This window comes from Furipterus horrens, unplaced genomic scaffold (genome assembly GCF_987537825.1).
Source record: "Furipterus horrens unplaced genomic scaffold, mFurHor1.1.pri manual_scaffold_7, whole genome shotgun sequence".
Classification (NCBI taxonomy): domain Eukaryota; kingdom Metazoa; phylum Chordata; class Mammalia; order Chiroptera; family Furipteridae; genus Furipterus; species Furipterus horrens.
In genome coordinates this window covers 61806709-61950887 of record NW_028327177.1, presented here as the reverse complement: position 1 = coordinate 61950887, position 144179 = coordinate 61806709, and the positions used below count along the sequence as shown (strand labels likewise).

The following is a 144179-nucleotide window of genomic DNA, read 5'->3' as shown; positions in this document are numbered from 1 at the left end:
AAAAGCAAAGCAGAGAGTGAAGCAAGGAACGCCAAAGATTCCAGCCACCACCAGAAGCTAAGCCTGAGAAGCGGAGGAGAGTCTCCCTCACTACCTCAGAAGGAACCAAATCTGCCAACACCTTGATTTCAGATTGCTGGCCTCCGGAACTGTAAGATAATACATCTCTGTTGTTTAAGCCACCCAGCTTGTGATACTTTGTGACAGCAGGCTTAGCAAACTAATACACCCAGTGAAACTTTATGGAGGAACAAATTGGTATCATGTTTCCATCTACTAGCAGAAATACATGTTTCTAAATTATATACATCAGAGAGAACAAGAGAGAAAGAGAGACAGACAGAGAAAGAGAGAGAGGAAATATTCTAGTAAAGATTAATGGAATAGAAAGGAACAAATTAGGATCGAAGGAAAGAAAAATATGGCAGCTTGATCAATAAGAAATAAGGAGGAAAAGAAAACAAGAGTTTAATAAGGTCAAGCATATCATTCAGTTACTAAGTGTGAACAGAATGAACTTCTTTCATAAAAGATAGAAAATGTATTTAACTTCAGAAATAGATGTGCTTTATTTTCAAAAACACATTTTCATAAACATTAAAGGTATGCAGCATTACTAGGTTCCTGTCTTTTTCCTGGGTGCATGGAAGACACATTCCCAGTGAGGCTCAGAAGTGGTTTTAGCCAAAGGGCTGTGAGCCACGCAAGATAGTAGGAGAGCATGGACCCCTACTTTTCTTTCCTCCTGCCACAGTGAACACTGATACCTCAAGTTGAGATGGCAGAACCACAAGATGTAAACAGCCTGTATTATTGAGATGACAGGAAAGGAACTGAGTTGGAAAGTCCCAAAAAATTAAAACTGAATTGGACTTAATAAGAGCCAAAAATACATTTTGACTTTTTTTTAAGTCCTCAAAATGTCAGGGTTAATTAGTTACTGAAGCACAGTTTTTCTTATTTTGACTGATATATACAAATAAAATTCAGGAATTTAAAAATGATTTTAAATAAAAAAAAATAGACAAAGAGATATCAGGCAAATGCAAATAAAAGAAAACAATAATGGATATATGACAAGGTGGGTTATAAGATTAAAAGCACCCAAAATAAAAAATAGTGACATAGTGTAATGATAAAAATCACAATTCATGAAGAAGATATAAGCAGCCTTAAATACACACACACCAATAATACATTGATATCACATATCAACAATATGGTAGTTTAAAGGTATAGAACAAAAATTATTGAGAGTGTAATTAAAATGTTGAATAAAGTAGGGTATTAAACTTTAGAATATCTCAGAATTTGACAAATCTAAGAAACAAAATGTATGTAAAGTCATAGAAGAACTAAATCATAATTGATTAAATAGATACATCCCTTGACAGAGAATATATATTTCCTTTGGTCACAATATAAAACTCATCACATTTTAAAAGATTACCTTCTCTTTTAATAATTCATTAAAATTTTAAACTAATAATTTGTAACTAAAATTATAGTAAGAATTTGTTAAAATAAATCTGCAGAAAAACAGATATACCATAACTCTTCTTAAGTTCTTATCTCAACATGAGTAACGAGAACAATTCGCCCATGGAGTGAAGATAACTCATTGCTTAACTACAGCCTATCTTCAAATTATCCTCAACATTTAACAACAACTAAGATAGATGACTGATTGTATTTCTTGCAAAATGGGAGAAAAATTAGTTTGTTTCTCTACAAACTCTGTAATAGCCTAGCTACGAGGAAACAGAACTTAAATATAGGCAATCCAAGATTCTTTGGCTCAAAAAAAATTTCAAACCAAGTTACATTCTAGGCATGAAAGATCCCATCCATACATCACTGTACTGTCTCCATGGAAGAGGATAACCATACATCCAATTGTGCTTTATGCCTCTTTCCCAGGGGTAATTATTAACAGCCCCATTTTTTACTTTCAAAAGTGTTTCCATTTGGACAGTAAATTTTATAGTAACCCTACCAGGTCATGATACAGCCTATTGCTTAGGAGAACAGGGATCTCTGGGCCTTTTCTGTACAAAGATTTGTGAGGATACTAGGCCATCTCTGATCCTTTTTTAACTGTCCTAAATGAAAGCACTGAATGTGTTTTTTATGACCTTGAGTGAATTAAAATTATGTTTATTAAAAAGACAGTAAGAAAATGTTATACTTCCCTACATACAATTAGAGAATGATAATTACGTATTAGAAAAAATATAATAGGTCCTTACTAAATATATAAAGCCTACTTTTCTAAACAAACAAAGATGTATCATTCAAAGTCAACTATGTATCAACTAGAATATAGTTCCTGTCATTGTGACTAAAAAGATTAATATCAATTTGGTCATCTTATGTATAATATATTTGAAGAATTATAGTAGATAAGTTGTGAAAACTATTGATAATATCTTAAGTAATATGGAAATATTTTTATTCTATTTTACCCCACACTGGCTATTATTTTTTGGTACATATATTGACTTCTACAATTTAATTCTATGAGTAAACTCAAACTGATAGATTTATATTATAATCATCCCTATGCTGTCAAACTTCATATGCTAAAATAAAATAAATTCATTCATTATTCTATTCACAATACACAGTTAATACAACACAAGCTTTGAAAAAAACCTATACCTTTCTGTCTACTTCTCTTTAATATAAGAAACTATGACTTTAGCTGGGTCCTGGACTATGCCTGAATATCTGATTTTCCTATTGTGTTAATATCCACTGTTTTCTGCTCTCCACTTCACTTTTGCATCACTACTACTAACAATGTCTTAACTTGTCTATTCATTTTCAACCCTTAATGCAAATATCTCTATTTATAATAAAATGGATGCAATTCTTTTCCTTGGTCATTAGACAGCCAATACTATTGGCATTGTGGTTGATAGTGATCTGGCATTTCTGCACTCTTCTGTATCAGCATTAAGTTGATTAAATTGCTTTAGATACTTGTCAATTTGTATAGATAGATGAGTTTGGTTTGAATCTTTGTCAAATCAATGCTTTGTCACCGAATCTCACTTTATTTATTTGTTACAGAAATCTATATCTTTACCTCTCAGAAATTCAGTTAATTAGTCTATCATTGCTCTTTATTTTCTTCTGGTGGTCCGGTTGACAATCATTGCAATTCTTATAGCACTAGAAATTATAAATATAGATTCTTATCAGAAGAGTTGTAGAGCTTTCAGGAAAAACAAGAAATTTTATTTTAAAACGTTCAGTTTCTAGAATTCAGAAATAGAACTAAAAATGTGTTCATGAAAATTTAAGAAAATACAATAAATTTAATTTTAGAAAAATTAAGCAATCTTTGTAGTGATTAAGAAATTACATACACAATTAAACTTCATTTCAAGAATTATTGAACTTCAGATTACAAATAATCAGTATGCCAACAAATAAAAAATGACCAAATTCAAAGCATTGAACATCAACATGCAAAGTACATCTAAAAGAATGCATGAATAAATGAATGAATAAATGAGTGAATACATACCTACATACCTCCCTTCTGTATTCTGTAACTGGCTGAAAAGTTATTCCAAATGAGAGATTAATTAATTCTCTAACATGTGTGTTTTTGGAAAGAGTGTTTTTAATTTAAATATTTTATTGTTTACGCTATTATAGTTGTCTCAATTTTTCCACCTTAGTAGAAAAAGTTTATATTAATTAACAAAAGTAGAAGAGAAAAATATTTTCTTTTTAAAGTTATGTTATATATACATAATTTTATTGGAGAAAAGATTTTCAATTCCCTATTTAAACTCAAAGTAAATAAATTTGCTACATTAAAAAGCTAAAACCTACTCCCCAACCCTCCCCTTGGGTCGCGCAGTCGCACACAGGGAAGTCCCCTCATTCACTGGCCCAGACGTGCAGCCAGGTCACCGGCCATGCGTCCGAGTGCCCCTCGGACACACCCCAACAGAAATAAGATCAGTGCCCCAAAAGAACGCACTGGCCACTGCGGGCGCACACTGCTGCTGCAAGGATCAGGAACCTTTGGCCTGCCTCAATAGACCAGCTGTGGATCCAGAAAAAGAAAACAAAGCCTGAACTGAATAAAAACATTCCTTTTATATATATTTTTAATTTTTTATTTGTATGTTGTTTGATTTTAATTTCTTTTAATTTCCTATTTTTAATTTTAATTTTAATTTTTACTTTTTTTCATTTTTTTCCCAAAAAATAACTCTAATTTGTTTCATACCGTCTCTCCTTCTCATCCTTCCTCTTTAATTTTGGCTTGTTTGTCTAGTTTAGCCACCCTTTCACACTAAATCGTCGGCAGCCGTCCGTCTCGAGAGACGATGGTGTAGCTTCTTAAGAGTCTATCTGCACCGCCGAGAATGGTTGTGCAGTCCGACTCAGGAGTGACACGGTATCTGTCTCCTCCCGTGTTGAATCGACATCTTGTGATGACGCTGGAAGCTGAAGCTACAGAGCCCGGGCAGGGTGATATGGAGGGTCTGCTGTTGCCCATGCAGCAGACCCCCCTTCTCTTCGCAGCTGAAGGGTCCAAGGGAAAGACGGAGTCAATACAGCTTGGCTTCAGGTGCGCCGCAGGAGTTGCCGATGTTGACTACAACGTCAAACCACCTTAGGGACTCCGGCTCTGGATTTTCTGTCGGGGTTTACTCCCTTAGCCTTTCCCCTGAAGAGGTATGCCGCAAGGCAGCAGAGGTTTTTTGGAGTCAGAGTTTTCCTTCTCTGATGTACCCTGACTGGAAGATCGAACCAGCGACACTTAACTCGCAGGCCGACGCTCAATCCATTGAGCCAAACCAGCCAGGGCTTCACACTAAATAAATAGAATATAATTACTATATAAATCTAATACTATACAATTCCACTTTCTTACTACACTCTGCATACTTCCCTCTTTTTATTTTATTATTAACATACAAGGTAAATATCACCTACTGTCTTGCATAGCCTCGACACTACTTGCTACTATTATTAATCTATCATCCCCTCTCTCAAAAGTCATATTTTTCTTCTTTAAAAACAACTCTTATCTATTCTTCCTATAGTATGAAAGCCCTAATCTCTCTACATTTATATTAATACTGGTTCATTGGCTGATGATAGCAGGATAGAGGGTGGAGGATATTTTTGAGGGTGTGGTTTTCCTTCCTGAGCTGTGTGTTTATGTTTTTAACAGCATCTCCACAAAAGAACTCAAAACCAAGTGGACAGAGTGACTCTCAATCAACTAGCCAGAGGGAAGATCCTAACAAAGAGCATCTGAAATATAATCAGACAGCATAAACAAATGACATAAAGGGTATCCCAAGAACATAAGGCTCAGGAGATCAAAGAGATGGCACCACTGAAATTCCCAGATCTCCTATAAAAAATCTCATACCACGAAGGCAGAAAGTCAAAGCAGACAAATTCAAAAAACAAAAATAAACAAGAAGAATCCAACATGGTAAGACGCAGAAACAACCTCTCAATGAAAAGAAAAGAGGAATCTCCAGAAAGAGAGGTAGATGGATTAGACATAACCCAAATGTCAGACATGGAATTCAAAACAAGGGTGGTGAAGAAGCTCAATATACTTGAAAACATCAAAAACAACTATGACAACATCCAAGTAAGTTACCAGCAGGTCCAAGAAAATTTAAGGGAACTTACAGAGAACTACACCAGCATAAAGAAGGACATAGAAACTATTAACAAGAACCAGGAAGAAATGAAGAACACAGTCTCCAAACTGAAAAATACAGTAGAATCAATTAAAAGTAGGCTAAATTAAGCAGAGGAACAGATCAGTGGGTTGGAGGACAATGTAGAAAAAATTCCCAGACAATACAACAAAATGAAAAAAGATTGAAAAAAAAAATGAAGGTGTAAGGGAATTACAGGATAGCTTGAGAAGGAGTAATATCAGGATCATAGGAATAAGAGAGGGAGAAGAAGAGGAGCGTGGAATAGAAAAGCTGATAGGAGAAGTATTGACAGAAAAATTTCCCAACATGATGAGAGAAGTTTTGCAAGTTCAAGAAGCACAGAGAGTCCCAATGAAAAAGAACCCTAACAAACACACTTCAAGGCACATCATAATTAAAATGGCAACATTCAAAGACAAAGAAGAATCTTAAAAGCAGCACGAGAAAAACAGCAAATAACATACAAGGTAGCTCTGATTAGGCTATCGACCAATTTCTCAACAGAAACACTACAAGCCAGAAGGGATTGGTCAAGAATATTTCAAGCAATGAAAAACAAAGGCCTACAACCAAGAATACTCTACCCAGCAAGGCTTTCATTTAAAATGTAGGGTGAAATAAGAAGTTTCCCAGACAAAGAAAGACTAACAGAATACATCTCCACCAAACCAGCATTGCAAGAGATGCTAAAAGAAATGTTTTAAGAAAAAGAAAATAAAAGAAAAAAAAAAAAGGAGAGGAACACAGGTACAAAGGGAAATCAATAAATACATGTTGATAATAACCTTAAATGTAAATGGCTTAAATACTCCAATTAAAAGACATAGGGTTACAAAATGGATAAGTAAACAGGACCAACATATTTGCTATCTACAAGAAACATACCTCAAAACATAAGATTTACACAGACTGAAAGTAAAGGGATATAAAAAAGTATTCCAAGGAAATGGGTATGAAAAAGAAAAGCTGGGGTAGCAGTACTCATATCAGACAAAATGAGTTTCAAAGAAATAGCAATAGAAAGAGACAAAGAAGGACATTTCATAATACTTAAGGGAACAATCCATCAAGAAGATATAACACTGATAAACATATATGCACCCAACATAGGAGCAACCAAATACATAAAGAAAATACTAGAAGACTACAAGAAGGATATTAACAGCAACACATTCATAGTAGGAGACTTTAACACTTCATTATCAACAATAGACAGATCTTTGAAGCAAAGGAACACAAAGGATATACAGGCATTGAACAATACACTAAACTACATAAACTTAACTGATATATATATATATAGAACATTTCACCCCAAAGAAGCTAAATATACATTCTTTTCAAATGCACATGGGACATTTTCAAAGATAGACCACATGATAGCACACAAAACAAGCCTCAACAAATTCAAGAAAATTGAAATCATATCAAGCACCCTTTCAGATCACAATGCCTTGAAACTAAAAATCAACCTCAGAGAAAAAAAATCAAAAACAACCAATCAAGGAGAATGATTAACATGCTATTGAAATATGAATGAGTTAACAATGACATCAAAGAAGAAATCAAGAAATTTCTGAAAACTAATGATAATGAACACACAACAGCCCAAAACCTATGGGACACAATAAAAGCAGTCCTAAGAGGGAAGTTCATAGCAATGCAGGCATATCTAGAAAGGATAGAAAAATCTCAAATAAAAAATCTAATTCTAAAGCTACAAGAACTAGAACAACAACAAACAAAGCCTAGGGCAAGAAGAAAGAAGTAAATCATCAAGATCAGAGCAGAATTAAATGACATAGAGATCAAACAAACAATTCAAAAGATCAACAAAACTAGGAGATGGTTCTGTGAAAAAATAAACAAAATCGACAAGCCTTTAGCCAGAATCATCAAGAAAAAAATAGAGAAGACCCAAATAAACAAAACCAGAAATGAAAGAGGAGAAATCATGACTGATACCACAGAAATACAAACAATTGTAAGAAATTACTACAAACAACTGTATGGCAAGAAATTTGACAACCTAGAAGAAATGGACAAATTTCTAGAAACATATAACCTTCCAAAACCGAATCAAGAAGTAGAAAGTCTCAACAGAGCAATAACAAAGAAGGAAATTGAAACAGTAATCAAAAATCTCCCTGCACACAAAAGCCCTGGACCGGATGGCTTCACAGGCAAATTTTACAAAACATTTAGGGAAGAACTAACTCCTACCCTCCTCAAACTATTCCAAAAAATTCAAGAAGAGGGGAAAATCCCAAACTCTTTCTATGAAGCCAGCATTACTCTAATTCCAAAACCAGGTCAAGACACAACAAAGAAAGAAAACTACAGGCCAATATCACTGATGAACACAGATGCTAAAATCCTCAACAAAATATTGGCAAACAGGATCCAGCAATACATTAGAAAGATCATACAGCACAATCAAGTGGGATCCATCCTAGAGATGCAAGGATGGTTTAATATTTACAAATCAATAAATATAATACATCACCTAAACAAAATGAAAGACAAAACTCATATGATCATATCAATAGATGCAGAAAAAGCACTTGATAAAGTACAACACCCATTTATGATGAAAACACTCAGCAAAATGGGAATAGAGGGAGCATACCTTAACATAATTAAGGCTATATATGAGAGGCCTGAAGCCAACATCATACTCAATGGACAAAAACTGAAAGCATTCCTACTAAAATCAGGAACAAGAAAAGGTAGCCCACTCTCTCCACTCCTATTCAACACAGTGTTGAAAGGTCTAGCCACAGCAACCAGACAAGAAAAAGAAATAAAAGGCATCAAAATTGGAAAAGATTACTCCTTCTCCACCAGGCTGCTGTCTGCAACAGGCGTGGGTCACGATCTCGCTCTTTTTCTGCCGCCATCTTGGTTCCGCGTTCCCTTTACAAAATGCCCGGTGAAGCCACAGAAAACGTCCCTGCTACAGAGCAGGAGCTGCCACAGCCCCAAGCTGAGACAGGGTCTGGAACAGAATCTGACAGTGATGAATCTGTACCAGAGCTTGAAGAACAAGATTCCACACAGGCAACCACACAACAAGCCCAGCTGGCGGCAGCAGCTGAAATTGATGAAGAACCAGTCAGTAAAGCAAAACAGAGCCGGAGTGAAAAGAAGGCACGGAAGGCTATGTCCAAACTAGGTCTTCGACAGGTTACAGGGGTTACTAGGGTCACTATCCGGAAATCTAAGAATATCCTCTTTGTCATCACAAAACCAGATGTCTACAAGAGCCCAGCTTCAGATACCTACATAGTGTTTGGGGAAGCCAAGATCGAGGATTTATCTCAGCAAGCGCAGCTAGCAGCTGCTGAGAAATTCAAAGTCCAAGGTGAAGCTGTCTCAAACATTCAAGAAAACACACAGACTCCAACTGTACAAGAGGAAAGTGAAGAGGAAGAGGTTGATGAAACTGGTGTGGAAGTTAAGGACATAGAATTAGTCATGTCACAAGCAAATGTGTCAAGAGCAAAGGCAGTCCGAGCCCTGAAGAATAACAGTAATGATATTGTAAATGCTATTATGGAATTAACAATGTAACCATCTAAAAAGAAGGACTCTTTTTTTTTTTTGGTGTTTCAAAAGAGTTACTGCAGCTTTGTTTGAAATTTGTACTGTTTCTATCATTAATAAAGTTATGGCTTCTTGTGGAATGAAAAAAAGAATTGGAAAAGATTATATGCAGATGACATGATAGTATACATAGAAAACCCTATAAACTTCACTAAAAGACTACTCGATATAATAAGTGAATATGGCAAAATATCAATGTACAAAATAAATATACAGAAATCTAAGGCATTTCTGTACAACAACATAAAATATCAGAGACAGAGACAGAAAAGAAAATACCACTTACTATAGCAACAAGAAAAAATAAAGTACCTAGGAATAAACTTAACCAAAGAGATAAAAGAGCTGTACTCTAAAAATTATGTAACATTGAAGAAAGAAATTTGGGAAGATACAAATAAATCGAAGCAAATACCATGTTCTTGGATGGGAAGAATCAACATCATCAAAATGGCCATACTACCCAAAGCAATTTACAGATTCAATGCAATCCCTATTAAAATACCAATGACATATTTCACAGACATAGAACAAATACTTAAAAAAATTATATGGAACTAAAAAAATCCACGAATAGCCAAAGCAATCTTGAGACAAAAGAACACAGCAGTAGGAATCACAATACCAGACATCAAAGAATACAGCAAAGCCACTGTAATCAAAACAGTCTAGTACTGACATAAGAACAGACGTATAGATCAGTGAAACAGAATAGAGAGCCCAGAAATAAATCCAGAAACAGTCAACTAATATTAAATAAAGGAGGAAGGAACATAAAATGGAGTGAGAAGAGCCTCTTTAACAAATGGTGCTGGGACAATTGGACAGGGACGTGCAAAAAAATGAAACTATACCACCAGCTTACACCACACATGAGAATAAACTCAGGATGGATCAGACTAAAATGTAAGCCATGACACCATAAAAGTCCTAGAGGAAAATATAGGCAGGAAAATTTCAGATATCTCACGTAACAATATTTTCACGGATACATCTCCTAAGGCAAGAGGAATAAAGGAAAAAATAAACAATTGTGACTACATCAAACTAAAGAGTTTCTGCTCAGCAAAAGAAAACATCAGCAAGACGAAAAGGAAACCAACCATATGGGAAAACGTATTTGTCAATGATATCTCAGACAGGGGACTGATCTCCAAAATATATAAAAAGCTCATATGACTCAACATTAAGAAGACAGACAATCCAATTAAAAAATGGGCTAAGAACCTGAATGAACACTTCTCTGAAGAGGACATACAGAAGGTCCATAGACACGTGAAAAAATGCTCAACATCATTTGCCATCAGAGAGACGCAACTAAAAACCACAATGAGATACCACTTTACACCTGTCAGAATGGCTATCATCAACAAATCCATAAACAACAAGTGCTGGTGAGGATGTGGAGAAATGGAAACCCTACTGCACTGTTGGTGGGAATGCAGACTAGTGCAGCCACTATGGAAAACAGTATGGAATTACCTCAAAAAACTAAAAATGGAACTGCCTTTTGAACCAGCAATTTCACTGATAGGATTATACCCAAAAAATTCTAAAACCCTAATTCAAAAGAACTTATGCACCCCTATGTTCATAGCAGCACTGTTTACCATAGTTAAGTGCCCATCTGTAGATGAGTGGATCAAAAAACTGTGGTACATTTACACAAATGGAGTACTATGTAGCTGAAAGAAAGAAGGAACTTCTATCATTTGCAACAACATGGATTGAACTAGAGAGAATTATGCTTAGTGAGATAAGCCAGGCAAAGAAAGAAAAATATCATATAATATCACCTAATACAGGAAACTAAAGAATGACATAAACAAACAAACTAAATAAGACAAGGAGCAGAATAGCAGTCAATAGGCAGCTGGGGGGAGGGAGAGAAGGGGATAAGTAAGGGAAGGGTCTAGTCAAGGAACGTGTATAAATGACTCGTGGACATGGACAACGGGGAGGGATATAATTGTGGGAGAAGGGGTGGGCTGTGTTTGGGAGAGCAGTGGGGGAAAAATGGGACAACTGTAATTGAAAAAAACAAAAAATAAAATAAATAAAATAAAAAAAGAAACACATGGCAAGAAGATACATATGAGAAAAAAATGGTCATAAGAATTACAGCCACTGATGGGGCTGACAAAATACTCTACTAGGCACAATATAAAATCCTAGCTTCTATCATTGAAAGGTGAAACATTGTACTTTAGCTTCAGCTTATTATTCAGGCAAAACTGACTCCACACTTTCATCTTAAGCCAAATGCGTACTTCAGGATCAGTTCTGGTAAGCCACGTATTGTGCATGGTCAGTAACAATGTGACTACAGTGGGTTACCATTTTCCACGTTCAGTAATTAAGCCATGAATAGTATAAAGCATGATTTTTAGATTTTTGTTAATATCTGTATAGTTTCATACACAGAGTGGGGGGAAAAGTAGATTTACAGTTGAGATTATGAGAAACACAGATTTTTTTTATATTATCATTTATTAATTCTTGTGTTATTTTCCATACAAACAACTATAAACCTACTTTTGCCCCACCTGGTATAGGCACAATTTTCAAGATATCTTTTGTGCTGAAAAAGGTCTGTCCAGAAAAAATCCGGCCATTTAAAAATGAATTTCTAAGAACACTTTGCGCGACATTGATGTGACCTGGCAGCCAAGGAGAGTAGACTGGAATGCACATGTGTGAAAAATAACTATTTCACTGTACTAGTCAGTGAGGGCGGTAGACAATTAGTGAGCATGTGGCCATCACATTCAAAATGACTGAGCAAGTAGAACAAGGAACCTGCATCAAATTTTGTGTTAAGCTTGAACATTCCTCGGCAGAAACTTTTCCAATGATTCAGAAAGCACAGCTATGGGCAACTGATGTTTAGCGGCTTCATCACGACAGCATGCCCACTCATGCATCATATCTCAGTGCAGTATTTTGGGAAAACATCAAATCACCCAGGTGACTCAGACCCCGTACAGCCCAGATTTGGTGCCCTGCAAATTCTGGCTTTTCCCAAACCTAAAATCGCCTTTGAAAGGGAAGAGATTTCAGACCATCAGTGAGATTTAGTAAAATATGATGATGCAGCTGATGGCGAGTGAGAAAACTGTGTGAGGTCCCGAAGTGCCTACTTTGAAGGAGAGTGAGGCATCATTGTCCTAGGTACACTGATTCTTATATCTTGTATCTTCTTTAATAAATGTCTCTATTTTTCATAGGACATGGCTAAATACCTTCTGGACAGACCTTAAACACAATTTATATATGTTGAAATTCTATCAACCAGTTGTAAATAATTGCGTAAATTTTGTTGCCAGAATAAAGTAGCATGATAATTGATGAGCACTTTGAAACTTCTTCATTTTAAGAGAAATATGTTCTTTATTTCAAAAAGTCAAAGGAGTAGTTACAAAGGCAGTAAAGATATTAAGAGACTGGGTTTGATAACCCTGGGGAGAATATTATGTACTTTTGAGTCAACAGTGTTTATTAAAATTTAAATAATATAAAGCAGAATAACAAAGAACGTAAAATATGAGTCTAATCTTTGTAGAACTATTTCTATATTAGCATTCATAGCATTAAAGCAAATAAACTTAGAAAACTTTATTACTATTTTTAGATATTTAATTTGTTTAATTCATGTTTTCTTAAGATTCTTATCTTGTATCTCTAGTGGCATCAGTAGAAAGGAAGCATTTATTTATTCTACTAACATGTAGCAGAGGGCCTGGAGGAACAAGCTGGAAGCTGCAATACTGTGAAACAATTATTTCTGAATCAAAACATCAAATTATAAAAATTTGAAACTTAAAATATAAATAATTAATATTAATATATAGTTGCTAAATTTTGGTAAAATTTCAAATCTATTTTTGTATGCCAGAGTTATACAATGATGACATTTGACCTCAACCTTGGTCTTAATATCCAGCTATTTGACATGTGCTCTGTATTCTTCCCCCCAGTGAGGAAAAAGAATCCCTCTAACTCCTCAGTGAACTCTCCCAAAGCAAACCTGGGTAAAACCTGAGAGGGGTTCTCAAACCTGTGTGTGCATGGCCATCTTTTTGGGACCTTGTAAAATGAAGGTGCTGAATCAGCAGGTCTGGGTTAGAAACTAAGAGATTGTATTTTGGGTTTTTTGTTTGTTTGTTTGTTTGTTTTACTTTAAATATTTTTTTTAATTTTTCACTTACAGTTGACATACAATATTATATTAGTTTCGAGTGTACATCCCAATGATTAGATATTCTATAACTTAATGATCATCCCAATAAATCTCATACCCATCATACACCAGATATAGCTATTAGAACATTACTGACTATATCCCCTGTGCTGAACTTTTCATCCCCCTGACTAATCTGTACAATTTGTATTTACTAATCTCTTCACTTTTTTCATTCATTCTCCCAATCCTCCTCCCATCTGACAACCATAAGAATGTTCTCTGTATATATAACTCTATTTCTGTTCTGCTTTTTCATTTATTTTGCTTTTTTACAATTTAATAATTTTATTGTAATTTTCCATTACCATTTATTCCTGTTGTATCCCTTTATTTCCCACAATCACCACACTGTTGTCCACGAGTTCTTTTTCCTTTTTTCTCCATCCCTCTACCCATAATCCCAACCCCAGAACTATCCATCTGCTATCTATGAGTCTGACTCTATTTTGCTTATTAGTCCGGTTTGTCCATTATATTCCACATTTGGGTAAAATCATGTGGTATTTGTCTTTCTCTGACTTATTTTACTTAGCATAATGTTCTCCAGCTCCATTCATGCCATTGCAAAGGGTAAAATTTTCTTCTAATTTACAGCTGAATAGTATTCCATTGTGTAAATGTTGCACGGTTGTTTTATCCACTCATCTACTGATGGACACTTGGACAGTTTCCATATCTTGGTGATTGTAAATAACATTGCAATAAACATAGGGGTGCTTATGTTCTATTAAATTACTGTTTTGGGTTTCTTCTGATACATTCCCAGAAGTAGAATTTCTGGGTAAAGTTTCCACTAAGAAACTACTAGAGCTGATAAATGAATTCAGTAAAGTAGCAAGATACAAAATTAATATCCACAAATCAGTTGCATTTTAATATATCACTAATGAACAGAAAATGAAATTAAGAAAACAATAGCATTTCCAATTGCTTCAAAAAGAATAAAATATGTAGGAATAAATCTAACCAAGGATCTAAAAGACCTGTACTTGGAAAATTATAAGACACTGAAGGAAGAAATTGAAGAAGATACAAGTAAGTGGAAGTACATATCATGTTTATAAATAGGAATACCTAACATCATTAAAATGTCCGTACTACCCAAAGCGATCTATAGATTTAATGCAATTCCTATCAAGATACCAAGGACATATTTCACAAAACTAGACCAAGTATTTCAAACATTTATATGGAACCACAACAGGCCCCAAATAACAACAGCAATATTGAGAAAGAAAAACAAATTTGGAAAAATGATGCTACCTAATATCAAACTATACTAGAAGGCCATAAGAATCAAAACAGCATGGTGCATACATAAAAACAGACACATGATCAATGGAACAGAATAGAGAGCCCAGAAATAAACCCATACCTTTATAGTAAATTAATATTTGAAGGAGGAAGCAAGCAAATACAATGGGTTAAAGATAGTTTATTTAATAAATGGTGCTGAGAAAATTATACATATACGTGCATAAAAAATGAAACTAGACCATGTTCTTACTCCTCAGACAAGAATAAATTCAAAGTAGATTGAAGACTTAAAAGTTAGACTTGAAACCATAAAATTCCTAGGAGACAACATAGGCAGTAAAATCTTGGAAATTGCTATAGTCATAGCAATATTCTTCCTGATATATCTCTTCAGGCAAAGGAAACAAAAGAGAAAATAAATGAGATTACATTAAACTGAAATTTTTGCATGACAAAGTAAACTATCAACAAAATAAAAAGAAAACTCACTGAATAGGAGAACATATTCACCAATATATCTGATAAGGGGTTAATATCCAAAATTTATAAAGAACTTATAAAACTCAACACCGAAAAAACCTACAATCCAATTAAAATATGAATGAAGGACCTGAATAGACACTTCAAAAAGGATATACAGAGGCCCAATAAACACACAAAAAGATGTTCTACATCACTAATCATCAGAGAAATGAACATTAAAACCACAATGAGATATCACCTCACACGAGTCATAAAGGTTATCATCAATAAATCAACAAACAACAAGTGCTGATGAGGATGTCATGAAAGGGAAACACTTTTGCACTGTTGATAGGAATGTAGATCTGTGCAACCTCTGGAAAGTAGTATGGAGAGGCCTCAAATAATTAAAAATGGAATGGCTTTATTTTGGTTGTTAGATTCAATTGCTGATAGATATGTACTTATTGCCATTTTATTATTCATATTTTATCTCTTTTTTACATTTCTTCTTAAAGAAGACCCTTTAACATTTCACATAATACTGGCTTGGTCATGATGGACTCCTTTAGCTTTTCCTTATCTGGTAAGCTCTTTATCTGTCCTTCGATTGTAAATGATAGCTTTGCTGGGTAAAATAATCTTGGTTGTAGGTTTTTGCTTTTCAATTATTTGTGTATTTCTTGCCAATCCCTCCTGGCCTGCAAAATTTCTGTTGAGAAATTAGCTGACAGTCCTATAGTAGCTCTCTTGTAGATAAGTAACTGCTATTCTCTTACTACTTTTAAGATTCCTGTTTATCTTTAGTATTTTGCATTTTAATTATAATGTGCCTTGGCATGGGTCTCTTTGGGTTTATCATGATTGGGACTCTCTGCACTTCACTAAGTTAAGGAAGATTTATGTCAATATTTTTTCACATAGGTTTTCAATTCCTTGCCCTTCTCTCTCTTTCTCTGGAACCCCATAATGCAAATGTTGTCATTCTTGAAGTTGTTACAGAGGCTTCATACAATATCCTTATTTTTGTGTATTCTTTTTTTCTCCTTGCTCTTTTGATTGGGTGTTTTCTGTTTCCTTATCTTCTAAATCTCTGATTTAATCTTCTGCTTCATCTATTCCACTGTTGATGATTCCCTGTATGTATCTTTAAGTATATTTTATTGATTATGTTGTTACAGTAGCCCCCATTTTTCCCTTTTCTCCCCTTTCCCCAGTACATCCCTTCCCTCAGCAATCCCACCCACCTTAGTTCATGTCCATGGGTCATGCATATAAGTTCTTTGGCTTCAGCCTTTCCTATATTATTCTTAACTTCCTCCTGTCTATTTTGTACCAACCAATTATGCTTCTTAGTTTCTGCACCATTGTCACTCTTCTCCCCCTTTCCCCTCCCAGCTGATAACCCTCCAAATGATCCCCATACTTATGATTCTGTTCCTGTCCTGGTTTGCTTAGTTAAATTTTGTTTTTATTTTTTAGATTCAGTTGTTGATAGTCATGAATTTGTTATCATTTTAATGTTCATAATTCTGATTTTCTTTTTCTTAAGTAAGTCCCTTTGACATTTCATATAATAATGGCTTGGTGATGATGAACTTCTTTAGCTTTACCCTGTCTGGGAAGCACTTCATCTGCCCTTCCAGTCTAAATGATAGCTTTGTTGGGTACAGTAATTTTGGTTGTAGGTACTTGCTTTTCATCACCTTGAATATTTCTTGTCTGCAAAGTTTCTTTTGAGAAGTCAGCTGATAGTCTTATAGGCACCCTGTTGTAGGTAACTCTCTGCTCTTCTCTTGCTGCTTTTAAGATTCTCTCTTTGTCTTGACATTTTAATTATGACGTGTCTTGGTGTGGCCTTCTTTAGGTCTAGCTTGTTTGGGACTCTCTGTGCTTCTTGGACTTTTATTTCTATTTCCTTCACCAAATTAGGGAAGCTTTTCTTTATTACTTTTTCACATAAACTTTCAATTTCTTGCTCTTCCGCTTCTCTTTCTGGCACCCATATGTTTCAGATGTTGGTATGTTTAAAGTTGTCCCAGAGGTTCCTAAGCCTTTCCTCATTTTTTTTCAATTCTTGTTTCCTCATTCTATACTGGTTGACTGTTTATTTCTTCCTTATGTTCTAAATCATTTACTTGAACCCCAGTTTCCTTCCCTTAACCATTGATTTTCTGTGGATTTTCCTCCATTTCTTTGAGCATAGCCTTCACTTCTTCTCTTATGTGTTTGCCATACTTAAGTATATCTGTCAAGCCTGTGAGCATCTTTATCATCAGTATTTTGAACTCTACATCTATTAGGTTGGCTATCTTTTTATCACTTAGTTCTCCCACTGGAACCTAGATCCATTCCCTCTGTCTCCTCATCTTAACAGGCTCCTATGTTTGTTTGCCTCTGTGTCTTAAGCAGAGCTGTAGCACTTGTGACATTGTGAGGGGCGGAGCCTTAGGTATTCATCAGTACAGGGCGGCCCCTTTCACCACGTTGTGGCGTTGTATATGGGGGAGGGCTCTGAGAGGGAACAATGCCACTTGTTCAGCACTCACCCCTTTTCCAGGCACTTCTCTCACTTCTGTATGGGACTGGCACCTCTCTCACTGTTGCCCTTGCTGTCGTTCCCAGAGTGGGTGGGTTTGTAGATGTTCTGGGATTTTGAGGACCCTTTAAACAAGTGAACTCTACTGAGAGACTGGCAGTTTCTTCCTCTGCCCCAACCCCCACTGGTTTGCACAGTCAGAAGCAATGGTGCTTTATTTTCCCCAGCACTGCAACCATGAGATGTACGGTCTGGTCTGGGACTGGGAGCACTCCCCTGTTGACTTTTTAAAAATGTTTGACAGTGCTTTCCACCTGCCTGCTGCTGCCATTGCCTCTGCTGCCACCACCACACCACTTCCTCTCTGCCCTGGCTCTGCCCCTCCTGCCTCTCTGGATGAGTATTTATTCTTTATATCTTTGTTTGTTGGACTGCCATGCAGCTCAGTTTTCTGGAACTTCTGGTTGTCTCTAGTTTTGAGGTAATTGTATTCCTTCTTAGTAATGGAGGGAGATGCAGCATGTCTGTCTAGGTCTCCCTCTTGGCCAGAAGTCCCCTGTAATGTATCTTTTATTTCAGTTAATGTATTCTTTATTTCTGACTGGTCCTTTTTATGTTTTCTAGCTTTGTTTTTATGTTCCTTATATCTTTATTGAAACTCTCACTTTGATATGCTTCCTCTAAGTTCATTGAGAATCCTTATAATCAGTATTTTGAACCCCACATCTAGTAGATTGCTTGTCTCCATTTTGTTTAGCTCTTTTTCTGGAGTTCTGTTCTTTCATCTGGGACATATTCCTTTGTCTCCTCATTTTAGCAGCCTCTCTGTGTTTGTTTCTACGTTTTAGGTAGAATTAATACTTTTCCAGGGCTTGGTATAATGGTCTTATGTAGTAGATGTCCTGTAAGATCCAGTTACATAACCTCCCCATTTTCCCACGCTGGGCATTTCAGGGGCACCCACTCACTTTGTGGGCCTGTTGTAGCTGAGGTTTGGTTGCTGTCGGCATGTAAATGGGAGAGATTTACTCCCAGGCTTATCAGCTGGCTACAAGGACTGGCTTCAACCATTATGGAGGATTAACTGTACAGGGGCCCAAGGACAAGGACTTATTTTGGTAGGGCCCTGGTGCCTGCTGAGTCTACCCCTTGAGTGTGTTGCTTGCAGAAGTGATTGGATGGTGCTTTGGTACGGTCTGAAGCTGTCCACCTAGAGCACTGGCCCTGGGGCCTCAAAGAGGTGCCTGCCAAGGTCAACCGCCTCCTGTGTTCTGCCTGAGGCCACCCAGCATGAATAAAATGATGTGAAGATAGATACTACTTATGCTGGGCTTAAAGGTGCCCAGGAGAGGTGAAACTATGAACCAAGGCCGGTTGCTACTAATCGGTTCTGGAACCGATTAGTGAAAAGCCAGATATTACTTGTTTCAGAGATTTTAAGAAAGTCTTAAGTATGAGCTAGGACAGGCTTTCATATAGTAAAGCCACTGGAAACAGCTTGGGTGGTCCTGTAAGTCGGGTGGGGCAACATCTCATGTAAGCTTCAGGGCAAGGTTAGTAGTATTAGTCAGGCTGCTAGAGTCTCAGATATGGTGCCCGAGTGCTCGCTCTGTATGTGGAGGGCTTATCAAAAGAACAATGGCCTCTGCTAGCTCTCCAGTCTGGGAGAAAGCTTCCCTTCTAGCTCTCACCCTGATGCTGGACAATTCATTGCCTCCCTATATGTCCCTAGTGCCCTTTGAGCTGCTGCCCCAGTGCTGGAGCTCAGAAAGAGTGAGTCAAACTCCATGTGTAGGCCCTTTAGAGGATCTGCCTGGGACTCCAGAAGTTCTCCATCTCACTCAGCCACAGTCTGCACTGGTTTTTACTGTCATAAGTTTTGGGACTCTTATACCTGGCACTAGAACCCTGGACTAGCAGGGCCTGGTGTGGGGGTCCTCCACAGCTGATATATCTCTCCTGATTTTTAACTGCTACACATAAATGTCTACAAGTCTTGACATGACTTCTTTATACTGTTGGTTGTAGTACTCCTGGTCAGCTAGATTTCAGGAGGTTCTGAATGATGGTTGCTCTTTAGTTGAGCTGTAATTTGAAGTGGTTGTGGGATGATGCAAATACCATGTTTATGTATGCTGCCACCTTGACATTTCTAAGAAGTTTCCAGGTGAAACCAAGGCTGCTAATCAGGACCCATACATGGAGGAGTAAGTCCTTAAAGGACCTCTCAGAATTGCTGCAGACACATACCTATGTATGGCGGAGGTGCCGCACACACCCTAGGCTCGGTTGGAAGTTGCTCTGTCCGGCAGAGGCTTCATGACCATGGCAGAACAAATTTTTGCCCAGGACACTTCTTTATGTCTGGGGGAAGGAAGGTGACTGCCTCTCTAGTGGAGAACAGCAGCTAGACCTTTGTCCCTCATGCTTTTTATTGAGAAGGATACTATGGGAGATACAAGATTAACATTCATAAATCATCAATAGCTTTCAGGTACCTAGGTTACAATCAACAATAACTAATTACAAGTTCCAGTACAGTGGGTACAACGAATAATTTGTGTTAGGGTCTATTAAACATTTTGACCCTACATTGGCACTAAGTACAAGGTTTCAAATACTCCTTGCTAGAGATTGTTTATACTTAATTATAAAATAAAGGAAAGCAGAGAAAGTTCTAAAGCATATTAATATTCTTTGAATCCAATCTCCATGGAAACCCTCTGAATGGTTTTCGGGTATGTCTCCTATGCAGCCATTATTGAGACTTAAAGACAAGCACTGCCGGGGTGCTGGCAGCAGGTCATGCTCAGGCCGGGGCTACAATTTCCTAAACCACAAGGAACGGTTCCCCACACCTATGTGTAGGTTGAGCAACTGCATGTTCTAAGCCAGAAATTCTGGGGACAAATTATGTCCACTCCACTAAAGTTAGTGCTGAATTCTTAGGCTAGAAAAGGGGAAATAGAAGAGATCAGGTGTTAAAAGATAAAGTAAGGCATATTAAAAATTTTAAGAGTTTACTTGAGCAAATATTTATTCTAATTGGGCAGATTCCAATCTAGCAGATAAAAAGGAGAGCTCTGAGGAGTTATGTGAAATGAAAGACTTTTACAAGCAAAAGTTAATGCTATGCCAAAAAGTGGGTTGGTTATTGTAAATTACTTCCCTTTAGGGATTGGCAGATTCTCTATCAGGCAGATAACCTAACTAGTGCTGATCATGAGATTTTTGATTGGCTTGTTGAAGATTCCATTTTTGGGGGAGCCGAAATTAAAATTAAGTCTTAGTGAAGTGACATGAGGCTTAACGTAGAGACTCCATTTTGGGTCTATTGTTTTGTTTTTAATATGGATTACATCTTGCACAGCTTACTAATGTTCTACTCTGTAATTATAAAGGAGAAGTATCAGAGAGCTGGGCAATCCACAGACAGGTTGTATTAAAGACAAAAGTTTTGTAATTACTAAAGTATCTTAAATTATATCAGTGGTGAAAAATTTCAAAAAACATAACATAAATTTCTACTATAAAGTAAAAAGGAACAGTTGATAGAAAATCAAGAAATGTAAACCAAAAACTGTGAATGAATGTTCTAGAAATAAATATAAGCAAAGAGAAAAGCAAGAATATACAGCATTAAGTTAAATTTAAAAAGAAAAAGATAAAACAGCATAAAGTACTATTAATAAGAATGAAGCAACAAGGTATAATTTTCCAAACACTCTGTATTGAGGAAAAAGATAAGTGAGAAAAAAATGGACCTACTAAACCAAGAGGTACATAAAATTTATTATAATTAGAAAATGGCTAAGATATTAAAAAGCATTTTATATCAGTCTTTAGGTAGAAAAATTGAATAAAATAAATCTGTGGCATTAGAAAGTACTGAAAAACTAGAACAAAAATATTTTTAAGTTCTGAGAACACATCAATCACCCAGCTATCACATATTACCAGGCGGATGACATGTAATCTAAGATAGAGAAAAATTTAATAATGTTTCCATGGAACTAAGTTTTTATTGTTATAATAATTACTTAATATGTCTTAGCATCAATAATATATTACGGCTATACTTAAGGTGGAAATAACTTCTGCATGAATTTATGATTCAAGCTGAAAGAAAAACACAAGGGAAGAATAAAATACATTCAGGAGAAGATCCTGAAATAATTTTCCCTACAAAATGTTAGACTATACTACATAAGGTAATATTGTTCTGTGTTTGTTGAAAAGCTGAATTGAAAATATGCTAACAAAGTATAATAATTTATATCCCATTTAGTACAGACCTGAAATATTTTCCTTCTACCAAGTAACCCAGGATAACACAACATGGGGAAAACTATCCATTATTAACCCAAAGGAGTAAATGAAGCACTTTGGAAGTGAACTACCTTTCAGATCACCAAGGCTCTATTGGCTTAATTGCACCCCATTGTACTAAGTGGTAGTTTAATGGGAGGGTGGATGTAAGGCAACTACAGGGCACTTGACACAACAGGAAATATTTTACTCTTCTGAGAGCACACTTATGGATACTGCAATGATAACAATTGTCTGGCAACAGTTCATGCAAGCACCTCTCTACATTTCTATGTATAATTTCACTTTTAAGTTTGTCACTGGAATAAAGGATGATTTTTACAACACTTCAAAATGTTCAGAAAGCAAGATTTTTAAAATTAAATTAAACTTTAAGCTAAAAATAGTTCTTCAAACTGCTTGAAAGCAAAAATAATGTCTTCTTTGGACTCTGCAGTGTTCAATGTGAGCCATTGTGTGTGTGCATTTTCAGATGGGGTGGGAGAAGCCATCTGTTTCTAGGAGAATTTATATACATTTTGAGTAGTGGGCATGCATGAAAAAAATGCCATGTCCGTGTCCCTAAGTCATCAAAAAACAGGATTCACTTTGAAGTTCTAACCTCATTTTGACCACAGTAAATAACTCTTGGCTCAGATTCATGCTGCCAGGGCCTGCTGGAGCCCCTTTCTGCTAGAGGACATAGCCCCATTAAACATAAGGTAGGCTATCTCTAGCTGGCTGCCTGAAAAGTCTTTAACAGCACTCTTCAGAGCAGTGTCAAATATATTTTCATGTAGCTATATCACTTTCAGGAATTTCTCTTTTTTTAATTTTTATTTTACTAATTTTAGAGAGACAGAGTTGGGGGGAGAGAAATATCAATTTTTTGTTCCACTTATTTGTGCATTCATTGGTTGATTCTTGTATGTGCCCTGACTGGAGATCTAACTCACAACCTTGGAGTACTGGGATGATGGCATAACTAACTGAGCTAGCTACCTGGTCAGGGTTTTAAGGATTTAACTTTAAAAATCATTGTCAGTTTACATTAGCAAAATTTTAGAATCACATATACAATAGAGGAGCCAAGAACTATGCCATATTCTTACAATTAAGTACTAAATGTATAAATAATGATGTAGAAGAACATGTAATGGTGTTGAAAAATACACGTGCTCAACTTAAGCAGATAAAACACTTAAATTTGCTAAGTATTATTCCATTTTGTTATATCTGCATATGTAAATGTGTAAAATAAATCATATAAAAAAAGAATGAAACATGCTTAATGGTTAAAATGTTATAATCTGGAAATAATAAGATCAGAGATTATCTTTATTCTTTATGCTTTTCCCTATTTTTCTTTTTTCTTTTTATTATTTTTTAAAATTCTGATAGTTTATTTTTATTGTATTTTTCCATTACCATTTTATCCTCCTTATACCCTCTTTCACCTGCTTTTCATTTTTTAAATAAAAGAAACACATGTACTCCATCAAAATATTATGTATATATCTTAACACTTGGCATCATTGTTCTTCCTAGGCAGAAAAAAATTTTTTAAAAATAATTTGATGAGTCAGCTGGGCAGAGAATGAAACTTGTCAGCATGGGACACAAGTCACCAGTATTCAAGATAAGGAAGGCAGATATGGATTATAAGGAGAGAGCTTTGGTATGTTCTTGAGAAGCAGGGAGAACAGAAGATGGAGAGCAGACAAGGGGGCTGATATGCAAAGGCAGGCACAGTGCCTGGAAATTAGCCTGTGGAAACCATTCTGAGGTGGAGTGGCTACAGGACATTTTAAAAATAAAATGACTAGTGCTTAATCTAATGGTTTTGATACAAAGAGATCTGGTTAAGATCACTGGGGAAAGGTGGGAGGGGCCATAGAAGGAGTTTGCCAAGGCAATGGAAAGCAGTCTAGGATGGGATTGGCTGAGAAGCTGAATGCCTTCCAGAGCCAATGGAAATAAAAAGAGGGTTGGCTCTTTGGCTCCAGCATAGGATCTAGCTGGCCTGACAGAGGGTGGCAGTGGGCAGAGGGATCCCAAATTGTTGTTTGGTAACAGTTTCACATTTGTTGCCTGTGTTTTTAAAATCCTTCCCCAGATCTTCAGTTAAGTTCAGTGTGCTCATGAATGTTATGTGCAAGAGTCAGTTTCTCAGGGTGACATCAGAAAGAGCTGAGTTTCCTGTCTGAATGTATCTGAGTGGCAACCAAAGCTGGCAACCTTGAGTGAAGACATTAGAGGTGGAGGAAGCTGTGAGATCTTAAGGTTAAGAAATTCCCAAACATCTTAAAATGGGTTCTGCATTTCCACAAAAAATGGAAATGGAGGGTGTGGTGAGTGAATTAATCTTTTTGGTTGCTATGGACCAGCACCCCAGTGGGTCCAGAAGGCAGAGCATGAAATCAAAGAAGATAAACTTGAGCCTAAAATATCTGATGAAATTTTCCTGGACAAGTTGTGGACTTGTTTGGGACCCATCATCCTTTCCTTCTTTCTTATTTCTCCCTTTTGGAATGGGAATTTCTATTGTATGCCAGGCCCACCAATGTATTTTGGAAATGCATAACTGCCTGATTTCAGATTCGCAGCTGGCAAGAATTTTGCCTCAAGTTTCACTCTGATCTGATTTAGATAATTTGGATATGACTCTGGACTTTATATTCAAGAGTTAATGCTAGAATGAGTTACGATTTTGGGGGAATGCTTGGATGGGATAAATGCATTTTGTGTGGCAGAAGGACACAAATTTTGGAGGGCCAGGAGTAGATTGCTGTGTATTGAATTGTATCTCCCCAAAATATACTGAGTTCCTAACCCTAACTCTGATGGTATTTGGAAATGGAGTTTTTTAAATAAATAATTTTGTTTCTAGGAAGTCATAAGGGTGGAGCCCTCATAATACAATTAATAAGCCTTGTAAAAAAAAAAAGAAGACACCAGAAAGCAGCTCTCTCTCGCTCGCTCGCTCTCTGTACCCCACTCCATCACCCCATATGAGGACAGGAAGTGAAGGCCTCCATCTACATGCCAGGAAGAACACCCCCAGGGAGGAACTGAATTATTGACACCTTGATCTTGGGCTTCAAGCCTCCTAGAACTATGGGGAAATAAATTTTCTGTTGTTTAAGCACCAAGTCTATGGTATTTTGTTATGGCAGCCCAAGATGATTAATACATTGGTATTAAGAAGCTGGAGTATAACTGAATCTGACACCTGGGTCACAATTTTAAACCAAATAAAACTTTCAAAACTCAGTCTCAATAAGTAGCCTGATTTATGCCACTTGCCTTTCAGAGAGAAATTCCAGTTGTTGCTACTGACCTCAGCCTAACATTTTACCATCTTTTTTTACCTTCTATAGTTTCTCCACATTCCATCAGCCTAAGCCCTATTTTTGCTTGAATGCCTGCCTCGTGGTTTGTTGCCAGCCCAATATTCAAAAATGATGTAACCCTGGCTCAGATTTCTCTCTTTCCATCCTTAATCTAGTTAAAAAAACTATGAAAAGACATGTGCTCTAGTTTTTAGACCTTAATACTATTTTGCTTTTGAAGATTAGTCCTCAACACCTGCAGGCACATAGAGTACCCTTGGCTTCTCGCTCTGATTTTCTCACCTGCAAAACTGAATTGTGCCTACCAATGTATATGAACATCAAAGTGTAAGGTTTTTATTTCTTTCAGCAGGAAATTTTGCCTCTGTGACACCTGGACCACCTTAGTGACACTGCACTCTGTGAGTTTTCATATAATTGGCTTACCAATAAGGAGAGTCAATTCCAGTAAGACAGTTGACCTGGTCAAGATTGATAAGAGGAAATAAAACACTTTTGGAAATATATAATTAAAGATAAAAATGATTTAATACAAATATCAGCAGAAGTACCATATGTGATTGCAAGGTAATACTTTGTTCAGGTCCTGTGAGTGGAAATGGTGTGTAACAGCCCCCCCCACTCAATAAGGAGCAGGCCCAAGTAACAAATGCAGCTGCAGACCTCTTCACAGATCTGACTTGTTTTAGTGTGGGACAAAATTCAGCCAGAGTTGATTTTCTGAAGAAAAGAAGTGCTAAATACTATTATTAATGATCTCTCTAGATTTCTCTCCACAGGATACATTTCTTCAGCACGATTTCTTATGAACAAATGTTGAATAATTATTTAAATAAGATTGGTTTGGTTAAGTCCAATAGGTGTCCACTTATCTCAGTCCATATATAAATATATAATTTTATAATTATGTATTATAATATTTTAATTGGGCAAAGCACAATATGAAGATATATGCGGTACATTATGTGCACACCCCTTATAGTCAGAGAACACTTTCTGGAGAACAATTCAGAAAACTTCTGAAAACAAAGATGCACCACAAGTGATGAATGATACAAGGATAGACAGAAGTAGTGATAAGGTGATATATTGATTCATGGCTAGGGCATTTGGACTTCACCCTGTAGGAAATGAGGAGCCTTTGAAGAATTCATACACATTAAAAATTTGCCAGAGATCTTCGACTTTGTAATTTCCTATTTGAATGGTCTAGTTGATCCCAGTTTCTTTCTCCACAGTGATTATCATTAAAATCCTTCAAAAGAAAAGCATCACTGTGTTTGTTTTCTAGGGTCACTAGGTAGAGGGAAGTAAGGGAGGTTGCTTTACATTCTGCAATTATACTTAAATTACATTAAAAAAAAAAAAGGCCAAGGAATGGAATGGATGAGCACATAGGAGCCAAGAGAGGAAGAAAGGAGGCCAAATCCTGGGAGCTCCCTGCAAGGAATAAATGAGATTCAGGAACTGCATCTGAGTAGTGCCTGGGACAGAGTGACCAGCAGAACCCTGGAACTTCTAATACTTTCCCAAGCGAGAAATTAAAAGCTTTAGCAAGACTTGGTTACTCTGTTGGAATAACATAAGAAACTTATGATATTTAAATGCTTGATTTTGGTAATACAAAAGTAAAAAAATGTCTTGACTGTATTATTATTTTTTGGAGGAGTTTTATAGAATAGTTTGAATTTTTCATGTCACTAGTGATATGTAATTAAGTGACATGCCAATGTAAAATTAGTCTTTCAATACAATTTCCCAAGAGTAATTATATGTAATTTAAAAGAAATATGAATTGGTCCCACTTTAAGGTGATGATATATCATGCCACCAATTATGATTCATACAATAATTATGCCCAAAGCATTATAAGATCAAAATGTGTGTTGCTAAGCAAGGATTCTAAGTGGTATAGTATACTGAGCAATTATAATGGAAAAAATTCCCAGCAAAATGTCCAATGTTTACAAAGAATTCTCCACAGGTTTCTCATATTTCTGCGAGCTTTGTGAAGTGAAGCAATGACTGCTCTTTGTTTCGAATTACTAACCATCCTTTGTTCCAGACTCTCTTCAAGAATGCTTGTATAACATACAGCCTTGGAAGATACAGTATGTCCCTTCAGAGTAAAGGACAGGTTTGCTTACCACCTTAAGAGATAGAGGTGTGTCTCCTTCCAGAGAAGAGGGCTCATTAGACTGCCCATTATAAAGATTCGTGTTCCCTAAACTCAGACTTCCTCTCTGAGTCTCCTGTAACACATACCATATGTACAGGCATCGATCTGGGCCCATTCACACTGCATCCATGGAACTAGGGGGCAAGGAAAATTGATGCAAATATGCCAAAGCTCATACTTTATTGCTATGAGAAATAAAGTTCTTTGTCTCTGACATAGGGATCTCATGTTTTCTGTCAGCCTCCATGAAACTGCTACAGGCTAAACTGTTAGCTTTCAAGTAAGATAAAATCTCAGACCCTTCACACTTTTGGGAGAGTCAAATGGTCAAGAGTATCTATGACTGCTTTGGGGTAACATTTAATTGGGGCTGGTCTCAACATGACAACTTGACAATAACTGTATCAACACTGCATTTGTAGTATTAAAGGAGTGTTGCACGCTGACTTGGGCTCTCCAAATTCTAAGAGACTGTTACCATAAAATTGATATGAGAGATATTTCTCTAGAATGACTATGGTTTTCTCTCATTCAGGGACCAATCAGAAAAGGTACCTTGCTCCTTTAGCATGTTTCATGGGAGTAATGGAAGTAGAATCTGCCAGGAAGGTCAGGAGTTAGATCCATTACTGCTCTGCCAATTTCAAGCTATATGGCTTTAAATAAGCTACTTATTCTTGCAACCTCAGTTTTCTATCCTCTAAAAATTGAAAATAGTGCCTGCCTTGCATGGTTATTATTATCAAGAATATATATAGAGAGATATGATATATATGTAGAGGGTATGAATAGATAGAGATTTATGTACACCATACACAGGTGTCACTTAACACAGGTTTGTCACTTAAAATTATAGTTATTATCATTATTACTTTTATTAAGTAATACAAAGCATACCTACAAAAGTTTTAACTCAGATTTGGGGGATTAATCAGTCTATAATCTTATTTACATTTTCATATGGGTAATACTCAAGAGTAAGCATTAAGTTTCAACTGATGATGGTTATTCAGCCTGTTCTGCTGCGTTTTCCTGAAACCACTTATGCATGTGATAGATCTTCATTGTGTTTACTACATTGCAATTAAAAAAATAACTCATTTTTTCAGTATGCGTAAAGCAACTGAGAAAAATATGACATAGATCTCTGCTGTTAACTATGTGCAAGACAGAAGCAAATAATTACAATAAAATGTGGCAATTTTAATTCACCGTGGCTCTATTTGCATAAGGCCAGGATATAACTAACTAGCTAACTAAATAAATAAATCATAAAGCTGAAACATGATAATAATGATATAACAGAGACAGATAGAAACTTTTCTTGAAGCACAGAGAAAAGATTGACGGTCTCTGCCTATAGAGTAGAATTAGAATCTTGTTGAACTACTCAGAATGTCAATGTATATGTGGTAAGGGCCATCTCTTCACTGTCTTCAAAAGCGCTTACTGTTATAAGGCATAGTTATGGTAACCCTTCCTTCAATTCCAAGACTGCATGTCTCACCCTTGCTCTTGATCTCACTCCCTCCCTCTGGTTCAGCATCCATTGTCTCTCTCTTTAGTGCAAAGGCTTTTAACCAAAGAAATAATTCACTTTTCAGGATATCAGTAATTCCTTCAAATGGCATGCAAATGTTAGTGAGTACATGCAATATATATTTTTCTAAAATTGAACAAATTTCATTAGGTAATCAGAGAATCTGAGACATACATACGAAAAATGTTAAGAAGGAGTATTCTGGTGCATGTTTAATTTCTCACTCTCTGCTGGTCCTTTCTCCTCAGTGCATTTTATGAGGGCACTTCACAACCCTCAAATATCTGTCACTCTTTTTTTCCTTACCTTACTGCAAAGCTTCTTGGGAAAGGAAAGTGCTTAGTTCATTTAAGTATTATTTGCAATTCATGCTTCAACCCACTACTTTCTGGCATCTAGTACCACAGCTGTCCACTCAAATTGCTCTTGTTAAACCTACATCTGACTTAAGTGACCCAAAGAAAAGAAAATATTCATGCAATCTTATCTGAATTGATAACTATATGAGATGTTTTTCACTATCCTCTTCTCCTTAAGACACTCTGCTGCTTTGACTTCCAGACACACCAATCTTGTTTCCCTCCTACCTTTGTGAGTATCTTTCCTCAAGGTATTTTTGTTTTGCTCAAGTATCCATCTTTGGCTCCATGTAATATTGATTCTTAGTCTTTCTGGACAAACTCCTACAAGCCCATCCTTTGTTTCAATTACTTATAATTCTGACATAAGCTTATTGAGGCTTAACCCATATTACAAATGAAGTCCAATTCCTTATGTAAGGTTTCTGAAGAGTTCTTAGGGAATTAAGTTTTCATGGGAAATCCTGGCTCTGAGCTCCTGGTCTGCTGGACTTAATCTTACCCATATTTCATACTCTTCAATTGTTCCAACCTCACTGCTTTAGATGTGAAACTTAGCTGTTTGTCCCTTGATTTCCCCCAAAGTAATTTACAAGGGCATGTGTAAGCAGAATTCTTAACTGAATGTATTAGGTAAGTGGTGTGTGTGCATGTCAGTGAGGGGAGGGGTGGAATGATTATATCATAGCATTTCTCACTGGTCACCTTTCTGTGTGGGCTCCAGCCCTTCACCATATTCCTCAGAACACATGCATACCCTCAAGATTCTCTTCTTATCTCTCTACTTCTCTTTTTCCAGGCCATTTCACTGTATTAGATGATGTAACAACATTTTATCCATAATGAGTTTTTAATTTTATTTTTCTCCATAGCCATGTATCCCCCTTATACCCTCATCCACCTTCACTACACCCCGCAATCACCACATTGTTATCCCTGTCCATGAGTTCCTTTTCTTTTCTGTTCAGTCCTTTTGCTTCCCAAATCCCCATCCCTATACCTGTCAGCCTGCTCTCTACTTATGAATATGTCTCTATTTGCTGGTTAGTTTTGTTCATTAGATTCCACTATGAGGAAAATCATATACTCACTTTTGAGTTTAACTTTATATATTCAAAGACTCATTACAAAATCCATTTAAAGAGAACTAGAATCTATAGAAAAGAACATAATGGAATTTCTACCAAAGAAAACAGAAAAACTGATATTATGAACTCAATAAATATGTTTAAGAGAGGGCTAGATACAATATAAGAGAAGTTTAGTAAATTGGAAGGTAGGTCAATAGAAAATATCCAGACTGAAGCATGGAGAGAAAATTAGGAAGAAAAATATACAAATAAGCATACTGTTATAAATAACATATTGAAGTGATTCACATAAAAAATGGCAAAATCCTAGATAATATAACATATTCAAGGACCTCCAAGATAATTTCTCATCAAAAAGGATCAGTTTGAGAAATCTCAACCAAAATCACTCCTGAAAGTGCTTTTTAAACTTTTATATAGAATAATACTAAATAGAAAGTGTGTAACTAACAAATATAACTATGGGAAATAATCTTGTAAGAATTATTTGTAATTAAATATATACATAATTTTAGTACATCTTAAGTGTCTTAAAACCTTATATAGTTGCCTTTTGTTGTTCCCAGTATTTAGGTTCTATAAAGTCACCATATTTGAATTACCAAATACCAAACTATTTCCCATAAGGGAAACACGAGATTAAATTCTTGCAAGTCTGATCAAAGCATTTTTATCCACCTTGTTATATGTGTGTTTATGTTTAGAGACATCTTATTTAAAACATATATTGTTGATTCACTGACATTGAACTAACAGCCAACAGCACTGTAATTCATGCCTGAATGAAGCTAATCTAACACACCTATTTTCTCTGCAAGGTACATTGTAACCTCTTGCATTTTGGAACACTACACAAAACTTCATCATTATGCTTGGCGGTCATTTTAAAAAGCAAAATCACCAACGAAAGGGACAAAGTTGTGAAAAAATAACACTAAATATACTACCTTGAAAAGGACACTTGTTTCCACTATAAGAACTGAAATAAGAAGGCAGTGTCTCCTTATTCAACCTCAACTGGGAATGTGCACTTCAGGTGACTCAGAGTTTTTGCAGCTCAGCATGTGCATTTCTATACTTAACCAATGAGTATTGATTTCAGGTTACAAATAAACTTTAGCAAGTATATGAATTCTGAAGTATAGAATCTGTGAATAATGTGGATCAAATACGTGTGTGAGTGTACGTACACATATGCATACACATACATATAATTTATACTTATATAATTTCTCTTTCAATTGTTGTGATTTATATTTATTATATACATAGTAATGACACCCTAAGACCTCCAATCCTCTAGGCTCTGATTTTCTTTGTTTCTATAAACTTATTATATTTTAACTATTTATATATAACTCACTTGTCCATTCATTCATTCACTTGTTATGTTTGTTATTCACATTCTGTCTTCTTCTGCTTTTCTGCGAATTTCACAAAGACAGGGTCCTTTGTCTTGTTCATTGATGTATCCCGAAGCAAGCAGTTAGATAGAAGGAAATTAGCTTTAATGTGTTTTCCATTCACCTTCTACTAAAGCTTAAGGTCTGTGGTACTTTGCACAGAACACAGTAAGACTTGAGCTGAAGAGTAGTCACAAGAGCACTGGAAAAATAGTTGAGACTTAGGTTCTAGGCCTCAGTTTTCCACTCTAATAAGTTATCTTGGCAATCTCATCACTCTGAGCCTTGGTTAAGACTAGCAAAGAATAGAAGTATAATACTCATTTCTGTGCACATCACAGGATTACCAATTATCAAACATTTACAAACATGGCCATGCAGTCTTCGAACACTCCAAGTAAACATTCCAAGTAAAGTCTCATTATTTTAGCAGGTCCCCAAAAGCAACTGTATGATAAATGATACTAAATTAGAAATTTTTGGATATTTCTGTTTAGACTTAATAAAAATACCTGTTTCATATGTCCTTCACTACTTTATCTTACTTTTTGTTTTCAAGTAATAAATGCTTTAGTTGTCTATTGTGGTTCTACACAAGATGTTAATTTCAAATATTATACTAAAACAGTAGTCAAAATAAAAAAAGTAAGCTAACAAAGATATTAACTGAGTAACTCAAGTAAAAACAATACATATAGAGTGTATTGATTTACTTTAACTAGTACATTAGACAAATTAGTTTCTTGTAATAAATGAACCAGAATAATTTAAAATATATACCTTATATATAATCTTCTGTAACACAAATGTGGGTGAAACAGGGAAGAAAACTGAAATTCCCTTATGGAATCTGAGACACTACCCTTAATTTCTCTCTTTTTATGATGTGATTGTTTTTCTCATGAGATTTTGGCAGGCCCTTAAAACTGATGTCATTTTTGATTAATTCTTTTTGTACTCTTGTGACAGCTAATGGAATGATTTGAAAGCTATTTGCTTTATAGAAAAGATCCAATATAGCTGCCTTTTGTGCCCATTCTTAAAGCTTTTATCTTTTTTGAAATAATTAGTAAAAGCGAATAAAGATTGCTGTAATTACTAAGCATTATAAACTATATCTGGGTGCCTGACATTAACAGTAGCTGTCATTAAAATTAGATCACTTGTCTCACATTAAGGAAATGTTACTTTTTACTATTTTGATGATATAATATGAAAAATATCTTGACAGGATATCAATTCTGAAACAGAATACAGGTTTTTCAATATATACTTACTTTTTTCTTATTCAGGAATCTATAAGGTGATAACAGTTGTGTCTTCAAATATACATATTAGGTTCTTATTATAGGCATTATAAAAATGGATCAAAGCCATCAATTATTTCATAAGAACCAGCAGAGTTCAAGGATTATAAGTCACTTTTAAAGACAGATTAAAAAGTAAAATTAAGAATGTATTTCTGATCTTAAGTTATCAACCTATTTGCTTTAAGGGCAAGACTTAGTAAAAGGGTTTAATTTCACAGTGATCTCAAGTGTATCTTTTTCCTTGCTATAGTTAACATGTGTAGTGTAACATTTTTAAATCAGTCTGTCTTATTTATTGTTGTTATAGTAAATACTTTCATATATAGAATAATGTTTTCTGATTGCGTAATGTTTCCTTACATTATCAATAAATGTATTACTCTTCATTAACAAAATAATCAGAACTTGGTAATTTGCAAATAACAAAAACACTTAAGACACAAAGGCACAAATAAATAGCATGAGTAATAAAGACCTAAACCAAAACATTATCAAGGAAATCCAGACTATTTCTCCACACACAACAATATCTAACTACTTAAATTACATCCTGAAAGGACCAAAGACCTTAAATTAAATTAATTAAATATTCTTAGAAAGATAATTCATAAGCTATACAAACAGAAATCATTTTAATCTATTGATAATAGATTAAATAATGACAATAGTTTTAATAATTGAATAATTACATGGTCTTTAACAGCAGAATTTTATGCCATGCATACTGTATTTCCATGCTACATACAGTACATAATTATTGTAATATGAAAACCAACAATGAAAATATTTGAAATTAATGGTACCTACAGTTATGCTTGGATATTAATGCTTTTCCCCACCCTGAAACAACAAACTTGATTCTATTAAATGTGAAAAATGAAATGTAAATTAAAATTTTAATAAGGTACTTGTTAATCCATTTGTTCACAGCTAAGTTGAGCTCAGTTAAATTAGCTCCTTGTTATGAGCACTAGAGATAGTTCTTCTAAATCTCAAGGGCAAATAAGTGTTAGAGGACTGCTTCTTCCACTGTAGCTCCATAAATTGTTATTAAAATTATTCACCAGACACTTTTCTCTGATTCATTTCATTTAGAAAATTGATTCTGTGTTGCTAAAAATAGTAAAAGTCCTGTAACAGCAATCACAACACCAAATACAAAGGCAAAACATATCTACATATGAGCTATTCTGGGATATTTATACATTGCCTTGGCTATTTCAGCTCCATAAATTGAAGAAAATAGTTTTCAAGTAATTGAAAAATATCTTATGGTTTCTGAGACATAGGATTTCTCCTGGAAAGTTTGGAAAATTTTGTTTTTGGTTTTGTTTTTAATGCTCATTGAAAGACATGCTTATTGATTTTAGTGAGGCAGGAGGGGAAGAAGAGTAAACAAGAGAAACATCTATTGATTGCCTCTGGCAAGTACCCCAGCTTGGACCAAACCTTTAACTCAGGCATGTGCCCAGGCCAGGAATCAAAACTTCAACCCTTCAGTATATAAAACAACACTCCACCCAACTGAGCCACATTGGCCATGGCATGTAAGTTTTAATATTTGTTAAATGTTCTCTTTAATGTCCAGATTAGTGTTTCTCAACTTTGGATACCTGCAGACAGATTATCTACTTAATGCAGTGTGTCTAGTGTATGTTTAATGTGCCTAGTATAAGTACAAACATCAATTTTAAGTAAAATCTTTTAACTAATTCATCATAATTTAAAAACAAAATTTTTTAAGTAATTAAAACTTACAGCAATAATTAATTTTCCATACCAGGGAGAGAGAGATTTATTTTTATAGTGTTTTACCAAGAACTTTGAGACTAGACCATTATATTTTAGTAAAGTCTTATTAAAAATCTGATAAATACACAATGGAATTGTATGTAAACCATAATAAATCTAGCATAAGCCTCCTTGGTATGTTATCCAAAAGTGAGTATTTTTAGTTGCAGGATCCATTTTTTTCAATATTCTCATTTTATACATAAAGAAAAGAAAGTCCAATAATATAACTTGGCTATTAGTCCATATTTTATTAAGATTGTAGAAGAAGTGAAAAATGCTTTTAAGTAACAAGATGCTTCCAGGTTACAATAAATGTGGGCAGAAGAATTCAAACAAAATTTAGTGGCAAACTGAAAGAAACCTCTTGTTTATTACCGCGAAAACAATGGAGTAGAATGAAGGCAGTTAGCAGATTTAAAATCTACATGAAATTGAATGAAAAATCAAATGGCTTTGTCAAGATTCTGGAATCCTACAGTTATAAATAGTCAAGCACATATAAAAACAATGACACACAAAAAATGGGGTTTTGCTTTGGCTGAAGTCATATCAAAAGCACATTTTGTCAGAAGTTAGATGATATGATGAAAATGGCTTCCAAGTAGTTATGAAAAAAGAGCCTATGATGGAAGATTAATAAAAGTGGGAAAGGAATGAATGTGTTAGAAAGTATTCAGTGATTCATGCACAAGAAAAGGATAAGGGGTTCAAAAATATTACTTATAATTTCTGATCATAAAAAATACATTGAGAGTTTAAACTATCTGGTATTATAATATTTATTAAAGTAAAGCTAATAGATATTTCTCATGGATTTCCTAATATGTAGAGATAAAATTTAAAATTCAAAGTTACTAATGAAATGGGTATGCTCTAAAAAAAAAATAAAACTAAGCAAAAGAAGCAAGATTAAAAAATAAATAAGTATGTGAAGTGGGGAAAGAGAGTACCATCATATTTTGAATATGGTATTATTTTGAATTTTTATTAACAATCTCGGTAGTGGAAATGGATTGGAGAGATTATAAGAACAGAAAACAAGAAGAGAGATACCATTGTAGTCTCATTTTCTGTGACCAAATAGATGCAATGGAATGGAGCATCCCTGATAACCTGACAAAATTTCTAGACAAGATGAAAAAAATACAGCTAAAATATAGTGAATGGTATGGAAGTTTCAAATTCTTAGTAATCAGTAAAGCAATTGAAAACTTTTCTTGCCTTGCTAACAATTTCATCTGCCCAAAGTTAAGAGACATAGATAAGACAAGTGCGATGGAAGGTACTCTTGGGGAAATAATCCTTACCAAGTAAGGTAAAGGGTAGAATTAGGTGTGAAAGTGGAGGGACAGAAATCTGGGGAGAAGGCTACCATGTCCTCTTAGAAAACAGTTTGAGCAGAGTCAGATGTGAAGCTATTTCTAATGCTATTGAAGGCAAAACTTTTTTTTTTAAATTCAGATGTCATTTCTTTTGTCGTTTTGGTATCTTTCAAGAATGCCAGTTGAAAAAAAATGTTTTTAATAGGTGTCCCATGCATGAGTAGGAGGGAAGAGGGGAAGAAGAGGAAGCTAAAATAATTGTATTTATCCAAAATAAATACAAAACCAACAAGAAAAATTTTAATGAGAAAAAAACCAAAGATATTCATCTTAAAATAACGGGTATAAAATACTTAAATAATAGCTGATTAATTTTTTTTCAATAAATTGACATAAAACTTTTTAGTAGTTAAAACACTTCTTAGTCTATGTTAGATTAGGAAGAAGTTGATTAATAAAAATAAACTAAGACACTTTAAAATAAATATAACTAAGCACCATATGAATGTCTGAAACATTCCTGTGATTTTGAAATAGCATGTCCTACCTGATTCCTCTATGCTCAAACTATCAGAGAAATTGATTATTTCTGGTCCAATATACTTTAATAATAAATTCTCAAATTCTCATTCTTATATCTTCACTATTATTGCAAACACATTGCTTTCTTTGCCTTTTTATGTCCTGAGATGAAAGGGCCAATAATTAGGAATTGTGCCAAAATGCCTCATGATATTTAAAAAGTATTCAGATGGTTGCCATGCAAACCATGGTCTGATAGAATTAATGAATAACAAAACATTGACATTATGCGCCTGTTACTAAATTGAAAATTTTTACACAAACAATACATATTTAAACACTTGTGAGAAAGACAATTTTTTTCAGTTTTGTTAGGGTCTGAGATAGATAAACTAATAAAATAATAACTATTTATGAATACTTATTTTTCATGAGTAGGGTGTCCATTTCAGAAATAGGTACATAAACCCAGGGTCTGGGTCTAGATTAGAACTTGATTTCTTTCTGTTTAAACTGCTGGGATATGCTATTGTAAGATATTCACTGCCAAGAGATACAAATGATGGAATCTATCATATACAGAAAAATTGACTTCCCATCAACTACATGATATGAAAAGAAAAATAGTAATGAGAAACAGTGTCAAAATGCAAAATAGTATGAAATATATTCATCATTCACATATGAAACAGAAAGAGTATCACCTGCCCACTGAAGACACTTAAAGGTAAATGAACAATGAGAAGAAGGGAGTTAGTGGCTCCAGTTTGGATGACAACATTAACATTTACATTGTGCTATATTCATTGGCTATTTTTCACCTTTAATAAGACCCTCCAAAAAAGGTTTCAGTGAGGCCACAAGGTATAGGGGTGTCTTGGCCAGAAAGCAACAATTACAATACAGCATAGGTCAAAAAGCCATGGGCTAATATAGCTCAAATTACTATTCATTCAAACCTGGTTAAATCTAGTATTACAACTAAAGAGAAGAATCCAAGCATTTATAAATATTTATGTATTTTGCATTGACAGGTGAGACATTTTTTGAAATCCTAAAATATAAAATCTTAAAAATGCTTTTACAGAAATGAAAACACACATTTACTCTTTATTCATCTAGTCACAGTGGAATATAAATTTAATATTATTAATTATTAACCAACTACATACCAAAGCCAATAAAATCATGATGAACTTAACCAATGAATACTTCAAATGAGTTCATCCATATCCTTAAGATTTAATATTTAATTTACAAGGCACCCAAGTTTGAAGGACTTTTATAGGAAAAGTCCACCTTCACTTTGTGTTTTTGCTACTCACAGTCCTAAGCAGATGGAGAAAATGGCTTGCTGTCTTAAACTGCAGATAGCCAGATTATCCCAAAAAGTTTTCATTGTTAAAAGTTTTAATGTTTTGCTTCTTAAAACTCCTACTTTGTTTTATTTAAATGCATCCAGATTACATGTAAAAACTGCCCAAATTCTAAAATTTACAAGTAACACATAGTAAAAGGAATCATAGAGAGTGTGGGATTATTTACCTAACTTCATTCCACAGAAACTGAATCCAATAATTTTAAAATTATGCTGGACAATTTCCAGAGAGGAGGAACTAACAGGAAACATGACAAATGTCCTCTTCTATACAAAGACCTCTCCTATAAAATCAGCCATGGGGAAAAGCTGTGTTGCCTTGGAAATAGGTCAAATCCATTGGTAGAAATTTGAAAAGGGTCGATTTTCACCCAAGACAAGAAAAATGTTCTAATAATTTCAAATATCTAATTATTTATTTGCCTGAGATCAGTTTTGTTCTTTTAATTGAGTTATTACTAAAAGACATAATAGCTACCTGTCAGGGTTGCTTTAGAAACTGGTTCTTGAGAGGGGATCAAGGAGTTGTACCATAGCTTCTGATGACCTTTTCCAGGCTGGCTGATTCACAATAAAGAGCATTCCTTTATTCATCCAAAAAAAAAAAAAAGAAGAAGAAGAAGAAGAAGAAGAAGAAGAAGAAGAAGAAGAAAGTGGTTCCTTCTCAACAGTGAGGTGGAGAAGACCACTCTGTTGTCGCTTAAAATTATGAATCCTCTGGTTTAAAAATAACAGCCATATAAAAAATGCTGTCTGACTGAATTTTCCTTCTCTTCCTCTTTTGAATTGAGGAAAATGAGGATAGCAGGCATCTTTGAAACCTCAGAAGAGATTGTAAATTATTAAGGTATATTTTAAATAGTAAAAAAATCAAAGGAAAAGTAAACAGTACTGGCCAGGTTGTGAGGAAATTGAAATTTTCATGTAATATTGATGAGATAGTAAATTATTTTAAACATTCTACAGAATCCTGGGACTGTATGTGAACATTTCTTGGGCCCAACAATCACATTTCCAAAAATTCTCAACTAAGCAGATACCACACAAGGTTATCTCAAAGTTATGTACTACAGAATGTTCATGTTAGTCTAATATATGAAGGATATAAATTTTTAACAATTTAATGTTAACTGATAATTAAATAAAGTAAACTACATTAAATAAATTATAATATACAGTAATTCAGGCAGCCATTAAAATTAATGATGTAAAACACAAAAATATGAGAATGTCCATGTAAAACAAAACCTTTCTGTGATCAAATGCACATCCATATGCATACATGCAAAGACACATATTTAGACGCACAGATATATATGGGTGCTGATTTTAATGTTTTTCCTTATACTTCTCTGTATTGGTAATTGTGCTAATAGGGCATGTATTATTTTTAATAAATAACTATTGAATTAATTTTATGAATTACTTTAGAATTTCATGACAGTTTATTTTATGGAGAAATGATTTAGAGAAAAAAAGAGTAAAGGAAAATCTTTTACTGATATAGTGATAAATCAGCACACAAAGAAGGCCAATATACAAAAATCAATTTTTTTCATAATAGCATAAACACACAAGGCAAATCAGATAAAGTCCCTGCCTACATGAAGCTACTATGTAGGTGGTTGACATTTTAAAAATATTCCAGATAACGTTGCACTGCATTTCTTTTAGAAGCAATTCTGTATACTTAAACAAGTGTTCTGTTAGATGGTTTTCTAAAATTAATATCATATAAGGCATGCAAGTTTTAAACTATAATCAATACAGCTAACTGTCCTTTGAAAATATTTTAGCAGCAACACTCTTGCCCACAGTCTGAGAGCACTGATGTTTTTAACAATAGAAAAATGAGCATATAACTCCACTTAACTCTAATGATTTTTTTAAAATTATATTTTATTGATTTTTCTATTACAGTTGTCTTAAATTGAATGATTTTTAAATAGTTCAAATATTTTTGTAAAGTTAATATGGAGGGGGTTTATAAGATTGATTATAAGAGAGAAATTTTTAAAAACTGAACTGCAAGTATTATTGAAATAAGATAGTCCAAGAAGTAAAGACCTTTCTTGTTGAAAGCTAGGAATAATTCTATTTGCTTCTGAATTTTCCAGTAATCATTTCTCATGTATAAGAGCAGAAGGGTTGAGTCATATTTCTTTTTAAAACTGAATCGAGTTAAAAAACTAAATCAGATCTTTAAAAGAAAACTGCCCACCAAAAAGGAAATTGCCTTCCCTTACTTGAAAATATACCAGTATGTTACCTCATTAAAATGCCAATATGTAAGGTATATGTGCTTGGTAAAGAAGAAATAAACGCTCTTGTCAACCCTGAGGTTAGTGGGCTTTGTAAAGTAACATAGTCTAGAAATAAAGGATTATTTAGTGCCCTGAAAGGTAAAAGAAAGGCCATCAAAAATAAAACCTCCATGTTAAGCATGAATCAAATTCCCAATTTAACATACACATTCACAATCAAGCAAGCTTCAGAATGTGCAAGAAAAAAAATCAAAGTCTACTGCAGAAAAATCTGTAAACACTTACTGAAACATCAAGTATACAACACATAATATTACTTAAATCCCCAAAGATTTAGTTTAATACATTTTCTTATATTAGTGCTTGTAAATATAGGGGAAAGTAATGTGCTTTTATATTGCCTTTGAAATTATTCCCAATTACTACACAGCAATTTTTTATGTGTTCTAAAAAATATCCTTTAAAAAACTCACTCTGCAATTATCATTCTAAAAATTATTCTTGCAAGATTTTTTGAAATATAAAAAAAGTTGAAAAAAACTGTGTAGATTGTCCACAAAATTAACTGACATTATAACAAACCTGAAGGAGACTTCTCCCCCACCACCTATTCCAACTGGTGTCTACATAAGTATAAGAGGGTGCTAACACAGAGCACAAAAATAACCTAATGATTCTTCCATTTTCTTACCAAAAAAATACTGATGTGAATTGTCCAAGAAGTTACATGTTTTCACTATCTGTTAAAATGTCAGACATGCTACAAATCCCCCTAATATGTTACTCTATTTCTTGATCATTGCTTCTGAATACTCCATGTTTTCTTTTAAAATCAAGAATTATTTCTCTCTTCCAGAAAAAGCAGTGGAATTAGTGTAAATACTTAAGTTTTATGTCCTTCCCCTTCTATATGTACAAGGTATAAATATGTGTTGTGTGCTGGTTTCCTCATCACACAATATGGTCCCTACCTGAACTAGCCATCTCTCTAAACAGATTGTGAAGACTACACCTTACATAAATGAATGCTCTTTGAAACAAAAAATATATAACCAAGAATATATATATATACATACTACATATGGGTTATTTGACTATTACATATATGTAGTACAGCACTGCAGTTGTTGGACTATGGGATACCTTTTTCCAGTTTGTAAAACTAATTGGTCCTTGGGTGAGGTCAAGTGACCCAATGTTTCCTAATATGAGTTCATTACTTATATGTCAGAGAAACAGGATACAGTGCACACTGTTCCTTTCACCAATGTCTTTTACAGGCAAACACACATACGTGCACACTTGTATTCACCTACCAAGATGCTCCTGGAAAACTGATAAAATTCATGGGGGCACTGAATTCCACACATCACTCAAAATAGAGCAAAGAGGGGCCTAAACTGCATCTGCTTCCAGCTATGATGGAATAATTGATACTGAATTAGGCATCCCATCCATATCTAAAAGATCATCGAGAAAGAGAGAAAGGGAGGTTGCATATCTAAATGTAAAAGCTAAATTTAAAATGTCTCTAAAAAGATGTAAGGAAAATTGTATGCCATCTTGGAGTAGACAAAGACACTCAATGTACTAAGCTTAAAATAAAAATTGATGTTGGAATTTTTAAAAATTAAAAGCTTTGCTCTTCAAAAATTGTCTTTAATAAAATTTAAAAGCATGACATAGATTGGGAGAAAATATTCAAAATGCATATATCTGACAAAGGGCTTATATCCCAAACATATGTCATTCCTACAACTCCAAAATAAGAGACAAACTACCCAGCTTAAAAGAAAATATTGGGTAAAGGATTTTAATAATCCCTTCATCAAAGATGATATACAAATGCCCAATACACACATGGAAAGATGCTAAATATTTTAACTATAAAAATGCCTATTATGTCCCAAATGAGGTATTAACACACATCCACTAAAATGACAAAAGTTAAAATACTGCCCATGTGAAACCCCAGTAAGAATGAGGAACAGTGGAACCCTCATCTATAACTGCTGGGAACACAAAATGACAGGATCTTTTGGAGAACTGCATGTTTCCCATATGACCCAAAAACTGCACTCCTAGGTGTTATAAAAAATAAATGAATAGAAATATCAACAAATATTTGTACACAAATGTTGTTGGTACTCATCTATAAGAGCCCAGAATTAATACAACCCAAATGTCCATAAGAATGTGAATGGATAAACAAATTGTGGTATATTCATACAATGGAACACTACTCAGTTTTTAAAAGACAACTGGTACAGGCACCAACATTGGTGCATTTCAAAAATACTATGCTGAGCAAAAAAAAAAGCTAGGTACAGAAGAGTACATACATACTTTATGATTCCATTTATATGAAGTTCTAAGACAGGAAAAACATCTATAGCGATAGGAGTCAGTTGTTGCTTGGAATGGAAGTGGGCGGGGCTGGGAATTAACTGCAAAGTATTACAAGGGAATGTTTTAGGGAGATAGAAATGTTCAGTATCTTCACTGTGATTTTTACACTGCTGTGTTTATGCTATGTGTATGTTTATTAAAAACACATCAATCTGTCCACTTAAGTTGGGTGTATTTTTGGTACATAAATTATGCCTTAATAAAGTTGATTTTAAAAATCAGCCAAGAAAGTAAATAGGGAAAAGAATGGGAATAGTTCTTTCTAAATTCATATATTCCAGATTTATTTATTATTAGTAAACAACTCAGTGAGCTAATTCTTTTCTTGCTCCTGATGACACCTTAAGCAAATCCTACAGCTTTTGGTCTTAGATAATTAATGGCCTTCTCATTTATTCATATTTAGAGACTCATATTGGTATCCTAAAATGTGAAATCCAGTATAATAATCCGAATTCTGACCTGTTGACAATTGACTTCACTCATGTAGTTTAGTGCTGCCACAGACTGGAACATTTGCAGAGGGAGAAGTCTTCACTGAGCCAGACACTTTACTGAGCCCCATTCCCAAGTCACAGTATCGAGTCCCTCCAAGTTAAGGCCCAGCAAGACACAGACACGGGGAAATGAACCCCTAGTCCCAGGCTCATGTGGCTGGTTGAAACTGCCATTATGCATCACCAATTTACTTTAAGATTAATAGATTTAACACTGATTCATTTTTTGGACAGTTTAGTGGGTTTCTCAAAGATTACCCCATTAGATAGCTCCAGTTACAATTTTCATGATACAGAAAATGACTCTCTCCTTCCAGTAACTTAAACTTTAAATCTCAGTCCCTGAGGCTTTTTTTTGGTCTGTTCTCCACCATCTGGCTTCACTCCCATTGATGGCCTTTGTGGATGAAATCCTTTTCAATGACTCCCTTGCATGTCTCTCTTGTATGGGTCTACTCATATGTGGTATATGCTGTTGAGTCAGCTTCGGTCTCTTGGTGACACTATGAATGTGTGACATCCACAATGTCCTGTCCTCAACAGCCCTGCTCAGCTCCTGTAGACTCAGCCTATGGCTTCTTCATGGAATCAGTCCATCTTATATTTGGTCATCATTTTCTCTTTTTCCCAGCATTGTTTTGTTTTTCCAAGGAACCCAGCCTTCTCATGATATCCCCAAAGTAGGACAGCTTCAGGTTTGTCATTTTTCCCTACAGGATTGTTTCAGGCTTAATTTGCTCTAGGACTCACTTTTTCATCTTTCTAGAGGTCCAGGGTATCTGTAGAGCTTCCTCCAACACCATATTAAAATAAATCATTGTTTTCCTATCAGGCATCTTCACTGTTCGACTTCTACATCAGTACATAGTAATTTGGAAGATAAATAAATATGAAGAAGTAATCATGCATTTTTAAACCTTTCCACACATTATATAGCTGTCAATCCCATGTGTCAGGCATATGAATAAAATAAATTTTTGGTATTGGGCTACAATACGGATTCTTTGCTCCCATTATTTCTGGCTTTGCCTTGGGAAAATACATATACAAAACAAGTTGACATTTTTTTTTTTTTCAAATCAGGGCATTTTTATTTTTTTATTATTTTTTAATGTGTTTTATTGATTATAGTGTTACATTTGTCCCAATTTCCCTTCCCTCTGCTTCCCTCCACCCTGTGGCCCCCCTCCCTCCCCTTGTCCCCCCCCTTTTAGTCCATGTCCATTGGTTGTGCATATAGTTCTTCTCAACCTCTCTCTGTCTATTCCATTCCCTCCTACTATGCTTCTTAATTCCTATACCATCTCCTTCCCTCTCCCCCTTCCCCCTCCCTGCTGATCTCCCCCCAATATGCTCCCCATACCTATAGTTCTTTTTCCACTCTCATTGTCTAGTTTGCCTTTGTTTCAATTCCCTAGCTTCTGTTGTTGTTTCTTGTGATGCAGTTTTCATTTCAGTGTTCATAGTTTTGATCCTCCTTTTTCTAAACCAGTTCCTTTAACATCTCATATAACAGTGGTTTGGATCTAATGAACTCTTTCAGTTTTATTTTGTCCTGGAAACACTTTCTCTGCCCTTCTATTCTGAATGACAATTTCACTGGATAGAGTATTTGTGGCTGTAGGTTTTGGATTTTCATTACTTTGAATATTTCTTGTCAGTCCCTTCTTGCCTTCAGGGTCTCCCTTGAGAAGTCAGCTGATAGTCTAATTGGGACCCCTTTGTACATGATTCTTCTCTTCTGTCTTGCTGCTTTTAAGATTCTCTCTTTAACTTTTGACACTTTGTTTATAATGTGTCTTCGAGTGGTTCTCCCTGGGTCCAGTTTTTCTGGAACTCGCTGTGCTTCCTGGACCTGTAAGTCTATTTTCTTCCCCAAGTTTGGGAAGTTCTGCTTTATTATGCTTTCACTTAATTCTTCAATTTCTAGTTCTTCTTCTTCACCCTCTGGCAATCCGATAATCCTTATGTTCGATCTCTTATAGCTGTCCCAGAGGTTTCTGATCCTCTCCTCATTTTCCTTGCTTCCTGTTTCCTCTCTCTGCACTGGTTGACTGTTTGTTCCTTCTCTATGTTCCGATTTGTTGATTTGAACTCTGGATTTTATTTCCTCACCATCTGTCTCGTATGTGGTTTTGTTCCTTTCAGTATGTTTTTCAATTCTTTCTCATCTTTTCCCAGATCTTTTGTTAATTCTGTAAGCCACCTGATAACAATGGCCCTGAACTGAGCCTCTGATAGGTTTCTTATTTGTTCATCTGTCAGGTTCTTTATCTGTTGTCTGGTGAGCTGCGCCACTGGGATTTCTATAGTTGTCTGCCTCATTTTGTCAGATGTGTTTTGCTTTCTTGGGCCGGCTATAGGGGGCAGTGCCTGTGTACTCATCACAACCCAGCGACCGGCGGCGATCTGCAACCTTTTTCACCGTGCTGTGGCCCTTTGTCGTCACTACCCAGCGACCGGTGGTGGTCCAGCAGCCTTTCTCGCTGCGCTGTGGAGCTTTGTGTGGGGGCAGGGGTCCAAGATGGATTCCTGCAGTTATTCCACTAGGAGACTGGTATCTGTCCTCCCGCCCTTTGGGCCTCACCATTCAAGGTGATGTGGTGGCTGCTTTTCCCCGCGTTGGGGTCGCAAGCTGCCAGGGTTCGACTGCAGCTGGGTTGCTCTCCCTGCTGCTGTCCCTGGTGCTACCGCAAACAGCACCGCCCACTTTCGCTCTTCTTACCTGCCCAAAGAACGCTGCTGGTTTATAACTTTGTACGTTGGGCTTCCATGTAGTTTTATTTTCTGGAATTTCTAGTTATCTTTTGTTTTGAAGTAGTCATATTCCTCTCTAGTTGTAGAGGGAGACCAAGCGTGTCTGTCTAAGCCTCCATCTTGGCCGGAAGTACAAGTTGACATTTAAACCTTAAGATAGCCCTTCAAATGTGTATCATATTTCTACAGAGTATTTTTCTCTTTTTGAGCTAAATGCTGTCCCCAACCTTCCCCAAATATATGATATTGACCTCTCTCAACATAGTGTGTACTCACCCCAAGTCTATCATGTGTTGTCAATGTTCCTAAAAGTAATGTGTCTGAAAGTGGAAGTGTTTAACCTGACAGAATTATTCTAAATACTGTATTTCTTAAAATATAATAAACATTATGCTATCACTTTTTGTTAGATATATCATATAGTTGATGTTTTTGAGCTCTCAGTTAACAAAGTTCCCTCAATTTATTTTATAACATTTTGTTTATGAAGTAAAAAATTCTAAAAATACTAATTCTATTAAACAATGATAATATTAAAAAGAGCAATATTAAATGTCCATGTGACTTTGATTTTCACATTTTTATTACAGAGTTTTGTGCTGGTAAAACAGACTAAAACCTCCATATAGACTTTTAAAATAAGAACTTCAGGAAGGACCGTTGTTACACCTATTAACCTCTCTCTACCTGGACACTCCAACACCAAATCCTGAGCCACTGTGTACTACTTCAGAAAATAAATATCAAAATTTCAAAAAATAGTTACTTTTAGGATAAATACTGGATCTGAAATAGAATACGAAACTGACATGAGATTGAAATACAACAGCAGATTTATCTGTTATATCAAACCACATTAAATGAAAATAAATGTAGACAATGAAAAGGAAAATCCTAAAACAATTCCCTCAATGAACTTCCACTACTTTTTAAAATTTATTTTTATTATTTTTCTATTACAGTTATCCCATTTTCCCCATTTCTCCCACCTCACCTAACCCACCCCTTCTCCGACAGTCACTCCGCATGTCCATGGGTTATTTATACAAGTTCCTTTACTAAACCCTTCTCTACTCACCCTCCTTCTCTCCCTTACCCACCACTCCCTGAAAAGTGTTATTCTGTTCCGTGTTCAGTTTTGTTCATTTGTTTGTGTTCTTCATTAATCTTCTGTATCAGGTGATATCATATGGTATTTTTCTTTCATTGCCTGGCTTACTTCGCTAAGCATAATTCTCTCTAGTTCCATCCATGTTGTACCAAATGGCAGGAGTTCCTTCTTTCTCTCTGCTGCATAGTATTCCATTGTGTAAATGTACCACAGTTTTTTAATCCACTCATCTACAGATGGGCACTTAGGCTGTTTCCAGCCCTTGGTTATTGTAAACAGTGCTGCTATGAACATTAGAGGTGAATAAGTTCTTTTGAATTGGTGTTTTAGGATTCTTCAGGTATAATTCTAGTAGTGGAATTGCTGATTCAAAAGGCAGTTCCATTTTTAGTTTTTTGAGGAAATTTCATACTGTTTTCCATAGTGGCTTCACCAGTCTGCATCCCCAACAACAGTGCAGTAGAGTTCCCGTTTCTCCACATCCTCGCCAGCACTTGTTGTTTGTTGATTTGTTGATGGTGGCCATACTGACAGGCATAAAATGGTATCTCGTTGTGGTTTTTATTTTCATCTCTCTGATGGCCAGTGATGTTGAGCATTTTTTCATATGCCTATGGACCCTCTGTATATCCTCCTTGGAGAAGTGTTTATTCAGGTCCTTTGCCCATTTTTTAATTGGGCTGTCAGTCTTCTTGGTATTGAGACATGTTAAGTTCTTTATATATTTTGGAGATCAGTCCCTTGTCTGAGATATCATTGGCAAATATGTTTTCCCATATGGTTGGTTCCTTTTTCATCTTGTTGATGTTTCCTTTTTATTTAATTAATTAATTTATTTTTTATAATGTTGATGTTTTCTTCTGCTGAGCAGAAACTCTAGTTTAATGTAGTCCCATTTTTTTATTTTTTCCTTTATTTCCCTTGCCTTAGAAGATGTATTAGTGAAAATATTGCTATGTGGGATATCTGAAACTTTCTTGCCTATGTTTTCCTCTAGGACTTTTATGGTGCCACCTTTTACATTTAACTCTTTGATTCATCTTGAATTATTCTAGTGTGTGGTGTAAGTTGGTGTTCTAGTTTCATTTTTTTGCACACCCCTGTCCAGTTCTTCGAGCACCATTTGTAGAAAGGCCTCTTCTCACTGAATTTTATGTTCCTTCCCCCTTTGTTGAATATTAGTTGACCATATAGACCTGAGCTTATTTCTGGGCTCTCTATTCTGTTCCACTGATCTATACATCTGTTCTTATGCCAGTACCAAGCTGTTTTGATTACAGTGGCTTTGTGGTACAGTTTGATGTTAGGTATTGTGATTCCTACTACTGTGTTCTCTGTCTCAAGATTGTTGTGACTATTCGGGGTCTTTTTTGGTTCCATATACATTTTTGAAGTATTTGTCCTAGGTCTGTGAAATATGTCATTGGTGTTTTAATAGGGATTGTGTTAAATCTGTAAATTGCTTTGGGTAGTATGGACATTTTAATGATGTTGATTGTTCCCATCCATGAACATGGAATTTGCTTCCATGTTATTTGTATCTTCCTTAATTTCTTTCTTCGGTGTTATGTAGTTTTCTGAATACAGATCTTTTACCTCCTTGGCTAAGTTAATTCTTAGGTACTTTATTTTTCTTGTTGCTATAGTAAATGGGATTTCTTTCTAGTTTTTTTCTCTGATATTTTGTTCGTGTACAGAAATGACTTAGATTTCTGAATATTGACTTTGTACCATTCTATTTTGCCAAATTCACTTATTATGTAAAGTAGCTTTTTTCATCGAGTCTATAGGGTTTTTTATGTACACTATCAAATCATCTGCAAATAATGACAGTTTTACTACCTCTTTTCCAGTTTGGATGCCTTTTATTTCTTTTTCTTGTCTTATTGCTGTAGCTAGCACTTCCAAGATATGTTGAATAGGAGTGGAGATAGTGGACACCCTTGTCATGTACCTGACCTCATGGGAGATGCTTTCAGTTTTTTTCCATTGAGTATGATGTTGGCTTCAGGCTTTTTGTATATGATCTTTATTATGTTGATGTATGCTCCCTCTATTCCATTTTGCTGAGTGTTTTCATCATAATTGGGTATTGTACTTTATCAAATGCTTTTACTGCATCTATTGATATGATCATGTGATTTTTGTCTTTCATATTGTTTATGTGGTGTATTACATTTATTGATTTGGGAATATTAAACCATCCTTGCATCCCTGGGATGAACCCCACTTGATTGTGGTATATGATCTTTTTAACGTATTGCTGGATCCTGTTTACCAATATTTTGCTGAGGATTTTAGCATCTATGTTCATCAGCGATATTGGCCTGTAGTTTTCTTTCTTTATTGTGTCTTGACCTGGATTTGGAATTAGGGTAATCCTGACTTCATAGAAAGAGTTTGAAAGTTTTCTCTCTTCTCGGATTTTCTGGAATAGTTTGAGAAGGGTAGGTATTAGTTATTCCATAAATATTTTGTAAAACTTAGCCATGCGATCGAGGGCTTTTGTGTGCCAGGAGTTTTTATATTATTGTTTTAATTTTCTTCTTTGTTATTGCTCTGTTGAGACTTTCTACTTTTTCTTGAGCAGTTTTGGTATGTTATATATTTCCAGAAATTTGTCCATTTCTTCTAGGTTGTCAAATTTCTTGCCATACAGTTGTTCGTAATAATTTCTTACAATCCTTTGTATTTCTGTGGTATCGGTTGTGATTTTTCTTCTTTCATTTCTGATTATATTTATTTGGGTCCTCTCTCTTTTTTTCTTGATGAGCTTGGTTAAAGTTTGTCAATTTTGTCTATCTTTTCAAATAACCAGCTCCTACTTTTGTTGATCTTTTGAATTGTTAGTTTAGTCTCTATGTCATTTAATTCTGCTCTGATCTTGATGATTTTCTTCCTTCTACTCACCCTGGGCTTTGTTTGTTGTTGTTGTTCTAGTTCTTGTGGCTGTAGGGTTAGATTATTTTATTTGATATTCTTTTATCCTTTTCAGGGAGGCTTGTATTGCTATGAACTTATTTCTCAGGGCTGCTTTTTCTGTGTCCCACAGGATTTAGGCTGTTTTGTGTTCATTATTATTTGTTTCCGTAAACTTCTTGATTTCTTCCACGATGTCATTGTTAACCCATTCATTATTTAATATAGTGTTATTCATTCTCCGTGAGTTTGGAAGTCTTAGGTTTTTCCTTGAGGTTGATTTCTAGTTTCAAAGCATTGTGATCTGAGAAGATGCTTGATATAATTTCAATTTTCTTGAATTTGTTGAGGCTTGTTTTGTGTCCTACCACATGGCCTATCTTTGAAAATGTTCCATGTGTACTTGAAAAGAATGTATATTTTGCTTCTTTGGGTGAAAAGTTCTATATATATCAATTAAGTCCATTTGCTCTAGAGTGTTGTTCAATGCCCCAATATTCTTGATGTTCCTTTGCTTGGAAGATCTGTCAATTGTTGACAACGGGGCATTAAAATCCCCTACTATGAATGCGTTGCTATTGATATTCTTCTTCTAGTCTTCCAATATTTTCCTTATATATTTGGGTCCTCCTATGTCATATATGTTTACCAGGGTTATATCTTCTCGATGGATTATTTCCTTCAGTATTGTGAAATGCTCTTCTTTGTCTCTCTTTATGGCCTTTGCTGTGAAATCTGTTTTGTCTGATATAAATATTGCTACCCCAGCTTTTTTTTCATTTTCATTTGTTTGGAATACTTTTTTCCATCCCTTCACTTTCAGTCTGTGTAAATCTTTTATTTTTATGTGTGTCTCTTATAGACAACATATATGTGGGTCTTGTTTTCATATCCATTCCGGTACCCTGTGTCTTTTGATTGGAGCATTTAATCTATTTACATTTAAGGTTATTATTGACGTGTATTTATTCATTTCCCTTTGTACCTGTATTCCTCTCCCTCCCTCTTTTTCTTTAAAAATTTCCTTTACCATCTCTTGCAATGTTGGTTTGTTAGAGATGTATTCTTTTAGTCTTCCTTTGTCTGGGAAACTACTTATTTCACCTTACATTTTGAAAGAGACCCTTTTTTGGTAGAATAGTCTTGGTTGTAGGCCTTTGTTCTTCATTGTTTAGAATATATCTTGCCATTGCCTTCTGGCTTGTAGTGTTTCTGTTGAGAAATCAGTTGATAAGTCTTATCAGAGCTCCCTTTTTTGTTATTTGCTGTTTTTCTCGCTGTCTTTAAGATTCTATTTTGTCTTTGAATGTTGAAATTTTAATTATGATGTACCTTGGAGTGTGCATTTTAGGGTTCATCTTCATTGAGACTATCTGTGCTTCCTGTAGTTGCATAACTTTTTTCCTCAACATGTTGGAAAAATTTTCTATTACTTTTTTCTATCAGGTTTTCTAGCCCATGCCCCTCTTCTTCTCCTTCTTGTATCCCTATGTTACTGTATTGTTTCATTTCATGTTGTCCTGCAGTTCTCTTAAACCCTCTTCATTCTTTTTAACTCTTTTTTTCATTTTATTGTATTGTCTGGGAATTTTTTTCTCATTGTCCTCTAACTCACTAATCCAATCCACTGCCTTGTTTAGCCTGCTTTTGGTTGATTGTACTGTGTTCTTCAGTTCATAAATTGTATTCTTCACTTCTTTCTGGTTCTTATTGATAGTTTCTGTGTCCTTTTTTTATGCTGGTGTATTTCTCAGTAAGTTCTTTGTATTTTCCCTGGAGTTCATTGTAGTTTTCTCTCAGTTTGTCAAGTTCATTGAGCTTCCTTATAATGATTCTTTTGGATTCCATGTCTGATAGTTTGCTTACCTCTGTTTCATCTAGCACTCTTTCTGGATAGTCCTCTTTTCCTCTCATTGGGAGGTTGTTTCGGTGTGTCCCCATGTTGGATGCCTCTTCTTGTTTGCTTTTATTTCTAGATTGGTCTGCTTTGATTTCCCACCTTCATGGTATGAGATTCTGTATAGGAGACCTAGGGGATTCAGTGATGCAGTCTCTTTGATCTCCTGAGATTGATGTTCTTGGGACGCCCTTTGTACTGTTTTTTTAAGCTGTCTGGTTTTATTTTAGTTACTTTTTGGTGGAACCTTCCCCATGGCTAGTTGATTGAGAGTCACTCTGCCCACCACATCTTGAGTTCTTTTCTGGAGATGTTGTTAAAACATAAACACACAACCCAAGCAAGAAATCCACACCCTCAAAAATATCCCCCACCCACAATCACACTATCAGCAGCAAACTAGCCAGTATTAATACAGATGTGAAGAGGTTAAGAGTATTATACTATAAGAAAAACAAATAAGAGTTGGCTAACTGAAAGAAGGATGATTTTTGAAGGAAAGATGATAGAATAATAATAGTAGCAAGTAGGGTCAAGGCTATGTGAGATAGTAAGTAATATTTACATTATATGTTGAAAAAGGGAGGGAAGAATGCATAATGAAGTGAGAAAGTGGAAGTGTATAGTATTATGTTTATATAGCAGTTATATATTATATATTTAGTCTGAGAAGGAGGATAAACAAAGCAGAAAAACAAAAAATTAAAGGAGGAGAGTAAGAGGGAGAGAAGGTAGCAAACAGATTAAAGAAAGAGCTTTTCCCTAGTACAACCTTTGGGCACTGTGTTGTTTTTTCTGGGTCTGCCCCTGGTCAAAATTCCATGGGTTTCAAATCTTCTTTTCTGGCTGTCTGTCTGAGAGGATATCTAGCTAGATTCTGAGGCTATTATTCTCTCTCTCGTAAGCCTTCCGCAGCTCTTTATTGTGAGCCACACTGAGTTGAGTCCCCCCACTGGTCCTGTGGCACCCTTCAGCATCCCTCAGGCTTGTATAGCAACACTACCTTGCTGGCAAGCCAGTGCACATGCCCACAGTCCCTGCCCAGCCTCAGGTCCTGTCTCTGCTCCTTCTCCAAAAAAGTATCTGTGTTGCCTCCAGGCTGCAGCGCCGGCCTGTGCCCCTGCCTGGCAGAGCCTTCTTGCACATGTGCATGCACAGAGTTGCCTACCTGGGGTCCCTACCGAGTCGGGTACGGCCACAACTTTCCCATATGGGCTCCTCTGCATGGCTCAGTTCTGCACTTTTGTTTGATGAAGCCTTGGTACGTGCACACGTGCAGGCACAGTGTTGCCTGCCCAGGGTCCCCACCAAGTCTGGGGTTTTGCCACAGCTTTCCCATATGGACCCCTCTTTGTGACTCAGTTCTTCATTTTGTTTGGTGGAGCCTTGATGCGAGTGCCCCCATGTGCAGGGTTGCCAGCCCAGGGGTTCCCCACCAAGACTCAGTTAACACAGTTTCTCACAGTCCGGGCTGTTTTCTGTCTTCCCAAACTTCTAGCTGTTTCAACAAAAACTTCTCGATCGCTCCCTCCAGGATTTTGCTGCTCATGGAGCCTATGGTAGGGGGAAGTTTCCAAGCAGATCCAGCTAATGAGCTGGTCAGTATCTGCCCCTTTCAGTGCTGTGCAGCAGAGGTGCTGGGTTTGAAAGCCAGTGACTCCACTTGGAGAGCGCGGGCTGAGCTTTCTGCCCTCTTTCATTCTGCTCCCACACTCCTGTCCCTGTTTGCCCTATCCAAAATTCACACTCACTCCCCCTACTCCATGTTTTTACTCCAAGTTCTTCTGCAATGGCAGCAAGCAGACAACACTGCTTCCTACTCTGCTACCGTTTTTTTTCCTTGAACTTACATTATTTTTTATTAGAAATAATATAGTTTATCTAAGACAGTGCATATTAATATTTTCTGTTTACAATTTTGCTAATGAATAAGAGGCCATCTTTATAGTTCAAGAAAGAAAAATCACTGTCAGAAAATATCATGAAAGACATAGAATTTTGTTGGATTAGAGAATGATTAAAGAATTACTAAAATTCAGATCAATGGTGCTGATGAAGGTTAGCATCCCAGGTAAAGAAAATCTGTGTGCAAAGGTCGAAAGAATGATATGTAGACATACTGAGACATTACAAATAAATTATTGTGATTGGAAAGACATAGTAGTGAAAGATATGTGAGAAAAGATGGGGTAGGGCCAGGATATATGAGAATTTAAGTGATAAATAAGAAGTGTGCTCTCCAAGCCATTGGGCAGAGATAGTCATTGGCAGTGTTAATTCAATGATGTGCATTAAGAAATGCTTTGGAGAAGTAATCTAGCAATGTTTTTGGGATGTGAATGGAACAGATTAGAGAAGACTGATTTCAGTTGGTGAATTACAGCTAATAGTCAATGGGTGAGGTAAAATAAGCAAAAATTGTTGATAAATGTCATATCTAATAGAAATTGTAAAAGCAACCTAGTTAACAGCCTTTGTGAAACAAGAAAGAGAACATCTTATAGAGATTAAAAAAAAAACAAATACAGTTGTCATTGGCAATGATATAGAGGAGTGGGAGGGGGATAAAGCCTGTTAATTTGAGGGGACAGTGAAACACCTAGGAATGTCTGGCTTGTGGTTTTAAAAGGGAGCAGAAACTCAGGACAGCAAAGCTGACATGGATTCAGCTGTAAAGATATAAATGAAGTCATAAGCTATGGAGATATGATGGAGAAAAACAAATTAGAAGTACATTAGTCAGCTTATAAAATGGGAAGTCAAGACAATAGAGACAGCAGAGCAACCAAAAGAAGGAATAAACCAGAAAAAAAGAAAGTATTATCTTGGACCCTCTGAAGCCAGAGCATGATAGGAGAAAGAGCCAGGCCCTGAGACCAATCCAGAAATCAAATAGTCCTCACTTAACTTTGTCAATAGGTTCTGCAACTCTAAGGGAAAGGACATTGCTCATAGCAATATTTTATTGGATATATCTCCCCAGGGAAAAGAAACAAAAGAAAAAATAAGCAAATGGGACTACATCAGACAAAAATGTTTTTGAAGGGCAAAGGAAAACATCAACAAAATAAAAAGACAACCCACAGAATGGGAGAAAGTATTCACTGATACTTTTGATAAGGGGTTAATATCCAAAATTTATTTTTTAAAAACTTACAAAACTCAATACCAAAAATAAATAAGAAACCGGCAAATGACCTGAATAAACACTTCTCCGAAGAGGGCATACAGACAACCAATGGACATATGAAAAGATGCTCAACATCACTAATCATCAGAGATAAGCAAATTACAGTCACAATGAGATATCATCTCACACCTGTCGAATGGTTACCATTGATAATTCAACAAACAAATGCTGGCGAGGATGCGGAGAAAGGGGAATCCTTCTGCACTATTAGTGGGAATGCAGGCTGGTGAAGCCACTGCAGAAAGCAGTATGGAGACACCTCAAAAAATTAAAAATGGATCTGCCTGTTAACCCAGTGACCTCACTTCTGGGAATATATCTGAAGAAACCCACAACAATAATTCAAAAGAACATAAGCACTCCTGTGTTTATTGCAGCATTATTTATAGTCCCCAAGATGGAAAGCAGATCAAGTGTCCACCAGTAGATGAATGGATAAAACAATTATGGGACACTTACACAATGGAATTCTACTCCACCATAAATAAGAAGAAAATTTTTGCCTGTTAAACCAAGCACGTCATTGTCCGGGGATAGCCAACTGACCTGGAGTCTGCACGATCCTTCCCCATGTGGGAAGGCCACCTTCCCCTCCACACTGCCACTCTCATTAGGGATTTTTGGACCCAAGTGTAGGTAGGATGACTACCATGTCCAGTTTGAAGCAGCTAGAGGAGCTCAAGACCTTCGTCCATTGTCCTTTATAAGAATATAAAGGGTCTTAAGTCTGAGAGGGAGGAATTATTATTTTTTATTGTTAAAAGAATTAATTAATCATTTATTAAAAAAAGAAGAAGAAGAATATATAAAAGGGTGAAGTGGGAGAGCTTGTATGTATGACCCATGGGCATGGACTTGGAGGGGGATTGCTGGGGGAGGGGGGTATTGGGTAGAGGGGAGCAAAGGGGAAAATTGGAACGATTTTAACAATATAATCAATAAAATATACTTAAAAAAGAAGAAGAAGAAAATTTTACCCTCTGCAACAGTATGGATGGACCTGGAGAACATTATGCTAAGTGAAATAAGCCAGTCAGAGAAAGACAAATATCATATGATTTCACCCATATGTGGAATCTTATGAACAAACTGAATAAGCAAAACAGACACACTCATAGATAGAGAGCAGGATACCAGCTAAGGATAGGGGAGGTAAGGGGATGAAGGGATTGAGCCAAAATGAAAAAGGACTCATGTACATGGACAACAGCATTGTGATTTGGGGGTGAAAAAAAAGTGACTAAAAGGTAATGGAAAAAAATACAACAAATTTTTGTTAAAAGAAAGGATATGATATATGACATTTCATCAACATTATAAGGAAATTATGTCATTCAAGGACCTGCTGTACTATGTGGTCAAACTGAAAAAATCATAATGGAGAAGTCAGACTGGAGGTGAGAAGAAATCAGATGATATTGCAGTTTGGTTGTAGGCATTTTCATTGAGAAATGAATGAGAGTGGATTTTTAATTTTTGCAGAGAGTAATGTGGTGCCATAGACTCCAGAAGAGGTGAATGTTCAAGAAAGATAGGGTGTTTAACAGAGCTAAAGACATAAGGAAATGAATAGCTTATTGGTAACCCTCCTAAACAAAACTGTTATATATATAAAAGTGCTTCAAAATTATTTCAATTTTGTTCCATTAATTACATTAATGTTTGTATCATTATGCAATTTTTGTTACTCACAAAACCTTGTGAGCCTCATCCGAGTCCTGGTGAAACAATCAAAAATGCTGAATTTGTAAAGCAGAAATTAAGAATAATTGCTCAAGTAGAAGCATAGCATAATTTCAGTGAAGTTTTAAATGAGTAACAATTTCAATATTTAGGCAGTTACTAAAATTGATATTTTAAAGGTAGAAATGCATCAGCTAACATGATACCTTTCAATTTTTTTTTGGAAAATTTAATATACATCTTAATAAACAGGTGTCAGTATATATCAACTATTGGATTAAATATGCTATCAAGTACCATCTCAACATAAAATTGAATGACATGTTTCCTAATTGTTTTTATAATTCTATAAACTGTCAAATATTGCACAATAGAGGAAGGAAATTACTGCTTTTCCCTCTTTTCCCACCCAGGAAGATTACAATATTATTAAGGAGTTGGACACTATAAACAGATGACCTGATTAATTTACAGTTTTGCTGTGTACAAATGGCCATAGAAAATCTTTGCCATCATATTATTTCTTATAATTTTCATGACATATTTTCTAGATGCAATATAAATCAATTGCATTTCTTGACCTCATTACTTCAGAATATTTATGTATACAAAGACAGTTTTTTGTGCATTGATCTTACCTAAGAATAAGCACTTTATAATGGTGAGAAGAATATGGGCTTTAGTAGTAATAAAATCTAAGACTTAAGAGAAACTCTTATCAAACACGAATTAATATCACCATAACAAGAATTCTAAATATAATAAAATAATGACCATCCCCTGACCAAGTTGATAGATGAGTTTCTTAAGCAATTAATTATGATAAAACAGAAAGATTCAGAAAATGCTGAGTGATATATGTGTTATAGAAAATTTATTTTAGACATACAGAAAACTAAATTTTCATGTACATGGGAAAATGTATATTTATTGAGAATGAATGAATACTAATATTGGAGAATATATAAATCTCTTAAAAATGTGTATTGGAATCAGTGGTAAAAATGTATTTTATCTAGTGTGATAGTTTATTTTATGTGTCACCTTGACTGAGTCATGAGGTGCCCAGATATTAGGTTAAACGTTATTGTGTACTTGTGAGGGTGCTTCTGGATGAGATTAACATTTGAATCAGTAGACTGTATAAAGCAGATTGCTTGCCCAATATATGTGGGCCCCATTCAATCCATCAAAGGCCTGAAGAGAACAGAAAGCTGAGCAAGAGAGAAGTTGCTCTCATTCCTAATGGTCTTCCAGCAACTCTTCTCCTGCCTTTAGACTCAGAATTGGACTGAAAATTAACATAATTACTTCTTTTGGCTCTCAGGGCCCTCAGACTCAGACTGGCAGTATGCCATCAGCTCCCCTGAAATTTCAACTTGCTGATTATAGATCCTGGGACTTCTTAACCTCTATGAGCATGTGGGTCAATTCCTTAAAATAAATCTAGATAGATAGATAGATAAATAGATAGATATAAATAGATATAGATATAGATATGAAATCTCATATTGGATCTGTTTCTCTGGAGAACCCACACTAGCAAATCTGGTAATATTTTTCCTTAATTTTCTCAGTAATTCTTTAAAATAAATTTTACTACATTTTTTTCCTTTGATTAGCACATGGTTCAAAAAACTCGAGAATGTTGTTTTAGTTCCTGAAGTAATTTCATTAAGATGGAAGTTAAAGTAAACTGAGGGAGATCAAAGATAACGGAGGAGTAAGTGGAAGCTACACTAACCTCCTCCCAGGACCAGTCTGGATTTACAACTTAATTTAGGAGAAATCATCTGGAATAACCAACCAAACACTAGCTGGAGAGAAGTCTTATAACCACGGAGAGACAGAAAAGGCTGCTACATTACAACGTGACTGGTAGGGAGTGTGGAGACACGGAAGGGCTGGCTGGGCTCCCATGGGTGGCAACTGAAGGGACTGAGAAACAGTTCAGCAGTCAGGGCTTCCCCCTGAGAAGAGCAGGGTCTAAACCACCAGGTGGGCTTCTCAGCATACAGCAACAGAGTGGAAAGTAAAATAGTATCCAGCTGTGAAAAGTGAAAAGCCACAGGGTTTCTTGCTAGCCAGAGAAAAACAGCAGGAGAAAAAGAGTTCTTCAGTGGATCACATATGAAAATATTTTGGCCCCCACTTACCCTGGGCTCAAGCAGAGGGAAGGCAGAGAGGACTGGAGACACTTGGGGAGAGTTTGGCATGGTGACTTTGAGGGGAGAACTGGGGGAGCAGCCAACCGGGTCCTAGTGCTGGCTCATCCCCACACTGCAGGCAGACCATTCCCCTCTAAGTGACATCAGCCTGAGGGGAAGCAAAAGCCCTGCCTACAGGAATTAAGCTGCCACACCCATGGTCCTTAAACCTGACAGCTACTCACAGATTGAATAGATTAACAACTAAAGAAGACAGACAAATGCAGTAGATCCCTGGAAGTCTCCAACAGGCTGACTACGGCCAGACTGGTAGATGATCTGAAGCCACCAGGGGCAGATCCAAGAAGTGCAGATCATTCTAAGAAGTACCAACGAACAATAGGAGTCACAGAAATGGGGAGACAGAGAAAGAACCCCAATCAAAAGGAAAGGTAGAATCCCTAGAAAGAGTGCTAAATGAAATGAAATAGAGGAGAGCAAACTATCAGATATGGAATTCAAAACATGGATTATGGAGAAGCTCAATGAGCTCAACAGAAACTACAAGGAACTCCAGAAAAACTACACGGAAAATACTGAGATTTACACCAGCATGAAAAAGAACATAGGAGCTATCAATAAGAACCAGGAGGAAGTAAAGAATATGATCTCTGAATTGAAGAACACAGTAGAAGGAATTAAAGCAGGCTAGAGGAAGCAGAAGATCGGATCAGCGAGCTGGAGGACAACGTACACAAAAACTCCCAGACAGTGCAACAAAATGAGAAAAGACTGAATAAGACTGTAGAAGTTCTAAGACAGCTGCAGGACAACATGAAATGTACTAATATCCATATCATAGAAATTCCAGAAGGAGAAGAAGAAGAGAAAGGGATAGAAAACCTCTTTGAAAAACTAATGACAGAAAACTTCCCTAACATGAGGAGAGAAAGAGTCATGCAAGGCCAGGAAGCAGAGGGTCCCAATAAAGATGAACCCCAACAGGCCCACTTCAAGAAACATCATAATTAAAATGGCAACATTCAAAGACAAAGAGAGAATCCTAAAAGCAGCAAGAGAGAAACAACTAATAACATACAAGGGAGCTCCAATAGGGCTATCATCAGATTTCTCAGCAGAACCACTACAAGCCAGAAGGGAATGGCAAAAAATATTTTAAGCAATGAAAAACAAAGGCCTACAACAAAGAATATTTTACCCAGCAAGGCTCTCATTCAAAATGGATGGTGAAATAGGGAGTTTCCAAGACAAAAGGAGGTGAAAAGAATACATCTCCACCAAACCAGCATTGCAAGAGATGCTAAAGGGTCTGCTTTAAGAAGATGGAGAAACAGAGAGAGACAGAGAGGAACACGAGTACAAAGAGGGAACATGACAATGAATAAGTACTTATCAGTAATAACCTTAAATGTAGATGGATTAAATGCTCCCATCAAAAGACACAGGGTAGCTGAATGGATTAGAAAGCATGACCCACATATATGCTGTCTACAAGAGACCCACCTTAGAACAAAAGATCTACACAAACTGAAAGTGAAGGGATGGAAAAAATTATTTCAAGCAAATGACATAAAAATAAAGCTGGGGTAGCAATACTTATATCAGACAAAACAGATTTCACAACAAAGGTCATAAAAAGAGACAAAGAAGGACATTTCATAATACTTAGGGAAAATCCATTAAGAAGATATAACCCTTATAAATATATATGCACCCAAGTTAGGAGAACCCAAATATGTAAGGAAAATTTTGAAAGACTCAAAGAAAGATATAGACAGAAACACCCTCATAGGAGGGTTTTAAACACCTCATTGTCAGCAATGAACAGATCTTTGAAGCAAATAAACACCAAAGATATTGAGGCACTGAACAACATTCTAGACCAAATGGACTTAGCCGATATATATAAAACTTTTCACCCCAAAGAAACAAAATATACATTATTCTCAAGTGCTCATGGAACATTTTCAAAGATAGACCACATGGTAGGACACAAAACAAGCCTCAACACATTCAAGAAAATTGAAATTATATCAGGCATCTTCTCATATCACAATGGCTTAAAATTGGAAATCAACCTCAAGGAAAAAACTCAAAAACATTCAAACTCATGGAGAATGAATAACATGCTATTAAATAATGAATGGGTTAACAATGACATCAAGGAAGAAATCAGAAATTTTCTGGAAACTAATGATAATAAACACACAGCAACCCAAAACCTATGGGATACAGTGAAAGCAGTCCTGAGAGGAAATTTCATAGCAATACAGGCCTACCTAAAAAAGCTAGAAGAATCTCTAATAAAAAATTTAACCCAACAGCTACAAGAACTAGAGGGAGAACAACAAGCAAAGCCCAGAACAAGTAGAATGAAGGAAATCATCAAGATCAGAGCAGAGTTAAATGACATAGAGACTAAACTAACAATTCAAAAGATCAATATAAGTAGGAGCTGGTTCTTTGAAAAGATAAAGAAAATTGACAAGCCTTTAACCAGGCTCTTCAAGAAAAAATCAGAGAGGACCCAAATAAATAAAATCAGAAATGAAAGAGGAGAAATCACAACTGATACCACAGAAATACAAAGGATTGTAAGAAATTATTATGAACAACTGTTTCACAAGAAAGTTGACAAACTAAATAAAATGAATACATCTCTGGAAACATATAATCTTCCAAAACTAAATCAATAAGAATCAGAAAGCCTGAATAGACCAATAACAACTAGTGAAATTGAAGCAGTAATCAAAAAACTCCCAGCACACAAAAGCCCAGAACCGGACGGCTTCACAGGTGAATTCTGCAAAACATTTAAGAAAGAATTAACTCCTATACTCCTCAGACTATTCCAAAAGATCCAAGAAGAGGGGAGGCTCCCAAACTTGTCCTATGAAGCCAGTATTACCCTAATTCCAAAATCAGGTCAAGATAACAAAGAAAGAAAACTACAGGCCAATATCGCTGATGAACATAGATGATAAAATTCTCAACAAAATATTGGCAAACCGGATCCAGCAACACATTAGAAAGATCATACACCATGATCAAGTGGGATTCATCCCAGGGATGCAAAAATGGTTTAATACTCGCAAATCAATAAATGTAATACACCACATAAACAATATGAAAGACAAAAACCACATGATCATATCAATAGATGCAGAAAAAGCATTTGATAAAGTACAACACCCATTTATGATAAAAAAAAAACTCTCAGAAAAATGGGAATAGAGGGAGCATACCTCAACATAATAAAGGCCATATACGAGAAACCTGAACCCAACATCATACTCAGTGGGCAAAACTGAGAGTATTCCCCTGAGGTCAGAAACAAGACAAGGATCTCTCCACTCCTATTCAACATAGTCTTGGAAGTTCTAGCCACAGCAATCAGACAAGAATGAGAAATAAAAGGCATCAAAATTGGGAAAGAGGAAGTAAAACTGTCATTATTTGCAGATGACATGATAGTGTACATAGAAAACCCTATAGACTCCACAAAAAAATCTACTTGACCTAATAAGTGAATTTGGTAAAATAGCAGGGTACAATGTCAATATTCGGAAATCGAAGGCATTTCTGTACACCAACAATAAAATATCAGATATAGAAACTAAAAGAAAAATCCCATTTACTATAGCAACAAGAAAAATAAACTACCTAGGAATGAATTTAACCAAGCAGGTAAAAGACCTGTACTTAGAAAACTACATAACACTGAAGAAAAAAATTAAGGAAAATACAAATAAATGGAAGCATATACCATGTTCATAGATGGGAAGAATCGACATCATTAAAATGTCCATACTACCTAAAGCAATTTATAGATTCAATGCAATCCCTATTAAAATATTAATAACATTTTTAACAGACCTAGAATAAATACTACAAAAATCCATATGGAACCAAAAAAAGACCCCGAATAGCAAAAGCAACCTTGAGACAGAAGAGCACAGCAGGAGGAATCACAATGCCAGACATCAAACAATACTACAAAGCCACTGTGATCAAAACAGTCCAGTACTGGCATAAGAACACACATATAGATCAATGGAACAGAATAGAGAGCCCAGAAATAAACCCAGGTCTATATGGTCAAATAATATTTGACAAAAGGGGAAGGAACTTCAAATGGAGTGAAAAGAGCCTCTTCAACAAATGGTGTTGGGAGAACTGGACAGGGACATGCAAAAAAAATGAAACTAGACCACCAGCTCACACCATACACCAGAATAAACTCAAAATGGATCAAAGACTTAAATGTAAGCCGTGATACCATAAAAGTCCTAGAGGAAAAAATAGGCAGGAAAATTTCATATATCCCATGTAGCAACATTTTCACTGATATATCTCCTAAGGCAAGGGAAATAAAGGAAAGAATAAACAAGTGGGACTACATCAAACTAAAAAGTTTCTGCTCAGCTAAAGAAAACATCAGCAAGATGAAAAGGAAACCAACTGTATGGGAAAATATATTTGCCAATGATATCTCGGACAAGGGATTGATCTCCAAAATATATAAAGAACTCATACGACTCAACAACAAAAAGACAGACAATCCAATTAAAAAATGGGCAAAGGCCCTGAACAAGCACTTCTCTAAAGAGGACATACAGAGGGTCCATAGACATATGAAAGAATGGTCAGCATCACTAGCCATCAGAGAGATGAAAATAAAAACCACAGTGAGATACCACTTTATACCAGTCAGAATGGCCATCATCAACAAATCAACAAACAAGTTGTGCTGGAGAGGATGTGGAGAAATGGGAACCCTGATGCATTGCTGGGGGGGATGCAGACTGGTGCAGCCACTATGGAAAAGAGTTTGGAATTTCCTCAAAAAACTAAAAATGGAACTGCCTTTAGAATCAGCAGTTCCATTGCTAGGATTATATCTGAAAAATTCTGAAACACCAATTCAAAAGAACCTATGCACCCCTATGTTTATAGCAGCACTATTTACAATAGCCAAGTGCTGGAAACAACCTAAGTGCCCATCTGTAGATGAGTGGATAAAAAAACTGGTGTATTTACACAATGGAGTACTATGTAGCAGAAAGAAAGAAGGAACTCCTACCATTTGCAACAACATGGTTGGAACTGGAGAGAATTATGCTTAGCAAAATAAGCCAGGCAACAACGACAAAGAAATACCTTATGCTGTCACCTATTATAGGAAACTAATGAACACAAACCAATGAGCAAAATGGAACCAGAGGTATGTAAACAAGTAGTAGAATAACAGTAACAAGAAGGGAGGCTGGAGGGAGAGAAGGGGGTAAGAAGGGGAAGGGTCTAGTCAAAGAACATGTATAAATGACTCACAGACATGGACAACTGAGTGGGGACTGAATGTGGAAGAAGGGAGGGACAGGGTGCAGTGAAGCAAGAGGGGAAAAAAGTGAGACAACTGTAATGGAAAAACAAACAAAAAAAATTTTATTGGGGAAAAAATGAAAATATGAAGAATGGAAATGCCAGTTCAGTGAATACTAGAAGGTCAAGGATTTTCCTTCACACTGTATATTTTTCTCCCTTATCCCTCCAGAGTTTGGCATTCTAAAGAAGTAAGTAATGACATAAGTTTCTTTGCTTAAAACTAATAAGACCAGTTGTTAATAGGTTTGTTTTTTTTTTTTTTTTTACCAAGATGTTGACTGAAATGTCATGCCTAAAGGACACATGCTTGGGCTCTGGTTGTTACCAAAAAGCTCTGAGGAATTGGGAGTGACTTTCGAAGGTAATAAAAGCCCCCAAGATAAAAGACCTGGTACTGTGGTTTGTTGTGCGGTCCACAGCAATCTTTCCAGGGAAGGAATGAAGGTTGTTTTCCTGAAAGATGGCTAGAAGGGACCTTAAGGCACAATGGAAAACCCGAAGGACTTGGAAAAGACAGGTGTGTACAGGCAAGGCTGAATGCCAGGTATGTGACTCAACTTATGTGCCCTGTAGTGCAGACTGAAGGTCACCCTAAACGTTCCTTGTGTAAGTTCCAGCAAAGCAGAACTAAAGATCATAAGTGATCATTTGCTGCTCTTGTTGTGTTTATGCAAATGAACAGGATAAATTAAAAATGGACTTAATGCAGTCCCCTTAATGACAAGGAGGGTAGTCTTAGAGAGAAAAACCGTTATTCAAGGAAAATCACAATAACCAGTGGCAGACTATAAGGTAGTACAGCTAACTGTCTTTAAAGTTTCTTTTCACTTAAAATATGTTTTCATTTGAAAGTTAAACTATGTCTGTGGTATCATCAAATATGTTTAATTTACAGGCAAGAAGAATGTCAAATGCCTTGCAACTGGATGTCTTTCCAATAAGACAGTCTTACAGATTTAGAGACTTGTTTGTGGGTTATGTTACAGAAATTAACATGTGTTTTCTGTTTTCAAAGGGCATAAGTCTATGATCTCATTACGTGAGTGATTGTCTGTACGTATAGGCCTAACTTAATCTTGTCTGCAGCGCTGACTCCTGAGACTCAACAGTTTGGCTGAACTAAGTCGCTGGGTTGGTGAAGTATGGGGTGGTCTGTGGGCTTCACTTTAAAACTGGTTTCTCCTTTCTATTCTAATGGCTTGGACAGAAAGAGCCCAGAGATCTGAGAGGGGGAAACCTAAAATATTTCCCTAAGCCCAAACTAAGTATAATGGGCAAAAGGGTTTTGGCAGGCGTAACGTGCCTGTCACACCTTCCTCCAAAGAATCCCTTTTTTTCTCTAATGTAGGACATTGAAAAATTAATCCCTGACTTTTGTCATCTAGTGGTTATGGATTGAATGATGTCTTTTAACCCTGTTGCCAAATCTGTTGCCCCCAGAATACAACAAGAATGCCAGCCTGTTAAACCAAGCACGCTGTTGTCCAGAGACAGCCAACTCACCTGGAGTCTGCACGGTTCTTCCCCATGTGGGAAGGCCACCCTCCCCTTCGCACCTCCACTCTTATTAGGGATTTTTGTACCCAAGGGTAGGTAGGACGACGACCATGTCCAGCTTGAAGCAGCTTAAGGAGCTCGAGACCTTCACCCATTGTCCTTTATAAGATTATAAAAGGTCTTAAATCTGAGAGGCAGGGATTGTTATTTTTTATTGTTTTTATTGTTAAAATAATTAATTAATCATTTATTTATTTTTTAAAAATGAACAAGAATATATGAAAGGGTGAAGTTGGAGAGCTTGTATGTATGACCCATGGGCATGGACTTGGGGGGGAATTGTTGGGGGAGGGGGGTGCTGGGTGGAGGGGAGCAAAGGGGAAAAATTGGAACTATTGTAACAATATAATCAATAAAATATACTTAAAACAAGTGAACTGAGAATAAAATCATGCTAATATTATATAACTTAGAGTCAGAATTCTGCTGACGTGAATTCCAGTTCTGGCTTCACTATTAACTTCCTGAACTTCGATTACTGCTTCTTTAAATTAATGAGTTTGGACCAAGTAGATGTTTTTCAAGCTTCTCTTAGCAACACAACTTGTGCTTCAAACAAAAATTCTTGTGGGAAAACAATATATTTTACATGCCCTTAAACAAATATAACAGAGAGAGGGTCCATCCAATAATTGGGCACCATGGCAGGCAAACTGAAGATCACTGAACAAGCTGCTGCCACCTCGTCCTATCATTGGGTAATCCTTACAGTGGTCATGGTTTATCAATCATTACAGCAACGCTTACTGACATCCAGACTGCAGAGTTTATATCCTTTACTGCATTTATTCATCCAACACTAGATGGAATATGTGGTCCAGTTTATTTATTTGCTTGGTGGTAATAAAGTTAATAAATAACAAAGCCAGAATTCAAACACAGGACAATGAACTCCAAAGACCATACTGATTGTCACCAGTGTTGTCACTTGTTAACTATCTACTAGGTTACTTGTGGAGAGCAGGACCAATCAAATGGAATTGGCCTGATCAAGATAGCGTAAAGTACATAAAACAAAGTGGAGTCATTCATATCAACTAAAATGACTTTCAGTAAGCCATGACACTTTGGTTCAAGTGGAAAACTGCTTAAGTCACTCTAGACACATCTTCAAAGGGACACACTTAAGATTATCTGCCCACATGGTCAAAGCGGACATGTCTGGCAAGGAGACACAGCTAAGATATCTGCTCATGTAATCAGAATGTCCATGTCTGCAGAGCAGGACCATGGATGGATAGGCTCCTGGGGAAATTCCACACTTGTCAGCAGGGGTGTCAAGCAGAACAGCCTTGTACCACCCATAGGTGCTTGGACAAATTCCAAACTTGGCATCAAGTGTTCCAAGAAATTTATTGAAAGAACCCAGAAGGGTGGAGTACACCACTTTCAAGGTACAACTGAGGCAGGTTCCAAGCCACTGCTGAGAGCTGAGCTCAACACACCAGAGTGCTACTCCATGCCACAACAACCTCCTTTGGCATTGGCAGCTGGAGGCTCTGCCCTGCTGGACTGAGGACTTCACCTGCCTTGGTGCCCATCTAGGTCCAGAGATCTTCCCTTGCAAGACACTGACAACTCCTCTACCCACCATGCTATCTCCTGGACCTACAGACTAAAACTCTGGGACTCGGGTTCGTTATCCCCCATTGACTGCTGTGTGTTTGTGTGTTACAATTCTCTTAGATTGTTAGAGTGTGAGTAAAATATTAATGCATGTTGATGTTCTACTTTGAGTGAATCTGCATTCAATAACTCTGAATGAATAGCATAGCTACTCTGTGTGAATTTTGTCTATTCTTTTGTGCTGGGCTACTCAGCAGGCAGCTAGTCAAGAGACTGCCCGGCTGACTCATAGGAAAGCCTATGTCACAAACAGACACTCATGACACTACTAGGCACTGTGATTAATTAATACTCATAGTTATCATATAAGTTGAATGTCATATCCTCCTTTTACAGATTTGGAAACTAAGACTTGGATAAGTTAGACAGCCTATTCATGGTCACACATTGAAAAGTTATCTATGTTTCCCTTTTCTTTGACACCAATAAATTATTCCCCAGCAATTTTTAATTTTTCAAGCTCACCTACATTCTTCCATTATTAGTAATAAACATTTGCTATCCCCAGAGGTTAGATATGCATTGTGAAAATTTGGTCATGCATGTGTGTGCATGTGTATGAGTACATGCATGTGACAGTATCTCATTTCTTTGTAGCAGTATTTATACACACTGCTCAAGTGTTTAAAGAGCATCATTATTATTACTCTAAGGGAATATATAAATTCCACTGAAAATACAAAAGGACAATCTAACAAATGGGAACATTTAATATGAATAATAATTTTTTACAATTAGTAGATATTTAACCTTTATCCCACATTTTCTATAAATATTGCAGAATAATCACCATCTTCAATATTCTAAACACTGAATATTTACATTTGAACCCATGTTCAAAAAATAACCTGAAAAAATATATATGAACATCTAAGGGTAAACAAGCATGTCAAACAATCAGAGAAATTACTTTTAGAATTTATAAATCAAAGAACACTTTTTTCATATTTTTTCCTAAGTTAGAAGCCTCCTCAGTTTTTCATAATAAAACATAAAAGTAAAGTGATTTTAAAAAGATATTGAGCCCCATATATTAAAAATAAAGTGCTGGATTTCCTCCAGAAGCAAACTGGTAATTGTATTAAAATGTGCATGCTGAAATCTCTCCCAGAGCTGCTTCTTGAAGTTTGACCAGGTCATGCTCACGCCTGCCAAAACTCCAAAGCTGGCACTTCTTCTTAAGTTAGTACATAGGGATTGGCCAGCTGGAAAACTGCCTGAGGAGTTCCAATAATTTGAAAGTCATCAACATAAATTTCTCCCTAAAAACAATGCTTCTTCTGGGGAAACTGTACCACTATTCTAGAAGGCTGTTAACACACAGATATACTTTACCAACAGCATATCCAGAAACTGGCTTGAGCTTATGCTTACAGGTCCAAAACAAAATTTATACCCAGTTGGAAAGAATTAAAATGAGCTCAGCCTTAGCCTTGTATTCTAGCAAATAAAAAGTCTTAGTTTATTAAAAAAAATCCATATCAGTGTCTGATATAGGGCTTAATTTTGGGTAAGAGTACTCTATATCTGTGCTAAAACCTTTCACTAACATTCTTAAAATAGCTTTTGACAGAAAATCACAATGATTACTGGTATAATTAAGAATAGAATTGAGAAATTCACTAGTTTTGCCTAACAAAGTTGCCATTAGCTCTGACAAAAACACTACTATAAGTAACTTCATGTCACTTAACCAAATTATACCCCAGAGTTTATGAGGTCTGTCCAGAAAGTACCCAGCCATGTATTATGAAAAATAGAGACATTCATTAAAGAGGATACAAGATAAAAGAAACATTGTATGTAAGACAATGATGCTTAAATCCCCTTCAAAGTAGGCACCTTGGAACCTCACACAGTTCTCCCAAATGCCATGAGCTACCCCATCGTATTTTCCTGAATCTCATTGGCAGTCTGAAATCTCTTCCCTTTCAAAAATGATATTAGTTTCAAGAAAAGCCTGAAGTCACAGGGCACCATATCTGGACCATATGGAGGCTGAATCACCTGGGTGATTTGATGTTTTGCCAAAAGACTCTGCATGAGATATGATGCATGAGCAGGCATGTTATCATGATAAGGCTGCCAGTTACCAGTTGCCCATAGCCGTGGCCTTATGAATCATCTGAATAGTTTCTGCAGAAGAATTTTCAAGCTTAATGCAAAATTTGATGCAGATTCATTGCTCTACTGGCTCCATCATTTTGAATGTGACAGCCACACAGTACACAGGCTTGCTAAACAGCACCTACCACCCCCACTAACTACTACAGCAAAGTCGTCATTGTTCACACATGAGCATTCCAGTCTAATCTCCTTGGCTTCCAGGTTACATCAATGTCACACACAGTTTTCATTATATTAACAATGGTTGTACTTTTTCAGGACAGGTCTCATGTTAAACACTAAACCAGTAACATCTTTACAAGGCCTTCTGAGAGTAGCCTTACCATTCAACTAGTGGCACATCCCACCTCTAAAATTAAGTTATATAAGCTGTTTATGGACCAAAATTTTATGGCATCCTTTGACCAGCTTAGTTCCTCCTATGACATAATTCTTAACACAAAAACAGGTTTTTTAAATTATTTGTTTTGTGCTTTTTCAACCCCAAGAATTCATATTACTGAATTCATCATCACAATTTTCTGAAACACTTCCATGGAAGACATAACCAAAGTGACAACATCAGCTGAGGAGACAAAAATCTTTTGCAAATTGCCATTCCTATTTATTTACATACCACATTTTAAAGAATACTAGGAAATGGTTTTTACTTAATGCTTCAATATGCATTTAATTAACCAGAAGTGCAATTTTTCTCAATGAAGGAAACAGTAAAGAATGTCAACAATACACTGGTTTAATAAATTATGGCACCAGTGCATTAAAAGTTTCTATAAACCTAGAAAAATAATAAAATAGTGTTTTCTGATAACATCATATTTTCACATAACTTATGACCATTACTCTTATGTCAGGTCTGAGTGACCAGGAAGAAATAGTCCAAATTTATAGGTGAGAAGTTAGGAGTAGTTGTTTAAATGTTAGTATGGAGGGGTAAGCTATGTGGATGAAGTCACCAAGAGTGATGACAGTGACAGTGACAATATTGGAAAGGAAGAGAACAGTATGGGTGCTGAAACTGTCAGAGACTTGGGGGACAGTGGCCACAAGAGAAGACACACACTGAGATCTATGGCTAATTCTAAGTACTACATTTATAATAAAGGCCTACCCCTCTTAAACTATTTCTTTTAAAAAGCTGACAGATTGAGCTGTCATTCTGCCTAATGTCCAAACATTTAATTGATTTTGATCATGAAAACCCTTTGTGTATAAATTTAGAGTTATTTCAGAGGTTGAAAACATTTTGCTTTTGACTTTACAGTGTAAAATACATTTAAAAGATGAAACTAAAAGTAAGTGAGCACATTCATTCAGTAAGCATTTGTTGAGTGTTCTTTGCATAATTTGCCACTCTCATCATTCGGCAGTCATCCCAACTGTTGCCTTCTCCAAGAACACTGTGCCTGCCTAGCTAATAGTCAGCTCCTGACCACTTCCAGTATCTAGGTCATCAGCCAGTTTAATGTCTTTAACAGCTATCTGAGATTATCTTATCTACTTGTTTATATGTTTATTTTCTTGCAACTGACCTGTACTAAAAGCTCTTTGAAAGCAGGGAGTGTGTCCATTTTCATCAATGACACCATTCCCAGTACCTTGAACAGTATCAGGGTGCTGTTTATATTTGAGAAAAGAATAAAGATCTTCCAACTTTTACATAATAATTTATACAAAATGGTAATTTTGCATATATTATTGCCATTGATCTCAGAAAAATACTATGAAGTGACTACACTTAGAATATATGTTTAGAAAAAATCTTCCTACAATTCCCCAAGTGGATAGTCTATACAACACCAAATCAGTATTCACAGACTGTAACAATTGTTGAAAGACACCCATGTTCTCAAAATGTCTTCAGTACTACACACTCGCCAGGTTGAGCTCCATATGCTTTGTTCATTCTATGTTCCAGATGTAGGAGCAAGTACCAAGCCCACATAAACTTTTGGTGAAGTTCTGTTTCCAAAACAGTATGAAGCACTGAGAACTACTAGAAATCCACCCACTTTGTTCTTCCAGTTAGCCCAGCTGGGCACAATGCTAAGGTATGTTTCCACATACCATCATGTTAAAAACAATTACTTTCTCTTTGTAAGATAATATTATTCAATCTACAAGGGAAAAATCTATATTAAAAAAAACATTTATTTTAACCCCTTATTTAATTTTATTGTTATTTTTCTTTAAGACAGTGATGTGCATTATATATTTTACAATCTTCTTTTTTTGTTTTTGATTATGTGTTACCAGATTGGTCTCTTTCATCAAAACATGTTTACTTTCCTTCCAGTGTGCACAGATAGATTTCATTTTCTAGCTCCACAAACAGGTGAGACTGTGGCTCTGAGATCTGGCCTGAAATGATGCATGTTAGTGGGCAAACACATTAGGAAGCAACTCTAAGAGGTAAAAGTCAGGAACCTGGAGCCCCAAATGACCACAAAAAAGGCACATCCAACAAGGTATCCTCCTTCAGACTGTGATATAAATGACATATAAATTTCTATTATATTAAGTCAGTGAAATCTTAAGGATGTTCTGTTACTCAGATAATGTTATTTTCCATCATGTTATTCATGGTAGAAATTTAAAATATACAAAAATATATTGCCTATTCCCACATATTTCTTATTCTAGGTGAACTTCAGAATTATTCTGTTGGGATTTTAATTGAAATTACAATGACTATAAACTTAATTAGAATAATTTATCATAGTTATAATACTCCATGTTGTTATCCAGAATAAGGTATGTGTATTCATGTATTCAAATATCATTTTTAACTTAGAAATTATATATTTATTGTTATATTTATTCTGAAGTATTTGGTTTATTATTACTTTTTATTATTTGTGATTATATTTAGAATAATTTTCTCAAATCATTTATTACTTATAGTTCTATCGAAACCATTGTTCATATTTTGTGACAAGTCATATTATTGGATTCTTCTGTTCTTTCTAAAACTACTTTTTCCTATTGGGCCTCCTGGATTTTTCAAATACATAATCATATCATCTGTAGATAATCATACTACTGTGCTTTCTTTTCCAATATTTATAATTATTTCGCTCCTTTATCTAATTTAATTATATATAACAAACATTAAATAATAATGGGACAACTAGGCATACCTACCTTATTCCTGATTTCAGTGGGGATACTTGAAGTGTTTCATTACCAAGAATAATGTTAGCATCTGGTTTGAGAAATGCATATGATCTTATTGAAAGAACTAGATAATGTGAAGGAAACTCACCAGAACTTTCCCCATGACTTTAAAGACATGACTTTTCAAGATAAGCTAAAGGTCAAATTTGAGGTGAGATTGATAGGTTCTATCCTTTCATTCTTTACTCAATGTTTAAGAATTTTACAAGATTAAGGACTCTTGAGACTTCTGGCCAAGATGGAGGCCTAGACAGACATGCTGCATCTCCCTCCACAACTAAGAAGGGATACAACTACCTCAAAACTAGAGACAACCAGGAGTTCCAAGAAATTGAGCTGCATGGAAGTCCAACAAACAAAGAGATAAAGAAGATATACTCATCCACGCAGGTAGGAGGAGCAGAGCCAGGGTGGAGAGAACACGGTGTGGTGGTGGCAGCAGTGGTGGCAGCAGCAGGCTGCTGGAAAGTGCAGTCACACATTTTTAAAAGTCAGGAGGGATACCTGGGGAGGAATCCTAGCACCAGACCAGACCACACAGCTCACAGTCCCAGCGCTGGGGAAAATAAAGCCTCATTGTTTTTGGCTTTCTAAACCAGTGGGGGTTGGGGCGGAGGAAGAAACAGCTGGTCTCTCAGCAGAGTCCACTTGTTTAGAGGACCCTCATGGTCCTAGAACATCCGCAGACCCACCCACTCTGGGAACGACAGCCAAGGCAACAACTAGAGAGCTGCCAGTCCCATACAAAGTGGGAGAACTGCCTAGGAAAGGGGCAAGTGCTGAGCAAGTGGCATAGTTTCCTCTCAGACCCCTCCCCCACATACAGTGCCACAATGTGGTAAAACAGGTCACCTTGTACTTATAAGAAAACCTAAGGCTCTGCTCTTTACAATGTAACAGGGGTGACAGCTCTACCTAAGACACAGAGGCAAACAAACATAGGACCCTGAAAAGATGAGAAGACAGAAAAGTATGGCCCCAAAGGGGGAATGGATCAAGGTTCCAGTGGGAGAACTAAGTGATGAGGAGATAGCCAACCTAACAGATGAAGAGTTCAAAACACTGGTGATAAAGATTCTCACAGGCTTGACAGATATGCATGAGTATGGCAAATGCATCAGGGAAGAAGTGAAGACTATGCTAAATGAAAAGAAGGAAAATCCACACAAAACCAATGGTGAAGGAAAGGAAACCAGGGTTCAAATCAATTATTTGGAGCATAAGGAAGAAAAAAACAGTCAACCAGTACAGAATGAGGAAACAAGAATTGAAAAAAAATGAGGAGAGGCTTAGGAACCTCTGCACAACTTTAAACATGCCAACATCCAAATCATAGGGGTGCCATAAGGAGAAGAGGAAGAGCCAAAAAATTGAAAACTTATGAGAGAAAATAATGAAGAAAAACTCCCCATATTTGGCGAAGGAAATAGACATACAAATCCAGGAAGCACAGAGAGTCCCAAACAAGCTAGACCTAAAAAGGACCACACCAAGACACATCATAATTAAAACGTCAAAGTTTAAAGATAAAGAGAGAATTTTAAACGTAACAAGAGAAAAGCAGAGAGTTATCCACAAAGGGGTGCCTATAAGACTATCATCTGATTTCTCAAAAGAAACTTTGCAGACAAGAGGAGACTGGGAAGAAGTATTCAATGTTATGAAAAGCAAGGACTTACAACCAAGATTATGCTATCCAGCAAAGCTATCATTTAGAATGGAAGGGCAGATGAAGTGCTTCCCAGACAATGTAAAGCTAAAGGAGCTCATCACCAAGCTATTATTGTATGAAATGTCAAAGTACTTAAATAAGTAAAAGAAGGTCAAAATTATGAATATTAAAATGACAACAAACACAACTATCAACAACTGAATCTAAAAAATAAGAACAAAATCCAACTCACATCGGCAGCCGTCCGTCTCGAGAGACGATGGCGTAGCTTCTTGAGAGTCTATCTGCACCGCCGAGAATGGCTGTGCAGTCCGACTCGGGAGTGACAATCCCTGCCGCACTTGTTACAGGTGAAGGCAGATGGCTGTTGTTGCTGCTGTTGATGCTGCTTCCGCCTCGATCTTTTCTGGACCGCCTCCTCGTTGCGCGCAGCCTCTGCGCGTGACGTACCTTGCCTGACCGCGAGCCTCCAGGCTAGGCGGTCGTCTGCTTGAACTTCCCATGTGTTGAGATTGATGGAGCATTGTGTCATATCCTTTTTGCAGATGTCTTTGAACCGCAGTTTTGGGCGCCCTGTCATCCTCTGGCCTTCTGCTAGCTCGCCGTAGAGGAGGTCTTTGGGAATACGGCCTGCATCCATTCTTTTGACATGGCCGAGCCACCTGAGGCGTCTCTCACTAACAACTGCATGCAAACTGCTCATGTTGGCTCGCTTCAGCACCTCGGTGTTGGGAACCTTATCCTGCCAGGCGACATGCAGGACGCGTCGCAGGCACCTCATGTGGAAGCTGTTGAGTTTCCTTTCGTGCCTAGCGTAGGTGGTCCACGTCTCGCTGCCATAGAGGAGAGTGCTGAGTACGCAGGCTTGGTAGATGCGCAGTCTGGTTTTCTCAGTGAGGCTGGAATTGTTCCACACTCGCCGGTTCAGTTTGGCCATAACTGTGGCTGCCCTGGTGATTCTCCGGTTGACCTCCAAGTCAACTGACAGAGAGCTCGAGATGGTGGACCCGAGGTAAGTGAAGTCGTTGACAACCTCCAGGGTGTATCCGTCGATGGTGATGCATGGGGGAGTCCCCGTGCCTTGAGCCATAACGTTCGTCTTCGTCAGGCTGATGGCTAGTCCGAACTCCTTGCATGTGTGGGAAAGGCAAGTGACTAGCTGCTGGAGTCCCTCTTCGGAGTGTGATGTCAAGGCTGCGTCGTCGGTGAAGAGCATCTCACGGATGAGCACCTCTTTGACTTTGGTAGCTTTAAAATCCAACTAAGCAAACCAGAAAAGGAACAGAATCATAGGTATGGGGATCATTTGGAGGGTTATCAACTGGAAGGAGGAGAAAAGGGAAAATCACGCAGGGATTAAGAAGCATAATTGGTAAATACAAACTAGACAGGAGGAAGTTAAGAATAATATAGGAAAGGGCGAAGCCAAAGAATGTATATGCACAACCCATGGACATGAACTAAGGGGGGTGGGATTAGTGGAGGGAAGGTGGGTACTGGGCAGAAGGGAACCAAGGGGAAATAATTGAAACTACTGTAACAACATAATAAAATATACTTAAAAATAAGAAAAAAAATAAAGAACTATCATTCTCTTCCTGTTTTATAAATAGCTTTTCTTTTTTGACATGTAGTCAATTGTACTAGGAGACTTTATATTGCGAAACATTCTTGCATTTCTGAAACAAACCTCACTTGCTCTTGACATTATTCTTTTAATGTAGTACTGGATTTTATTTTCTGGATTTTATTTACTGTTTTACATTAATATTCATAAGTGACATGATTTATCATTTTCTTTTTTGTGGTGTCTGTCAGTTTTTTGTTTTTTTTTTTTTAAGAATTGAAATGTTTTCTTTATTTTCTATGCCTGAACAATTTGAATTGAATTTGAATTACTTGTTTTTTGAAGGTTTAAAACACTTATTCATGAAAATCTTTGGTATTTTTACAGGCAAGGCCCTAATTTAACATAATGAATTCCTTCTATCATCCTTGTTTTATTTAGTATATCTATATCTTTTGAGTCAATTTTGGTTATTTCCAGTTTCTTAGAAGATTTAGAAACTTATTAAAATTTTAAGTTGGCTATGTATTGCATAATATTGGTTTAAAAAGTAAAAATTCAGTATTTTTTTTCAGGCAGATTTTAAAGGGGATATTTCCAAAATTATGTTTTATGGATGTTAAGAGGATAACATTAAAATAGGATCCATAATTAATATTATTAGAAAATGCTTTAAAACAAATATTAATTTTGTATTCTCTGTAGGGTTTCTAGGAGTCTTTAACACTCTTATTTGCATCCTGACTTTATAGAAGGAGACAAGTATATATAGCCTTTTCCATACTTGACTGCATAATCCCCACTTTTCTTTCAAGGAGCATGTCATGAGACTTGTATACACAAGTTTGGGAAAGAGGTTTAAAGAAATCTAAAGAACAAGGTAATTACTGCAGAAAACTTTTCAGGTTTGATAAGACTATGTTGTTCTGGAAGATAATCCCTTTCAAGAAAACTTGTAACAAAACAATAAAAATAGCCCTGGCTGCTGTGGCTCAGTGGACTGAGCATCAACCTGTGAACCAAGTGTCGCTGGTTCTATTTCCAGTCAGGGCACATGATTAGGTTGCACGTCAGGTCCCTAGTTGGGGGCGCATAAGAGGCAACCACACAGTGATGTTTCTCTCCTTCTCTTTCTCCTTTCCCCTCTCTCTAAAGATAAATAAATAAATAAAATAATTGTTTAAAAAATAAAAATAAAAACACGTAAACTCTGATTGCTAAAAAATGACAGTTCTATATGACTCAAACATTTTTCATGCTTGTTGTATCACTCTGAGAAATTCCAAGGACCTTAAATAGTATGCAAAAGATGAAGGCGCAACCATTTGAATATTTTAAAACATTCAAGCTAACTTTGACTTAAGTAACTAGGGGCTTTGCACAATTTTTGCTTAAATTAGCTAAAATATTGCCTAGTTAAGCAGGAGGTATTTTACATATTATAGATATTGACCCCAATATCAAGTTGTTTCTCTCTGCAATATTATACTGTATCAACTTACAGATGAAGAAATTTCATATTTAATCTAAGCAGTCTTTTTGCAACCCTTCAGAGACTTGATCTTTAGAAACTAACCTATAATGTCATCTGGAAAATTTTCAAAAAGCTGAAGAAAAAGTATTGTGTGATTATACTTTCTAAATTACAGCTAGACATTCATTTTCTCCTTTTCCAAGACCTATCAAGGAAAAAAGACAATGGGACCCAGTTTAAGACCTATGCTCAAGAAAGCTCAATTATTAGAAAATCATTACCTCAGGCTTAGTCATAAACAAACAAATAAACAAACTTCAACTTTACTGTTTATAATTGAGAAAATTCAGAGAGAGAGAAGGAAGCTTGAGTATAGCTATTCAACACAGTCTGCCACACATTTAATGGCTTCTTTTGTCACTTTATTGAAAAAAAATCTGAACCAAACTGTGAGTCTACTACAAGATACCCACAGAAGCAGAGGGGTATGGCAGTGGTGGGCTGGAGCTGCCTGCTCAGCTCACAGGAGCCAACTATGTGGTTTTTTTTTTCTAACTCTGTGTTCAGTAACCTCACTCAATAACTTGAAATTATCTATGCTAAGAGCATTTACACCATGGAAATTGGCAAACATTAAAATCAGAGATTTTTCCCCCAGAAATGTGTTTATTAAACATTTACCTGAACACCACTGCTAATTATATGAAATATCAACAATATTGGTATAAAAAACTATGAATTATTCTACTTGTAAATGCAAATTACATAATAAACCATGAATTTACTCACTCTTGAGTGCCCAAAAATTATATGTGCACACAATTCATTTTATTACTTTAACATACTGCAAGTTCTACTACAATCTTAATTACAATAGATTTCACCATAGAATTGTTTCATTACTTTAAAACATATCACATTACTTCACATAATTAACTAGCTGTCTTTGGTGTGAAAACAAATATACCACACATTTGGACTTCCGTGAGTGGTTTGGTATGTGTTTTCCTAGTTATTCTTTTTCTTTATTATCATGAATTTGTATAACTCAATGTTTTCCCCTAAATTTTTCACAGACCTTAGACTTTAGTGCTTAGCAAAATTCTATTTATATATTTGGGCTAAATGTTTAACTAGATATTTATAGGGGAGTAGCTATAAGTAATATTTGTGTCAAGAAAATAATTTAAAGTTCATAAAATTAAATGTTAAAGTTATTCAAGATATTCACATTTCTGTGCACTGATTTTAATCACAAATATCAGAAAGTGGAAAATTTATTCTCTTAATATGGAATAGCCTTTTCTTTGTGTAAAATGTTCTTTTATAGAAAATGGTAATCTTATTTACGTTACAGTATGTTGAAAAATCTGATAAGCTGTAACATCTATAAGCACTAAAAAGTGCCAATGAATTATTGTTATTTTCTAAAATAGTACCTCTTGAAATTATTTATTTACCCATCTCTTTCTAAACACACACACATGCACAACTTATTTTTCCAGTCTCATAATCTAAAGTTAATAATGTAAAACTCTAGATAGAGGAGACAGCTAATAAATTTTGTTCTCACATGTGACTCTGTATCTCCGAGTAACAAGAGAAGGAAGCAGGGAAGGGGATGACAGTTGCATATGCCTTATGTTTGGAATAAAAATTTCAGTTTCATTCAATAAATATTTATCTATTGCCTACTACATGTTAGATACTGCACCACTGCTGAGCTCACTAAGCAGCCATGGAAGGGAAGGTAGATATGAAAATCAAGTATGTGGAAACAGGTGTAATGTGTGCCTTGCTATAATGAACATGGAACACTGTAAAGCACTTAATAAGTGAGTAATATTTAATTTAGGGGGTGATTGTGAAGGTTTTTATAGAAACTTTCCCAGAATGACTTTAAAATTCAATGTATCTTTGTATGACAGGTATTTCAAGTAAAAAGTGGCACAAAGGAACAAAAACCTGTAACAGCAGGGCACATTCAGGAAACATCCAGAACTTTTAGTTCTGGTGGAGTGTAGACTTTGGGGAGATAGAGAGAGATTGAAGGTCACAGCACAGAGAGAGTAACAGACAATAGGAAAACAGAACTGGGTTTATTGACAGTGTCTCCTTGGAGAGAAAATATGCCTAAACCACAGACAGCAGAGAAAGGAAGCTAATAGATAGAAGAAAGAGATTTCTGGACATGGAGCTCTCAATGAGTAAGTTAGGGAATAGAAGACAGTGGTGAAAATGGGATATATACCATAGTTCCTTAGAAGGAGAGGAATTCAAAATTCTTCCAGATATAAAGAATTTCTATGGAGTGGGATAACCATGATAAAAGAGAAATGAAGGTAACTGGAAATGAGGAGCTCAAGGAATTGACAGTCTAAGGTCTGGTGGGCACTCCCAATTTATGATAGGAACTGGGTAAAGTCATAATTTACCTATGCTTCTTTTGATTTTTATTTTTAAAACATTGCACATTTTTTGACTAGTAAAATCCTTCAACTTTCCCTCAGAAATGTTGAGTAAAATTGCTGCCAAAGGATGATGTGCCTTATTTATTTGTCTCTTGACTTGATGCTATGGGAAATTGCCACATCCTGGGCTGTGTGGTGTATGTGAGTGTGTGTGCATGTGTGTGTGTGTGTGAGAGAGAGAGAAGTGAAACTAAAACCATTGGTATCCTTAGATCAAATCATAACTGCAATGAACCTACTTCCCAGTAGCATGACAACAATATTTCAGGTTAGTTTGAATTACTTTCTGTTTCTTAGCATTCAGAGAGACATGACTAACATTTCAGACTTAAAAGTTATTTTCTTATTCCAGCTAGTCAGATAACCTAGGACAAATCAAATTTTCTCTCTTGAATTTGAGCCTCCTTACCTCTAAAATGGTGAAATGAACTTGATCCCTAGGTCATTTTCTGTCCTAATGTTCCATGATTCTATAACCTAACATACAATTAAATTAAAATGACTTTCAAACCATATCCTAGTTTTGCTCAAACATCATCCTTCTCTGAGTATTTCCCTGCTTTTAACGTTGTATTATTCCTCAACAGAAAAGAAAGAGAGTACAGAAGGAAGCCATAACCAATATATTTTGCAGAGTTTAATTCTTTCTTTTTTTTTTTTTTTTTTTGGTTTTTCAATTACAGTAGTCCCATTTTTTCCCCATTGCTCCCCCCCACCAAGCCCACCCCTTCTCAAACAATCATATCCCTCCCCGTTGTCCATGTCCATAAGTCATTTATACACGTTCCTTGACTAAATCCTTCCCTTACTTCTCTCCATACCCCCTCTCCCCTATTGACTGTTACTCTGCTCCTTGTTCTATTTAGTTCATTTCTTTATGTTGTCCTTTAGTCTCCTGTATTAGGTGATATATGGTATTTTTCTTTCTTTGCTTGGCTTATTTCACTAAGCATAATTCTCTCTAGTTCCATCCATGTTGGCGCAAATGGCAGGAGTTCCTTCTTTCTCTCTGCAGCATAGTATTCCATTGCGTAAATGTACCACAGTGTTTTAATCCACTCATCTACGGATGGACACTTAGGCTGTTTCAGCATTTAGCTATTGTAAACAGTGCTGCTATGAACACAGTGGTGCACAGGTTCTTTTGAATTATGGTTTTAGGATTTTTCAGGTATAATCCTAGCAGTGGAAATGCTGGTTCAAAAGTCAGTTCCATTTTTAGTGTTTTGAGGTAATTCCATACTGTTTTCCATAGTGGCTTCACCAGTCTGCATTTCTACCAACAGTGCAGTAGGGTTTCCATTTCTCCACATCCTTGCCAGCACTTGTTTGTTGATTTGTGGATGATGGCCATTCTGACAGGTGTAAAGAGGTATCTCATTGTGGTTTTTATTTTCATCTCTCTGATGGCCAATGATGTTGAGCATTTTTTCATGTGTCTATGGACCTTCTGTATGTCCTCTTCGGAGAAGTGTTTGTTCAGGTCCTTTGCCCACTTTTAAATTGGGTTGTCTGTTTTCTTGATGTTGAGTCATATAAGCTCTTCATATATTTTAGAGATCAGTCCCTTGTGTGAGATATCATTGGCAAATATGTTTTCCCATACGGTTGGTTTCCTTTTCATATTGCTAATGTTTTCTTTTGCTGAGCAAACTCTTTAGTTTGATGTAGTCCCAATTGTTTATTTTTCCTTTATTTCTCTTGCCTTAGGAGATGTATCCATGAAAATATTGTTACATGGGATATCTGAAATTTTTCTGCCTATGTTTTCCTCTAGGACTTTTATGGTGTCACATCTTACATTTAAGTCTTTTACTTATCTTGAGTTTATTCCATGTGTGGTGTAAGTTGGTGGTCTAGTTGCATTTTTTTGCACGTCCCTGTCCAGTTCTCCCAGAACCATTTGTTGAAAAGGCTCTTTGCACACCATTTTATATTCCTTTCTCCTTTATCAAAAATTAGTTGACTGTATAGTCCTGGATTTATTTCTGCACTCTCTATTCTGTTCCATTGATCTATATGTCTGTTCTTGTGCCAGTACAAGACTGTTTTGATCACAGTGGTTTTGTAGTATTGTTTGATGTCTGGCATTGTGATTCCTCCTGCTGTGTTCTTCTGTCTCAAGATTGCTTTTGCTATTCGGGGTCTTTTTTGGTTCCATATGAATTTTTGAAGTACTTGTTCTAGGTCTGTGAAATATGTCATTGGTATTTTAATAGGGATTGCATTGAATCTGTAAATTGCTTTGGGTAGTATGGCCATTTTGATGATGTTGATTCTTCCCATCCAAGAACATGGTATTTGCTTCCATTTAGTTGTATCTTCCTTAATTTCTTTCTTCAATGTTACGTAATTTTCAGAGCACAGCTCTTTTATCTCTTTGGTTAAGTTTATTCCTAGGCACTTTATTTTTTGTTGTTGTTGTTGCTATAGTACATGGTATTTTTGTTTGTTTGTTTCTGTCTCTGATATTTTATTGTTGGTGTAAAGAAATGCCTTAGATTTCTGTGTATTTATTTTGTAGCCTGCTATTTTGCTAAATTCGCTTAGTATATCAAGTAGTTTTCTGGGGAGTTTGTAGCGTTTTCTATGTATACTATCATGTCAACTGCACATAATTATAGTTTTACTTCTTCTTTCCCAATTTTGATGCCTTTTATTGCTTTTCCTTGTCTGATTGTTGTGGCTAGGACTTTCAACACTATATTGAATGGGAGTGGAGACAGTGGATATCCTTGTCTTGTTCCTTATTTCAGGAGGAATGTTTTCAGTTTTTGTCTGATATGTATGATGTTGGCTTCAGATTTCTCATATATAGCCTTAGTTATGTTAAGGTATGCTCCCTCTATTCCCATTTTGCTGAGTGTTTTCAACATAAATGGGTGTCGTACTTTATCAAATGCTTTTTCTGCATCTATTGATATGATCATGTGATTTTTGTCTTTCATTTTGTTTAGGTGATGTATTATATTTATTAATTTGCAAATATTAAACCATCCTTGCATCCCTGGGATGAATCCCACTTGATCGTGGTGTATGATCTTTTTAATGTATTGCTGGATCCTGTTTGCCAATATTTTGTTGAGAATTTTAGCATCTATGTTCATCAGTTATATTGGCCTCTAGTTTTCTTTCTCTGTTGTGTCTTGACCTGGTTTTGAAATTAGGGTAATACTGGCTTCATAGAAAGAGTTTGGGATTTTTCCTTCTTCTTGGATTTTTTGGAATAGTTTGAGGAGGGTAGGAGTTAGTTTTTCCCCAAATGTTTTGTAAAATTCGCCTCTGAAGCCATCCGGTCCAGGGCTTTTGTGTGCTGGGAGATTTTTGATTACTGTTTCTATTTCCTTCTTTGTTATTGGTCTGTTGAGACTTACTACTTCTTCTAGATTCAGTTTTGGAAGGTTATATGTTTCTAGAAATTTGTCCATTTCTTCTAGGTTGTCAAATTTCTTGCCATACAGTTGTTTGTGGTAATTTCTTACAATCCTTTGTATTTCTGTGGTATCATCATGATTTTTCCTTTTTTGTTTCTGATTTTGATTATTTGGGTCTTCTCTCTTTTTTTCTTGATGAGCCTGACTAAAGGCTTACTGATTTTGTTTATTTTTTCAAAGAATCAGCTCCTAGTTTTGTTGATCTTTTGAATTGTTTGTTTAGTCTTTATGTCATTTAATTCTGCTTTGATCTTGATTTTCTTCCTTCTTCTTGCCCTAGGCTTTGTTTGTTGTTCTTGTTCTAGTTCTTGTAGCTTTAGGGTTAAATTTTTTAGTTGAGATTCTTCTACCCTTTTCAGATATGCCTGTATTGCTATGAACTTCCCTCTCAGGACTGCTTTGCTGTGTCCCATAGGTTTTGGGCTGTTGTATGTTCATTATCATTTGTTTCCAGAAATTTCTTGATTTCTTCTTTGATGTCATTGTTAACCCATTCATTATTTAATATAATGTTATTCATTCTCCATGAGTTTGGATGTCTTTGAGCTTTTTCCTTGAGGTTGATTTCTAGTTTCAAGGCATTGTGGTCTGAAAAGATGCTTGATATAATTTCAATTTTCTTGAATGTGTTGAGGCTTGTTTTGTATCCTATCCTGTGGTCTATTTTTGAAAATATCCCATGTGCATTTGAAAAGAATTTATATTTTGCTTCTTTGGGGTGAAAAGTTCTATGTATATCAGTTAAGTCCATGTGGTTTAGTGTGTTGTTCAGTGCCTGTATATCCTTGGTGTTTCTTTGCTTTGAAGATCTGTCTATTGTTGATAATGGGTTGGTAAAGTTCCCCACTATGAGTGTGTTGCTGTTAATATCCTTCTTGTGGTCTTCTAGTATTTGCTTTATGTATTTGGGTGCTCCTATGTTGGGTGCATATATGTTTATCAGTGTTATATCTTCTTGATGAATTGTTCCCTTAAGTATTATGAAATGTCCTTCTTTGTTTCTTTTTATTGCTTTTGCTTTGAAATGCGTTTTGTCTGATATGAGTACTGCTACCCCAGCTTTTTTTCATGTCCATTTGCTTGGAATACTTTTTTATATCCCTTTACTTTCAATCTGTGTAAATCTTTTGTTTTGATGTGTGTTTCTTGTAGACAGCAAATATGTGCATTTTGTTTTTGAACCATTCTGCTACTCTATGTCTTTTAATTGGAGCATTTAATCCCTTTACATTTAAGGTTATTATTGACATGTGTTTATTCATTTTCCTTTGTACCCGTGTTCCTCTCTTTCTCTTTTTTTTTTCTTAAAGCATTCCCTTTAGCATCTCTTGCAATGCTGGTTTGGTGGAAATGTACTCTTTTAGTTCTCCTTTGTCTGAGAAAATCCTTATTTCACCTTCCATTTTGAATGAGAGCCTCGCTGGGTAGAGTATTCTTGGTTGTAGGCCTTTGTTTTTCATTGCCTGAAATATTTTTTGCCATTCCCTTCTGGCTTGTAGTATTTCTGTTGAGAAATTGGTCAATAGCTGTATCGGAGCTCCCTTGTATGTTTTTTGCTGTTTTTCTCTTGCTGCTTTTAGGATTCTCTCTTTGTCTTTGAATGTTGTCATTTTAATTATGATGTGCCTTGGAGTGGGCCTTTTGGGGTTCCTCTTCACTGGGACTCTCTGTGCTTCTTGGACTTGCATGACTTTTTCTCTCATCATGTTGGGAAAATTTTTTGTCATTACTTCTCCTATCAGCTTCTCTATCTCTTGTTCTTCTTCTCCCTCTTTTATTCCAACAATACAGATATTATTTTGTCTCATGTTGTCCTGTGATTCCCTTAGACCTTCTTCATACTTTTTCAATATTTTTTTATTTTGTTGTATTGTCTGGGAATTTTTTTTCTACATTGTCCTCTAGCTCACTGATCTGATCCTCTGCTTCGTTTAGCCTGCTTTTGATTGATTCTACTGTGTTTTTCAGTTCTGAGGTTGTATTCTTCATTTCTTCCTGGTTCTTATTAATAGTTTCTATGTTCTTTTTTATGCTGGTGTAGTTCTCTGTATATTCCCTGTAATTTTCTTGGAGCTGTTGGTAACTTTATTGGAGGTTGTCGTGGTTATTTTTGAGGTTTTTGAGTACACTGAACTTCTTCACCACCATTCTTTTGAATTTCATATCTGATATTTGGGTTATGCCTATTCCATCTACCTCTCTTTCTGGGGATTCCTCTTTTCCTTCATTGGTAGGTTGTTTCTGTGTCTTCCCATGTTGGATTCTTCTTGTTTGTGTTTGTTTTTTGGATTTGTCTGCTTTGATTTTCTTCCTTTGAGATATGAGATTCTTTATAGGAGATCTGGGGGTTTCAGTGGTGCAGTCTCTTTGATCTCCCGAACCTGATGTTCTTTGGGTACCCTTTATGTAATTTGTTTATGCTATCTGGTTATATTTCATATGCTCTTTGGTGCGACCTTCCCTCTGGCTAGTGGAATGAGAGTCACTCTGTACAACTTGTCTTTAGTTGTTTTGTGGAGATGCTGTTAAAAACATAAACACACATCCCAGGCAAGAAACCCACACCCTCAAATATATCCCCCACCCTCTATCCCACTATTGGCAACAAATGAGCCAGTATTAATATAAATGTAGAGAGTTTAGGGCTATTATACTATAAGAGAAATGGATAAGGGTTGTTTTAAATGAAGAAAAGGATGATTTTTGAGAGGGGGGGATGATAGAGTAATAATAGTAGTAAGTAGTGTTAAGATTTTGTGAGACAGTAAGTAATATTTACATTGTATGTTAATAAAAAAAGAGAGGGGGAAGAATGCAGGATACAGTAAGAAAGTGGTAGTATATAGTATTAGATGTATATAGTAGTTATATGCTATATATTTAGTGTAAAAGGGAGGCTAAACAAAACACAAACAAACAAACAAAAATTAAAGATGAAGGATGGTAGGGAGAGATGGTATGAAACAGATTAAAGGGATAGTTCAGAGAGAAAAACAATTACTAAAAAAAAGAAAAAAATTAAAATTAAAAAGAAAGTTTTTACTCAGTTCAGCCTTTGTGTGCAGTCTTCTTTTTCTGGGTCCACCACTGGTCAAAATTTCATGTGTTTCAAAAATTTTCCTGGTTGGGTGGCTGTGAGGAGCTCTGACTGGTTTCTATGTCTGCTTTTCTCTCCCTCAGGGGCCTGATGTAACTATCTGCTGCGAGCCACAGAGTTGGGTCTCTCTCCCCACCTGTCCTGCGGCACCCTCCAGCAGTCTTTAGCTTCTCTAGTAATGCTGTTCTGTTGGCAATCCAGTGCGCATGTTCCTAGTCCCTGCCCTGCTTTGGATCCTGCCTTTGCTCTTCCTCCCAAGAAGTCTCTATGTTCCAAACTGCAGCACCTGGCCGTGACTGTCCCTGGGTGGCAGCGTCTCACAGTTCACCTGCATGCTCTGCCCACCTGCTTTGGGCCCTGACCTGACCGTGTTTCTAATGCAGCTCTCCTGGCCCAGTTCCACTCCTCTCTTTTAAGTGGTGCTGCGATGCGCGCACCTGGGGTCACCAGCCCACTGGGGGATCTCCACCCAGATTCAGATCATACAGCTTCCCATAGACTGGGCTGCTCACTGTCCTCCCACACCTCCAGCCACTTCTTTCCCTATGGACTCCGCTGGTTCCCGCACTCACAGTAGGCAGCAGTCTCCAAGCAGATTCCCAGCAGTGAGTCAGTCTGCAGCTGTCCCTCTGTTCAGTCAGGTAGGAACGTGGGGCTTGGTGGGTCCAGCGACTCCTCCCAAGAGTGCTGGTGAGCCTTCTGCCCTTTTCCACTCCGCTCTCGCTCTCCCTTCCCCACTCGAGCTGTCTGTACAGTTTGTACCCACTCACTCATCTCTCTGTCCATATCCCAAGATTTTCATGATAGGAGCAAGCAGACAACACTGCTACTTACTCTGCCGCCATCTTCCTCCCTCCTAATTCTTGATTTGGAACTATTTACATGACAATATGAGCTATAGAAAAGTTACTTAAATAAAAGTTATTCATTCCCTATTGGGAAATCCAAGTATGTGTCTTTATGCTTATTACTAAATGATTTATGCTATAATTTATTATCTAGACTTAAAACCATAATAAAGTCTATGCCAATTAGATTTGATTCAGAAAAATTTATTAAACACTTATCCCAACAAAAAAATAATTTACATATCATCAAAATTGGGTCTCTTCGGGTCTCATGCTTAGCACTTTGTTCTGCACATGAAACACTTCATAAATGTTTGTTAAACTAAATTAAAGAAGTTGCTTTTACTGAGGTGCACATGCCCTTTCATGATTAATGAATCATCACTGAGAAATTAATGGGCATGCTTTGCTCATCAGGAAAAAAAAATGCTCTGTTTTGGAGAGGGACGCAATTTTACAACAGGGGAAGAAGAAAGGCAAATCCAGGAATTAACAAGAAAGAAGCTTCCAATACAGTTACTAACATGTGGTTAAACTCAAAATAACCTCCAGTCACTACCTGTGTGCTGACATACACCGTTGCTTCAAATCAATCAAGGCTTCACTAATCTCCTCTCTACACTTTAGAAAGGAACAGAGGAATGGACAATTTATTCAGGACAACTCTACAGTAAAGGCAACCCCAAAGTTCAGATTCTCACTGCTTCCTTGTTTATAGTCCCTCTGCCCATATGTTTCTTCTTACCCATAATGGAAAACCAGAACTTATAGAGAAGTTTTGGACAGTCAAACTAGGCTGACCTGAATGAAAAGAGGAGGCCACTAGGGATGGATCCCAAAGTAAGAAAAGGGGGTAATTCCCAATCCAACTGAGGTGTGTTAGAGAATTCCTGCAAATTGAGAAATCTAAGCAATCAGATGATAGATGGCAGGAAGATCCCAGCAGAAACAGCGGCTGTTGCAGGTGGAACATAATTATAATTGGGAAGCACCTAAAGGCAATAAGAAGTCTAGATAAGCAAACAGAAAAGGATGCAAAGGCATCCAGAGGTCTGGTACTAGGTAAAACTTGTTAAGATTCAAGGAAAATAAGAAGTGGAGAAAATAAGTAGGAGAAAGGAGAAGGTCACAGTTTTGATCAAAGACTTGACCACACCACTTACTGCAACTGGGGCACAAGCAAGGGACAAGTCCTGACACATGGACAACATGGTGCAGCTTACTGTCCCAATGCACATTCATATTTCTCAATTATGAACACAACCAGTCTTTGGCCTGGACCAGTGGGAAAGGATTGAGATAATGTGTAAGAGAGGGACATTTCACTAGCACCATTTCCTTTAATTACTTTATTGGGGGCAAATGGGAAGAAAAAATATACTACTAGAACACCCAATATACCTTCTGCAATATATAGCCAGTCCCATCAGTATCCGACCACCTGGATTTTTAGAGGGCATTTCTATTATTTGTTTTGCTGTTACCAATAGCACCATGCTCCTATGAAATATTTTGTGTTGTGAGTAGATAATAAATATAGAATTAGTGCCCTTTGGAAATAATGAGTGGAGTTAGTGAAAGGAAGAAATAAGCAAGAGAATCTGGATTTCTGAAATCCTGGCAAAGTAGTTCTAGAGCCCTCTCTGAAACAGCCCCACATGGAGGAAGAAGTCCACTATTACTTCTCATGAATTCCAGGGATGCTGTTGAGTGTGATCATTGGAGATGAGGAACTTTGACTTTTCACTCAGAAGAACTCTGTTTACAACATGCAAAGTAAAAACTAGCCAGAAATTTTTATCAATGTCTCCTTTATCACTTTTTTATTCCAAAATTATACTTTCAATGATATCATCCTACCTTCTTCCCTTTGAGATCTGATAAAATACAGGTTCAATAATTTCCTCTAGAAGACTGTCTTTACTTGGAATCTGTGACCAACAAACACGAGTGGTCGTGTATTTTGGTCAAGGGATGTGTGAGGGTAGAATATAGTTTTCAGGTTTGACTTTAATTAACACTGGCATTACAATATAATGCCATTGAAGTGTAATTCTTAAAATAGAAAGAATGATTTACTGAAATAAATTCCTCCTACCCTTGTTAATTATAGTCTCACAAGTGTGTTCTTTGGTACAAATTTATATTCACCAACAGAAACCTTCACAGAGTCATGGACAACTTAGTTTTTGAAAGTTTAGATATCCATGCGAACTAGTTTTCTTTAATTATACTGAGATTTACTTATTCTTTATAGTAACATATAGTGATCATGATAATTTTAAAATTTATAGTCTTCATTCTTGGCTGATTAGGATATGACACTTTCATGAGGACTTGATTTGGTTAAAATTATTGACACAATAATTCTATGACTCTCAACTATAAAAATGATGCAGATCTTTTAAATCCACAATTAGAAAAATACAGACTTAATATGGCATGAAAGAAAACTTGTTACATTTTACATCAAAATAATTGCTAAAAAGAAACTATGATCATATTTAATATAGGACATTGTAACAATTAGTGTTTAATCCTGCCAACAGGTTGTTTTCTCCAGTTATGATTTTAGGTTTTATAATGTAATAATCAGGCCAGTCATAGCTAACCAGGGCATAAAATAAAGTCAAAATGTTTTACCAGCCTTATAACATTTGTGCTGCTAGGCTTTTCCCTAGTGGAAAGCAACAAGACAGCCTGTTAGGTGGCTGAATAGAGTATATTGGAATTGCACCACACACTGTTTCAAAGAAACATCGGACTTAGCTAAGAACATGGTTTTGATTTATTGGTTGACTTCTGTACAGACATATGTGATTTCTTGATTCTTTTATTTGTGTCACACTTTTGAAGCAATCAACCCTCATATTCTTCCCCTTTCTTCAATTCCTGGGAGAAAATACAATCAATCACTGAGAAAATGTAGTAGGGTAACAGCCATTTCTCTAATACAATTTTCCTTTTTTTATCTTGCTGTTTTAAATATATGTATATTTTTTGAAAGAGAAAATAAATGATGTGACTTAGTGATCTTCCTCTCTGCACATTTTCAAATTGGCTTGCCTTGATTTGTCAATTTTGTTATTGGAAATTAATATAAAATGATACAATTAATCTTTTATACTAATTTGTTCCTTAAGCAATAATGATAATTTGTCATATCTTCCAATTACTAGGATTCCAAAATGAAAGTGGGGTCTGAAAGATCAGAAAGGCAATTAGTATATGCTTCAATGAAAATGGCAAGCCCTATACTACAGGGAGGGGAAAAAAGCTTTTTATAGCTTTTTACTTTGAATTAATACTTATTAAACACACCCTGCATGCTGAGGAATATTACAGATTTTACCTGGATTATCACAGATAATGTTCACAATACACAATTCAAATATTGGTCTTAGCCTCATTGAAGTTAAAATAATTGAGTCTCGGGACTTAAGTCACTGTCCAAGATCACGCAGCTAGTAAGTTCCAGAGCCATGATGCAAAATGTAAGCCACCTGGCTTCATGGCTTGCAATACTCAATTGTTCTCTTTCATCAACCAGCACTTTCCTGTTGGCTTTTGGGACTGGCCCATCCTCTCAGTCTTTTTAAAGAACATAATCTCATGGTGGTGGGTTTCATGGCCTTATATAATATACCTATTCTAACATGCGCAGTTATCTCAATTTTTTTTCCCTCCCTCTACCATCTTCAAGGCCAACGTAGGCATTCTGAGAGCTGGCTATTGTTCTTGGTTATTTAGGAGCCACCACAGTAGTACATGTACCTATGCCTAGGGTCTTTGCTAGGGAGTTATTCTCATTTCCTAAGAAAGTACTCACAAGTTCATAAATTCTTCTTATTTGGACTTACATTCTGGCCCCCTGACCAGGTACTCTTAAAAAGCCAATCCCCAGATATTGGCCTGGCAGCAAGGACAGGCAATGAGGGCTAAATCTGGACAGGGTCCCAGTTGCTTCTGGAGCATCTTCCAGCACAGAATGGTGGTCACCTCTGCATATCTAGAGAGTCCATAGTAGTTGTAGAATCCACATCCTCAGGGACATCCAGGGAGCCCTATTTGACTTTTCTGATCCCTGGTTTTCCCTACTAGGGCTCTGAACATCACATAATAGATTTGCCTTAGCTGCAACTCTCACAGTTAGTTCTTCTCTCTGTTATTTGACTACCTGCCCTTTGAATGTGCCAAAACCACCCAAGCTTTCTGGTTACACACTTAACCATTAACCACTTGTTAGTGGCAGGCAGTGGTTCATTGTCCTTCTGCAGGGCTTCATTTCAATACCACAGTAGCCAGTTAAATGCACTGTCTTTGCAAGTGTGGCTACCCTGTGTTGAGCACCTGTGGCCACAGATACCCTCGCAAGCCAATACCTTATTTTTTAGGACAGTGTTTGAGATGTTTGGGGTTGACTGGAAAAATGGTTTCAGACTAGTTTCCACCTCATCAAATGGTCCAAAGCAAGGCCTTCACAGGCATGTGACCTGTGCAGAGCCTTGCATTTAAAAGGGCTCTACTGTAGCCATCATAAAATTCTCAATGACTTCATATTTGAACTTGTGACATCCTATGGAACAATGATCAGAGCAGATATAAGCAAAATGCATGTCACCCTGTTCTGTTCTGTGATATCCATGAGTGCAGAGACCCACAATAAGTGAAAGTTCAATGAGCCTCAAGAACATAGTCAGTGTGTCACATCTACAACTGAGTAAACAAGGACACCGGTAACCACAAGAGGCTATGATTTCTGTTCAAACAAAACTCCTTCAGACACAGAAAGGAAACTTATGTTCTAAAAACATGGACAACCATAGAAACTTATTATATCTTTTCTTATTCATATTTTCCCTGTATTAGTAAACCACTTTACATTGGAAATGATGACATAAAATTTAAGATAAAAACAGGACAATCCACATTTCCTTTTCCATTCAGTCCTTCCTTATTCATTAGCAAGCCAGAGCTAGAAGTGTTGGTAAAATATGTATGTGTCAAGGATTGTGAAATAAAGACAATTGAGTTAGTTTTGTGCAGTTTCCATTGTCCCTGGAATGAATATATATATGCGCGCATGCGCATGTGTGTGTGTGTGTGTGTGTGTGTGTGTGTGTGTATGGTCTGTTCAGAAGGCACCTAGCCATGTAATATGAAAAATCAAGACATTTATTGAAGAAGATACAAGAAACATCATACATAGGACAATGATGTACATAGAAACATTGTACATAGGACTTCAAATAGGCAAATTGGGATCTCACACAGTTCCCCCAATCACCATCAGCTGCCCTGTCATATTTTCGTGAATCTCATTGATTGTCTGAAATCTTTTCCCTTTCAAAGGTAATTTTAGTTTTGGGAAAGGCCAGAAGTCGCAAGGTACCCAGTCTGGGCTATAGTGGGGGCTGAGTCACCTGAGTGATTTGATGTTTCACCAAAAAACTCTGCATGAGACATGATGCATGAGCAGACACATTGTCATGATGAAGCTGCCAATCACCAGTTACCCACAGCTGCAGCTTCTGAGAAAATCATCCACATAGTTTCCACAGAAGAATGTTCAAATTTAATGCAGATATGATGCAGATTCATTGCTCTACTCATTCAGTCATTTTGAATGTGATAGCCAGACAGTACACATGCTCACTCACTGTTGTCTACAGCTCCCACTGACTAGTACAGTGAAGTCATCATCGTTCACAATGCTCATTCCTGTCCAATCTCCTTGGCTTCCAGGTTACATCGATGTGGGGCAAACCATTCGTGTTACATTCACAATGGCTGCACGCAGTATTATTCAGGTGTAAGCTACAAAAAAGTATCATGTAATTTGGGTGATTACACATACAAGTTAAATGCTCTCATATTTGCATTTAAAACACACATTGTACAAAACAAAGATGAGTGGTAAAATTCGTTCTAATATTTTAAACTTTTAATTTTTCTCAGAATATGAAAATGCAAATTAAAAATATCATGATGAGATTACAAAGAAAATGAATCAGCTTTATGTTTAAATAACTTTAATGACACTTTCTTCTACTTTTTGAACAAGAGACCCCACGTTTTCACTTTGAACTGAGCTTTGTAAATTATGTGATCATCTCTGGCTGCAAGCTAGTTATTTGTCTTCCTCCCAACTCATTCACTCATTACTGAGTGAATAAATGAAAAACAGCTTAGCGTTCCAGGTCTCATATTGAGGGCAGTGGAGGTGTAGGAGGAAGCATATTATGGTAACTAAGAGCAGAAATGCCACAGTCAGGGTGCCTGAGTGAAAATTCTGACCTGTCACCTTTATGAGCTGGGGTAGTTTACTTAATTTCTCTGTGTCTCATTTTGTTCATCTGTAAAATGGGATGGTAACCACAACAATAGCTATTATATGGAGTTTTGTGAATATTAATTGAGCTAATGTATGTAAAACACTTAGAATAGTGTCTAGCATATAGTTGGTACTATATAAATAGTAGCCATTACTATTTTTCAAAAAATAGAGGGAAATAGCCTAATCTTAACCAGAAATATGAGCCACCTATACTTCATTATAAATTAGCACTATTAAAAAAAATTATCTATGACAACACTTAGAAATATCAGCTTTCAATAAACACTACTTAAACATATGTGGATATGGTTTAAGATTTTGATAGGTGAGCAGAAATCCATGATGTTACCCCAAAATGAGCATTTTCTGGTCATGTTAAGCCTCTGTCTGATTAACATGCTCAAAAATCAGCCCACAGAGAGCCAGACTTCATAATTGCAGCACTGTGTTTGAGCTACAATTACTTAGGAAAAGGATGAAATTTATAAAATTTTATTTTCTAAATCATGTCGATTTGGTAATTCACTAACCACATAGAAAGCAATAACTCACAACAAAGATAGCTAAAATAATCTTGCCTCAATGTATCCTAGTGACTCACCAATATTTGGACATTCAGCACACACAGATCATACATCCTACTGATGTAACACAATATAGAAAGTTCAATACTATAGAGTATAGAGCCTGAACTTAGAACTTGGAATACTGGTAACTAGAAAGACCTAAGTTCTCATTTCTCTAAAAAGGTGTGAAACGCATGTATGTTTCAAATCCCTTTTGAGAGTATGTGAATATAAGAAAAAAATAAGTGCTTAGCCTCAATAATTAAAATATCCCGAGGACCTCCGGCCAAGATGGAGACATAGACTGACACGGTCTGTCTCTCTCTACAACTAAGAAGGATTACAACTACTGCAAAACTAAAAATAATAATAAGTTCCTGAAAATAAAGCTACATGGAAGTCCAATGTATGACAACATAAACAAGTGGTGCTCGTATGGATGGGTAGAAAGTGTGAACCCACAGCTGAGAAAGATCAAACTGTGCTGGAGGTGGCAGCCACAGCAGCAAATAGCGGGACCCGGTAAGCAGACACCCGTACTTGGGGGGAGGAGAGAAGCACCCGGGAGCCAGCCCCAGCTGCAGACCAGATCCTTCGGCTCATGATTCCAACGCCCGGGAAGGCAGACCCCATTGGGATGTGGCTCTGTTCCTCAGCAGAGAGTAACAGCAGAAATCCATCTTGGACCCCCGTCTCCATGCAAAGCACCACAGTATAGTGTGAAAGGTTGCCAGGTTGTGACCAGCACACAGCGCCCCTCCCCTCAGAAGGAAAGATAAACAAAACGGTCAGAATGGCAGAATTAATGATTGAAATACCAATCACACGGCTAACAAAAAAACAAATAAAAGCCTTGGCCAATGAACAAATAGTGAATCTTTCCGAGCTCAGTTCAGAGCTATAGTTATAAGGCAGCTTACAGACCTAACAGCAGGGCTGAGTCAAGACAGGGAAGGAATGAAGGCTAGTCCTGCCAAAATGAACAAAAATACATACAAGACAAGTGGTGAGGAAGGGAAAGCCATGGATCAAATTAACAAATCAGAACATAGGGAGGGAATAGTCAACCAGTGCAGAAAGAGGAAACAAACAGTGATAGGCTCAGAAACCTCTGGGACAGCTATAAGCGAGTGAACATCCGAATTATAGGGTTGCCAAAAGGTGAAGAAGAAGGACTAGAAATTGAAAAATTATGTGAAAAAATAATGAAGCAGAACTTCCCTAACTTGGGGAAGGAAATGAACTTACAGGTGCAGGAAGCACAGAGAGTTGCAGATAGACTGGACCCACGGAGGACCACACCAAGATACATTATCATCAAAATGTCAAAAATTAAAGATAAAGAGAGAATCTTAAAAGCAGCAAGAGAGAAGAGAAGAATCATGTACAAAGGGGTCCCAATTAGACTATCAGCGGATTTCTCAAAGGAGACTCTACAGGCAAGAAAGGACTGGCAAGAAATATTCAAAGTAATGAAAATCAAAAACCTGCAACCACCATTACTCTATCCAGCAAAGCTGTCATTCAGGATAGAAGGGCAGAGAAAGTGTTTCCAGAACAAAGTAAAACTGAAGGAGTTTATTAGATCCAAACCACTGTTATACGAGATTGTAAAGGGACTGATTTAGAAGGAGGATCAAAACTATGAACATTAAGATGAAAACTGTATCACAACAACCAACAGCAGAAGCTAAGGAATCAAAACAAAGGCAAACTAAACAGGCAACAAGAGGGGAAAAAGAATTATAGGTACGGGGAACATACTGGGGGGAGGTCAGTGGGGAGTAGGAAGGGGGAAAAGAGAGGGAGAAAAAAAAATTCCTGCAACATTTATCTTTAAAGAGCTTTGCATTCTGGGAAAAGAAAGACTTCAACCTGCTTCTAAATGGGATAATCTTTAATTTAACCAAGTACTCACAAAATTATTTTATTAGCAAACCAAAGTATATGTTTTCCATTTTAAGTTAATTCTATTCTCCTTAAAAATGTCTTGAGCATTTTGATTCTATCACTGCTGTTCCTATTTTTATTTCTTTGGGCTCTGCTCTTCTCCTATCACACCAGCTACTAAAGGGTGAGTACTTTCTCATAAGGGTTTATATCCTTCCAAAGTGACAATATAATGTCATGTATGCAGTAAAAATATCCTTTTTTCAATTGTCATTGGATTAGTGAACCTTAGTTTTTCTAACAAGCATAATTTTTAAATAATAGTATTTGAAAGGAATAAATATACAAATCATAGATTGTATATCATCTTTTTGTCATAATGGCTAAAAAGTACACTTTGAAATTAAAAAATCTCTAAGTTGAACATATTAAAACAAAGCAGTTAGAGATGGCATAACAATAACAAACCTAACATATTCTCAGGGTTGCTTTTCTTCTCAGAAATTCTGGAGTACAGGTGGATTAAACCTGTGCTCTGCAAGTGTGAGTAACATCAAAGCCTGGCTAAACAGCAATATCCTTGGGCATTTCTTCACCTTGGTGTTTGGGTCTAATCCAAAGTATCTATAGGCATGTGGCAACTTACTCTTAGAGCTGTATAACTTTAGAATCAGAAAAGATCTCAAAATTTCTCTAGCCCATATACTTCATTTTCACATGAGGTACTGAGGTTCTCAGGAGTTCTACCAACAGGTACTCAACTCAATACATCTGGTGAATATAAGTGGTTAGGTCTCCTTAACACCCAGCCCAGTTCTTGTAACTCCACATCACCTTTACCCAACTGTCAGGGAATTCCCTGACTCAGAGAGAATCAGGAGCAATATGTAGTTATCAGATCCTTTTAAAATGAGTCACAGGAGAAACAATGAACTAACTGGGAAACTCAAGAAGAATCGGGACATCTGAATGCTTTCCAGACTATTTAGAAATCATGTGAAACCCCCGTATACTTATATAAACCTTTACTCCACTTCCCGTGAAAGAAAGAAAAGTAACTGAGGCTTCTGACAACTAAGAGACATCACAAGTTCCCTCCACTTTCAGAGACAAATCAGTCAGGCCTCTGTATATAGTTCATATTTGCAATCACCTGCTTAATACTTTTCTGAAACAGATGTTTAATCCCTAAATTTCCGCATCAAAAGGTAAACTGCTTAAGTCTGTGGACTGGAGAGTTTTGAGACATGTCAAGGACACAGAGGGGCAATGGAAAAAGAAGTTATATATTTCCCTCTGTCATTATTCAATGAACTCTCCATTCCTCCAAGGCCACTGCTTTTGGTGAAGCATGAGCTATGGAAACATTTTTTCTAGATTTGTCTATTCCCTGGAAAGAAAATCCAATCTGTCTTAAGAGAAAAAGTTCCTCTCCAAGTAATGATAAATTGTCTAAATCGAAAGCTCACACCATAAACAAATTTGAACAGTGTAGACATCTTACAAAATTAAATTTTCATCTAGTGAATTTGAATGATGGTTTGAGAAAAAGAGGATAATATTTTAAGCCCTGCTTCATATGACTTCTTTCCATAGAACTGTTTTTAAGGTCCACACCCAGGTACTGAAAACACAACTGTAATTTTTTCTTAATTTCTACATGCTCTCTTTTTAGTGAAACTCTGAACATGCTTTGAATGTAACCACTACTAGTATTGTTTTTAGAAGGAAATAAAAAGGCCTACAAATTTTTATGTTCACATAGTTTTACTAAAACTAAATATAAACTGAACATACCTTTGAATGTGTTAAGAAACTCAATCACACAAATGTTCTGTGTGCCTTCCTATTTTTCTTTTGCACATCACTGGAATTAAATTTACGACTTTTATACAATCCATATAATCACATCCTCTGTGTTTCAAGTTCACCAGAATATTATCACTATAATATTTCAATTATATAGTTTAAACTAAGATGTAGTTGATTTAAACTACTAGTCAAAAAACTCAAGAGACAGTCCAAGATGGCAGAGGAGTAAGTAAAAGCTACACTAATCTCCTCCCAGGAACAATCTGGAATTACAACTAAATTGTGGAGAAATCATCTGGAATAACCAACCGAACACTAGCTGGAGAGAAGTCTTATAACCACAGAGAGATAGAAAAGGCCACTTCATCATCACAACATGACTGGTAGGAAATGCAGAGACATGAAAGGGCTGGCTGGGCTCGCACAGGTGGCAGCTGAAGGGACTGAGAAACAGCTCAGCAGCTGGGGGTCCTCCCTGAGAAAGGCAGGGTCTAAATCCCCAGCTGGGCTCCCCAGCCTACAGCAACAGAGCAGAAAATAAAATGGCATCCAGCTGTGAAAACTGAAAAGCCACAGGAATTTTTGCTGGCCCAAAAGAAACAACTGGAGATACAGGGCTCTTAAACGGATCACGTACAAAAACATTTTGGCCCCCACTTACCCTGGGCTCAAGCAGAGGGAGGGCAGAGAGGACTAGAGATGCTTGGGGAGAATTTTGGGTGGTGGCTTTGAGGTGAGAACTGAGGGAGCAGCCGACAAAGTCCCAGTGCTGACTCATTCCCCATACTGCAGGCAGATCATTCCCCTCCAAGTGGCATCAGCCTGAATGGAAGTAAAAGCCTCACCCACAGGAATTAATCAGCTCCACCCTTGGTGCTTAAGCCTGACAGCTGATCACAGATTGAACAGATTAACAACTAAAGGAGACAGACAAAGGCAGTAGATCCCTCGAAGTCTCCAACAGGCTGCCTAGGCCCAGACTGGTACACAATCTGACACCACCAGGGGCAGATCCAGGAAGTGCAAATCATTCTAAGAAGCAGCAACAAACAAGATGAGTCACAAAAATGGGGAGACAGGGAAACAACCTCCCATCGAAAGGAAAGGAGAAATCCCCAGAAAGAGTACTAAATGAAATATAGGAAAGCAAACTATCAGACATGGAATTCAAAACATGGATTATAGGGAAGCTCAATGAGCTCATCGAGCTCAAAGAAAACTACAAAGAACTCCAGGGAAACTATAATGAACTTACTGAGAATTACACCAGTATGAAAAAGGAAATAGAAGCTATCAAGAAGGGCCAGGAGGAAATAAAGAATACAATTTCTGAACTGAAGAACACAGTAGAAGAAATTAAAAGCAGGCTAGAGGAAGCAGAAAATTGGATCAGCAAGCTGGAGAACACCGTAGAAAAAAATTCCCAGACAGTGCAACAAAATGAAAAAAGACTGAACAAGAACAAAGAGGTTTTAAAAGAGCTTCAGGATAACATAAAACGTAATAATATCCATATCATAGGAATACCAGAAGTAGAAGAAGGGGAGCAAGGGATAGAAAACCTGTTTGTAAAAGTAATGACAGAAAACTTCCCTAACTTGATGAGGGGAAAAATCACACAAGTCCAGGAAGCACAGAGGGTCCCAATGAAGATGAACCTAAACAGGCCCACTCCAAGACACATCATAATTAAAATGGCAACATCGAAAGACAAAGAGAGAATCCTAAAAGCAGCAAGAGGGAAACAGCTAATAACATACAAGGGAGCTCTGATAAGACTATCATCAGAGTTCTCAACACAAACACTTAAAGCCAGAGGGAATGGCAAAAAATATTCCAAGCAATGAAAACAAAGGCCTACAACCAAGACTACTCTACCCAGCAAGGCTCTCATTCAAAATGGAAGGTGAAATAAGGAGTTTCCTAGACAAAAGAAGGCTAGAAGAATACATCTCCACCAAACCAGCATTACAAGAGATGCTAAAGGGTCTGCTTTAAGAAGACGAAGAAACAAAGAGGGAAGAGGAACACAAGTACAAAGGGGAGAAATGAAAATGAATAAGTACCTATCAATAATAACAAAAGAACTTCTGCACCCCTATGTTCATAGCAGCACTATGTACAATAGTCAAGTGCTGGAAACAACCTAAGTGCCCATCTCTAGATGAGGGGATCAAAAAAGTGTGGTACATTTACACAATGGAGTACTATGTAGCTGATTCGTCGTCGTCGGCAGCCGTCCATCTCGAGAGACGATGGTGTAGCTTCTTAAGAGTTTATCTGCACCGCCGAGAAAGGCTGCGCAGTCCAACTCGGGAGTGACACGGTATCTGTCTCCTCCCGTGTTGAATCGACATCTTGTGATGACACTGGAGTGTCCTCTCCAGTGAAGCTGAAGCTACAGAGCCTGGGCAGGGTGATATGGAGGGTTTGCTGTTGCCCATGCAGCAGACCCCCCCTCTCTTCGCAGCTGAAGGATCCAAGGGAAAGACGGAGTCAATACAGCTTGGCTTCAGGTGCGCCGCAGGAGTTGCCGGTGTTGACTACAACGTCAAACCGCCTTAGGGACTCCGGCTCCGGATTTTCTGTCGGGGTTTACTATGTAGCTGATTACTATGAAAGAAAGAAGAAACTTCTGATTTGCAACAACATAAATGGAACTAGAAAGAATTATGCTTAGCGAAATAGGCCAGACAATGAAAGAAAAATACCATATCACCTAATATAGGAGACTAATGAACAACACAAACAAATGAGAAAAGTTGAACCAGAGGCATGTAAACAAGGAACAGACTAACAGTGACAAGGGAGAGAAGTAGGGTAAGATAGGGAAGGGTCTAGTCAAAGAGCATGTATAAATGACCCATGGACATGGACAATGGAGTGGGGATTGACTGTGGGAGAAGGGGTGGGCAGAGTGGGGGAAAGCAATGGGGAAAAAAGTGAGACAACTGTAATAGAAAAACAAACAAAAATTTTTAGTGGAAAGAAAAAATGAAAGCAAAATAAATTAAAAAATGAGCCAGCAAATCTCCCCACCCAAAAAACAAACAAACAAACAAAAACTTCACATGTAGGAAAGTGAACAAAATAAAATATAAAATATGGAAATGCAATTTTAGTGAATATGAGGACAAAGATTTTGCTTCACACTGTATATTTTTCTCCCTACCTGATCCCTCCAGAATTTGGCATTCTGAAGAAGTAATGACATAAGGTTCTTTGCATAAAATTAATAAGACCAGTTGTTAATAGAGGTTTTGTTGATCAAGACTTTGACTGGAATGTCATGCCTAAAGGAAACATGCTTGGGCTCTGGTTACCAAAAAGCCCTGAGGAACTGGGATTGACCTTTGAAGGTAATAAAAGCCCATGAGAAAAAAGGCTTGGTACCTTGGTTGGTTGTGCAGTTTATGGCAATCTTTCCAGGGAAGGAACGAAGGTTGCCTTCCTGAAAGATGGTTAGAAGGAACCTTAAGGCACAATGAAAAGCCTGAAGGCTGAAGGACTTGGTAAAGAGATATTTACAGGTAAGTCTGAATGGCAGGTGTGTAGCTCAGCTTCTGTGCCCTAAAGGGCAGACTGAACGTCACCCTAAAGGTCCTTGTGTAAATTCCAGCAAAGCAGACTTAAAAGATCATATGTGATAATTTGCTGCTCTTGTTGTATTTATGCAAATGAACAGGATAAATTAAAACTAGACTTAATACATTCCCTTTAATGACAAGGAGGGTAATCTTAAGGAGAAAAATCGCAATTCAAGGAAAATCACAATGCTCAGTGGTAGAATATAAACTAGTGCATCTAACTGTCTTTAAAGTTTATTTTCATTTAAAGTTTGTTTTCATTTGAAAGTTAAACTATGTCTGTGGTATCATCAAAGATGCTTAATGTACAGGCAAGAAGAATGTCAAATGCCTTGCAACTGGATGTCTTCCCAATAAGACAATCTCACAGATCTAGAGACTGATTTGTGGATTATGTTGCGTAAATTAACATGTATATTTTTTTTCATAGGGCATGAGCCTATGATCTCCTTACCTGAGTGATTGTCTGCACATATAGGCCTCACTTAATCCTGTCTGCATCACTGCCTCCTGAGACTCGACGGTTTGGCTGAACTAAGTGGCTGGGTTGGTGAAGTATGGGGTGGTCTGTGGGCTTCACTTTAAAACTGGTTTCTCTTTTCTATCCTAATGGCTTAGACAGAAAGGACCCAGAGGTCTGAGGGGGGAAACCTAACATATTTCCCTCAGCCCAAACTAAGTATAGTGGGCAAAAAGGCTTTGGACAGGTGAGATGTGCCTAGCACACCTTCCTCCAAAGAAGCCCTTTTTTCCCCTAATGTGGGACATTGAAAAATTAATCCCTGCCTTTTATTATCTAGTGGTTATGGTTTTAATGATGCCTTTTAACCCCGTTGCCAAATCTGTTGCCTCCAGTATACAACAAAGATGCCAGCTCGTTAAACCAAGCACGCCGTTGTCCGGGAACAGCCAACTGACCTGGAGTCTGCAAGATCCTTCCACATGTGGGAAGGCCTCACTTCCCCATACTTACTAGGAATTTCTGGACCCAAGGGTAATTAGGATGATGACCATATCCAGCTTGAAGCATCTGGAGGAGCACGAGACCTTCGCCCATTATCCCTTATAAGATTATAAAGGGTATTAAGTCTGAGAGGAGGGAATTGTTACAGAACAGAGGTCTCCCCCAAATTAATTAATTAATTAATTAAAAAAAAAGAATATAGGAAAGGATGAAGCCAAAGAACTTATATGCATGACCCTTAGACATGAACTAAGGGAGGGTGGGATTGCTGGAGGGAAGGGGGGTACTGGGCAGAGGGGAGCAAAGGGAAAAAAATTGGGACTATTGTAACAACATAATCAATAAAATATACTTAAGAAATTCAAGAATCAATTTTTTAATAAAGATATTCCTAATCTTTTACATAACTATAACTGGGCTCTAACATACTTTTCTAGTATTGTCTCTCACTATCCCTCATCCTTCCCTAGCTCTAGCCAAAGGTGTCTCATGCTTTTCCACCCCTTTTGCTCAGATGACATATTCCTTCCTCTAAGAGACTCCTGTCTAAATCCTACCCAGCCTTCAGGAGTGAATTCAGATGCCACCTGGCAACCTAGCATTTCCTCATACCCATGATCAGAATCAAGTTCTCTGCCTGTCAACTCTTGGACTCCTTCCCTTTCTTCCTGCTGCACCCATCACCTTTTGCCCAGTAACAAGGATCATTAGGAAACAGTTTAATGGGGTGGTTCAGAGTGAAAACTCTAGAGTCATACAAAGGGTTTCAAATCCTGCCAATATGAATACTGACTGGGGATTTTGGATATGTCCTTTAATTTGTCTTAGTTCCAACTTCATTATATATAAAATGGAGATAATTATGGTACCTATATCATAGTTGTTGTAATAATAATCTGTGTGTGCGTGTGTATGTACACACACACACACACACTATATATATATATATATATATATTGTGTGTGCGTGTGTATGTACACACACACACACACACACTATATATATATATATATATATATATATATCTTTTTCGGGTATACATATCTGAAAAGTGCCTAACACCTAGTAAGCACTCAAGAAATGTAAGCTACTACCAGTAACCTAATTTTATTATTAACATCATCATTATTTGTAGTGCAGAGTTTTCACTAATAACTGGGAGACCTATAAAATTACCTTATCATTTCAAGGTTTATTTCCTCATTTATACTAAAATAGTACTAATACCTTAGTATTACTTAGCTATTGCTCTATAACAAATTACCCCAAATTACTGACTTTAAGTAGATTTATTATCTCAAGTTCTGTGGGTCAGGAATCTGGGCATGGCTCAGAAGCATTCTCTGGCTCAGGATCTCACACAGGCCACACTCAAGGTGTTCACTGGGGCTGCTGTTATCTCAAGGCTCGCCTACAGAATGGCTGCTTGTAAGTCATATTCTGGTTGTTGGTGAGGCTCACCTCCTCATAAGCTGATGGATTGAGGGCCTTTGTTCTTTTCTGATTATTGGCTGGTAGCTGCCTCCACTTCCTTGACATGTTGGCCTCTCTATAGGGCAATATGCCACACTGCAGCTTGCTTCATCAAAACAAACTAGTAAAAAGGAAGCAGACATAGTGTGAGCAAGAGGGATATCACAGTCTTCTGTAACCTTGTCTCAGAAATGATATTCTTTCACTATTGTCCTACTCCATTCACTGGGAGAGTCACTATGTCCAGTTCACACTCAAAGGGACAAGATTACACAAAGGCATGAAAACTACATGGTAGGGATCATTGAGAGTCATTTTGAGGCTGTCTACCTACCACACCTTAAAGAGTTATTGTGGCAATTAAACAGGACTAATGTATCTGAAATTCATTGTAAAATGCTTAGCCTGTAGCAGACATTCAACTAATATGAGTGAATTCTTCCCTCCTTACTAGAATGAAAGTCATTGAAAACAAGTACATTGACCAGTGAGCCCTGTAGTACCTTGGCACTCTGCTAAGCAGATATGGCTCTCACCAAGCACTGGAGAAATGATAAATGATACTAACAAAATTGTTCACAATTTAGAGCAATAGCTAAGTAATACTAAGGTATTAATACTATTTTCAGAAAGTTCAACCTACGCATCTTTCAGCAGTGATTCGTTTACAGTACAAGAGTGTGATTTGCAGAATAATGGTCATCCAAAGATGTCCTTACCTGAACCCCTAGAAACTTTGAATAAATTACATGACAAAGGCACTTTTGCAATTAAGTTAAGGATCTTGATGAGAGACTAATCTAGATTATCCAGGTAGACCAAATCTATCACAGGCATCCTTAAAAGTTGAGAACCTTCCCTGTCTGTAGTAAGAGAAAGAGACATAACTGCAAATTAGTTACAGAGACACGACATTGTTGGTTTTGAAGATAGAGAAAGGGGCCACAAGCCAAGGAATGTGGACACCTCCTAGAAGCTAGAAAAGACAAGAAAATAGATTCTTCCTTAGATCTTTTTTTTAAAACAATTTATTTGTTTACTTATTTATTTTTAGAGAGAGGGGAAAGGAGAAAGAGAGGGAGAGAAACATCACTGTGTGGTTGCCTCTTACTCATGTCCCCAACTGGGGACCTGACGTGCAACCTAGTCAAGAACCCTGACTGGGAATCGAACCAGCGACACTTGGCTCACAGGCAGAAGCCCAATCCACTGAGCCACAGCAGCCAGGGCTCTCTTCCATAGATCTTATCCTAGTGAGATTAGTATAAGACTTCTGACCTATAGAAACTAAGATAATAAATTTCTGCTACTTTATACCATAAGTTTGTGGTAATTTGTTATAGTGTAGCAAATAACAAAAGTAATACAAAGAGAACATATGTTAAATGACTCATGAGAGGGATCATAAACAAGTACTCCCTAAGGGTTTATTGCATATACGAGGTTTGTCTGGGAAAAGTCCAGCCATTGCTAATATAACAAAAACGGTTTGTGCAACATCAATGTAACCCGGCAGCCAAGGAGAGTGGACTAGAGTGAGCATGTGTGAACCATGATGACTTCACTGTAATAGTCAGTGGTGGCGGTAGATACTGTTGAGTGGAATGTGTACTGTGTGGTCATCACATTCAAAATCACTAAGTGAGCAGAGCAACAAATCTGCATCAAAATTTTGTGTTAAACTTTAACATTCCTCTGTGAAACTATTTGGATGATTTAGAAGGCTGTGGGCAACTGGTGACTGGCAGCTTCATTATGACAACATGCCCACTCGTGCATCACATCTCATACAATTTTTTGGAAAAACATCAAATCACTCAGGTGACTCAACTCACCTATAGCCCAAATTTGGTGCCCTGTGACTTCTGGCTTTTCCCAGGACTAAAAATCACTTTTGAAAGAGAAGAGATTTCAGACAATCAATGATATTCACGAAAATACGACAGGGTAGCTAATGGTGATTGGGGAAATGGTGTCAAGTCCCAAGGTGCCTCCCTTGAAGGGGACTGAGGTATCATTGTCCTATGTATCTTGTATCTTCTTCAGTGAATGTCTCTATTTTTCATATTACATGGCTGGAGACCTTCTGGACAGACCTCATATATGGTCATTCTATGATACAAGATATTAAAAATCATTGAAAGTTAAAAATCCCAGGTTAAATATCAACAATACAAAACACTGGGTTATTTTTTATCACTGTTTATAAGGACATTAGCTATCATCAAAAGTAATGAGAACATAATCTGTTGTATTTTCACCTCACACTAATACAATATTTACTATGAGGCAGAAACTGTTATAAGCACTTTATATACTTTAATTCATTTGGACATATTAATCCTAAAAGATAATTCCTATTATCATCTTGCTTTAGAGACCAAGAGCAGACACAGAGTTCATTAACTTGCCCAGGAGTGCAGAGGTGGTAAGTGACAGAACCGGAATTTGAAGGCCAGGTGCTTCTGTTCCAGAGTCCATGCTTACAACCACCAGTTATACTTCTTCTAAAATCATAATCTTATATATTCCCATTGTCCCTGGCTGGTTTGGCTCAGTGGATTGAGCGTCGGCCTGCGAGCTAAGTGTCGCTGGTTCGATCTTCCAGTCAGGGCACATCAGAGAAGGAAAACTCTGATTCCAAAAAACCTCTGCTGCCTTGCGGCATACCTCTTCAGGGGAAAGGTTAAGGGAGTAAACCCCGACAGAAAATCCGGAGCCGGAGTCCCTAAGGCGGTTTGACGTTGTAGTCAACACCGGCAACTCCTGCGGCGCACCTGAAGCCAAGCTGTATTGACTCCGTCTTTCCCTTGGATCCTTCAGCTGCGAAGAGAGGGGGGGTCTGCTGCATGGGCAACAGCAGACCCTCCATATCACCCTGCCCGGGCTCTGTAGCTTCAGCTTCACTGGAGAGGACACTCCAGCGTCATCGCAAGATGTCGATTCAACACGGGAGGAGACAGATACCGTGTCACTCCCGAGTTGGACTGCGCAGCCTTTCTCGGCGGTGCAGATAGACTCTTAAGAAGCTACACCATCGTCTCTCGAGACGGACGGCTGCCGACGATATATTCCCATTAAGTAGCTTTAGACACTTTTTTAGACTTAAGCAGAATTTTTTGGCTTGTATATGTTCTGGAATATTTTTCCTATTCATTAATTACTAAGCACCCCCTACCTTCTGAGCACAGAGAAAAAAAAAGATGAAAAAACAAAGATCCTCCTCTTGTCACAGTTTAGTAACAAGAAACAGACAGGTAAACAGATAATGACAAAATAATGTAATTCTTTCAAGCAAAACCACCTCATATTCCCTATCAATAAGTTCATGATTTACAAGGAAAGACAGTTGCTTAAATAAAACAATTGTGATATCTTAAATGCCACAGTAGAAGCCTGTAAGGTTCTAAGAGACACAGAGAAAGGAATAATGTTTTCAGGAACGAGGGCTGGTGGGGGGGGAACCTGAAGAGTTTGAAAAAGGAGAGTTAACAGTACCATGTGGAGGTCTGTACTTCAGAAAGATCATTGTGACCAGTAGGAAGGAAAGTAAACCTGACAGGTTGTGAAGCTGGAGGTCATGAATTTGTCTGAAGATGACTCAAAGTGCAGAGATGTTGAGGGTTTGAATGAAGGCAATGTCAGCAAAGATTCTTAGAAGAGAGGGTGAAATTTGGAGTGGTATTAGTAGGTGTTATGGCCAGAAAACCGGGATATCCCATGACTCTCTCTCAAGAAATAATAGCAAAAGAGAACAGTGGGGACTTAGAAATGATGGTTATGTAAGCATTAGGCAGAGGAATGGCAGGGAGAGTATTTGGAGTTTATGTCCTGGTATCCTTCTGAGGAATTCAGACAGTAACTGAGAATACTGGAGTCTGGACAAAGGGTTTAAAGTGCACGATCAGATAACACTAGAAAATAACATTTCTAGAAAGACAGAGGCTAGACTGGTGTGGGGAAATCTGAGGCTGAGAAAGGATATAACACTGTGCTGTATTAAAGGGAATATTGTAATTTTCAGTTTTTGTTTCATAAAGAGACTGAATTTAAATAAAGTCAACATTAATTTTTACAATAAACCACTGTTTTTACAAGTTGAATTTTCAACAATAATTATAGCTAGCTATAGCTTATTATGTTAGACACTGTTCTAGGTACTTTACATATACTGGCTTATTTAATCTTCAAGTGTTATTAATTCAGTTCATTATTAACTTGGACTCAGGGAGGTTACAGAACTGATCCAAGGTCATCCATAACTGGTAAAGGTAGAATTTCCATCCAGACATTATGACACCAGATCCTGTACTCAATCTATCACCAAAGCATGTTTAGGAAATCCACACATTCACAAATTATTCTTACCCTGTTGTGGTTCAGAGCACACATAGGCTCTGGAACTAGACTACATAGGCTCAACTCCTCTTCCCACCACTCAGTACCTGTGAAAAGTTAGACAAGTTACTTCTCCACTCTGTATCTGTTTCCCTACCTGTAAGTGGGGACAGTGCTTGCCTGCTAGGGTATTTGTGAGGGCTAAATGAATAAGTGCAGAAAACGGATTTAGAATAGTGCCTAAAACATATTACACATCCCATAAAAGTTACATGTTATAATCAACATTATATTCTATCCTAAAATACTGAGAACACTGGTAAGAAAGTTTGGATACTCTGCATGGCCCAAATGAGATGTATGGCAGGCAGAATAATGGCCCCCCAAAAGTCCATGCCCTAGTCCATGGAACCAGTGAATATGTTACCTCGCCAAGGCAAAAGTGTCTTAGCAGATGTGATTAAGGTTATGCACCTGGAGATGCACAGATTATCCTGGATCATCTAGGTAGGCCCAGCCTACTCAGATCCTTAAAAGACTGCACTTAGGGAGATCAAACAGAACAGGAAGAAGAAATCAGAAGAAGAGGGTCTCAACTTACCACTGCTAGCTTTGAAGATGAAGAAAAAGGGGCACAAGGAATATGGACAGCTTCCAGAAGCTGAGACCATACCTCAGTTGACAGCCTGAAAGGAACTGAGGATATCAATGCTACTACAGCAAGGAATTGAATTTGGTCAACCTCTGCAACGAACAAAAAAACAACAAAAAACAGATTCTTCCCTAGACCCTCTAGAAGAAACACAGACCTGAAGACACTTTGATTTTAGCCCAGTGAGACCTGAGTTGGACTTCTGACTCTAAGATAAAACATTGGTGTTGTTTTGAGCAGTTAACTTTGTGGTAAGTTGTTATAGCAGCAGTAGTAAACTAACATAAGGCCTGTTTAACTTTTTCCTACAAGACTCAAATATATTGATTTAAGAAGTTTGTAATATGCTAAAATAAATTTAACTTTTTAAAGTCAGCATCTTTAAACAATGTTAGGGGCATAAATCAATGTCTCCTTTACATATCTACAATATTATTAAATTCCTGAAAATCTAAAAGTTGCTAAGGGGCTAAAAGAAGGTATAAGTAAGATGGTATTATAGTTTTTCATCTTTTTTCATATTTAAAGGTAAATAAATGTTCTAATTTAAATTTTTATTCTTTAGTTTCTCATAGTTAATACACAACAAATATATGACTTCTTTATTAATATTTTAAAGATCACAGCCAAGTCCTAAAGACTTTCTTCGTTTCATTTTATTTTTTTCCATTACCATTTATCCCCCTATATCCTCTTCCATCTCCACCCACACTCCTTCCCCCACCACAATCACCACTGTTGTCCGTGTACATGGCTTGCCTTTTTTGTTCTTTTCTGCTTGAACCCTCCACCCTACCCCACCAAGGACCCTTTCTTAACATGTCAGCAGGAATATATAAATTCTAGGTTCAAAGCAATTCATATGTTAAATTTACAGAGGTACAAAACTTAATCAAAGGCAAAATACATTATGCCTTGGTCATTATCTACTTTTCTACTGTCTCTGAATTGATAGTCATTAGCTCCAAGAAAGTAAGGGCCATGTCTGCATAATTCACGTTTCTATCAACACTGTCTAGCAATATCCCTGGCCCCTAGCAGCTTCCATTAAATAAATGAATGAAAAATAAATATAAAGCAAATACAAAATAAAAGGGAAACAGAGCTTCTCTGAAACCTCAACTTACTAGGTCACTGTAAATCTAAAAAGGCATTCTGTATTTAGAGATTAAATGATAAAAACCAGAACTTATTTTTTAAATTTTCAACAAAAATCTTAATGTTCTACATGTTTCATTATACTCTTAATTAGATTCATTAATAATTGAAATTTTAAGATAGCTCAGTATCTTTATTTTTATCAACAGATATTATGTTTGTGAACCATACATAAGTCTCCATGAACTAGAACTTGCTTTCTGAAAATGTCAATTTTTTGAAGGCCTTCCCCAACTCTTTCATAAAAATTAAGTGAAGCACAGTAGACATGTAGGCCTACCTGAGAAGTGCAACATGGCTGCCTTTCTTCATAACTGCTAAGTGAGACTCAGTCTTCTTACCTTAGAAGGTGAATGATTAGTCATGTGTTGCAACAGGATGTTTTGGTCAATGACAGATCACATATAAGGCAGTGGTTCCACAATATTATAAATAACCTGAAAGATTCTTATCATCTAGTGAGGTCATAGTGCAACCAATTATCCACGTGTTTATGTTGATGCTGATATAAACAAACCTACTGCCTGTCATATAAAAGTATAGCACATACAATTATGTACAGTACATATTACTTGATAATGATAATAACTCTGGTACTGGTTTATATATTTACTATACTATATTTTTATCATTAGAGTGGACTCTTCCTACTTATTAGAAACTATTTTTGCTGTAAAACTGCAGCCATGTTATGCTAGCAGAGGGACCATATACCTAATGTTTACCAAGTCTCTCAATTGATTTAAAAAATGTTTTTTATTTATTGATTTCATTTATTATTATTTTTTAATCCTCCCTGAGGGTATGTTTATTTTTTTTATTTGTTGGTTTTGGTCGTTTTAGAGAGGAGGAAGAGGGACAGAGAAACATCGATCCCTTGCCTCCCTTACACACCACAACCGGGATGGAAACTGCAATCAAGGACAACCCGCAACCATTTTGTGTATGAGACGACAATCCAACCAACTGAACCACCTGGCCAGTGCTATTTAGTGATTTTAGAGAGAGGGAGATAAAGATCGTTTTGTTGCTCCAACTCAATGGCAGCATTGCCCCCTGTGGTTTACTCTCTTGTAGTTTTATACAGTCAGCCTGGGAGCAGGAGGCTACAGCATAGAACCTGGGTGTGCAGTAGACTGTTCCAGCTAGGTCTGTATACATATACTCTACAGTGTTCACACAATGACAACATCGTGCAAGGATGTGTTTCCCAGAATCTGTTCTCATATTTAAGCAGTTCATGACTGTATCTAGAAGGTAACCTAGAAACTCCAGAGGGTAAGAGGTTCTCTTCCCCTCTAGAGCAGCCATATCCAATGTAAATATCATGTAAGCTACATGTGATTTAAAATTTTCCAGAACATTTTCATGTCAACCTGTAATCAATATAAAGTGAAGTAGTTTACCCTTTTCCTTTCACACTCTACTTTATAAATCCAGTACACAATCAGACCTTGATCTGAACTGGCCACATTTCAGGCAGCCAGTGGCTACTATAATGGCTTAACTCCAGAAAACTCCCTGGCCTATGCCTAAGTGACCTGCACACCCTGTCACCTGCCACTCCTACTCTACCTCATTTATACCCTTGGTTCACAGGGTGGGAAGGACTTTCATTAAGTCAAGAAACCATCTTCCTCCTCCAGTCCTGTTCTTCCCAAGATCTCCTTAATGTGTGGAAGACAACAAAATTCCAGGCATAAATGATGTTAAACTGTACATCTCTTTTGGAAAAATGAACTTGAACCGTATTAGAGTTCATTAATAAATATTCTTTTGTCTTGCCCTTGTTTCATATTGACGAACAACTCTGTTCCATAATTTTAAAAAACGAACAAAATTATTTTTGACACTGATTGAAGCGGATAAGCTCTCTAACAATACAGTTGTCTTAAGACTGGAAACCGTCGTGTAGCACCTATGTGCAGGCAGTTCTACCTACCTGACTGCAAACCTCGAGGCGCCCATTGCCAAGCACAATACAGATTGAGAAGGCAGTGGCGATTCAAGCACCGGCTACACAAAACTGCCTGCTGAACGCTCAAAACAGACCTTCCCTCGGGCCCGTCCTACAAATCTTGCTTCAGGTTCCCAGGGGTGGACTACTCGCTATCCGTGTTTGCTACACATCCGGGGTTATTCTGACGCACCCTGCAGCCAAACTCAGTGCCCCAACGGCGTTAGCGCGCCCAGCCCACCCCGCAGCCCGGTCTCCACCTGGCCACCGGCCTTCCAGAGCCCGCGGCAGTCAGCAAACCCGAACTCCTTGCCACGCGCACCCCGCCTACAGACTGCCGCCCCACCCTAGGGTCCCCCCGCCGACGCAAATATCCTGCAGTTAGGTCCTCCACCCAGTGTGTGCGAGGGACGAGCCCGGAGTGCAGAGGCGCCCGGCCACCACCCCGCGGCGCTTGTCCCAAGGCCTCGGTGGCCGAAGTCAGGTAAACCCTGCCTCGAGAGACCTGACTCCACAGCCGACCTTAGACCCCAGGGCCTCAGAAAGCTCCGCCCAGACCCCGGGCTGGCGGGTTCGCGACTCTCGGGCCAATCAGACACGGGTTTTCTCCGAAAGGCCAGCTGACCAATCACCGCGCGCAGTGCATTCTTCGGCTCTTCGACCTTTCGGCCCTTCTGCTCGGCGGTGTTTGCTGTTGCTGGGACTTCCTGCGCCTTCCCAGACCTTCCTCCTCGAGCCGGAGCGTAGTTCTCGTTGGTTTAATTTACCCCCTTTTTTTAGACACTTCCGGGTCCTGCATCACCCCGGAAGCCCGCGAGTTCCGGAAGTCTGGGTAGCCCTGGTTCTGCTAGGAAAAGCCAAGCTTCCTAGAGAATGTTTCAGAGGAAGTTCCGTGGAGCGGGGCGTGTAAGGTCAGTGTACACCCGAGGAGCCGCGGTGCAGCCCGAGGTCTGCCTTGCATCTGCGAGGTCGTGCAGTTTCACCTCCTTGTCATGGTCGCCCTTTGCTTTAGTGACCCTGTTCACTGGCTTCCTGGAGGAGGCAAATCATGGGTGTGAGTTTGGGAAAGGCAAGGAAGCAAACCTAAACTCCCAAAATTAGGTTTAGGATCGCACCAATAATAGGAAAACAAAAATCAAACAAACAAACAAAAAAAAACCAGCTCGGCGCCTTCCACGAAGTGACTATCTAAAGACAAACTTAAATCTTTGCCCCATATTCAGCGGTGCTATGAGGTAACTCTTGTGAACGGCTTAACGATTATGCAGGGTCCACACAACTTCTTAGCAATGCTTCATGTACAGTGTTGTATTTGGTACCAAAAACAGAAGTGTGCTGAAGTTTTCCAACATTTTTGAAAGCCTATGCACTTGAAAGCAGTTTTGATTTTCTTGTGGAAGAAGAGTTATTGAGAATTTTCCTAAAATTGCTTGCGATGAGTTTGTTTTATACTGATTTCTGGTAAGACAAATAAGAATCATTAGCATTTTTCCTCTGGGACATGGGGACCTGAAGTTAAAAGCTATTGTTTGTTAATTTCTTTAGGTTCCATTTTCCAAAAATGTATTTTGTGAAAAGAAGGGCATTTTGCAGAATGAGGCCAGTTCTTGAAAGTTCAGGTCTAATGTGTTCTAGCATTCCATAATGGTCTTGGAAATACATTTTTTGCCTTAACATTTAAAAACAATTATAGGGAGACTGAGGCTTCATCCTCACCACAGTTCGTAGTCTGAACATCTTGCCCAACAGAATAAACTTCGGATGGTTGAGTTGGCATTTTTCTCTTTCACTTACATATTCTTTCTCATCTAACTCATGTTATCAATTGCTTGTACCCAGAAAGATTAGAGTTGAATGCTCTTGAGCCAGAAGTAGTTTTGAAAGAAGAGAGTGGAATTGTTTACCGAGTCAAAAAGGGAGCCCCACAGTATTTTTCTTAAAAAAAGAAGAAGAAAAGAAAACAGAAGGAAAATAGAAGTAACAGGGCATAGTAGAGAGAATGTTACACTAAGTCAAGGAAGTTGAGTTCCAGACCTGACTGGTTTTCCTTTGACCAACTGTACCTCTTGGCCCTATTCTCCTCATTTTTAGAAATTAGGGGTAGCTCTCAACATCTGGTTTTAAAACTGTTCCATAGAAGAACTATAGATATTTCTTGGAGCTTTGTAAGGGAGAGACAAAGCAAACAGACTCTCAGGAGCTATATTATATATTTTGCTTGAAAAAACAGAGTTTCTGTTAAGAAAATTAAGTTCAGATCTTAGACTAGATGATCTGTGTTTCCTTCTAGCATTTAAATTCTGTTTTTTAGGATAATTATTCATTTGTATTTAACGTGCATTTATTTATTAGTTTTTTAATATAAAAGATATATGTTCACAGTTCATTCATTCGTAAAAGCCATAAATACATCTATATTCAATCTCATTTGTGTAATAAATACAGATTTTAAATTTAATTCTTTCTTTAGAATCAGAATAATAATTCTTTACTTTTTTTTCCTTCCCCCTACCCTTTTTATTTTAGCCATAAAATTTTTACTTATATTTGAAGGTTGTAATCGTCTTTGCAATAGAAAGGGAGGTATTTTTGTTTGACATATTTGGTAGGCGAACCTTACAGATGCTAGCAGTCTTGCCCAGCAACTTAGTTCTAGCTGTACGTTTTCCTCACATGTACTTAGTTTCCATAGCACAAGGAAAATGTATGCCATACTCACAATCTTTGTTTCTGGACAAAAGTTCTGCTCTGAATCACTCCTTTATTTATTTATTTATTTATTTTTTTCCCTTCCTTGATTATCTGGGTTGGGGAACCTAGAAGCAAATTGGATATTTCCTTTATCTCTTTCCTTTGAAATGACTGTAGTTTCTAAATATCCCATGCTCCTCTTCAGTCCCTTCAGAATGTGGAAGAACACTCAGGGGAGAATTCCTGACTGCTCCTCTTGCTCTAAGTCTGTAATCTTGGTGCTGCAAATGCTAGTGCTGTAATTTCTATACATGCAACTGGATACTGGGAGAGAGAGTGTGGGCACTCTCTATTCTTTCCATTGTGGACTGTCAATCACTTCTTCCCAGTCTTTCCCATCTATACAACCTAATGCCCTTTCCTGTATTTTTATTCTATTTAATGCTTTCTTTTTGTCGGAGCACCCCCTTCTTACCTGCCTGTCAGTAAGGTGAGATAAAATTTCATCCATGTGTTTTCTGTTAAAACATAAAAACCAAGAGCTCTGTGGTGATTCTGTTATGATTATGCATAACCATTCCCTTCCAGTGTTGGATGAGTTGGCATTGCCCCTATTTTGCATATAGTATCTGATATAGTATGTGTTCATAATCATTAAGTGAGTGTTCACGCCTTAGTTTTGCACCCACATGCTCCCTTTTTGCAGATTTGACAGTCTCTGGATGGTTCTCTGACCACATGTGTAGAAGTAGGGAGGGGGAATGTGGATGACGTGCATCCAGGCAACATGGGCAGCTCAGCCATGTTCCTGTCATTTCTTTCCTAATCTACAGTCCTGAGAGTGACTAGCAGTCTAGTCTTTAGGGTAAAAATATCATCCTTTGAGATCTGCGGTATTGAATTGGATCCAAGCTTACCAAATATCCATACTACTAACTTCCTTTTGTGTGTTCCGCAATTTCTCTCTTGTTTACCAGAAAATGACTAATTGCCAGCTTGGCCTTAAACAGGTGAGTTAATCTTCTCAGGCCTTACTTTTGGTCTTCTTAAAATGGGCATGATAATACTTACTATGTTATGAGATCTCAGCGAGATAAAGAATGTAAAGCACATAATGTGTGTGATATTGTACTTGCTCCTCTTCCATTGCTAAGACCTCTGTTCCTGTGTAGATATTTCTAAATCCTCTCCAGTGCCATAAAATGTGCAATGAAATGTATGTTCCAGTAATTTTCACATAATTTAGAATTTTCTTCTTAGGCCATTAGCTCCTAGAGTCTCTTTCTACTGTATAAAGTACTTAAAGATGGTTGCTTCATGTTTCATGTGGCTCATTTGCTCATCCTTGGATTGGCATTTTTGCTGTAGTTTGTTCCTGTACTCTTAGTCTCTTAGTACTTAGCCTCTTAACATCTGCATGTCCTGTGGTACTATCCTAAAGTGTCCATGTTCACTTTTCCTTTGGTTAATTTTTTTAGGCCCATCACCACTTGTCAGTATAATACATTAGTTCAGAGCATGACCGTTATTTCTAGCTGTGTGATTTTATACTAGTTAACTAATCTCTGTGCCTCAAGTTTCCTTGTTTTAAAACAAATAATTAAAGAACCTATTTCATCATATTATAAGGATGAAATAATTTATTTAATTTTGCAAAGGGCACTTAGCTACAGCAGTCACTTACTAGCACTTAGTGACTGGTAAGGAAGTGGCATATGCTTACTGCAGCTGTAAACTCATGAGCTAGTGGGGATTGTGTTCCTTAAGCTTTGTTGTTTTTCCATGAGGGTTGTTTCTCTGTCTCAGGTGTTCTGACTTCACCATTTGCTCTAGCCTTTTCCAGGCTGAAGTTCAACATTACCATATCTACCTTTGGAAATGGCTGTTCTTTATTCTTTTTTTCTTCCTCTTCCAAGGTTTCCTAAAACAGTTTCTCTAAGGATTTTAGATAATATTTTTTTATAGTTGCTTTCTCTTTAAACTACTGAAAAGCATAGTGTGGTACAGTGACCTGTCCAGAGTCACACAGCTTGTTGATGAACCTGGGCTGGAATATAGAACTGATCAGAACCCCCCATAGTCACTCAAACATCTGTACTCTAGTTTCACAAAATGCTTTCTCTCTTCAAGAATCAGAAGTATCAACTTTCTGAAAGAAAGGTTATAAATGCCATACTCTTCTCTTAAAAATGTCTTTGTGAAGATAGCTCAAGATATTGGGAATTCTGTTGTAAAGTTTAAAAAGTATTTTGCGTTAGATTTAGATACTTGAATAAAGATACCGTGTAATAGTAATTATCATCTTGAAGATTGTAGTATTTGAGTTAAGCTCTCTCTTCTCTCCAAATAAAAAAATGTATGTCCCCTCTGCTAGGGCTGCTTACTTATTGTTGTTCATCTTTTTGAGAAACTTATGCTATTTTGAAGTTTTTCTTCGAATATATTCTAGAAACATTCTGCTGTGTATCCATTGCCAAAAAAGAAAAAAAAAAAAATCTTGTTTAGAATTTGATGAAGATGGCATTATAGTGTAATTTGAGGTCTGGTGTCCTTAACAGAATTTTTGAAATCCTTCTTGTTTATATCCAAAGGAGCACAATTGAGGTATCTATAAACTTGGTTTATGTTTGATGAAACAGAGCAACAAAGGAGTAGTGACAAGTCACTTAGCAAGTCTGTGGCAGAAGTGGGATTTGAACTTACAGTCGTTGACTTCCGAGCCTGTTCACAGTGTCAGAGGTCACAGTGTTCTAATGGTCTCAGCCATGGCTTATATGCTCTTGCTCATTTTGAAATGTGTTCTGGGAATCGGTATCCTGTTAAATCCCTCTTTGATGCATGCCCCATTTATTAGTATTGATTTCAATACAACGGACAGTAAATCTATGTGACCACACAAAGTAAATAGTAGGTTGTAGTTTCAAAGCTTAAAATCTTGAGTTTAAGAACTTCATTCATCTAAACTCATAATGTGAAATGTTAGTTTAAAATTTTTTTTAAACCTAAAAGGAAAAAAAAATGAATATGCACACTCTACATTTTGGTTACTGAAATCCTTACAATAGTGTGGCAGCAACATCATTATACTAAAAATTAGTTGATTATTGTGGATAGCCTGGGGTTGATGTGTTGAGGGGTTGAGAGGAGTAGACGGCTTGATACCTGAGAGATTACTTAGGAATCACATGTTTCTGCTTACAAAGTTGACAAGACTGTAAATTTCAATGTAGAATTTTTTAGGCAGCACACATTGACAAATATGCCTAATGGTAATATATCTAGTACTGAGAATCTCGAAACAGGTCAATAATAATGCGTATATTGATAGCAGTAATGTAGGAGATGTTACTTGGTATTATAGCTAAAAATCCATGTCATCCCCTTAATCATAATTACATTAATATTGACAGGCCCTTGACAATACCCACATTATTATTGATAGGTTTCTGTCAATAACATGTCTTTAAATAAAATATATTCATTCATAATTTGTACTCAATAAAAACGCTGAAATAATCCTGAAACATTCCTCTCTCTTTAGTGAGATAGAATCATTTGTGTTGGTTTTAGAATGTGGTATAGATGACAAAGTTTTATTTTGAGGAATGAAAGCATAAAAGGAAAGCATGAGCTATTTAAGAGATAAGGTTATGTATTACTGCTCTTACTAAATAAATTTCAGGGTTTTGTTTTTTTTCTGTGAAAGAAAATCAGTGTGACATGTCTAGTGATAAAATGTCAGCAGAAGACTTTCTTAATAGTTTTTAGTGCTACATCATTTTGTCTTAAACATATTTATGTGACAAGTTAATCACACTAACCCTAGTAGTTGCTGTACCTCTTATCTGGTCTTCATTTTGCCTTAAGCATCATTTTCACATACCCTATCCTTCACTAAACACTACTGTAATTTATTGTCAGTTATATTTTTAATTATTTTTATAAATCTTTTTGCTTTATCATAAATGTTTTCCCTGCTGCTAGCCTTTTAGAATTTTAAGTTAATATAATTTGGGGAGGATAGGGGTGATAGAATTCTGTATTAAAATAAGGAATGAAATTCCAAGGCAAAATAGGAAAAATACATTGCCTGTTTTTGGCATTCTGGAAAAATCAACTTGAATTAAATCTGACGATGTTTGTTTCAATTCAGAACAGTCCCAACTTTTAAAATAAAGATTAGTTTTTTGTTCTGTTTTTTTTAAGTATCCAAGTTTGAGCCTACTTTTGTGGGACTAGGTATTGACCTACAAGAAATAATAAGTAAACCTAGACTGGCCAGTAGTGGACATGGATAGCAATCAGTGTAACAGTCAGGAAAGTATGGTTTACCAAGAGTTGGGGATTTTTAACTTGAAAATGTGTGGATACCACAGTCTTCTTTTTGAGTTTCACAGTTCTTAATAAAGCAAGTTAAATTACTTGGACTTTTTCAGAAAGCTTTAAGTCCCTTGAATTGTTGCCAAGGTACTGTAATTGGTCTCCCTTTATTCAGTCTTACTGAACTCTGCCATCAAATCAGTCCTCTAAAATGTATATCCTGTTATGTTTCTTCCCTTCAATGATTATTCGTGCCTATACAATCAATGCAACCTCCTTAAAACAGGATCTTTTTACAGTGAGTTGACCCTTTATCCAGTCTCTCCTGCCAAGCCCTTCTGCTGTGGTCACAACAGATGACCTGTTTCTTTGCTTCCACATAACAAATGCAACTACATTGATGGTGATTAAGTAACCAAGGATGTAGTTCATGTTGGAACCCATCCCCATGTCTCCAAGATAGACCATGGCCAGGCCTCAGGGCTTGCAGGGTTCTGGGGTTTGCACAACCTGTTCTTTGCCCTAAATACCATTTTTCTCTTTTCTGCCTGGGGGAGTTTTGTGTTTTCACATTTCGAGATCCATTCTTTGCTCAGACATCAATGATTAATCCTGATTACAGTAGCATCTTGTTTCTTTAAAAATTTTTGAATAAAAAGAAGCTAACTGATAGTTAAATATTTGGATTGAATCTCTGGTACCTAGGAGAATGCCCTGCATTTAGCAGTCACTCAATAGCTCTTGGTTAAATTGAGTAGGGATTTGTCAGAGAATTACAATTCACTAAAACACAAACTGCTTAAATTATACTGAGAACTTTCTGTAGTTTAAAGGCACTTATGACATTTTTCTGTGTTCTACACCTTATAAGCAAATATTGCACAGCCATGAAGGAAGGAGGTTTCATAAGCAGATTAATTGGACTTGTAGTTATTTCAATTTCATCCATTTCTTCCACAAGTATTCTAAAATAGCTGCACCTGTCAGAAGAGGGAGAGAGGAAAGGAGGAAGAACTGAATGTAGTATGTTGGTGGTGAACCGAGGTTGAGTGGTCATCTTAGACTGTACTATACCCTGTGCAATGAAGCACCCTAGAATCAGATGTTAACAGTTTGTCCTGAGATTTCTTTGCTTCCTGATAACCAACACAGCCATGCTGAGGGGCATTCACCAACCAGGGAGACCCATCCTCATTCTCTCAGAGTTCCCCTCCATGGTCTCCTTCCAGACCAGATGCTAGTTAAGAGTATAATGAGACCACTGATCTCTGTCTCTGCCCCTTGCTGCCTGGCTCCCATGCATGTGCACACGCTGGTGTCATCATGTTCACCAACTGCCACAGATGTGTTTCAGTGGTGTCATCTGTACTTCCTGGTTAATTGAAGCATTGGTATGGGTAAAAATGAAGATTTCAGTCTTTTGAAATGAGATTTGCCAAAGCAAGCTAAGAGTCTTTTTTATTTCTTATGCCCAGCCCCAGGCAAAGCAGAAATAATATAATAAAAAATACTGCTTTCCTGTTTCCAAACCACTTTCATAACATTATCTGGTTTAATCTCAACAACTTTGTAAGGTAGCTATTATTTCCAGCCTTTTGAAGAATCTGAGGCTAGTGACTTTTCTTAAGGTCACATGGCAAGTAAATGACAAAGCTAGAACTTGAGCCCAGGTCCGATTGGTTTTAAACCTGCCTTTTATTTTGCCAGTCACCCGAATAGGCACTGTTCCCCTTTCACCATAGGCTGTGTGATACAGTGTCTGTTCTATGTTCACAGCTAAAAGAGGTCACAAAAATGACAACAGTGTTGCAAAATAAAACAAAATAAAAAATCAGAGAAACAGATTATTCATCTGGAAGGGAAAAGGCTGAAGAGCAGATTAATAATAGTCTGCAGGTCTAGTGGAGTCTGAGGGCCCAGCTGTTCTTAATCTGCAGGGAGGCCAGGCCTGGGGAGAAAGGGAGGGGAAATGTTAAACTGTAACAGGAGGGATAAGAAAGAATTTTGTAAAATATTGGGTTGGTTAGAGAGTGTGTTAAGTCTCTTTTTCTGGCAGCTATCAAAAATTCCTATCTTTACCAAATGTTCTTAAGTGTGATTCCTCCAGAAGCAAGGGATTTGAAATAAATGACTCCTCTTGGTAACTGCTCCCCTCTGACCAGTTTCTCACTAAACATATGTAGCCTGAGGAAAAGATAGCTTCCCTTCCCATCCAGTTTATCTAGGTGCTCTCACAGTATTCAGTGGGCACACTGAGGAACTACCAGACCACTCACTCCATTGCATATTCATTCACACATTTATGGAGTGGCTACTATGAGCCCATCTTTATGGTAAACTCTGTAAGATAATGATATTCATCAGCCACAATCTGAAACTGACTGTGACTCTAGTATTTAAAAATACATAAATTGGTACAAATGGCCTCTAACGCAAACCACATACTTTGTCTTATACTCGTCTGAAAAAAAATAGCAATGCTTCCAGTTTAACGTGGGAATGAGAATGAAGAGAGGGAACTGGTAGTGTTGGACTTAATATTGATGTCCATTATGGTCAGAGTTTTTCAAGAGCACTTTGACAATCAAAGAGCTTCCCTTATCTTGCTGGTCAGAGAATATGAAGTCTGTATTGTAAACACTGTGTTACACTAGATGAGTTCCATCTACTGTATCCCCACATACCACGAATGATTGTAGAACTGTGCATGACAAAAACTGAGCTAGGTATCAGAGTCACTATATCGGTGGCAGGTACTTTGAGAAATGAGTATAAGGCTCTTCCCTTAAGTAGTTTATAGTCAAGTTAGGAGAAGATGTATTCATATGACTGAAATCACAGTATAAGTGGTTGAGGGCTCAAGTGTGTGTCACAGAGCTGTTGTCACAATTGAAAAACAGTAATAATGGGAGTTGGGGATAGTTATGAATTTTATGGAGAACTTTATAATAGAGTTGGAATGTGAAGGGCAGATAGTTAAGGGCATTGTGGGTAGTTGGTAGGAAAGGTCAGTGTTAGCTGCATAGAGAAAAGACAGAGGCAGGACTGAAAGGTGGTCTGCATTCAGAGCTCCACTGGGGAATGATGGTTATATGCTTGCAGGGGTAGTGACAGGATTGGGCCAGGTTGTGTCTGAGAAGTTTATACTTTACCCCAGGGGTAATATGAAATAAAGAGGTGATATGGTAAGTGTGGGGAAATAATTTTGTAGGTTTTGGTTTAATCATGTTTTTTTTTTTTCAAATAATATTTTAGTTTTTTAGTTACATAAATGATATGTTAATTAGAGAAAACTTGTAAACTGTAGAAAAAAAGTGAAAAATATCTTGTTGATGATTTTTTGTGTGAACTTTGAATCAAGACAGTTTTGAAATTCTGTGTGTTGGCTTTGAGAACCTGTGAAACCATCTATCTTGGTTGTTGTCCATTTACTTGCTTCCTCCCTGCAGATTGTGGTTGGGGGCCAGGATGAATCTTTATCTCTCCATCCCAAGCACCTTGCAGGGCTAGGATGTACTGATGTGCATAGAGTTTATGGAAGCTATGAATGGTCTCTAATTTCACAAGGACTATGTAATAGAAGAAAAGGGAGCACATGAATCAGTGCAGTTTTTTTTTTAATAATTTATTTGTTTATTTATTTATTTATTTTTAGAGAGAGGGGAAAGGAGAAAGCGAGGGAGAGAAACATCACTGTGTGGTTGCCTCTTGCTCATGCCCCCAATTGGGGACCTGATGTGCAACCTAGTCATGTGCCCTGACTGGGAATCGAACCAGTGACACTTGGCTTGCAGGCCGATGCTCAATCCACTGAGCCACAGCAGCCAGGGCTGAATCAGTGCAGTTTAAACAACCGCTCTGGATATAAGGATGAGAACAAACCAGGAATGAGAGGCTGGGCAGGTATGCAGCATTGAGCTTTATGGGTCATTATATGCCAAAGTATTTATGAATTGTGGTTTGAAATGGATTTGCCCCGTAGTTCTCAACTTGTTAGAGATGCAAATCCCTGACTCCCGTTCCAGGCCTCCTGAATCAGAAACTCTGGAACGGAGGCACCACTATCAAACAAATCTTAGTGATCTGATAAATGCTCAAATTTGAGAAGCACAAGACTAGAAGAACAGGAGCCTACAGAACTCTGATGTTGAGGAGTACAGCACAGAAAGATTGAAAGCCCAAAGATATGTGATATCAGTGAACATAATCAATGAAATGCCATAGTAGCTGAAATAGGGAAACTATGAAAAGATTATATTGTTACAAAGAAACTTAAATGTGTTGTAAAATGGACAAGATCCATTTGTCCTTTTGAGGTGGGGAGTCGGCAGCCGTCCGTCTCGAGAGACGATGGTGTAGCTTCTTAAGAGTCTATCTGCACCACCGAGAATGGTTGTGCAGTCCGACTCGGGAGTGACACGGTATCTGTCTCCTCCCGTGTTGAATCGACATCTTGCGATGACGCTGGAGTGTCCTCTCCAGTGAAGCTGAAGCTACAGAGCCTGGGCAGGGTGATATGGAGGGTCTGCTGTTGCCCATGCGGCAGACCCCCCCCCCTCTCTTCGCAGCTGAAGGATCCAAGGGAAAGACAGAGTCAATACAGCTTGGCTTCAGGTGCGCCGCAGGAGTTGCCGGTATTGACTACAACGTCAAACCGCCTTAGGGACTCCGGCTCCGGATTTTCTGTCGGGGTTTACTCCCTTAACCTTTCCCCTGAAGAGGTATGCCGCAAGGCAGCGGAGGTTTTTTGGAATCAGAGTTTTCCTTCTCTGATGTGCCCTGACTGGAAGATCGAACCAGCAACACTTAGCTCGCAGGCCGATGCTCAATCCACTGAGCCAAACCAGCCAGGGTGGTAGAGGTGGGGAGTACAGTGAACTTTATTGATGGTGCATGACAAGGTAGGGCTCCCTAAGCCCCTCCCCTCTTTAGGGGGTCTAGGATGGCAACTAGAGGTCAGGAGATTCTCAATATGTTGGGGGATCAGTTTGGGGCAAGGATTCCTCAGCATCTGAGGGCCTCTCTTCCTGTCGCTGGGGCTGGTGGTCCAGGGGGCTCTTACTCCTTGGTGGCCATGTGGACCATAAGGTCCACCACCCTGTTGCTGTAGCCAAATTCATTGTCATATCAGGAAATGAGCTTGACAAAGTGGTCATTGAGGGCAGTGCCAGCCCCAGCATCAAAGGTGGAGGAGTGGGTATCACTGTTAAAGTTGCAGGAGACAACCTGGTCCTCAGTATAGACCAGGATGCCCTTGAGGGGGCCCTCTGATGCCTGCTTCACTACGTTCTTGATGTCATCGTATTTGGCCGCTTTCCCCAGGCGACAGGTCAGATCCACAACCGACACATTGGGGGTGGGGACACGGAAAGCCATACCAGTGAGCTTCCCATTCAGCTCAGGGATGACCTTGCCCACTGCCTTAGCAGCGCCAGTAGAAACAGGGATGATGTTCTGGGCAGCCCCTCAGCCATCACGCCACAGCTTCCCAGAGGGGCCATTCACGGTCTTCTGGGTGGCAATGATGGCATGGACTGTGGTCATGAACCCCTCCACAATACCAAAGTTGTCATGGATGACCTTGGCCAGGGGGGCCAAGCAGTTGGTGGTGCAGGAGGCATTGCTGACAATCTTCATGGAGTTGTCATACCTGTCTTGGTTCATACCCATCACAAACATGGGGGCATCAGCAGAAGGGGCAGAGATGAAGACCCTCTTGGCTCCACCCTTCAAGTGAGCCCCAGCCTTCTCCATGGTAGTGAAGACCCCAGTGGACTCCACAACATATTCAGCACCAGCATCACCCCATTTGATGTTGGTGGAATCTCGCTCCTGGAAGAGGGTGATGGACTTCCCATTGACAACAAGCTTCCCGTTCTCAGCCTTGACTGTGCCTTTGAACTTGCCATGAGTAGAATCATACTGGAACATGTAGACCATGTAGTTGAGGTCAATGAAGGGGTCATTGATGGCGACAATATCCACTTTGCCAGAGTAAAAAGCAGCCCTGGTGACCAGGCGCCCAATACGGCCAAATCCGTTCACTCCGATCTTCACCATCGTGTCTCAGGGTTGAGACTGGCACTGCACGGGAAAACGCAGCAGTCCGTTGAACTGGAGGAGCAGAGAACCGATCCATTTGTCTTGTGTGGATCACTGCCTTTCTAATCTGAGCATTTAACTAGAATTAAAATAAATTAGTCCAGTGAGAGGGACCCCATGCCCAATATTCCCATCTAGAGTTTTTTGCCCATATTCACAGAACTGCATACCTAACTTCTCCACTTAGCTGCCTCAGATCTCCAAAGCTACATGTATCTATTATCTTTCCCTTCAAAACTGTATCTCCGCATGTTCTCCATTACAGAGAACTGGTACAATCTCCTCAATTACTCAAGTCAGTGATACTTGGCTTATTTCTCATGAAATCTTGTCAATTCTACCACTTCCTAGCTTTCAGAGGTACCTCTTTCTCTCCATCCCCACTGCTACCTTTCCAATTTAGACCATCATTAGTTTCTAACTAGATCAATTTAACAATCCTCTTAACGGGCCTTTATGCCTCCAGTCTTATTCTTTTTTTTTTTTTTTTATCAGTGTGTGGTTGCCTCTCACTCGCACCCCCAGCTGGGGACCTGGCGTGCAACCTAGTCATTCATGTGCCCTGACTGGAATTCGAACCAGCAACACTTGACTCGCAGGCTGATGCTCAATATGCCTCCAGTCTTTTGGCCTCAAATCCATTCTCAGTGTGGCCAGAAAAAGCTGTGTAGAATGGAAGTATTATTAATTCTTCTTTTTTACAAACTATTCAATGGCTCTCCCTGACCATCTTGACAAAATACAGCCTCCTAAACTTGGCTTTCAGGACCTTGAGAATGGGTCTCATGCTTTCTTTCCCAACTTTATCTTTCGTCCTTGGACCTCCAGTCCTTGTCACCTGCTCTTCCCTCTGTCTGGACTACTGCCCTTACCTTACTTTAACGGCCTGACACCACATACCTTTCAGATGCTGCTTAGATATTGCCTCATGTAGCCTTTTCTGGTTGTAAGCATAATGACCTGAATTTCCCCTTGCATATTACTTAGCACACCTTATAATTGTCCGACATTTTACATAGCTCACTCTTACCCCACTCTTTACCCCACTACATTATACTCTCCACAGGGGTTGAGAGGGTCCAGTTACCATTTTTTCACTAGCTCCTATTAATTGCTCTGGACCAGGTGCACAAGAAACACACGTTGAAATAAGTAATAAGTAACAGTCTTGATATGGGCATTTGAAATTATTTGAATAGATGGAAATTTGTATTTTCTACCCTTCGCTCATCCCAGACTTTTTTCTGTCCATTGATTTGTCCATCTAGCATTTGTACAATGCATTCTATGTGCCAGGCACTGTACTGGATGCTAAGATTCAACTGTGACAAGACTCAAATAATCTTTGCAACAGGGCTTATCTTCTCTTGGAGGAAATCGACCATTGAAGAGTAGTGTATTCACAGTTCAGAAAGGTCTATACAAAAGAAGAATGGAGTGCCATGGAGCATTACAGGAGGCAGATAACTAAATGTGGAGAATCCAGAGGAAGTGATACCTACCTCAGTGCTTAAGAACTTAAGATGAGTTTTCAGTTAAAAAATGGGAATGGACTGCTCCCAGCAAAGGGCACAGGGAGTAAACTATTCTCTAGTGAACAAGAGAAGGGGCATTATATGATGAGAGGTCAAAGCATTAGGAAGGCAAGCAAGCTGGGGTGGGGGTGGGGGTTGGGGAGCTTGCTTTCAAAGGATTGCAATGTGGGCAATGCACTGAAAGAGGTATGCCTATTAGATACAATCCAGGGGAGATGAGAAGAGTGGAATTTGGGGAAAGGCTTCTGGGGATAGAGTAAGGGATGGATTAGAAAAATATTTTGGACAAAGAACAAGCCTTGGGGATTAATTAGATTTGTAGAGGGAGCCAAGAAAACTCTGTTCTAACCCCCTTCTTTCTCGCCTGTAGTTCCTGACCAATATGAAGCAAGGATTTCACAGAAGAACTTACAGCCAAAATTCCCACTGCTGTAGGCTTCGAAATCTTGGTGGAACTTCAGGAAGGGAGAAAAGGTCAGATCACCCAGAATGAGTAAGAAACATTCCTGTCATATATCTGGTTTGGGAAGAAAAGAGCACTAAAAAACCTATTATTTAGTAGTTACTTTTGTTTCCTATACTTGAACTTCCTGCCCCTAAGTCATCTGGGATCCATGGGTAATTTAAAATCTTTTTTCTAGAAAAGTTCTCTCATCCCAGTTTTAAGACATACAGCTTTATTTTAGGATATGCTTTGCAGTCCTTTTAACTTCTAACAAGTTACACTTAACATCTTTTTAGTAAAAATCATAAAGTAATAGAATTTGAAGGGACTTAGAGGTCATTTTGTCTCCAGCCCTTACAGTATAAGTGAGGAAACCAAGACAGAGATTGGCTGAAATGACTGATCCAAGATCGCATGGCCAGTGCCGGCAATGACTGGCCTTCGGCAGGATCCCCACCCCCGTGTAACTTGATGTTCTTTCTGTTAGTGTATTACGCCTTTGGAAGGCCTAGAGATCATGATCAAGTACTCTTTATTGAGGACCCATTTTTGAAACTAAATTTAAACAGATTTTGTATCGTGGTTTGGATTTGAAAGTTTATTGATAAAATGTGCATTGTCTAAGTGGTGTGTACCCTCTTTCAGTGGCAACAGCCATTTGGCACTGGCTCGTATGTAGTACGCATGTAATAAAAGCATTTGGAATCAGTAAGTCATACCCAGCAAACCCATTAACCAGCTTTCTCTATTTCATTAGACAAGCTTTGCGACCCTTTAGCACCGATCTTGTTCCTTGGTGTATTTGTGAAATGATCGTGGACTATATTTTTGCATCATAGTTTTTTTTTCTTAGAAAGTATATGATGCATACCTTTTTAGTACCTTAATAATGACATTTCTGCATTCATGTTGCTTTGTGCTAGTATGTATTTTCTGCAGTTGTGCAATAGAATAATAAACACTTAATTGTTGATTTTTTTTTCTCCTACCTTTATGAATAAGTAGGAGATTAAGTGACTTGTTGAAAAGCATACTTTTGGAGTCAGTGGAAGTGCTGGGCATTAAACTGAGGTCTTGACTTATATTTATTGCAGTGTAGCATATAGTTCATTGTTTTTATTAAGTGCATATATTTCTCCAGCAGCCTAAGCACTTAACAGGATTTTATTATCTCCTTGTTAAACTATCTGAGCAAGGAGGATTACATAGAGGTACATTTGTGGCAGTAGGATGTCACTTGCTAAAACCTTTAACTCCTTTGGTAAGGAGGACCAAATGAAAAAAGAAAAACAGGAAGAAAGGAGGGAGGGAGGACAAGCAAGGAGAAAGAGAAATGAGTTCTGAGTAAGAAGTGACTGTTCAGTGTGCTCTTTTGACATGATGCAAAGGCACATCCTCTGTGTGTCCTGTCTTTTGTGTATCAGTTTTCTGAGTGTGAGTTGGGGAGACGGTTCTAGATCTTCACTGTCTGACGATGTTTCCTCATCATGCTTTTTCCTAGAGCCCTTTGGAGAAGGCATGGCTTCCAGAGAACAGACTGCGGAGAGCACACACAGGGTGCTAAGAATAAGTCAGTTGGATGCACTTGAATTGAACAAGGCCCTGGAGCAGCTGGTGTGGTTCCAGGTTACTCAGTGCTTCCATGGATTTCAGCCAGGGCTCTTAGCCCTGTTTGAACCTGAGCTCAAAGCCATCTTGTGGCTTTTTTTGTGGCGATTCACTGTTTACTCTAAAAATGCCACTGTGGGACAGTCAGTTTTAAATATTCAGTACAAAAATGATTTTTCTCCAACCCTGAGATACAAGCCACCGAGTAAAAACCAAAAGCTCTGGTATGCTGTCTGTACAATTGGTGGGAAGTGGTTAGAAGAACGGTGCTATGATTTGTTTCGAAACCATCATTTGGCATCATTTGGGAAAGCCAAACAGTGTGTGAACCTTGTGGTTGGACTTTTGAAATTAGGGGGGTTGATTAACTTCTTGATTTTCCTCCAAAAGGGCAAGTTTGCAACTTTGACAGAACGTCTCCTAGGCATGCGGTCAGTATTTTGCAAGCCCCAGAACATGCGTGAGGTTGGCTTTGAGTATATGAATAGGGAGCTTCTCTGGCATGGTTTTGCAGAGTTTCTCATTTTTCTCTTACCGCTTATCAACATCCAAAAGTTGAAAGCCAAGTTATCTTTCTGGTGCATCCCTCTTACTGGTGTTCCTAATGGTGACAGCTCATTAGCCAGCAGTGGGAAACAGTGTGCTCTGTGTGGAGAGTGGCCCACCATGCCGCACACCATAGGCTGTGAGCACATCTTCTGCTATTACTGCATTAAGAGCAGTTTCTTGTTTGACATGTACTTTACTTGTCCTAAGTGTGGCACCGAAGTACACAGTGTGCAGCCACTAAAGTCAGGGATTGAGATGTTGGAAGTGAATGCTCTTTAGAAACTAAAATTGTCTCATCTGAGGAAAACTATTATGTTTAAATCCATAGTATTATTTACCCTGAGTATACCACTTAGGTATCTTATATGAGAACATGTGCTTCTCAGCCACTGTTCTGTCCTTGCCAGGCATGACTAAAATCTAATCACTGAAATTTACAGGATTATGAGTAATTCTGTAAATGGTAGTGTATTATTTTCTTTAATGATTGCATGCAATTTTTAATGTCAAAAATAATGGACAGTTTTGTCAGGACTACTAACAATGTTCCTTCACTTTGCTACTTCCTAGAAAAAGGTTAGACTCTAAAAATAAAAGGTCTTGGTTTCAGAGATAATATTATATAACATCAGAGTCTGATAATGGTAAGACCCTGTTGTCTTAAAACTTCTAATCTGATGGCCCAGTTATAATTTTAAGCTTTTCTATGAAACCGGTTTTTAATGGGTTCAGTTAACTTCCTTCTCAGGCAGAACAATGGCCACCAGAAGCTGAAGACTTATATCCTTTGAGCTTTCTGATCCCAATGGAATCAGAGCTTCTTGTCTCAAAGCTCAGCAAAATCCAGAAGCTCACTGACATTGTCCTGCCTGGGATTGTGTGCACATTCCTGAACCAGGATTTTAAAATTCTGCTCCTGATAATTCAAATGTGGGCAATGAGCCTTCACATAAACCACATGAACCTAAAGTAGGAAAGGAGACAGAGGTCTGGGAACTGAGGTGCTGGTACAAGAATGGTGGGTGATAGGCTTATAGACACAGTAGGTCTCTCCTAGAGTCACTATTTCCCTTCTTAATACCCAAAGTGTATATGTAGTCTTAATATGTTGTCAGTGATCTAGTTTGATAAGGACATTAATGAGTAACTGAATAGTGGTCTTCCATTGCAAATTTGAAAGAATTAAATAAAGTCAATGAGATTTTGTTACACCAACAATTTGGTTATAGTGTTATTTTGATAGCAGAGTGAATTCTGAGATGGTGCCCATATTGTCATTATTTTAACACTGTGCTTTACATGTATGCTAATAGAGTTGTCAATGGGGGCTTTTCCCCCATAGATCCTAATGGTACGATGTATATTTTTTACTTTTTTATTTGTATTTAACAACTGCCACCCTGTGAGATCAGGGACTGCCTTTTGCTCATCACTGGAGAGCCAGAGCCTAACCTCAGTTCCAGTGCACCAAAACAGACACCTTGTTGCCAAGTGACTCACCTAAATATCACAAATTGGGTTCTGTGAGAGCAGGTGTAAAGGGGTTTAAAGTACACGACAGTCACTAGGGATCCTCACCTGTGAAAGGAAAAGGCAGAGAAGCAAGAATAGGTAGAAGCAAAAGAACCGCGACACAAGCCTATCTGACAACCTTGATGGACCCAGAGGAGAGCTGTCAGTCTTGGATTGTCCTAGATTGATTCTTCTGGTTTGGGCCAGAGGTGTTAGGCCTTTTTACCTGCACCTCTCAGGCACTGGACGTGGGTGTGGCCCCTCCCCACAACTGGGCCACAATCAGTCCTTGAAGGAGTGGGTGGGTGCCTGTCACATGCATCACATTAATATGGTCTCCATTGTTTTTCTTCACAGTTTCCCTTTTTTTTTTTTCTTTTCTTGTAGGGATACTTGACAGAGGACACATTAGTGATAAGCAGTGTTCAACTTAGAATCAATAGGTCATGACTAGTATTGTGTATTCGAGTGCTGCCTCTGGGAGCTCCACCTCACTGCAGAGGCCCAGGCCTGCAGGCCAACTTGTTGTGACAGTCCCAGACTCCTTAGTCCCTGCCTCTCTGTGCACTTCCTGGTTATTTGCTCTGTCCCTACTCCCAGCAGCCTTGGGACTCACAATTCAGGATAACTGGGTCATATTTAGCTACATGATGTTTTCACTTTAGCCTCAAGAACCTTATCATCAGTTATGCACATACCCCTTGGGAAAATAAGAACTTTTACACTAACATCTTTCTTTTCTCTTACATGCAACTTGTTCTTAAGTGAAGTGTGCTGCTTGTGTCTTTAGTGTATCCAAGTGGCTTCAGTGAGCATGTCTAAAATACTAATCTATCCATCAGAGCTAACACAGGCCTGTTGGGCTCCCAATTCCCCCACCTTCAGTACTTAGTGACTATGAGTTTCAGGCAAGTTTATTTAACTTGTCTAAGATTCAGATTGATCAGCCTATGAAATGGGTATTCTGTACACTTGTTAGGACAATAGTGGGAATTAAATAACTTTCAAAAGTTAAAAAAATTAAGTAGTTTTCATTCTTTCAAAAATTATTTATTGAGCCCCTATAGGCATCTTCTGTACTCAATGATGCATTCATGAAAAAAACAAAACCCTGCTCTCTTGGAGTTTACATTCTTGGAGAGGTAACAGACAATAAACCCACATTAAGATAATTTCAGGTGAAAGTACTCTGAAGACATTGTGAAGATATAACAGGCTAGGGGGATGGAGAGTGACAAGGGATTCTGTATTGACTTTGCAGCATGCCCTTTGAAGGTCTCTGAGAAGATGAAATTTGAAAGAGATTAAATGCACCCTGGCCTGTGTGGCTCTGTTGGAGCGTTCTCCAGTAACTGAAGGTCTGCAGGTTCGATTCCCAGTCAGGGCATGTGCCTAGGTTGTAGTTCCATCTCCCAGTCCGGTTGTATACAGAAGGCAACTGATTGATGCTTCTCTCGCACATCAGTGTTTCTTTCCCTTCTTCTCTTCCTCTCTCTTTAAAAAGCAATGAGAAAATGTCCTCAGATGAGGAAAGGATAAAAGAAAAGAGATACAAAGGCAACAAGGGAGAAAACCAAGTAGGGAAGGGTGCCAGAGTGAGAAAATGGTAGGCCACCAGGTTCTGAGATGAGTCCACTGCCTGTTGGAGGAACAGCAAGAAATCAAGAGTGAGCAAAAACGGGTGGGGAAGGGAGGTAGGAAATGAGGTGGGGTAAGATGAGGGCCCAGGGCCAGGCCCTGCAGGCCAATCTGAGACAATATCTAGAATAAGTATCAGGAAGCCATTGGAAGATTTAAACAGAGAAATGACATTGTATTTTTATTTTTAAAGAATGACTATGGCTGATATGTAGAGAGAGATGACTAAGAGCAAGAAAAACAGGTCAAAGGCTACAGCAAATAATTAGTTGGTTTGAGCTCTGATTGTTACTGCTCTTAGGATTGTGATACATTAACAGTGTCCACTCTCTAACATGGTCAGAAACCTGGAAATCAACCAGACCTTGAGAAATGAAAATAATTTGCATAGATTCCATACACCAAAGCTCTACCCATGATGTTGTTCCTCAAGTTTCCACTTAGAGGGTACTTCACTTTGAACAGCATTCTAATGAACTTCCACCAACAAATTAAAAGAAAGATGGAGAAAAGTAGTAAAAGCAGGTATGTTCACAATAACAAGAAATACTAGAAAACCTGGTGTAACTAAAAAGAGAACTTTTAAAAACCTATAATCTGGTAACATTTAGGGACACACAGACTCTGAGTACTAACAGAATAATAATTGTGGCTTTAAAAATATGACTTTGGATCACCAGTAAAAGTGACCTTCTACTCTGTATCACTTGCATAAGAAGGCAGGGATATGAGTAGTGCTGTATTTGAGGAAATCCTCAAAATGTATTGACAAAAACATGATTCATCTGGGACATTTGCTTTTAACAAAAAGCTGTTTGTCCTAACAGCACTTGATAAGTGAAGTGTTTCTATATGAATAAAATACATTTTCAGCAACAGAACAATTCCAGACATACTTTTTAGCCAGACCAACCGACCATCTTGTCTCTAAACTGATGCTCAGTGGTTTTCTGAGGCTGAAGCTGATGTGTAGTGTATGTTTATATTCACCACAAGTAAGTGAATATAAACAAGTATTTTATTTATAGGTTTCTTTTTTTTTCCTTCAAAGACTACATAAATAGTGAAACAAGATAGAATATGCCTATAAGTTTCCAGGTTGTCTTTTATTTTCTCTCAAATTTTTCAAGGAAAAGCTTGTGATTTAAAAATGTCATTAAAAAAAAAAAAACTGCCATTTTGTACAATGGCCTTCATGGGATCCTGCTTTGAGTTGTTATTCTGGCAAATAAAACAAGTCAAACAAGATTAAACCAAGTCCTTCCTGAGGCAGGAAATCCAAAATATGGTACCCAAAGGTACATATCAATAGATCACTCTCATTAACAATAGAGTAACTCTCTCAACAGATTCAAATCATTCCTTTGTTGGAATCCCAGACCAATAAAACATTAATCTATGTAGTTAAGGTGATTTTAAAATAAAATGAGTTTGGACATGTTTATATCCATTGACCTTAAGAATTTACTTCAAGGAAATTATAAGAATTTGGATACAGATTTATTGAAAATGGTGTTCAGCATGGCACCATTCATACTGAAGAAATTAGTAATAATAATAATAAAGATGTGATACAAGTGCTCAATCACAGGGGAATAAATAAAACAGTACAGCTACTTAATTGACTCAGATGTCATAAAATACTATGGAAAAGAATGTTATATAAAATGTATATGAATACTTTTAAGAAGATGGGAAAGTACTCAATATAATATTAAAATGAGAAAAACAGGATATAAAGTGCTGTATGACCTCAGCTATGAGATACACATATATATCTTTTGTAATAAATGTCTCAATTTCTTTATATTTTCTATATTCCTGAAATTTTCTACAATAAGCATGTCATACTTTTCAATTACACCAAAACAAGTTATTTATTTCTTTAAAACCTGAAGGCCAATTTTGTTTCAGCTGAATTCAAAGAGAAAAATCTGCATAGCTAGGAAACAAGTATTTTAAATATATGAATTTAGGACATAGAAGATCCTAAAAACCCTTCAATCCCTGTTAGTGATACAATAAATAGAGCCTGCCTTTATGGCCATCCACAACTGTAAAAAAATTTTGAATTATTTCATACATTTTAATTTACATAGTCTCCATAGTATATTACCTTTTTTAACCACTTAGAAGTATTCAGGCAATGAAAAGGTAAAAAGTTCCCATTCCCTCTTCCAAAAGTATTTGTAAGGTATTTATAAATAAATTACATTATTTGTAAGTGTGGTTTAATTACTTTAAAATATCTAGAGCTAATACACCAGGTCAAAACAACTGACAAGAATACTTTATATATTATCAATTTGCCTAAGTCTATGAAATGACAATATTTCCTCAACTTTGAATCAAGACTTAAGATCTGAACCAGAATTTTGTATGCCTTCCAAAATGTGGACACAAAATATGCTGACATTTCTGAGGTATTTTTATGGTTCAGTTGCACCAATAAGACATAATGCAAACTTGAACTTTGGCTGAGACAATCTAAATAGCCATAAATCTGAATTAGTGGAGCTAGGGGCTTAACTGTTCTGAGAGGTGTCCAGGATGGTTCCCTGGTAAATGGATCTCACTAGATGTTCAGAAATGTTTAGCATCCTCTCCTGAAAGCCTCTGTTCCTTTAAATACACATCAGTTTGTAAGAGTGCATTTTTAAACAAAAATTATAAAATATTGCAGTATGGTTAATTGCTTTAAAAAAGCTAGCTCCAGACCAAATACAAAGGGCAGATAAATTCTTTGAGAGCAAGAACCCCCATCCAATATTGCATCATTATTTCTCAATGCTCCTACTTGTGTCTACTAGAATATGCCTCGGTTTCAACTAGATGACTGTCTCTCAAACAGGAAAATAGACTGTGAGCTCAGTGAGGGCAAAGGTTGTATCTCTTCCTTCTGGTGTGTGTGTGCATAGATAGCTGTCTCAAATAACAAAATAAACTGTGAGCTTAGTGAGGACAGAGGTTGTATCTCCTTTCTGCATGTGTGTGTGTGTTTTCCTGCAGCCAAAAACTGACTAGCACATATCAGATGCTCAGTAAATGTTGAAGAAGACAAAAGAGAGTTTGGGGTTTGATTAGGACAGCCCTCCCTAATAATTGAACAGAGCAACTGATGGTATTATCGTGGAATGCTACCACATGCATTTCTGTCACAGCGTAGAGAGGCCAGCAGTCCGATTTTATCTTTGTAGTATATCTTAGGAGCACCATTTTTAATTTGTAAAATGTTCTGTGGCATTCTTGCTTTGAGGGAAAATAGTTGGAATTCAGGAGCACAATAAGAGAATTAATAATTTTTCTTTGAAAATACATGCAATTTTGGAGCTGTCAATTTCAGCTATGTCTCTTTAAATACTTTTTCTTCTAGAATCCAACTGGGTAGATAAGTTTTTTGTTTTTGTTTTGTTTTTAATTCCATTATAGAAGTAATAGCCCTGTTTTGGTGTTTTGTAAGCAGATAATATTCTGCTAGTGACTGTCTTTGCAGTAATGCATTGCTCTGAACTCTGAATTCTATTATTTTACATCTACAGCAGCTTAAAGTGTATTTTTTTATAAACAGCAAACTTCACCTCATAAAAATTCATTACATAAGGGTATAAACAAGTGCTTTTCTTTCTAGTCATTGGCAGTAAGTGATTCATCAGTTTTCCACAGAAAACCAATTTCATTGCAGATGTTCTATAATTTCCAATCTCCCCGAATTGTGAAACCATATCACACAATTCAGTGCAAGGAATAGGAGGATTTTTTTTTTCTTCTTTTTAAGGTCTGTGCTTAGTCCCTTTAATAGGATTGAATATCATTTGCTGTCTCATTAGTTTTATTTTTAAAAATGAAGTAATCAGTCTTCTTTTCTTTCCTGCATATGTTGTTTCCACACATGGATGGATAGCTGGTAGAAAACTCAAAACCCCAGGCTACTTGATGTCTGAAAACAATAACATTCACTTTTTCCCCAGGTCAAACTAGAAATATTAAGAGAAACGAAAGTTTTCCCAAGTTGAAATCCTTTCTTTTTACTGTTTACTGTCACTCTTTTCATCCCCATGGTGAAGGAGGAGTGTATGGGGCTGTGGAAAACAGAAAACGTTCACTTTTCTATCAACAAGGGAATGCCTGATAGTGATCCTTGGAAACATTACTCCCACCAACACTTGAGCTTAGTTTTCTCTTGTGTTTTAAAGTTGACTGACAGAAAATGGTCATTCCAGTATAAAATAAGAAGAGAAGAGAAATGATGGTCTAAGGCCATCTATGATAAATTAAAATTTCTCAGAAATGCCAACATGGAAAAGGTTAAATGTCCCCTAAAAGCCTTAGGAAGTTCAAATCCAGTCTTTTCCAAAACACCTGTCTTTGGGTTGAGAGGTTGAATCAAAAGCACAATATTTGAATTTACTAATACAAAGTTATAAGGCATTACAAGGGTGACATGACAGATTTTCACGAAAACAGAATGTGAAGTTGATCCTTATTCATCCCTCTGACAGCCACTGCCCTGGTTACCCACATATTTCCTCTAATGGGTTACATAAGGAGGGCCTATGGACTTGTCTCAGCCGGATCATTCTTATGCAGAGACCGCGGGTATGTTTTGAGAACTATTAATATCTGCCCACGAGTCTGCCATGCTGCCTGGAATTCCATCCTCAATGGAGAGTAGTGGGTCTCTAAGGGTGCAGCATTATCTCTACTATGTGAAATTACATGGAATGTGGGGTCACTTCTAGTGGGCTTCCTGCTGGCACTAGGCAGAGACTAGAAGCAGCCAAAGAAAGGGGAGAATTGGCCCCTAGTAATACATGCTTGAACTGTGGAACCACCAATTAAAACCTATTCCCCATCCTCTGCACTCCCCAATTATTGCACATTACCTTGTTGTACTCACTTTCCTTCAAGTACATTTTAAACTGTTACAGTAACATGAGTGGCAGAGAGGAAATAAAGGCAGGACCCTCACCAATGCAATCTAACAAAGAACTTAATACAGGCTAAAAGCAAAGGCTCACCCATTGACCCAGTAATCCTGAACCTGGTCCGATAAGGCTGCCAGACATTCTGAACAACAAGGTAGTGTAGGAGTGAGTTCTTGAAAGTCTCCATGTATTATCTCCACTATCTGGGAAAAAGAATACCCTGAGACTGTATTCATTCCAAGGCCTGGAAGCAGAGAAGGGAGGGGTCTACACTGCCCAAAGATAAAGCTCATACAGCAATTTGGTTAACTGCCTGCCTTCCATCACATATCCAAAATGAACAAATAGAGTCTAGAGCAAGATAAGGATTTGGGCTAATAGATCCCCACACATACCTACTAAGTTTGGGTTGTCATGTCTCCCTGGGGGAAGCTGGCACCATCTTTACCCATCAATCAATATGTAACTGCCTTACCCTCATCCTGCCAACTATATAAGTCCTCAGAATCAAGAACTCTTCTCTCTGCTCTTGGCCTTTTCTTGCCATATGGGAGATCTCTAGCTACCCGGGCTCTGGCCACATGTGTGCTGGTCACTCAGCCTTTGGCCACCCTTGCTTTTGCCACTCTTACTCTAGCCACCCTTCCTTTTGCTCACCCATTCACTAACAAACTTTGCTTGTATGCTAATAGATTTGCTGATCCATCATTCTTTACATGTGTCAGCAAGAAAAACCCAGTCTCTCTCATTGACAAAACTGGCTTCTCCTTATGCAAACTGAAATTTAACATCATAGGAATGATTAAACATAGCCTCCCTGTCCATTCATTTCAGATAAATGATTATTGAATACTTTCTTTAGTATGTTGATCACTAGGAATACAAAGATAAGAAGATACCAGACTCTACTGAAGGAGAAGATGGTGAGAGTAGACAAATGCTTGGAGAGCATCAAGAAGTGAGTAATGTATTCCATCAAGGATCTGTAGAAACCCTCCCTAGGAAGGTGATATTTGGGTTTAGTTTTGATAGCTATGTGGGAAGTCTTCAGATGAAACAAAAAGACATTAAAACGAGAAAAAAATACCCTTAAGATTTCATGCAGGAGCCCTCAATATCCAAGTTCAGATGAATAGTCAGTCATTCAATAGATGATCATTAAGGACCTACAGAGTACCAGACACTGTGCTAGGCAAGCCCTGAGGATGAAAATAACATAAAACAGAGGATATATTTTCTGCCCATAAGGGGCTCACAGTTTTCTTGAAAACTAGTTATCACTGTGGAAAACAGGGTCCAGTCAGAACAATGGTTTGTGCATAATCAGGACAAAGGCACAGTAAGAACACAAGGCGTCACTTATGGAAAATGTGGTCAGTCATCTCAAGTGGGGATCCATGCTTTTTTGGACCAGAAGAGAAAGCTAAATAAAGATGCCTGGGAAGAAACTGGGCAGTAAAACCAGACATAAGATTGTGGAAAGGTGAGAGACCAAGTAACAAAGTTTGGCTGAAGCAAACCCAAAATCCTGAGCTGTACTCAGTGGCTGGTACTCTTCTAGAAATTTTTATTCAGTGAGGAAAATGTTATATAAATCACACCTCACAGAAGAGTCAACTGAGTGATCTGCCTAAGGTTGGATTGCAAATGTGAGAACTAAGATCTATCTGGTTCAAAATTCACCTTCTTTTTACAATACTAAATAGCCTTTCAATTTTATTTCACATTTTCTCCCAGAGGCTCATTTTTCAATTGGCTTACCTACACCCTCTGCATTGTATTGGTCGCAACATAAATGAGAAATATATCATGAAAAAAAAGTTATGTAGGTGAAACTACCAAGTAGAATATTAGTCATAATAGAAGAGACACTGCTTAGAATGTCCTATATGGGTAACTATATGTAAAGTAATTGAGAAATGGGGGAGATGCCATGTATTTTGCAGCTACTTGGATGCTTAAGAGGAAAAGTCAATGTCAAGAATTTCTTTTGACCCAAGAAATGGAGATGACTCAGAAAGGAGAGGGGTTATTACTGTTTTCTCAGAACTCAACATTGTTCCTGGTCTGTGGTGGTACTCGATAATTATTAGTTGAACCAATAGAAAATTGAATGTCAAGGAAAAGGAAAAACATCAGAGATGGTCATTTTAATGTACATATTGTCAAAGTTATTTTCTGGTGGTGCCATTTTAATAATCATGACAAGTATTGTTGAGAGTGTAGAATAATGAGCATCTTCTGATGTGGCTGTAAAAGTAGAAATTATTTTGGAGAACAGATTTGTTATATGTATCAGAAGCTTTAAAATATTACTTCTTTTTCACAAGTATAAATCTATAATACTACGGATATGTGAAGAGATTTATTTACCAGGATATTCATCCATATTTACTATGGTAAAAATTGGCAACAACCAAAAATCTTCAACAGGAAATAGGTTAAATAAATCGTGCTGAAAGTAATATTTAATAGCATGATAAGATTCATTGTATTAGAGTAAAAATTGAAAATGTTATAAGCAGAATGTTCAGTGATATGTTTTCCTAAAAACAAAATATTTATATATAGTAGTGCTGCCTTATCCATGATTTTGTTTTCCATGGTTTCGGTTACCCACAGTCAACAGTGGTCTAAAAATATTAAGTGGAAAATTACAGGAATAAACAATTAAAAGTTATAAATTGCATGCCATTCTGAGTAGCATGATGAAATCTCATGATGTCCTGCTCCATCCCACCTGGAACATGAATCATCCCTTTGTCCAGTGTCTCCTCCCTGTAGATGCTCCCTGCCCATTAGTCACTGAGTAGCCATCTGGGTTATCAGATTAATTGTCCAAGTATGGCAGGGCTTGTGTTCAAATAACCTTAGTTTACTTCAAATGGCCCCAAAGTGCAAGAGTAGTGATGCTGGCAATTCATACACGCTAAAGAGAAGGCGTAAAGGGCTTCCTTTAAGTGAAAGGGTTAGTACAGTACAGTAAGATATTTTAAGAAAGAGAGACTACATTTACAAAACTTTGTTATAATTGTTATTGGTTATTGTTAATCTATCACATGCCTATTTTGTAACAAACTTTTTATAGGTATGTATGTATAGAAAAAACAGCATACATAGAGTTCAGTACTATCTTCAGTTTCAGGCATCCACTGGGGTGTCTGGGAACATGTCCCTGTAGATAAAGAGGCACTACTATATTCATATATATCTACAACAAAAGATTAGAGGAATTTGTGGCAAAATATTGGTAATAAAAGAAAAAAATGACCCGTATTTCCCATCTGGATTTTCTATATTTATTATTTCATATTTCCTATATTTTACATTTCTATTTTTTAAATTTACTACAATGAATAAATATTTTACAAAAACAAAAAGCAACTCATAAAAATGTAAAAGCAAACAACAAAATTAAGAAAGTATTTTTGCATTATATGAAAGCTAAATGGTTAATATCCTTTTTGTTTCGTTTTATTATGTACATGCCTTTATTTGAACTAATACATTGCTATCAGATTACATCATTTTTCAGTTAGAGCAATATTGTGATCTTGAAAGCTATAGCAAACAGTTTGACAAAGCAAGAGAACATAAGTCCTACACGTATATTTTTATTTTTCAGTGACCACATCTCCTTATCTTAGGCATAAAATTAACAAATCTATTGTACACTTAGCATACTTGATCTGTTGTGTCCTACCTAAGTTCTGAGCACACTCTCCTCAGAAGTGTCGTATTCAACAACATTTTAAATATAATGAGAGAGTTTCATGATAACAGGTTTTAAAACAAATAAGATATTGAACCAAATGTTTTAAGACAAAATATGTCAACTGTTTACAGCTTGGGTGTGAGGGGGAAGATACAAATTTAAGTTTTATTTTCCTTTACCTATAATGTACTTTTTACTTGAAGGTCTGTTTTAAAAAGTAGAAAAATCAGCAGCCTTATTTAATATAATCAAAATATTCTTGAATGTACCAAAAAAAGAGCACATGGAAAGAATGCTGCAAAAAGATAACTGATTTTAAGAATAAAAGAATATGAAAAGCTTCTATTACATTCTGTACAGCAAGTTACTTCCACAAATTTTTAGCACTATAAAGATAAGCAAAGAATACTCATAACCAAATACCCTCTGACTGCAGTTCTCAATTAAGAACTAGCATACTAGATGGAAAGCAAAATTATTGTCTAAGAATATTCATATTCTCAGCAAGTTTCAAGAGGTGGACATTCTAAGAGGAAAAAATATACATAGAGAGAAACAACATATAGCAATGGGAAATGTCAAGGGCAGCAATCTAGAAGGAGAATAAGTGATTTGGCTATAAGCACATTTTAGTTGTGCCTGATAAATCCAACTATGACTATGGGAAAAGAGTTGACTCTTTCCCCTGAGGACTCTCATGAGGAGCTAGTCTTGTTAATCAATCAAAACTAAAACTCCTTTAAATGACCAACAGTTCCTTAAGCCATGAGCATTAACATGGAAATAGCTGAACTGCTAATGGTTAATATTCTTAATCCCCATACTTTCTCTCCAAAAAGGAATGAGTAAAAAGACATGAAAAGATAATCCTCAGAAAAGGAAATAATAATGGCTAATAAACTTATTAAAAATATGTTCTACTCTACCAGCAATCAAAGAAATGCTCATTAAAAATACAATGTGCTATATATATGTGAATATTCATTATTAATGAGGTCCGACAATAAAATATTTCAGGAAAGAATTTTCCGGAATTGGTGAAGAACCTTAAATAACTTATAGTTTTGACCCAAGAATTTTACTTCTTGTAATCTATCCTAGGAAAGCAGTCCAAAATGGGAACAATGACTTTTGTACAAGTATGTACATCACAAAGTTATATGTAGTCCTAGGATTCACATATGTATATATTAGAGGAATTTATGGAATAAACTTTAGGAAATGCATGTTGACTCAGTTGAGGTGCTTCAACTGAGATCAGGAGAGGATTTATGCCCTGGGGCCAAGTCAGGGGTGATGGAAAGAATGGCGTAGTGACCTGCCATGTGTCTGCTGGAGACCCAGGAGAGCTGATGCTGCTGTTCCAGACTGAAAGCCCCTCTTGCTTGGGGCCGGATGGTCTTTTTCTTCTATTTAGGCCTTCAACTGATCACATGAAATCCACTCACACTAGGGAGGGCAATCTGCTTTACTCAAAGCCCACCAATTTAAATGTTGTTCTCATCTAAAACACTCTCACAGAAGCACCAGGATACTTGACCCAATATCTGGTCGCCCGAGTCAAGTTGACACATAAAGTTAACCAATACACCCTGTGATACAGGGGCTGCCAGAAGACAAAGGAAATGTTTCCAGGAGATCCCTGTTAGACATTGGCATACACGATGTTGCTCTGGGATCTGAGGGATAAAACCTGGCCAGCATGGTGAGAGAGGCTTTCTTCTTGTCTTTAGTGGAAACATAGCAAGAGCCGATGCCACGAGCACTTAACGAGTCAGTGCCATTTTGATACCTCAAGCATTTGCAGCTCTGGAAACTGGCAAACAAGGACCCATGTTCAAGTGGTAATTTGTTATGCAGCAATAGGTAACTCATACAATAATATGACACTGAATCTGGTTTTAGCCTATACTCTTGACAAATGGCAATTAACTGTGAAAGGTTGCCTCATAAGACAGAGAAACAGTATTTTGATTTTTCTTCTGCATGTTGACCTAAAGCACTTTTAATTAAGTAAAGTATACTGGATTTAATAAATAATCGATATACCAGAAAATGCCCTTTCCTAGCTGATTATTAAAGCTACTTGAAGTATGGTTTCAGTTATGTAGTTACATGAAGCCAACAATGACTAATGGAAAAATAGGCATTGGGGTTGTTACTGCTGCTCCTATTTTTATTTTAAGTGCCTGGTTGTATAGTAGGCCTTCTATGAATGGATACTGATGAGTGGATTTCCCATAAATTAAATTAGAATCCATTTGTCTTATCTGATAAATCTGGGTTTCACTGAGTTCATGGGTTTACTGCACCACTGATCTTCCTAATGTTTATTTTTCTCTTATAATACTGATCACATTGTTCTCACTAGAAATGGGTATTGGTATATGTGACTGCTTGACCCAATGTACTACCTTGCTAAGAACATTAACTCTTAGAAAATCTGATCTGTTAAAACCTGTTTCTAATCTCCAGTGAGGTTTATGAATTGGAAGGTAGAATATGTTCCAAGATGTTCAGCAGCCTTCTGAACCAGGAAACGAGATTTTTATCTTCCTGACCTTCTATTTATTTTTTGAAGAGACAGAAGCAACATTGCTGTGTGACTAACCTGCTGGCTCAGGTTCCTCTTTGTCCTTCTTAGTAAGCTCTTTTCTTTTTGCATTTTCTTTCTACATTTGCCCCTGCTGAA

The 144179-nt window shown here is 37.3% G+C and overlaps 2 protein-coding genes, 1 long non-coding RNA gene and 1 pseudogene across 4 annotated transcripts; 2 read left to right on the top strand and 2 right to left on the bottom strand.

The window, feature by feature from the left end:
* Positions 1-8556: 8556 nt before the first annotated feature.
* Positions 8557-9409, top strand: LOC150004545 (nascent polypeptide-associated complex subunit alpha). Its single transcript, XM_090282892.1, has one exon. It carries the CDS (start codon positions 8643-8645, stop codon positions 9288-9290), a length of 648 nt encoding a protein of 215 aa, XP_090139018.1. The 5' UTR covers positions 8557-8642; the 3' UTR covers positions 9291-9409.
* Positions 9410-92930: 83521 nt separating this feature from the next.
* On the bottom strand, positions 92931-113224 carry LOC150004544 (uncharacterized). Its single transcript, XR_016512393.1, has 4 exons — positions 112970-113224; positions 109282-109424; positions 108711-108787; positions 92931-93530 (listed from the first exon to the last, which is right to left on the bottom strand). It is a non-coding gene; the product is annotated as an uncharacterized LOC150004544 (long non-coding RNA).
* PEX2 (peroxisomal biogenesis factor 2) lies at positions 113095-130909 on the top strand. Of its 2 annotated transcripts, none has more exons than XM_090282891.1 (3): positions 113095-113358; positions 127466-127569; positions 129042-130909. In XM_090282891.1, exon 3 carries the CDS (start codon positions 129059-129061, stop codon positions 129974-129976), a length of 918 nt encoding a protein of 305 aa, XP_090139017.1. In that variant the 5' UTR covers positions 113095-113358; positions 127466-127569; positions 129042-129058; the 3' UTR covers positions 129977-130909. The 2 variants fall into 2 exon arrangements, with proteins under 2 accessions (XP_090139017.1, XP_090139016.1); XM_090282890.1 differs by having other exon boundaries at positions 127466-127588.
* Positions 124470-125532, bottom strand: LOC150004543 (glyceraldehyde-3-phosphate dehydrogenase pseudogene; annotated as a pseudogene).
* Positions 130910-144179: the final 13270 nt, after the last annotated feature.

Bases quoted from the DNA above. Each gene is read 5' to 3' on its own strand.
- LOC150004545 (XM_090282892.1), top strand. From the start codon at position 8,643: ATGCCCGGTGAAGCCACAGAAAACGTCCCTGCTACAGAGCAGGAGCTG.